At 42.2% G+C, this 144,179-nt stretch overlaps 3 protein-coding genes across 6 annotated transcripts; 1 reads left to right on the top strand and 2 right to left on the bottom strand.

The window, feature by feature from the left end:
• Window positions 1-40,077: 40,077 nt before the first annotated feature.
• On the bottom strand, window positions 40,078-45,153 carry CDKN1B (cyclin dependent kinase inhibitor 1B). The gene is made up of 3 exons (XM_081248191.1): window positions 44,231-45,153; window positions 43,560-43,689; window positions 40,078-41,425 (listed from the first exon to the last, which is right to left on the bottom strand). Exons 1-2 carry the CDS (start codon window positions 44,703-44,705, stop codon window positions 43,568-43,570), a joined length of 597 nt encoding a protein of 198 aa, XP_081104317.1. The 5' UTR covers window positions 44,706-45,153; the 3' UTR covers window positions 40,078-41,425; window positions 43,560-43,567.
• An 18,264-nt stretch (window positions 45,154-63,417) lies between these two features.
• GPR19 (G protein-coupled receptor 19) lies at window positions 63,418-98,667 on the top strand. 3 transcript variants are annotated; one of them, XM_081248518.1, is made up of 4 exons: window positions 63,418-63,688; window positions 64,190-64,242; window positions 76,855-77,011; window positions 96,384-98,667. In XM_081248518.1, the coding sequence occupies exon 4, from the start codon at window positions 96,400-96,402 to the stop codon at window positions 97,651-97,653; it is 1,254 nt and encodes a 417-aa protein (XP_081104644.1). In that variant the 5' UTR covers window positions 63,418-63,688; window positions 64,190-64,242; window positions 76,855-77,011; window positions 96,384-96,399; the 3' UTR covers window positions 97,654-98,667. The 3 variants fall into 3 exon arrangements, with proteins under 3 accessions (XP_081104644.1, XP_081104642.1, XP_081104643.1); XM_081248516.1 differs by having other exon boundaries at window positions 64,190-64,409; XM_081248517.1 differs by lacking the exon at window positions 76,855-77,011 and having other exon boundaries at window positions 64,190-64,409.
• An 8,460-nt stretch (window positions 98,668-107,127) lies between these two features.
• Window positions 107,128-140,361, bottom strand: CREBL2 (cAMP responsive element binding protein like 2). Of its 2 annotated transcripts, none has more exons than XM_081248524.1 (4): window positions 140,044-140,361; window positions 114,669-114,866; window positions 113,347-113,491; window positions 107,128-110,525 (listed from the first exon to the last, which is right to left on the bottom strand). In XM_081248524.1, the coding sequence occupies exons 1-4, from the start codon at window positions 140,056-140,058 to the stop codon at window positions 110,521-110,523; spliced, it is 363 nt and encodes a 120-aa protein (XP_081104650.1). In that variant the 5' UTR covers window positions 140,059-140,361; the 3' UTR covers window positions 107,128-110,520. The 2 variants fall into 2 exon arrangements, with proteins under 2 accessions (XP_081104650.1, XP_081104649.1); XM_081248523.1 differs by lacking the exon at window positions 107,128-110,525 and adding an exon at window positions 110,541-110,934.
• Between the last annotated feature and the right edge of the window lie 3,818 nt (window positions 140,362-144,179).

Here is a 144,179-nt window from a genome sequence, read left to right as displayed (position 1 = left end):
ACTGTTTGAACTAATCTGACCAGAAAAAGTTCCTGTAGTCCCTAAGTGCATTAGATTAAGCCCATGATTAAGAATAAAATCCAAAGAACATTCTGATGGTAAGTTTCAGCATACATTCACATAATATGCAGCTTCCATTTGGGGCCCAGATACCAAGATGTTTGCTGCTACATTCTAGGTTTAAGTTTACAAGATTTAATATCTCAAAAGCAGAGATAGATTCAAGAATCCAAGACAGGGGCTTCCCTGGTGGCTCAGTGGTTAAGAATCAGCCCATCATTGCAGGGGACACGGGACGTCCGGGAAGATCCCACATGCCGCGGAGCAACTAAGCCCGTGAGCCACAGCTACTGAGCCTGCGCTCTAGAGCCCGCGAGCCACAACTACTGAGCCCACGTGCCACAACTACTGAAGCCCGTGTGCCTAGAGCTCGTGCTCCACAACAAGAGAGGCCACCGCAATGAGAAGCCCGTGCACGGAAACGAAGAGTAGCCCCCACTCGCCACACCTAGAGAAACCCGCGCGCAGCAACAAAGACCCAACCCAAGCAAAAATAAATTAATTAAATTTAATTAAGCAATTAAGAAAAAAATTTCTTTTTTAAGAAAAAAAAAGAAACCAAGACAGAGACGTTCATTGAGCATTGTATGTAATAAATTAAAAATAATCTAAATTTCCACCAGTCTGGAAATGGTTAAATTTCAGTACATCCATACTATGGAATTTTATACTGCAGTTTTAAAATGTACTCCCTTGATTATGAGCAAATTTGAGCACCTTTCATATACTTAGGGTGGGTTTTTGTTTTTCATTGAAAGTGAATATTTTAAAGTTTATTGACTATAAAATGCAATTTTGAAGATGATTGTAGGCAATTTTGTGGGGGGAAAAAAACAAGAAAACAAACAAATCAGTAAAAGCATATTAGAAAAATTACATCAGTTAGAAAAATACCAGTGACCCAATATTAGAAGATATGGCTAAGAAACTGATTAAAGCATGCGAATGCATATCAAGACTACTGAATTGGGCTTCCCTGGTGGCGCAGTAGTTGCGAGTCCGCCTGCTGATGCAGGGGACACAGGTTCGTGCCCCGGTCCAGGAAGATCCCACATGCCACGGAGCGGCTGGGCCCGTGAGCCATGGCCGCTGAGCCTGCGCGTCCGGAGCCTGTGCTCCACAACGGGAGAGGCCACAACAATGAGAGGCCCCCGTACCGCAAAAAAAAAAAAAAAAAAAAACCTACTGAATTATTCTGCTTATTGTATTTTTAAATATTCAGATAATTAATATGAAGATTTTTAAAATATTTGTATACATACATTATTTTTTAGAAAGAAATAAATTTTTTTTAAAAAGCTATTTGTCAATAAGTAAATATTCCAAAAATTATACAACTTTAATTACTTTAGTGACCTCTTTCACTCTCAAGAGTGCTAGTTTGGATGATGAATTATATGGTCACACACAATATTGGTGTGAACTCCAGTAAGTGATTCCATAATCAAAGAAAAGTCCTTTGGTCCTCATTTCACAGATTGGTGAAAAATTGTACAATTCTATTTCTAAACAAGTATACAACATTTAATACATCTATGCATCCTTCTTTTTGCTTGTAATTATCTGTTTCATTGATTAACGGGCTCAGCTGGGGTTAGTTTTAGTTACGTAGAACAAAACCAGTTAGGAGAAACTAGATAGAAGTTTATTTCAATCACAATATAAAACGTAATACATGGTAAAGCTAGGATTTGATTCAAAATCTGTGCTCTTATTCACTGCATTGTGTATAGCAGTTACAACGTGTTCAACTGTAAGTAACTGTAAGGCATGTTATCACACATGCAAAATGAGTCTTCTATGGAAACATATACAGTTGTGTTTGAGCTTCTTTTCAAAATAGTTTCAGTTCTCTTGGATAAGTTAGATACATGCTCTACTTCCATACTGTTAACTTAAATAAGTATTATTGAATACCTAATATATGAAAAGTAATCCATGAATTGTAGTAGGATATAGAATGAATAAAGTATGATTTCTGTCTTTAAGTATCTTAGATTATAATAAGCTTAAAGATAATTATCATCCTTTAAGCCTGTGACATAATTTTATTTTGTAAGTAGAATAAGTTTCAAGAAGCACCTAGATCTATCAGCCAGTAATTCTCCTATGGAGAAAAACAGCAATTGCATCAAAATTTAAAATTTTCCAGTAGTGTATGTCCTTTTTTACATTTAAAATAAAAACCCAGTCCAAGTTTATTTAATAAAGATGCTGTCCTAATTGGCAATCTGTGTGGAAGAAAACAAAGTTAGATCCCTTCCTCACAACGTGTATCAAATTCCAGATGGACCAAAATTTTAAAAAGAAATATTAAAGAAAACAGGAAACATGGCAGAAAACAAGATAGAAAACTTAAGAGCCTAAAGGAAAAGACAAATGTAATTCATCATAGAAAAATAAATATAAGTTAATATGACAAAAGACACCAGAAATGAAGTCAAAACACAAATGATAGTGTGAAAGAGCAATTATGGAAATCACAGATCAAGGGTTATATCCCTTAGGGTAGTTTTTGTTTTGCCTTTTTCCCCCCGATATCCTTCTATATGGATTATCTGTTCATTATCTCCTTTGCCTATATTTCTATTGGGTTGCCTTTTTATCTTATCTATATATAGAAGGTTTATTATGACATGGATACTAATTCTTGTTATGTATGTAGCAAATATTTACTCCCATTAAGTTGCTTGTCTTTTTCTTTTAATTTATTTATTTTTTATTTATGTATTTTTGGCTGTGTTGGTCTTTGTTGCTGCGCACAGGCTTTCTCTAGTTGCAGCGAACGGGGGCTACTCTTCGTTGTGGTGCGCAGGCTTCTCATTGCGGTGGCTTCTCTTGTTGCAGAGCATGGTCTCTAGGCACACAGGCTTCCGTAGCTGTGGCTTGTGGGCTCTAGAGTGCAGGCTCAGTAGTTGTGGCTCATGGACTTAGTTGCTCTGCAGCATGTGGGATCTTTCCAGACCAGGAATCGAACCCGTGTCCCCTGCATTGGCAGGTGGATTCTTTTTTTTTTTTTTTTTTTTTTGCGGTGCGCGGGCCTCTCACCACTGTGGCCTTTCCCGTTGCGGAGCACAGGCTCCAGACGTGCAGGCTCAGCGGGCCCGGCTCACGGGCCCAGCCGCTCCGCGGCATGTGGGATCTTCCCAGACCAGGGCACGAACCCATGTCCCCTGCATCGGCAGGCAGACTCCCAACCACTGCGCCACCAGGGAAGCCCGCAGGTGGATTCTTAATAACCACTGCGCCACCAGGGAAGTCCCTAAGTTGCTTGTCTTTTAATTTTACTCATGATGTTTTGTAATCCTGACATCATGTAATCAAATTATCAACCTATCAGTATGGCTTTTGCCTTTCTGTGTCTTCTAATAATAATAGACTCTTCTAGGTTCTTAATACGACCTTAATTAATATTTGTGAATAGTAAGAAGTAGAAATTTAATATCTCCTTCCCAAAGGAAGATTAATTATCCTGACATCTTTCCCAGAAGCCGCAGTGAGTGAATGTCTTCTTGTCTTTTATAGACTCTGGTCATGCTGATCTCTAAACTAGTCACTGTGGGCTGGGTGACTGGATACGCTGATTGGCTTAAGTTAATCAAGTCAGCAACGGAGCTGAAGATGAGGTCTGTCCATCTCAACACACTTCAATAAGGCTCAGTGAGTGAGGAATGATAGTCAAAATAAATTTTGGGAAACTGTTCCTAGTAGAAATGTTACCATGCATGTTAGTCTCAGACTCTAACCCCCGCTTCCCTGAGGGAATATAAGCTGTGAGGAAGTGTTATCTTTGTCTCACAGGAAACCACCAGAAGAGAAAAACAGGAGGCCACCAGAACTGGTTACAACACGCTAAACCCAAGATGGTGGAAGACCTGATCTCCAATAGGCCTTGAGCTCCATTAGCATACATTAGCATGCTAAATGACATACCCACCTGCTGCCATGACAGGAAGTAGTGGACCATAGAAGGTAGAAAAAGAAGTGGCACCTCAGTTCCAGGAAGAACCCCACCTATTTCCAGAAAACCAATGCTTATGCTTCCCCCTCATTAACCCTACCTTTAAAAATCTTGCCTTGATCACCCCTGATGAGAAGTTGATTTGCAAACTAAGTTCCCAGTTTTTCATTCTATGGTCATTGAATAAAGCTTGTGCTGTTTCAGTCTCCCAGAGAGTGTCCTTCAATATAGGTCTTCACCACCGGGTCAGCTTCGTCTGAGAGCAGATATTTTCATGCCTTTCCATTCAGAGGCTCCCGTTTGCTCTCAGAGTTCATTCTTCTGCCTTGTGTTTCAATTCTCCAGAGAAACAGAACCAGTAGGATATATATAGAGAGAAAGAGTTAAGGAATTTTAAGGAAGTGGCTCACAGGGTTCCAGGTGCTGGCAAGTCTGGAATTTGTAGAAGAGGCTGGCAGGCTAGAAATTCAGAGAAGAATTGATGTTGCAATTTTCAGTGTGAAATGTGCAAACAGGAAACTCAGACAGGGGTAGACACTGCAGTCTTGAGGCAGATTTGCCTCTTCTTTGGAAAACTTCATTCTTTGCTTTTTAGGCCTTCAACTGATTGGATGAGGCCCACCCACATTATGGAGAGTAATCTGCTCTACTCAAAGTCTATCGATTTAAATGTAAATCACATCTAAAACATACCTTCACAGCAACATCTAGACTGGCATTTGACCAAACAACTGGGCACCAGAGCCTAGTCAGGTTGACCCATAAAACTAACCATCACATGCCTCATTCTCTAATTTGTGGTCCCTTGCTGCCAGCAGGTCCAAGGGGACCTCTTTTTCCTCCTGCTTCTCCAGAAATCATGTATGGACCACTCCAGAATCCTTCCCACCAAAGGACTTTTCCCTGGCCTACCATATCTTTCAGCAGCGATGAGACATACCCATCCACCAAATGTTTGCCTCCTTTTACTCCCCCATGTACTGTATCACTGCACTATCTCTTTATCCTGACAGAGTGGGTGCCCTTCCGGGCTGATGCAGCTTTCAATCAAACCTCCTGCTGAACTAGAGACTTTTTTTTTTAATCTCTTTTCAAAATTAATTTTGAACTGTGGCTCATTTTTAATTTAGGAAATTGCTGTTACTTAAGTGATTATATTTTTACCCAAATGGAAAAGTTATAGAATTGTGATTCTTACAGTAGTGTTTTTGTAAACAAAGTTGATTTAAATTAAAAAAAAAAAAAAAAAGGTTGTTGGTTTACTGCTGTTTTCCCAGCTCCCAGCACTGTGCCTTGCATGTAATAGGAGCTCAATAAGCATCTGTTGAATGAATCTGTTAACATAGTGAATTAGTCACATTCTCATTTAGACTCTTCTTGCATTCTAAGATGAATTCTCATCAGTCACGATGCATTATTCATTCAGAATACATCTAAATTAAATCTAGTTCTTGAGTGATTGATTCTTCTGTGTTCCATACGTGATTGGGCCTGTTTCTTTTCTTATGCTGTCTTTGTCCTTGCTGGTACCAGAGTTAAGTCGGGCTTATAAAATGAATCACATAGCTTTCCATTTCATTCTGTGCTCTGGAAAGACCTGGAGAGGATGGGAATTATCTGTTCCTTGACTACTTGGGAAAACTCATTGTAAAACATTTGGTGCATATGCCTTTTTGGTGGTGTATTTCTTAGACAACCATTCCATTTCTTCTGTGGTTATTGGCCTGGTCAGGTTTCCACTTCTTGCGGATTCAGTTTTTAAAATTTAGGTAGTCTTCAATAATTGTTCGCTTTTTTAAATATATTGTTATACATTATATATAACATTCTTTAAAATCTCCTCTGTATCAGTATTATGTCTCTTTTTTAATCCCAGCGTTAATTTTATCTTTTCCTTTCTCTTGATTAAACTTCACAAAATTTATCTAATTGCTTTTTCTTCTCAAAAAACCTGTTCTTCATTTTTATTCATTTAGGGTTGCCAGATTTAGCTAATAAAAATATAGAATATAAGTACGTGCCCTCATTAGTTTCCCATTTTATCTTTTTTTTTTCCTTTCTTTGTTTTTTGTTTGTTTGTTTGTTTTGTTTTTCCTAGCTTCTTGGGTTAAAAGCCTAGGCATTTATTTTCAGTCTTTCTCATTTTCTAAAAATCTGTTTAAACCTACAGAGATTTTCTTCTTTCATCCCATTCCATGGGTTTTTGTTCAATTCTAAATAATTTGTAACTTCTATCATTACTTTCTCTTTAATCCAAGATTTATTTAGATGTCTCTTTTTATTTTTAATTGTTAAGTGTGTATATAGCTTTGGGGATGGTTCTTTTTATCCTCAGTTTCTGATTTTATTACATTGTAATAATTGCATGTGGCCTGAAATCTGTCAAGATTTTCTTTATGGTCAATACCTGCTTCCCAAATTTTTTGGTATTGTGACACATGTGGAAAACCATATTTGTGCATCTAATTGGGGTAAACCAAAAGGAATTGAGAGTCCCAGAGAAGAATGCTAGTGGGGGACTTCCCTGACAGTCCAATGGTTAAGAATCCACGCTTCCACTGCAGGGGGCAGGGGTTCAATCCCTGGTCAGGGAACTAAGACCTCGCATGTCCCATGGTGCGGCCAAAAAAAAAAAAAAAAAAAATGCCAGTGGGAGTCAGGCCACAAAAGCCTCTGGCCCATCCTGGATCCCATTCAGTCACCCATGGTATACAACTTGAAAAACGGGCTCAGTTTTTGTGAATGTTTTATGTGTATTTGAAAAGAATGCTGTTTCTCTTGCTGATACATGCATATATATGTATATATTTGCATATATGTTTAAGATTTCAATGGTCTGACTCAAATCCTCTATAGTTACTTCTTTTGATCTGTTTTCTTGGTGATCACATCCTCCTCTTTTACCGCTAGTGGTAAACACTATCCTGCATTTGGTGCTTATCATTCCATGCATTTTATTATGATTTAAGTACTACATATTTAACGTGAATCAGTATATAGTATTCAATTGCCTGTTTTAAATTTTATATAAACAGTATCTTACTGAATATCTTTTTTAGCAATTTGCTTTTTTCATTCAATATATTTGCAAAAGCCATCCCTATACTGAATGTGTAGCTCGAGTTTAACCATAATCTAATCAGATTCTTTTGTAGTAATCTTTATTAATGAATCCAATTTAACTACTCATTTTCCTATTGATGTATATTTCTAATATATGTTTCTTTTTTTTTTTTTTACTTTTACTATGCTGCTCTGAACATTATTGTTCAAGTCTTACTGACTTACTATGGCAAGAGTTTCTCTAGAGTACATGTCTCAGAGTGGAATCCTAGGCCCTAGATTATGTGCATTAATAACTCTTCTAGACATTACCAAATTGTTCTCCAAAGTGGACATACCAATTTATATTCCTTCCAGGGGTGCATAATAGGTCCTATGGCTCCATACTCTCACCAGCAATCGGTATCTTCACATTAAACTTATTTTTGCCAAACTGGCTAAAAATTGAACTTGGTTTTTATTTTCATTTTTATAATTCCTAGTAAGGTTCATCATCCTATGATTTGTCATTTGGTTTTTCTTTTCTGTGAATTTTTAAATTTTTGTCTCTTTTTTCCCAATGGGTTACTTGTATTTTATTGATTTGTAGGAGTTCTTTATGTAATCTGGATACTAATACTTGTGTAACATTATGTATGTTACAAATATCTTCTTTCAGATTGTAAGTTTTTGTAACAATCAATTTTTATGATGTCTTTTGATAAACAACGTTTTTTTTCATTTTAATGTAGTTGAAATTATCAACCTCTTCCTTTGTGATTTGGGTTTTTGGCTTTCTTTCACCTTAAAAGGCAAGACCATAAAAATATTCTCTAGTTTTTTCTTCTAAAAATTGCTTTTCACTTTGGGTTCTTATCTGAAATTCATTTTGGGTGTATGGTCTGAGCTAGGGATATAATTTTGTATAATGGGTTAGCCCAGCATCTCGGATATAATAGTTCATCTTTTCCCTATAGATCCAGAGTGTCAGTTTTATATGTCATGTTTTCATAGATAGATGGGTCTGCTCTGTTCCTAATTGTCCAATTGTCCATTCATGCACTAATATCACACTGTTTTAATAACCATAGCTTCATATTAAAGGTGGAAGGCTGGTAGGAAAAGTTTCTCCATCTCTTTCTTCTGTTTGATTGGACCTAATTGAATCCTAAATTAAGTTACTGTCTCTTAAAACTGTGAAGATAATATTGCACTTTTATTTTTTAATTCAGTGTTTCTGATGAGAAGTCTGATGTCAATTTGATGCTCCTTCCTTTGTAGGCAGTCTATCTGCTTTGGGGGGTTTTTTTCTGGAAGATTTTAAGATTTATCTTTTTATCTTTTCTATCACAAATCTCACACTATTTGTAGGGATTTTGTAGGGACCTTTCGATCTGAGGACAGAATTCTCTTATTTAAATGTTCTGCTTCCCTTCCCTACTCTATATTCTTTCTTTCTAGAACTCTTATTAAATGAAAGTTAGAATTCTGGATCTATCTTCCAACATCTCTTGATTTTTCTTTCATATATTTTATCTTTTTCCTATTTGGTCTATGTTCCGGGAGAATTTTATAGCTCTGTCTTCCAGTTCATTAATTTGTTCCTCAGCAAATTAATTTAGCCTTTCTATTAAATTATCTCAACAATCGACTCCCACAATCCTTGTTTATTCTTATTTATATGTGTATTAAGTTTTCCCATTTGATGACACAAATCACACTACTTCAAAGCCTTAATCTTCTTGCCCTATTAACTCTGTTTTGTCAGATAGAAGTTTTATCATCTGTTGGGTTTCTTATCTCTCTTTCATGGTGGCATTCTTTAAAGTTTGGCCATTCTTGATTTTTCACTCATCTCTTTAGTGGACATTTCCTGTTAGATCCATGTTGCATCTGTTTTCTTAGCCTTTTCTAAAGAAGCACAGAATTTACCACTGGGTATACCTTGAAGGCTAATGTTCTGGTATGGGTGTTCCCCACTCCTCCAGGTATTGCCAGACACTGGGGGTGGGGCACTGCCTTATCTTTCTTGCTGTCACCCTCCTACCCATTTTTCTTCACTGAAGATAGAAACCACCATCACTGTTGTTTGACTGACGGGATAGAAAAGTAGTGGTGAGCAGCAATCAAACTATCTAGATATTCCTGCTGTGGTACCTGAATTGATCAATTTATTGGTTATCTTTGAACTTCTTCCTGCTGCTAGCATCCATCACTTTAGGGCAAGGAACATTCTTGGTGTCCCTACTACATTTTGCAGCAATAGCCACTGTTCTAGTTTTTTTTGTTTTTTTGTTTTTTGTTTTTGGCTGTACTGCGTCTTCATTACTGCACGTGGGCTTTCTCTAGTTGAGGCGAGTGGGGGCTACTTTTTTTTTTTTTTTTTTTAAAGAGCTTCAAATGCTTAGCTTTTTATTTATTCATTTATTTGTTTATTTAATTTTGGCTGTGTTGGGTCTTCGCTTCTGTGCGAGGGCTTTCTCTAGTTGTGGCTAGTGGGGGCCACTCTTCATCGCGGTGCGCGGGCCTCTCACTATCGCGGCCTCTCTTGTTGTGGAGCACAGGCTCCAGACGCGCAGGCTCAGTAGTTGTGGCTCACGGGCCTAGTTGCGCCGCGGCATGTGGGATCTTCCCAGACCAGGGCTCGAACCCGTGTCCCGTGCATTAGCAGGCAGATTCTCAACCACTGCGCCACCAGGGAAGCCCGGGGCTACTTTTCATTGTGGTGTGCAGGCTTCTTATTGCGGCAGCTTCTCTTGTTGCAAAGCATGGGCTCTAGGAGCGCAGGCTTCAGTAGTTGTGGAACACAGGCCCAGTAGTTGTGGTGCACGGGCTTAGCTGCTCCACGGCATGTGGGATCTTCCTGGACCAGGGCTTGAACCTGTGTCCCCTGCATTGGCAAGTGGATTCTTAACCACTGTGCCACCAGGGAAGTCCCACTGTTCTAGTGTTAGCTCTGGTTTATCTCCACCGGATTCTGTGTCATGCAGGGATATGTCACAGTGTCTGGTCCCTAGAAATTTCCTCTCTTATTTCCCATGCAGTTGTGATTTTCTTCATTTATCTTTTCCATTACTTATAGAAATTTGGAGCTGAAGAGAAGATTGTATCATTTTTTTCAATCCATTACCTTCAAATTCACTTTTTCACCACACTTAAGTTATGTATAATGAGAGAAATAAGACAAAGAAGTGGTCTGTAGAGGCCAAAATATCACCTTATTCTGATACAGCTACTGGGGAACGTAGCTTAGCATGAAAGCCAGATGAGCTTACTAATACTGAACCACAGAATTATATAAACTTAACCAGCCTGGCCCAGCAGCACCGACTGGGGCAGGTCTCATCATATGGATGGCATTCTGTCCTGCAAGAAATAGAACTGTGCTTTCTCTGGCTGACTGGCTCCCAAAGAGGAAGGAGAATGAAGCTAATTGTGCTCTGTTTATTATTCTGGAATTCACCAATCAGATTAAGTCACCCTCTCCAAAAACACAAGAGATGTACTAAACTTTGTCCCATGGAAGATGTATTCATGTACTATTGCCACTGTAACAAACTACCACAAACACAGTTGCTTGAAACAACACAAATTGATTCTCTTATAGTTCTGGAGGTAAGAAGTCCAAAATCCATTTCACTGAGCTAAAATCAAGGTGTTGGTAGGGCTGGTTCCTTCTGGAGACCCTAAGGGGAAAATCTGCTTTCTTGCCTTTTTCAGGTTCTATGCCCACCTGTATTTCTTGACTCGTGGCTCCTTCTTCCATCTCCAAAGCTCATCACTCCCATGTCTGCTTCTGTCATCACATCACCCTCTTCTCCAACTCCTACTCCTCCTGTGTCCCTCTTATAAGGACCCTTGTGATTACATTGGGACAACCAGGTTATCCAGGGTCTTTTAGCAGCTTAAGCTACATCTCACTAGAATGGGGGCAGTTGCTACAGGGCCTCCCAATTAGAAAATAATAATACCAACCAAGTCTGTTTCATTACATTGGGACAACCTCAGGATCCTTAACTTAAGCACGTCTGCAAAGTCCTTTTTGCTGTACAAGGTAACATATTCACAGGTTCTGGGGATTAGGATGTGGACATGTTTGGGGAAACATTATTCAGCCTAGGACAGAGGTAGTATCAATAGCTGGTTAAGAATGATTCCCCACTGATATTCCCTTGATTCTTGTTCCCTTAAACCATTGGTTTAGCCATTAAGCCTATGTCAACCAGAAGTGTGTCTCACATCTTCAAGAGAGAATCTCGGCAGCCTATCAGAACAGTCCTGCCCTATTTTCTTGAGGCTACCTTTCCCTCTTGTGTCAACCAACTTTGTACCCTCCCAGGGACACTGGTAGGAAAGAGAGACTTAGCTCATGAAAAGTTCCAAAACAGTTCCCTAGTAGGCATTAATTAAATAGTTCAATGCCATTCTGTACCCAAGGCTAAAATTTCATTCATTTTTCTATTACTTTTTTTATTATGCCTATCCATATAGTCCATGTAGCATATCAGAGGATCAGCAATGAGATTAAATGACAAAATTACACTAGTCTAATAATAATATGCACAGAGAAACCTGGAAATAATCATCAGGGAAATGCAAATCAAAACCACAGTGAAATACCACTTCACACCTGTTAGCATAGCTATTATCAAGAAGACAAGAAATAACAAGCATTGGTGAGGATGCAGAAGAAAGGGAACCCTTGTGCCCTGTTGGTGGGAATGTAAACTGATGCAACCACTATGGGAAACAGTATGGAGGTTCCCCCCAAAATTAAAAATAGAACTACCATATGATACAGTAATTTCATTCCTGGGTATTTATCTGAAGGAAGCAAAACACTAACCTGAAAAGATACATGCACTTCATGTTCACTGCAACATTACTTCCAATAGCCAAGATGTGGAAGCAACCTAAATGCCTATCAATGGATGAATGAATAAAGAAAATGTGAGATACATAGATTATATACTATACTAAGTGAAATAACTCAAATACCATATGATCTCACTTATATGTGGAATTTTTCAAAAATGAATTCGTAGACACAGAGAACAGATCGGTAGTTGCCAAAGGCAGGGGTGGTGGTGTGGTGAAATGGGTGAAGGTGGTCAAAGGTACAAAATTCCACTTATAAAATAAATAAGTCTCAGGGATGTATGTACAATATGGTGACTATAGTTAATAATACTGTACTGCATATTTGAAAGTTGCTAAGAGAATAGATCTTAAAAGTTCTCATCCCAAGAAAAAATTTTGTAACTACGTGTGGAAGTGTGGTACACACTTCCCTGGTGGTGCAGTGGTTGAGAGTCCGCCTGCCGGTGTGGGGGACACGGGTTCATGCCCCGGTCTGGGAGGATCCCACATGCTGCGGAGCGGCTGGGCCCGTGAGCCATGGCCGCTGAGCCTGCGCGTCCGGAGCCTGTGCTCCGCGACGGGAGAGGCCACAACAGTGAGAGGCCCGCGTACCGCAAAAAAAAAAAAAAAAAGAAAAACCTTTTCCTTTTCACACCCTTTTTGAACTTGAGGTGCCGGCACTGCAGTGTTGTCGTGGAGGTGAACTCTGTCTAACAGAACTCCCACAATAACCAGTAAACACTTTTCTTCCTGCGCTGCAATGGCTCTTTCCACTGCCTCCTTCTGTGGAATTCCTTAGGCCTAAGAAAACCATCACCTGGGGACGATTTCTCCCTCACATCTGAATAACCGGTTTCTAGCAGCCTTGAGGACAAAAATAGAGGGAGTAATTCTTGAGCCACATGAATTCAGACTTAGTCCATCTACCCGGCCCTCTTTTGCCCTTGAAGATGGTTGAAAACAACATAAAAGCGGAATTTAAAGTCGGGCTGTTTGTTTATCTTACCTACCTAGGCTTAGCACTAGCACATTGAAAACTAATCTCTCACTAATGCTCTGTGGTCCAGAGAGAACCCAGCTGCCCCATGGTTTAAAAACAGCAAATATTTTCTTGCTCCTTTAATATCTAAAAGGACGGTATATGAAAAGACTGTTTCTTTCTCCTTATAATTGAATCCTTGCCCCAGCTGTAACTGCTTATTAAGGCCTCTTCAGCCCGCTGGCCCCTGCTACGTTCCTCTCCTGGTCCCTGTACTCATGCCAAGGCCCTCTTACAACCTCTGAGTGGCTTTTCCAAGGTCTTTTTCCCCAGCCACATCTCTTAAGAGCCAACTGCACCATCAGAGAAAACTACCTGGTCCAATATAAGCCTATACAAACTGCCAAGATCAAAATGTCCTTGGAGAACAGACTAGTGGTTGCCAAGAGGGAGAGGGCTGGGGAAGGGATGAGGTGGGAGGCTGAGGTTAGCAGATGTAAGCTTTTATATATAGAATGGATAAACAACAAGGTCCTAGTGTATAGCACAGGGAACTATATTCAACATCCTGTAATAAACCATAATGAATATTTCACAAAAGAATGTATATGTATGTATAACTGAATCACTTCACTGTACAGCAGTAATTAACACAACACTGTAAATCAACTATACTTCAATTAAAAAAAAAAAGATCAAAATGTCCTGCACACACACTCAAGAACAAGACCCCAGGGCCAATGCCAATCCTTTGCCACTCTAGAAGCCTCGATCACTCTACATGTACTCGTTTGCTTCTCCCTGACTGTTCTCCTTATTCCTCACATACCAATTTTCTGGCCAGTGCATCAAAAGTGGGTATCCAATCGAAGGCACCCTTCCTCCTTTTCTGAGTTCAAAACACATTAAGAAATAAGATAACGGAATGGAAAAAGAAAACCAAATGATTACTTAATTCCTAATAAAGCTGGGTTGCAGGATTCGGTTTACTATGAGACAAGAACTTCCTGACACGAGGCCCCAGAATAGGATCCAGCAACTCTGATCCAAAGTAGACCTGCCTCACTGAGGGTGGGAGCGGCAGCTGCTCCTAGAGCGGACCTCATGCTAGCTGGGTGCCAAAGAGGAAGTGGGCAGGAATGAGCTAAGCAAGCCCACTTTACTTCCCCCAAATTTGCCAATTAAATCATGCCCTGCTTCAGTTCAGGGCAGAGTTAAGAAAGGGACAAAAAAAGCCAGGTGTCACACTAATGCAACTCCCTTCCCCTGAAAGGCAGTGTTTGAATTTCTTTTACTAGTAAAATATATGTATGTATGACTTGGGTAATTAGATAAATGGATTTTTAAAAATTTTTTATTGGAGTATAGTTGCTTTACAATGTTGTGTTAGTTTCAGCTGTACAGCAAAGTGAATCAGTTATACGTATACATGTATCCCCTCATTTTTGGATATCCTTCCCATTTAGGTCACCACAGAGCATTGAGTAGAGTTCCCTGTGCTATACGGTAGGTTCTCATTAGTTATCTATTTTATACATAGTATCAATGACATAGTGTATATATGTCGCTCCCCATCTCCCAGTTCATCCCACCCCCCCTTTCCCCTCTTGGTGTCCATACGTTTGTTCTCTACATCTATGTCTCTGTTTCTGCTTTGCATATAGGTTCACCTATACCGTTTTTCTAGATTCCACATATATGCGTTAATATACGATATTTGTTTTTCTTTTTCTGACTTACTTCACTCTGTATACAATGGAATAACTTGATTAAAAAAAAAAAAAGAAGAAGTGCTGGTAGAAGCCGCTACCTGGTGGGACTGAGGTGCCAAGGTTATAATCTGGAAGTCTAAAGCTTAGATTTCTCCGGCATTATCAATTAGCATTAGGAAATGATTTCCTACTCTTTCAAATAGTTTTCCATATGTCTTTATGAAAACACTTTAGTTCATACATTTATTAGCGATGTACTTAAAAACATTTACAGTTTGCAGCAAGATTTAAATACAAGTTTTTCTCAATTACAGAGACAAATGTTTTTGGCCTTCTCAGCTTCCTTCCATTACCCCTTCTGTTCTTTCTTTTCATCCCCACCATGTGACTCACTCCTCACTTCCAGACTTGAATGAAATTGCCACACCACAAGGTGCGAAATTAATTTCCCAAATGGTCACAGAGTGGCCAGATGATGCCACCTGGGAGTTCAGAGGACTTAGCTCCGCACAGGGTGAACTGTGGCCAAGGGAAAGGGAAGCAGGAGGAAGCAGGCAGATAGATGCCCTCTTCTTGCTCTTTTTCTTGGACTCCTCTGAGGTGTAGCTTCTTCCTGAAACCTTTCTGAAGAATTCCTGAGTCCTGAGCAAATACACCTAATGAAAGACCTGCTATTCAAAGACTACTTTGCACCCTCTCTTCCCTTTTTCCTAACTCTTACCACCTAAAACCACTCGGGTTATTTAGGGTCATCTTGCCCTTGCCCAAAAGCCAAACTCAGGGCTTCATGCATCCTGTCTGCCACAAATCCAGCGCTTACTCAGTATTTCTTAGGGAAGCAAAGAGAAGATTGCTTTACATATTACATAGGAAACCTTCCTTTGAAATATCTTTGAGTTTCTTTCCTCAAAAGTTCCACAGCTTAGAGCTCACCCAACTCTACTTCCTCTTCTCTTCAAGATTCTAATAAAATTTTCTTCCTCATTCTGTGGTGGGTAGAATAATTCTGTCTCCTCTCAGCATTTTAATTTTCCTCACTGCCAATCACCCTGCTTATTTCAACAAAGGCCCTCTAGTGAGCTGAATGCACAAAGCATTCATTCTTCCTTGTAGACAAGAAGGGAGGTATTGCCAGGACATGCTTTTAATATGTGTTCCCCATGTCACACAGGCATAAAGCAAAATTCCAAGCTGGCAAGAAGTGGAGGGAAGAAAAAGTTATGTCAGGGTGAAGCAAGCATGGGTCTAGGTAGGTACAAGTTTGTAGTGATGTCTGGTGGAGGGAAAGATCCAGATCAGGAACGTGAATCTTGAGGCAGGGGCAGACATGACCTAAAACTGGGTTCAAATGAGGCCACATCACCTGTGAAGGGGAGGCCAGGAGCTGGGAAAGGATTTTCAGTCATACTGGGAACAGGCATAGTTCAGTTTAATACTCAGTAAATCTTATACTCAATAAACATCCTGTAAGTTTGCCGCCAGGATCAGAACAGATTCCCGGGGCAAGGAGACTGATTCGGAAAGTGGACAAATAGATCTCCTGCCTAGAGCCGAGGGTTGAGGGACGAGGAAACCAAGTCGTTTCCTACTCTTAATATTTTCTCCTCATGCTTAAGAATAACACATTTTCTATTGATGCTGTTAACACATTATCACAGGGACTTCCCTGGAGGTCCAATGGCTAGGACATCGCCTTCCAGTGCAGGGGGTGCGGGTTCGACCCCTGGTTGGGGAGCTAAGATCCCACATGCCTCACGGCTAAAAGACCAAAACATAAAACAGAAGCAATATTGTAACAAATTCAATCAAGACTTTAAAAATGGTCCACATTAAAAAAAAAAAGAAATCTTTAAAAAAAATTACCACAAACTTGGTGGCTTGAAACAACACAAACAGTCTCTTGCAGTGCCATGGGCTAGGAGTCTGATACGTGTCTCACTGGGCTGACATCTAGGTGTTGACAGGGGAGAATCCTTTTCCCTGCCTTTTCCGTCTTCCAGAGGCTGCCGCCTTCCTTGGCTCGTGGGCCCTTCCATCATTTTCACAGCCAACGAGGGCAAATTGAGTCCTCTCATCACTTCACTCTGACCTCTTCTGCCTTCCTCTTCCACTTTTCAGGATCCATGTGATTACATTGGGTCCACTTGGATTACACAAAATAATCTTCCTACTCGAAGGTCAGCAAATTAGCAAACTTAATTCCGTCTGCAACCTGAACTCCCCTTTGCCATATGATAAAACATAAGCACAGAATCTGGGGATTAGGATGTGTGCATCTTTGGGGAGCCATTATTCTACCTACGACATGGTGATAAGTACTGTGGAGAAAAACAGAGCAAGGATGGGAAAGAGGGAGGGACCACTCTTCCATAGTTGTGCTGCCCTCTGACCACAGCTGGAAAGGTTCTCTGGTTTTGTTTTTAAGGATTCTTGTTTTTGTTTTTGTTTTGTTTTGTTTTGTTTTTGTAGTACGCGGGCCTCTCACTGTTGTGGCCCTTCCCATTGCGGAGCACAGGCTCCGGACGCGCAGGCTCAGCGGCCATGGCTCACGGGCCCAGCCGCTCTGCGGCATGCGGAATCCTCCTGGACCGGGGCACAAACCCGTGTCCCCTGCATTGGCAGGCAGACTCTCAACCACTGCGCCACCAGGGAAGCCCTTAAGGATTCATTTGATTAGATTGAGCTGACCTGGATAATCCGAGATCTTCTCCCCATCTCAAGGTCCTTAACATTAATCATTAGACCCTTTTGTCATTTAAGGTAACATATTCACAGATTCCAGGGATTAGGATGTGGACATATTTGGGGAACCATTATTCTACATGCCACATCTTACCTATGATGGAATTTTCTAGGTGTCTAGGCTTGTTGATGACTCTGAATTTCCAACTTGTCCTCAAAAAGGTCAAAAGCCTTTGGAGAGGGCTTCCCTGGTGGCGCAGTGGTTGAGAGTCCGCCTGCCGGTGCAGGGGACACGGGTTTGAGCTCTGGTCTGGGATGATCCCACATGCCGCGGAGCGGCTGGGCCCGTGAGCCATGGCCGCTGAGCCTGCGTGTCCGGAGCCTGTGCTCCGCAACGGGAGAGGCCACAACAGTGGGAGGCCCGCATACCACAAAAAAAAAAAAAAAAAAAAAAAAAAAAAAAAAAAAAAAAAAAAAGCCTTTGGAGAGAATTTAACTGGTAGGTATGATATTTCAATTTCGTCAAAAAGCAGAAATTAAGATTTCTCACTATGAGCTCCCTAGACTGGAAACATGTCTGCATATTTTCTCTTGACTCAGAAGTGAAGCAGCAGTGTGATGCCTCCATCACCACCAAGGTACAAAAGAGTTACATCAGCCCAAATAATCCCCTGGTGATGCCTCTGTGTATCCAGCACACCTTCTCACCCCAAGCCCACAGCAGTCACTGATCCAGTCTCCATCTCTTTGCTTTTGCCTTTCTGAGAATGTTACATAAATGGAATCATATGATCTGCAGTCTTTTGGGTCTGGCTCCTTTCACTGAGCAAAATGCATTTGATATTCACCCATGTTGTTGTATGTACCAATAGTTCTTCCATTTTTATTGCTGAGTAGCATTCCATTGTATGGATGTGCCACAGTTTGTTTATCCATTCAATTGTAGATAGACATGTGGGTTTCCAGTTTTGGTGATTATGAATAAAGCTGCAATAAACATTCATGTACAATTTTTTGGTGTGAACTTAAGTGTTCATTTCTCTTGGGTAAACACCTAGGATTACTGGGTCATATGGTAAATGTATGTTTATCTTTATAAGAAACTGCGAAGCTCTCTCCCAAAGTGGCTGTACCATTTTGCACTCCTACCAGGAATGTATGAGAGTTCCAGTTGCTCTACATCCTTGCCAGCATTTGGTATTGTCAGTTTTTTGTTTGGTTTCAGTTTGGTTTGGGTTGGGTTGGGTTTTTATCCATTCTAGTATGTGTGGTATTATCTCACTGTGGTTTTAATTTCCCTAATTACTAATGATGTTGAGCATATTTTCATGTGCTTATTCCCCATTCATGAAGTATCTGTTCAAAATCTTTTGCCAATGTTAATTGGGTTGTTTGTTCTCTTATTGGTAAGTCTTGAAAGTTCTCATATATTCTGCATGTAAGTCTTTTGTCAGGTATGTGATTTTAAAATATTTCTCCTAGTCTGTGACTTGTCTCTTCTTTCTCTTAATGGTGTATTTCACACATGAAAAGTTTTTAATTTTGATGAAGTCCAATTTACGAATTTTTTTCTTTCATGGATCATGCTTTCAGCGTCATATTTAAGAATCCTTTCCCTAATCCAAGGTCACGATTTTCTCCTGTGTTTTCTTCCAGAAGCTTTATAGTTTTACATTTTGCATTTAGATATATGATCCATTTTGAGGTGATTTTTGCATAAGACAAAAGGTATGGGTTGAGATTCTTTTCCTCTTCCTCCTCTTCCTCCTTCCCCTTCCTCTGCTTTGTTTTTTCTTTTTTCTTTTTTGCATATGGTTGTTATTTGTTCAACACCATTTATTGCAAAGACTATCCTTCCTGCATAAAATTGGTTTTGTTTTTTTGTCAAAAACAGACTGACAATACATGGGTGGATCTATTTCTGGACTCTGTATACTGTCCCATTGATCTTCGTATCTATCCTTTCAACAAACACCACTGTCTTGATTACTATAGCTTTGGTGAATAGGTAAATATATTTTTTTAATCCAAAAATCTCCATCACTCAAAATATGTCACCTTGAGCAAGTTACATAACTTCTCTTAACTTCAGTTTTCTCAACTGTAAAAAGAGGATATTCATAGGACCTCTGTGAAAGAGCCATTATAGGAACTGACTAGACAAGGCATGGGGGGGCGGGATTGTGGTGGATGTTGCCTGTTTTGTTTGTCCAACTCTCCTCCTTTCTTCCAGGGTCAGCATCTCCTTCTTTTACCGAACAACTCTTCTTACTCACTTAGAATATATACCCCAAGCATAGTAACCCCAGCCTATACGTCATATTTCCCAATCATGTGCCTACATGATTTCATAGATTATGTTCAGCCTCATGGACAGTTCTACTTTTTTGTTTGTTGATTTTTCTTTCTTTTTTTTTTTTTTTTTTTTGCGGTATGCGGGCCTCTCACTGTTGTGGCCTCTCCCATTGCGGAGCACAGGCTCCGGATGCGCAGGCCCAGCGGCCATGGCTCACAGGCCCAGCCGCTCCGCGGCATATGGGATCCTCCCAGACCGGGGCACGAACCCGTATCCCCTGCATCGGCAGGCGGACTCTCAACCACTGCGCCACCAGGGAGGCCCTGTTTGTTGATTTTTGATCGGTAGGCAAATTCCTACCAATCCTTCAATACTTAAAATCACATTTCCTCAGCAAAACTTTCCCAGAGTTGCCTTTGTCCATGTGTACCCTCCCAGCAGTTTGTTCAAATCTATTTTATTGTTTCTAACTCATTATACTATGATTTCACACACACACACACACACACACACACATACACACACTACACACACACACCCCTTGGAGCTCCTTGAGGGCTTGAGGGCTTGAATAATGTTTTTTATACCTAATGCTTAGCATACAGTAGGTGCTCAATACATTTTTATTGGGAGGAAAAAGGAAAGGAAAAAAGAAAACCGATTGATACAGATTCCTTCCCTGATAGATATTTGCCTGAACTTTGTGCAAATGGGCCTCCTTGCAGCACGTATGAGCACCACGGGCATACGTTATTTTAGCTCTTTTAATGACTCGGCCAGATGACCACAGAATAGATTATGCCAAGCACTAATGCAGTTACATCATACCAGCATGGACTGGTTCTCATTTGGTTAATTAAGATATATTGTGCTGAGGAATGAGGCACTGGCCCTAGGAAGCAGGTCTAGCACACCAGCCATGAAGAAAACATGCTTATTATCCCAAGCATGGGCCATGTTACATCAGATTATTAAGTAGCGTTCCAACATGCCCTTAGTTTTGAATTGTTCTCAGTGTTCCCCAAGTAAAGAATAATGTGTAGTGTCCACTCAGAACAGAACAACCGAGGAAAACAAATACAATGCTCCAGATGCTAAAACTGAACGGAAGAATGGACTTCTATGAATATACTGTGCAAACTGAGAGACAGCAAGGAGTGATGGGAATAGATGCTGAGGAATATCAGTGAACAGGTAAGGGAAGGATGTATTTTGAAAAGGTGCCACATGTGTGAATAAATCAGCTTCCTCCCATTAGGGGTGTGATATTGTGATATATCATAAGAAATATATATTTGGTCTTCATCTCCTTTTCTGGCACAGAACTCTTAAAACCCTTAAAATTTCCTAGATAATGAGTGATCAAGGTGTCTTATTTTATGTTAATGAGGTGACTCTTGGAAAGCATCTAAGGGGTGGGGTTGGTTGCCAGAGGAACCAACCCTGTGATTAGAGAGTTGGAACTTTCAGTCCCACCTCCTGTCCTATGGGGAGAGGAGAGGCTCCCCTCTATTCACACCCCCCCCACCCCAGGCTGAATCAATCGCCAATGGCCAATGATTTAATCAATCATGCCCAGGTAATGAAGTCTCCATAAAAAGCCAAAAGGATGGGGTTCAAAGAGCTTCCAGGCTGGTGAACCTCTGGAGATTTGGGGAGAGTAGCACAGTGGGAGAGGGCATGGAAGCTCCGCCCCCTTTCCTCAGACCTTGCCCTCTGCACCTCTTCCATCTGGCTGCACCTGAGTTATATCTTTTTATAATAAACAGGCAATGTAGTAAGTAAAAGGTTTCCCTGAGTTCTGTGAGCCACTCTAGCAAATCAGTAGAACCCAAGATGGGGTCACTGGAACCTCCAATCTGTAGCCAGTCGGTTAGAAGCACAGGTAATAACAGTGTGACTGGCGTCTGAAGTTAGGATGGGGGGTGGGGGAGCAGTCTTGTGGGACGGAGCCCTTAAGCCGTGGAATCTGATGCCGTCTCCGGGTAGACAGAGCCAGAACTGAGTAGAACTCTAGGACACCCAACTGGTGTCACAGACCACTCGGAGGTGTGGGAACCACTGCCCCACACCACACATCCAAGTTGGTCCCAGAACCTTATAGGCATAATATTAACTTGCCTTCCTGGTAACTTTGGCTGACATTTCGTAGCACAGCCATTAGCCACCATTTTCACACATTATAATAAGAGATTTTCAAAGCACTTTCAGATGCATTATTTCAGTTGATCATGACAACCACCGCATGAAGAGAAGTTATTAGTTTCCCTCGTAAGCTTAGAGACGGTAGGCTAGGCATCCTACACACAAATAATGACCCAGCTTACAAGTTGGTCACACCACTGAGGAGGCCTGCCAACTAATCAGATCCACCTCCAACCGGCCCCCACTCCCCATGCCCAGCGCTGGGTATATCCCATCTGAAAAGCAGTTGGCCTTTCCAGGGCTTAAACCCTGGGGGCCCAAATGACAGGCTGAAATTTAGACCTAGGGCTTAATTATTCTTTATAGAATCCCCTCCAAAACAGGAACTGAAAAGCAGATGATGAGAAAATTTCCCTAGGGGCTCTTTAATCACCCAGAGGAAATGACTTTTTAATGAGACCCCTCACTAAATAAACAAATGAGCCAACATCACTTGGCTACTGTTATCTACCGACACCTCCCCCAAAGGAAGCTGGACACCCCCTCCCAGGCAAATGATGCAGGAGGGAAGAAACCTACCCAAACAAGTTTAGCAAAGATAAAGCTTTTGATCGGCTCCTTACCTACTTTAGAAGGTGGCGGCCTTTGAGAAACACCTGAATCTATTTGGAGCTAAAAAACAAGAGGTTCAGAGGCCGGCTCATAGTAAAGGTCCTTCCTATCTCAAGTTAGTCAATCAACCAATCAAGCAGTCAACCAATCGCCTTCCTTGGGCCTTCTCTGGTTCTCCTACCATAAAATGGCCTTCATCCCTTAAGGGGCTTCCAAACCTTAAAATGTCCAGTGGTTGGTGTAGCCTGCCCCCAAAAGTGTCTACGAATCATAACGAAGTAGTATCCCCTGTTTGTCTTCTTCCCAGAGCAACTTTGGAAACTGATACTGTTCTTCCATCTTGCCTGAGGAGAAACAGGTAACAGAGAAATACAGAGGTATTCCTGTAGTCATTCCGAGGAGCTTTGTTTTTATGTCTAATGAAACAATTATTAAAGATTTGGGAATATCAGTTTTCCGTAGATGGCAAGACATTGCTGGCCAGAAATATTTAATCACAAGACCGTCTTCCAATCTGGCAGAAAGTGAAAGAGAATGATTGGGGATCGCGTGTCACCCTGAGCCAGTTGGCTGTGTTCTCACTGAGATTATTTACAAGAATAACAGGACAGTCTCTAAAGGCGGCCTGAGAGTCAGCAGGACCTAAATTTGAGCCCTTTTGCAGCGGCTTAACGTGACCTCAAGCAATAGCTCCCAGGCTCCGTTTCCTCATCGATACAGCTACTTCTCAGAATTTCATCAGGATTAAAAGAAATAACGTAGATAAATGCCTCAGCACACACTGTGTGTTCCATAAATGTTGGCCACTGTTATAATTTATTTAACTGTAGAGAGAAAACATCTGCTTATCAGACTATTGGGGTTTTTTTCCTGTGTGCAGACTGTAGCAAAATGCAACCCAGGCACTTCAGGGAGGTGTAACTCAAAACCTAACATTTGGAATCATTTTTTATATTTCTTCTCACTATAAACTGGAAATAATCCTATGTGACTATTAAAACTGAGTTGGTAGAAAAAGTATAGAAGTTTGCAACAGATGGTCCAGGCTACAACCTAATATCTATTCAGTTACTTGCATTCTAGTTGTATTTTTTCCAAATGAGGGGAAATGGTGGTAGGACATAATTAATGAGCAAGAATTTCCAGGTAATACCGGGCACATCTGCCCTTCCACGTGAGGAGTGGGGAGAAAGGCTGAAGGCCACTGCCCTAAGGGACCTTGACATTTGTAGTTGCATTAAGACTTCTAATTCCCTGTTCAAGCCAGATTTAGAAGGAACTCTGGAACTGCCAACCCATTTTTAAGGAAACAGAGATTGCGATATTAAGTTAGTACATCTAGTTCAGAGGGAAGTTATGTTATATTATAGCTACATCATCACGTTTTTATAAGCCATTTAAATAATAGTAAAATGTCTTCTAACCTAAGAGAAATTACCTACCCAACCTCAAGATGAAAAGTTTACTATGAAGAGACAGCTGCTACTCAGTGTGATTACATGAAGCTTAGAGTAAGTTTTTTTTTCTTTTTTTGGCTACACGCCATGGGGGATCTTAGTTCCCCCACCAGGGTTCGAACCCATGCCCCCTGCACTGGAAGCACAGCATCTTAACCACTGGACCGCAAGGGAAGTCCTAGAGTAAGTTAATAAAATAAAATTTTCCCCTTTTAGAAAGTTTTAGCACATAAAATTATCTTTACTCTGAAAAGTACTCCAAGATATATTTTTAAAGTATTATTTACAGTTGCTATGCACTAGTGGATACATTTCAAATGTATCTTGATTAGACAATCACATGTAACAAAAGTTCCTATCCTTGAAAATGCCTGCAGGAGTTCTGAAAACATAATAACTTCACTTTACTGTAACACTGATACTCTTTTCCTGTTCCAGCTTTTGCCTGCTTCTTTTTAAGATACAAAGAGTACCCATCTTCTCAGTCTCCAGAGCTTTCAGGCCACTGGACAAGAACAGAATGCAAATTACTCAGTAACTACATATTTAAGTAACCACCGTATAATTGGAGCTGAGCAGAGGTGTTCTGGGGAAAAGAAAAACAAAATCAATGACCTTGTGCAAGATGTGTATTCTCCTCATTCAAAGTCTCCCCCCACTATCTGTCCCACCTGCCAAGCCAACTTTATCTCTTTGTATGCCCTGGAACACCCCCCTCCCCGAATCAAGTCTCTTGCATAGCTACCAATCAGAATAGTCCCTTGCTCAAAAATCCTCAAGGACTTCTGTATCAGTTAAGATTTGCATTTGGCAGCTAGTAACAGAGCCCAGAAATAATAGTGGCTTAAACAAGATAAAAGTTTATTTTTCTTTTCTTTTAAAGGAATTCTGGAGATAAGCAACGCAGAGCTGGTACGGCATCGCCTAGAGTTCCTGTATCTTTCTGCTCCACAATGCACCTTCTATGCTCAGGAACAAAGGATACCTCCTCAAGTTGCATCCATCTTATCCACCTTCTAGGCAGCCAGAAGGAGACAGACAGGCAGATGTCAAACTTCGTTTCAAACGCCTTCGGGGCCTAACACAGTCCAGCATACTTCATGAACCCTCTTTAATAACTGCTAGATCCACAAATGAATTCATTTGGCAGCAGTACTGAAGCAGGGCGATGGATCATTTACAAAACCTTAGCAGATTTTAACAGTACACCCAGGGCCTCATATTAGAAACTATAAGGTGTAAATTGCGACTCTTAAACTGACACCCTGCTTTAAAATATCTCTATAATTCGCTTGCCACAGTACCTGAAATTCCCAGAGTTAGAGATTTATTCTGGGTTGTTTTCTTTATTTTTTTATTTGAAGTATAGTTAATGTACAATGTTGTGTTAGTTTCAAGTGGACAGCAAAATGATTCAGATATATATATATATATAAATATATATATATATGTACTTTTTCAGATTCTTTTCTCTTATAGGTTATTACAAGGTATTGAATACAGTGCCTTTGGCTAAACAGTAGGTCCTTGTTGTTTACCTATCTTTGTATATCGTAGCGTGTCTATGTTAATCCCAAACGCCTAATTTATAGAGAGTTATTCTGTTAAGAGACTATATTTGCAGTAAAAGGAAATATGCTGAGGGAGCAGGGAGAGTTCAAATACGTATAAGGCAACTTCTAACATATGGAAACTTATAGCATCCACACAAAAAAAATACTCAACACTATCAAGCAGCATAGAAATGCCAAGATCAGGAGGCATTTCAGAGAAGGATAAAAGTCTACAAACATCTTTTGGTAAATGTGTGAGTCAAGTGATGTGTCAGTGCCCTGCCAAGGCCCGAACAGAATAAATAAGTTGAGGAGAAGGAGGAAGGGCTGTCCCGGGCTGGTCAGAGAAGCTGCCTAGTGGCTGTGCTGGCAGACCTGGGTGCCCTGTGTGCAGCAGGGAGGAGTGAGGGCCTTAGAAAACGGGACGATAGGCAACCTGAGAAGGGGAGCAGAAGGTACAAGTAAAAAGCGTCTCTTGCCCAATGCAGAACAAGGAGAGTGCAGGTGTCATACAGGGAAGGCCGAGTCTGGGAGATCTGGGTTCCAGCCCTACCCAGCCACCCGCTGGTTGGGTCACCTTGAGCCACTGACAACCTCTCTGGACCTCAGTTTTCTCAGAGGAGTGGTTTGGGCGAGATGAGCTTAGCGTTAATGAGCATTAAAATGATTATCACTTGATACATTAACATTAGTATATAACAGGATAATAATATAACTTGATACTGACCCTCATGCGTCAGTCAATCCGGAAGAGGTTGCTGAAAAGTATGAGAATGAAGGGACTTCTCTGGCCGTCCAGTGGTTAGACTCCGGTGCTTGCACTGCAGGGGGCGTGGGTTAGATCCCTGGTCGGCATGCATGCCAGGCTGCGTGGCCAAAAAAATGTATGAGAATAAATAAAGGAGTGAGAGTGGGTTAGGTCTGGGAAGACAGGAAATGCAGGCCATTGTGTGGAAGCAACGTGCCAAACCAGAGGCATCTCTGCTCCAGAGGGCCGGAGATGCTATTCTAGCCGTGAGCTTAGGACCTACTCTAGCAGCACAGAAAGGCCACTGCTCGTGTGCAGGGGTGGTGGCATATTCCAGAGTAAAAATATAATGATAAAATAACAAATACACACATAATTATTATTTCTATGCAGGCCTTGTTCGAAGTTCTTCCCAAATACTATTTTTTTTTTCCATAGAAAAGTGTTCTTAGGATTGTCAATAGAGAGAAAAAGCAAGAAACAGAATTAAGGTGCGTCACAGGCTTGGCTCAGGGCTTCGCACACAGTAGGCACAGATCTTTTGTTTTCTAATAGTAGCTTTTTTTAAAATATAAATTTATTCATTTATTTTTGGCTGCATTGGGTCTCCGTTGCTGCATGTGGACTTTCTCTAGTTGCGGCGAGCGGGGGTTACTCTTCATTGCGGTGGGCGGGCTTCTCGTTGCGGTGGCTTCTCTTGTTGCAGAGCACGGTCTCTAAAGCACAGGCCCAGTAGTTGTGGCTCATGGGCTCTAGAGCACAGGCTCAGCACTTGTGGTGCACGGGCTTAGTTGCTCCGCGGCATGGGGGATCTTCCCGGACCAGGGCTCAAACCCGTGTCCCCTGCATTGGCAGGTGGATTCTTAACCACTGCACCACCAGGGAAGCCCCCGATCATTGTTTTTATTGTTGACAAACAAAAGGTCTCATGAAGACATTCCCCTTTCTCCTCGCATGTAACCACCCTCTACATTCTGCAGTGTCCTCGGTCTCCCATTCACCAAATCTCCCATTCCCACGGTCACACAAATCCATCAGAAGATGCTAATGGGATTCACAGCTCTTCTCAGGTATATAACTCCAACCCTGGGCCCCAGGCCTCCAGAGCCAGGTGAGGATATGCTAGAGATAAGGGTTTTGTTCCCTCCTTCTCACTTTCCATCAGCAGTTCTCTCTTTTGAGTGAAGACGTGTTTTATTTTCTTTTACTGGCAAGAGAGGAGGAAGGGAGATGGAGGGCAGAAGAGTGAAAGGAAACAGAGAAGATAAGATACAGGAGGTATTTCAGGTCTGGGTTTTGGCTGCGGCTGACAGGTAGGGCTATTATTTTTGAGAAATTTGAAAGCCTAACACCAAAGACTGAAGCAGAAACAACTGTGATTGGAGCTGGGAATTACGGGTCACTTAGACCCGCTCCAGAAGAAGCTGCCTTGATAGCAGAGATAATGAACAAACTGTGAGCAATCCATTTGCCAACACTACCTGTGAAAGCTCAACGGCCATGGACCAATGCTAGGTCACTATAACAGTTTAGCCAGCAGAGGTCTCTCTTTTACTAATCTTCAATTGAAAAAAAACCAAACAGCAACAAAAATCCCCGTGGGTTGTCCATTTTTATTATTCCTCTTTTGAAGTCACTTTCCAAAACCAAACATGTAAATAATGAATCATTTGGCCAAAGTATTCGTGAACCCTGAATCCAATTGCTCAGTCAAGATGAAAGACTAAAATGCTGAGCTTCTTTGAAGAAAATGATTCCATATTCACCCCTAAGCTGTTCACTAGCTTAGAAGCTTCACACCAACTGTACCGGCAAAGGACAAAATGTGGACTGGTCCATAAAATGACACAAGCAGCCAGCTCATGGTGACAATGAAGAGAATGCAAGCTGAATCCGTAGCAGAAGGAGCGGAAGTCAATCAGTTGGCCGATTCAGCAGACCAACACCAGGCCATGGGACTTGCTTGGGTCCTCCTTCAAAACCTGAAATACATCAGCTGTGACTGGCATCTGCTCTGATGGTCCAAGGACCTCACGTCTCCTTCACTCACTGAGGCCAGAGTTTTAAAATGCTTTTTATATTGTGTATGTTGAGCAGCATCTCAAAGGTGTGTGCCTGGACTTTCTTTCCCACACCCTATTGGAATGATCCCAATAGGAGACTAAGGGTTTTGAAAAGAATTAGACAAAAGGAGGAAATGAGAGAATTTAATTTAAGCTTAATTGAAGTCACTCTCTTCAGTTATCCAATGGTTTCCCATTGCACCTTGACGTAGAGTCCAACATTCCTTACGTGGTTTTAAAAGCCCATCGTTGTATGGACTTGCCGCTCCAGTCGGAGCCCTGATCAGCCCTGCTTAGCCCCGTTTGCTGCATCCCAGCCACAAGCACCTTCTTTCACTTCCTCAAAGGCCTTCCCAGACTTGGGGCCTTGGGCAGGGCTCTGCCTGGATCACTCTTCTTCCAAATGGTCCCCACCGCTAGATGAGACCCTGTGTCCCAAATTCTTGCAGCATCCTGCAGGGCAGCCACTACAACATGGGGGACTGCAGAAGGCACCACAGAGAGGGATGGATTTTTATTTTATTATTTATTTATTTATTTATTTTTTTGAGGGATGGATTTTTTTAAAGGCTTGTTTCTTTTTGGTGAACACAGGCTGGCCTGGGGTTGGCGTTCGGACTTCAGCCCCTGCCTGATACCTCAGCTGGACACCTTTGTGTAGGGCCCAAACTGTTGGAGCACAAAGCAGAAGCTCCGAGGTTCCTTCATAGCACTCATCGTTCAGAACGCTCATTAGCAATCATTAGCAATCAATTACGATTCCTTGTCTGTCTCCTCCAATGGCCTGTGGCTTCATGAGGGCAGTGCTCCTGTCTGCCATGTTGAAGACACAGAGCTTGGCCCCTAGAAGGGGCTCCATGATATTCAGGCAACGGTGAAGCAGTGTTTGGCACCGCTGAGCAACCATGAAGTTATACCTTCAAATGCCTTTTTCTGGTAAGATAATACATGTTAACGGTTCAGCCTATACTCTTGTACTATCATCTTCCTTCGACTCCTGTGAATATGTGGTTTGTGGCCAAAAATCAGCAATCTAGCTTCCCTGGAAAATAACCTGATCCACAGGGATGGAATGTGTGATCTAGACTAGGAAACAGGAATCCCAGAATTGTAAGCCAGAAGGAACCTATAAATCATCTTATTTAACTTATCCACGTTACAGGAAATCATGGATTCGAATTTTCTCACCTGTCAAATGAAGACTGGATGCAGTGATCTCCCATTCCGGGTACTGTGAGGTTTCTAAGTTTTGCCCCAGGTCAGTCCCATGGAGCGTGACAGCTCAAGACTGGCCTACTAACTTGAAATTTAAAACGATCTCCCCAGCGCTAGGTCCTAAGTAACTAAACTATGGCAGGGAGTTGATGCCAAATGCCAAAGATCAAGGAATGTGAGGTTCGGGATAATATTACCAATGGGATCCCATGTGGCAAAAAAGATGGAACAGGCTCAATTTTCCATGGTTTGTTAAGATATCCCTGAGTTAGTGGGGATGATATTTACACCTCTCTTATGTGCCCTGGAAGCAAAACTGTATACCCAAACGCACACACTCCTCAGAACTCATATATGCATTTAACGATATCTGAAACTAAATAGAAAAATGGAGAGGAAATGAATTCTAGAAATGCCTTGTTCTTTGCTAATGTCTGAAAAGAGACTGTATGAGACACAAAGAGAAACTTACTCTGTGTTCAAGAGTTATCAGGATAATTATGTTTCAAATTTGAAATATCTTTATGTTTTTTTTCTTGTTAAAATCCATTATAAAAAATACAACAAGGACTTCCCTGGTGGTCCAGTGGTAAAGAATCTGCCTTCCAATGCAGGGGATGCGGGTTCCATCCCCGGTCACAGAACTAAGACTCCACATGCCGCGGCGCAACTAAGCCCGTGCGCCACAACTACTGAGCTCGCGTGCCTCATCTAGAGAGCCCGCGAGCCGCAAACTACAGAGCCCATGCGCCCTGGAGCCCACGCACCACAACTAGAGAGAGGAAAAAAAAAACCCGCACACCACAACTAGAGAGAAGCCCACGCACCGCAATGAGAGCCCACGTGCCACAACTAAGACCCGATGCAGCCAAAAAATTAAAGAAAAAAATACATAAATTAAAAAAAATAAATATCAAAGGGGCTTCCCTGGTGGCGCAGTGGTTGAGAGTCCGCCTGCCGATGCAGGGGACACAGGTTCGTGCCTCGGTCCAGGAAGATCCCACATGCCACGGAGCGGCAGGGCCCGTGAGCCATGGCCGCTGGGCCTGCGCGTCTGGAGCCTGTGCTCCGCGACGGGAGAGGCCACGGCAGTGAGAGGCCCGCGTACCGCAAAAAATATATATATATATTTAAAAAAATACAACCAATAATGAAATGTATAAAGTTAAAGTCCCTTCATACTCCCCCTCTCAGAAATTGGAGAGGTAACCTTTCAGGCCAGGACCATGCATATGTATGAATTAAAATTTTTTTTTTTACAAAAATGGCATCATACCATAAATATTGTTCTGTGCCTGGCTTAATATTATGGACTTTTCCTATTCATACATATAAAGCTATCTGGGGTGTTTTAATAGCTGCGATCTGTGTCATTCTTGTATATTCTACAGTTGGTTCAATCAAATAATCAATCCTGTAATCCTATAGCAAAAGGGAGGTTGTTTGGTCATTTACTTGTTTGTTTCCTTTTAAACAAACAGGGATCATTCTGGTACATATATATTTAGTCATATATGTGATTATTTTCCGAAATTTGTAGAACTGCTAAATGAAAGACTAAACCCACAGTACATAACATAAAATACAATCTGTGTGTATATGTGTGTGTAGGAGGGATTTAACATTTTTCCCACATGATAAGCTATAACCTAACGCCAATTATTCCATAATATTGTCTCTCTCTACTGATTTGACATTTCATGTTTATCATACAATAAATTCTGCCTGAAGCCTTTTAAAAGAATAGAGAATCTGAAGGGAAAGCCAGAATAAGGCAATGATTTTGTAGAAACTCAGGTTATCCAACGATATACAGGCATTAAAAGCAGGAATGGATGAGATGTATTGAGAAAGGTCGTTGTACTTGTTTTAAGAGGCTGATTCTGGGGGTTTCTATGGGCAAAGTAAGGTGATGCCAATAAGCCAAAAATTAGACAGTTTAGATGAGAGGGATTTCACACTGAACTTGAAAGGTGGTCATGGCTTCCACATATGCAAACTCCTTGCTTCTCTGGTCATCACTGAAGCTAGAAAAAATCACTCAGCTTTGGATAGAAGGGAGTGAAGCAAATGTTACACTATCAAGAAAAGATAATGGCCAACTTTGTATCAGAGTGAGGCTAACTGTAACTCTACCTAAACTTATATATTCTGTATATAACTTTTATCCCATAGTCTCACATTACAACTGAGCATGTTCTCACATTTTAAGAGCCTTTTGTGTTTCCTTTTCTGAAAATTGTGGTCACAACCTTTGCTTACTTTTCTACTGTTTTGTTTGCTTTTACTCATTGATTTGTAGAAACTCTTTATTTATCAGGGAAATTAGCCCTTTGATATATGTGTTGCCAACATTTTTTCCAGTTTGCCATCGTCTTTGTGTATGGGTGTGAGTGTTATTGATTTAGTACCACAAACAAATCTATACCAGATCCTTTCTAAGATAATTAGATATGGCCCTAGAGTCAACAAAAGCTTTTTTTTTTTTTTTTTTGACAACACCATGTGTCTTGTGGAATCTCAGTTACTTGACCAGGGATTGAACCCAGGCCACAGCAGTGAAAGCTTGGAATTCTAACCACTAGGCCACCAGGGAACTCCCACAAATGCCCTATTTTTTAAACTTTAAAAAAAAAAATTGTGGTAAAATATACATTAAACTTACCGTTTCGACCAGTTTTTGCAGTATATTCATTCTGTTTATTAAATTACCACCCGCCTCCAAAATTATTTGTTCTTCTTAAGGGTAACAATAGCAGTAATTAAAAATGAGAAAATATGTTTATAAGGTTAGTATAGTGCTGGTTGTGGTTACTTGAGAATCCAAAATAAGAACTGGATGTCTCGGGGAATTCCCTGGAGGTCCAGTGCTTAGGACCCCGAGCTTCCACTGCAGGGGGCACAGGGTCGATCCTTGGTCAGGGAACTAAGATCCTGCATGCTGCGTGGCATGGCCAAAAAAACCCCTGGATGTCCCTATTAATTATGTATATAATGGTTATTATTTATTATATACCAGGTACTGTGCTAAGTACTGCACACACATTATCCACCAAACAGTATTAATAACCCTCTGAGAGAGCTATAAGCATCCTCATTATATAGCTAAAGAAATAGAAACTATAAAAGGTGAAGTAACTTGCAAAAGGGTCTCACAGGCAATAAGTTAGGTAAATAGGACTCTACCCCAAGCAGTCTTATTCCAGAGCCTCAAAAAGGATGGGATCCAGAATCCTGTGAGATTCTTTTAGATGGAACATGGATGAACTTTAAAATTCTTCCAGTACAGTAGTTTCTCCTTATCCGAGTTTTCGATTTTCTGTTTCAGTTACCCGCCGTTAACCGGCATCCAGATATATTACAAGGAAAATTCCAGAATTAAACAATTCATAGGTTTTAAATTGCAGGACCTTCTGAGTAGCATGATGAAATCTCTCAATAGTCTAGCTCCTTCCCACCCAGGACAAAACTCATCCCTTTGTCCAGCATATCCATCCTGTATATGCTACCTGCTCCTTAGTTTAGGATAAAACACGGTATATATAGGTTTCGGTATTATCCTCAGTTTCAGACATCCACTGTAAGGGGGGACCACTGTAGCTGCATATTTATTTATTTACTATTATAGTTAATTACAACATAACATAAAATTTCCCATTTTAACCGTTTTTAAATGTACAGTTCAGTGGCATTAAGTACATTCACATTGTTGTGCAACTCTCACCACCATGTCACTGTCTTTTGACTTTCTATGGCGGGTTTTCCATGCAGAATATTTTTATGTCATTGAATTTATGAATATGAAGGGAAAGCCAGAATAAGGTAATGATTTTGGAGAGACTCAGATTATGGATTTTATGTGTTGTGTCATACTTAGAAAGACCTTCCTCACTCTGAGATTATATCTTTAAAAATTCTCTGAGGGCTTCCCTGGTGGCGCAGTGGTTGAGAATCTGCCTGCCAATGCAGGGCACACGGGTTCGAGCCCTGGTCTGGGAAGATCCCACATGCCGCAGAGCAAATGGGCCCCGTGAGCCACAGTTACTGAGCCTGCGCATCTGGAGCCTGTGCTCCGCAACGAGAGGCCGCAACAGTGAGAGGCCCGCGCACCGCGATGAAGAGTGGCCCCGCTCGCCGCAACTAGAGAAAGTCCTCGCACAGAAATGAAGACCCAACACAGCCAAAATAAATAAATAAATAAATTTATAAATAATAATTTAAAAAATCTCTGAGATCTCTTCTCGTATGTCTATGCCTTTTTTTTTAAATTTCACTCTTTAATTCTTGAGGAATTTATCTGGTATGAAGTGGGAGATAAGGATCCCACTTTATTTATTTATTTTAACACAACAGGAATTTGCAACTAGACAAAATTCATTTTAAATCCATCGGGGTCGGGGGGGTGGGGGGGTGGGGGGGGAGGGGGGAGGGGAGGCAAGCAAAGAAGCCAGGAAAATTCTGAAAAAGAGAAGAGTAAAGGTACTGGTTGGGGTGTGGAGGATTAGTGCTATGAGTAATTATAACTATTCTAAACTTACAGTAATTAAATGGTCCTCAGTGTTTAAACTGACTGAACAATGGAACGAAATAGGATGATCAGACTTAGAATTTAGTGCAAAGGTACAAATTTAACTTAAAAGGTATAAATTGGGCTTCCCTGGTGGCGCAGTGGTTGAGAGTCCGCCTGCCGGTGCAGGGGACGCGGGTTCGTGCCCCGGTCCGGGAGGATCCCACGTGCCGCGGAGCGGCTGGACCCGTGAGCCATGGCCGCTGAGCCTGCGCGTCCGGAGCCTGTGCTCCGCAACGGGAGAGGCCGCGGCAGTGAGAGGCCCGCGTACCGCAAAAAAAAAAAAAAAAAGGTATAAATTTATTGCCATTTTTATCATTTTGCGTATACCTATCCAAAAACATGGCACACCGTTTCATTCGTTCCAATCTTCTGATAGAGGCGCAATCATAGAATGAGAACACTGCTCCATCTCCCCCCACCACCTACCTCTCTGCTGACAAGTGCTACTGAAAAGTTACTCATGGAGACTTTGTTTGGGATCTACATTTTTTTTCCAGAGTCATTCCTAACATATTGGCTCTGCCAGGTTCTCTACATAAATGTGGAAAGCTGTGATCAAGTCTGATTTAATCAGACAGAGCTGTACCATATTTCCATGGGCTGGGCTCAAAACAAGTACTGTGTGTTATAGATTAAACCGTAGGTGTTAGGTGTTGGTAGAATTCTTTAAGGGTTCCTGAGGCTGAGTTTGGGCCTTGATTTAACTTGAGAACTTAAGACGGCAACTAGAAGTTATCAGCTACTCCTCAGTATTATCAGCCACCAATCTCAAAGATGGGGCTTCGAGTTACCATGGGTGTTGGTCTAGGACAGCAACGTCCAAATAAAAATATATAATGCGAGTCACATCTATAAATTAAAACTGTCTAGGGACTTCCCTGGAGGTTCAGTGGTTAAGACTCTGAGCTTCCACTGCAGGGGGCATGGGTTCAATCCCTGGTTGGGGAACTAAGATCTCACATGCTGGAAGGCAGGGCCAAAAAATTTAAAAAATAAAATCATGTTTGAGTTTTTTTTTTAAATTGTCTAGTAACCACACTAAAAAAAAGTTAAAAAGAAACAGATGAAATTAAATTTAATATTTTTAACCCAATAACCAAAAATATGATTATTTCAACATGTAATCAATATAAAAATTATTAATGAGATATTTAACACTTTTTCATACTAATTCTTGGAAACCCTGAGTATATTTCACACATAGCACACCTCAATTTGGACTAGTCACATTCAAGTGCTCGACAGCCACATATGGCTTCAGGCTACCATATTGGATAGCACAACTCTAGAAAATGGTAATGAGCAAGGCAAATGGCTTGATTTAGTAGATATCCAGAAACTCCAAGTTTGGAAATACAGTATCTCAAGGGTCTGGAACAGACTTTCAAAATCACTAGTCCTAATATTCACTTGATATTTGAATCTTTTCTACAACGTCCCTATTAAGGGGTCATCCAGACTAGTGCTTGACTGGCATTTCCAGGAATGAGGAGATCACTGCTTCCTGAAGCTAGCCAGTCCATTGGGGGACAATCTTAACTCCCAAAAGTCCTTGGTAAGGGCACAAGCAGGTTGGTTTATGGTGGTCTGAGGAGCCTGGTTGGTCTGGGCTAACCTTAAGGGGTTAGTTGGGTTAGGAAGTATTGGGGGAGTTTAGTACTAAAAAATTGACTGTAGGTTGGACAGGATAGGAACCGTTAGACTGAAGGCTGGGTCTGGACATCTGATTAAAATCGTCAGCCACACTGCAACAAGAGTAACGGACCCAAAACAACTGTATATATGCTAATTCCACTAATCTGGAGATTCAGTGATTTGGAGAATAATTCGAATTACCATAAACTTTAAAAAATTTCACAGTAAAGTAAAACATAACTGGGTTATAAATTAAGGAAGGCTATCACTTGTATAAGACCTGTATTACAAATAACATTATCCTAAATGGTAAAGTACTTTACCAAAAGAATTAATTTCAGACCCAGAAATCAGAGGCAATTTCAAAGTCTTAATCCCTATCTCGATTTTATTTTAACATGCTCCTTACTCAAAAACACCCTGGAAATCAGAGACAGAAAACTTTTTTTTTTAATTCAGTAAAAATGATACTGACTGCCTGAATTTTGAAAGATTCTGACTGGGTGACCTTTGAAATAATACATTGTTGCTATAATTGTATTTCTTCTGTTTCTTTTTTCCCTTGGAAATGAGAAAATGTTCTTTTCCGGGCTACCTTCACCCTCCCGCCCTGCCCAGTTCTACCTTTCCAAGGCAGGGGAAAGGTGCATCCTCGCCAGGGCTCCTGCCAGCGACTCCTAGTACCTCTGGCCAGCAGCCGGTGAAGCGACGCGCCCTGGACGTCCAGTAACGTTTTATACTACACTCTGGCCCCGCCGGAGCTTCTCCAGATTGTACACCGAGGCCCCAGGCCCCCCCACAAGCCCGCACACTGTCTACCGCTCTTCGGGATAAAATTTGGGAACGGAAGCCCCGCCCACCCTCCTCCCTCCTGCCTTCACAAAACCAGCTACAACACCACACCTCGGGCCGCCGAAGTAGGTTTCGCCACACGAGCTGGGGCACCGTCTTTTTTTACGAGAAAACAAGCATCCAAAGGAAAAAAAAAAAAATTCAAACTGCTCTCGCGGGCCAATGGGGAAGAAGCGGGAGGGGGCGGAGCCAGCGCGCGACGGGCTGGGCGGGCGCGGGGGCTGGTACCGCAGGGGATTCGTAAAAACGCGGCGGGCGCACGGTTTAGGGTTTTTTTTTTTTTTTTTTTCCTCCAAAACTAGCTAAAGCTCGAGACTCCGCCTGAAGCTGCAGCTTCTCGGATCCACCTTAAATCTTCAGTGGACTCGGCGCAGGGGTCAGTGGGTGCAGCCAATGCCAATCAAGTTTACAACCACCAGCACGGGAGGGAAAAAAGAGAGGAAAAAAAAAGAAATCTTCAAGTTCTCTGGTCCGCGCACACACTCACACGGACGCACGCATACACACACGTCCACAAGCACACAAAAGGAAGGAGGGGGTGGGGGACAGGCGTTCGAAAGAGAAGGGGGACATGTTTGCAGAACTCTCGCTCGAGGCTCGGTGCCCGTGGCCAGAGCGCTCGGGGAAGGCGCACGGGAAGCGCGGCCCGGCCCGAGCGCCATGATGGTGGCCGCGGTTCGGAGCCCATTTTCTGGAGGGGGAGCTGCAATGATGCAATCCCCCGGCCCCGCGTCCCGGCTGCGCGCCCTTCTCCCTGTCTTTTCTTCACGTTCGTTTTGAGGCGCGTCGACGTTTGGCTCCCAGCACGCCTCGATTCCTTTTTGTATTTTTCACTTGGGGATTCCTGCCTCCTCTGTGTGTGTCCCCACGCGAGACAGGCCCGGGACGCGGATGGCCGCACGGGGGCTTGAGTGTACGTGTAAATGCTACACTTTCGGTTCTGCGGGGTCTGGCTGGCGCTGACCCACCCCGCCCTACCCCTCCCGCGCGCCGAGATCCAGGGGGTGCCACCAACCCCCACTTCCCCGGCGGATGAGAGGGTCTAGCGTGACCGTGGACCCTCTGACCCAGCCCCCCGCCCAGCTCTGCTCGCAGGATTTTTACCTTAATTTTGGCCGGGAGGGAGGGGAGCGAACGTAGGGTGTGGCCCAGGTGAAAGATGGCAAACTTAAAAAAAAAAAGAAATTCGTACTCTGAAAAACAGATCGCAGATCCTAGACGAGCTTCTAAAACACCTTTCTTTCAATTCAAAAAAGCTTCGGAAGAGCAAGTGTCTACGCTAACGAGGGTGAAGATGAAATGGCGAAGGCAGCGTTCCTCGGCAGCCCGGAAAGGTCCCGGCGCGCGGCCGGTGGGCACACCGTGGCCTGAAAGGCCGCCCGCCCCGCTCCCCTCCTGTTGATTTCCACGGTCCCCTCTGTCCCAAGTTATGCCTCTGGACCCACAGTTTCCTAGTTCTTCCCTGCCCTGGCTCCCCGCACTGGGCAGTGGGGATGCAACCGGGGGACTTGGCAGAGCGGGTGTAAGGGAGGAAGCGACCCCCGCGAGCGGCAGTGGCGCGCGGCCCCTCCTGCGCACGGCTGCGGCCCTGCTGGGCCGCCGGCGAGCCGAAAAGCCTTTCGAAATGCGCGGGGCTGCGGATCATTGGAGCCTGGGGTGGGGGTGGGAGCGGGCTGCTGCCCTGGAGGGTCCACGAACTCGGAAAGGTTCTCCCCTCCGCTCAAATCTCCCCAGCGCCCTGGAGTTGGCGGGGTACTGATGTGCAGGGTCTGATTGTGGAGAGGAATGGGGGTTTTCGCTTCTTTCTTAGCCCAGAGGAGAGATGATGAGGGAGGCAAGTTTCGGAGAAACCGCCCAGCCCAGCTGCGGGGGCCGAGGCGCAGCCGCCCTCCATGGCCTGCGGGCGCCCGGGGCGCGGGAACTGCGCGCAGCGATCCGGGCGGTGCGGGAGTCGCCAGTTGCAGACGAGGAGCTAGACTTGATAGCCTTTTCGTCCCGAGGCTCCAGCCAGCCTGACCCCGCAACTGCCGCGGCGGGCCGGCGCGGGGCTGCGGGGCAGGGTGGAGAGACGACGGCGCAGTGGCCCGGGTAGCGCGGGGTAGGGGGTGGCAGGCGCCGGCGGCCGCATCCCCTCGGAGGGACGCCCGCGGCGGACCTTGCAGTCCGGGATCGGGGAGAGGACGCTCCGAATCCCGGGGACACGTTTGTAGACTTGACATAGAACGCGTGAAGGACCGACACGGTGACTTTATGGGCTGCGTTCCTGTGAACGTGCCTGGCGCGGCGAGCATCCACTTCTTCCTGGCCCAGCACTCCTAAAACGCAATCTCTAAAAATTCACGTTAAAGATGGCTCTTTGGGAAATAAACAGGGGTTATAAAAGCAGCAATTAGAAGAGAACTTTTCCCCCTATCTGTTAGAGACACTTTTTAAAGTATCCTTTTTGGCTCAGTGAGAATTTATTTCATTATTTCCTGATTCTCCACTCCTTCCTCCCCATTTTGAATTGTTTTTCTTGCTTTCTCAGTCTCTTCCTGAAAAACACCCTGCCTTCGTGTTTTGAATAGAATCACAAAAACACCTTTAGTCTTTAATTAAAATAATACCAACTTGGAAGATGTGGCCCAGCCACCAAAGGACCTACTTTTCCCTTCCTGGCAGTCGAAGAGACTCAACCCTGTTTTTTTGGTTTTTTTTTTTTTTTTGATAAACAATTTCGGGTCAAAATAAGCTGAAATTATCTTGTTTAAAGCCCCTTTTGGGGTGCAATAAATTAAATGCAAGTATTTGAGAGAAACAATTCAACCCAAATCCAGATTTTTGCATTTAACCATTTGCAGATTCCCAGAAAAAATAATTTAATCTTACACCTTAACCACATTTTATGAGAATTTCAAATTGCAGGGATTATCCTAATAAATCTGACTTTAAAATGCCGTGTTTAATTTTTTTTTCTTATTTAAATAAAAAATATCTTTGCTCTGTGGATATGGGATCCTCAAACTCTCAGATCCGGTATTCAGATTAACCAGTGTTAGGTTGTGTAGATTATAACCAGGAAATTTAGAAATTGAGGAGTTCATGTGTGATGACCAGTTCAATTTGAAGAATACCTGTTCTACATAAATTAGTGTGGAATGCACACCCATTTCTAAAGGACCTATATATCTGAATATTTTGGATGAGAGGTGTAGATTAGATAGTCTGAAAAATCGCTCTAATTCCTCACAATACTGCATGTGTAAATACAGAATTTAGAGAAATCACCATGTTAGTTTCATTTTCAATCCTGCAAACGTGTGATCGGTCTACACTTATGTAACAATTTTTGGTTCTGACACATTCATATCCTAGAGACATAAATATTTGAACTAATGGAGACTTTGACCATCTTATTAATATGAAAATGTGGCTTGCCTACTTTCCACTTGTAAAGCTTTGTCCACCCATACAGAACTAAGTGGAAAAGAGTGACTACTACATTCGGACCTACATAAACATCATCTGAGTGGTGGGCCTGAATTATCTAGGTGTTTGCCACTTCATATTATATTTGTGGAAATATGACTACAAAGCTAGGTCAAATACCTCAAGCTTACTAATAAGGTACATTACATACAGTTCAAGTCAACAAATAGCTATGGAAGTTTTCTTTATTGACTACTTGATGTGTAACAATAATTGCCGTCTTTTTCACACATTACAAAAAATTATACCTGGCTCAGTATGCAACCTTTTAAGCACAGCCATATTATTTAAAAGAAGAAGGGGGAAAGCCTAGTCTACACAATACAGCATTTACAAATGCACAAAACATGCCGCTTTGGCTTGTATATTGTCTAGATTAAAAAAAAAAATCTCTTTTTAACATAAATAAGTTAGTATAATTTTCAGTGTCTTTACAGAGTTATGTACACAGGTACACTTCAAATGGTTTTGTTTCATACACATACACAGGCAGTGTAAAAATACTGTTTAAAGATGTAGTATCCATTTCACCTATCCACGGGTACTTTTCTCTATAGGCACTTTCCTTTAATAACACCACTTTCCTTTGGGCAAATTAACAAATACAATGAGAAGCTGTAAATTAAACATTATTTCATTATTTTTTATGTCAAGTTACTTACAGATCTTTATAAATATCCAAGGATTTAGAATTATTTTGACTGTGTCTACACACCCTGAAGTGAAAAGAAAATTAAGAAATTTTCTCAACAAGTCTGATAAAAATTAAATGGTCAATTCTGAGCATTCAGAACTCCCCCCATACATGCCAGATTTTTGCCCAGAGGTACCTGGAGTGATTACCAAGCAGCTGAATACTTTAACTGGTAAATTCCAATTTTAAGGGAGACTGGGGAAGCCAGGGAGCACTGAGTAGAGTTTTGTTTAAAAAAAAAAAAAAAAAAAGCCATTTGCTGCTACATAACGGAATCATCAGAGCTCCTAGATGAGAAAAACTTCATGTAAAAATAAGTATCAATTATCTGCAGCCAGTGTTCAAATTTGGATGATTTTTTAAATGAAGTATCAGTTCTCACTGAAAGGGACATTACATCTTTAAAGAAAACAAAACCTTCCCCCAAACTGCTTCTCTTAGTGCAAGTCAAATATTTTTCTCCTTGCTCTAAATCAAAGCAAGCTCTTCATACCACCCCCCATGCCAATTCCTCAGCCCCACCCTGCCCTCCCTTCCCCAAAGTTTATGTGCTACATAAAAAGTAAAAACTATATACACAGGTAGTACAATGAAGCAAATAAGGAAAAACCTAATTGCACAATGCTACATCCAATGCTTTTAGAGGCAGATGATTTAAGAGTGCCTAAAACTTTAGTGTTATTGGGTTGTTGCTGTTCAGTGCTTATAAGGGATGTCCACTCCGTGGAGTCAGCGATATGTATTCAAAATTTTTAATTTATATCTTCCTTGCTTCATCAAGCAGTGATGTATCGGATAAACAAGGAAACATACTCTCAATTCTGCAAAAGAAACAAGAAGAAAGAATTAGGAGAAAAGCACTGAGAACAACATTGCCAATATATTACGGGAATTATTTTGTTACAGTCTTTGTTGGGAAATACCTGAGCAATAGCAAAGAAAGAACGTACTAAAAGTTGGTGCTGAGAGTCATCTCCATCCAACATTTCCTTCACTGGATTTTTACTCTCCCCTGCGCTGTGGACTTTTGTCTAGAGCAGTGGTTCTCAACAGTGGGTAATTCTGCCTCCCCCTCCACCCCCGGGGGACACTTGGCAATGTTTGGAGACATTTTTGGTTGTCACACTGGGTGGGGAGGGGGCGCTACTGTCATCTGCTGGGAGAGGTCAGGGATGCTGCCAAAACATTCTACAACGCGCAGGACCGCCTCCCACGACAAAGAATTATTCGGCCCCAAATGTCAACAGTACAGAGGTTGAGAAACCCTGGTCTAGAGAATCGGGGGTCAAAGATAGTGAGAAAGGACAGACACAGGAAAATTCAGAAAGTATAACACTTAAGAGTAGCCAAATTTTCTAAGTTTGAAAATTAACTGGAAATCACACTTAAAAAGACTATCCAAATAAAATTCTATTCACTTTTTTTTTCTCAAAATATTTTAGTCTTAGTCATATGTAGAATATACACACGAATGTTTATGAATAGGTCCTTACTACTATTTCCTGTATTCTCTGAACTGGCAATATTTACTAACAAATGCTTCTCTGTATGTCAGAATGGGGCCAGATGAAAATCCAGTAGGTCTGATTTGCTGTGGCTCATCTGATGAGCTAGGCCACAAGTCACAAACCAACAAGAGCTTCAGGTGGTAAGGTTGCTTCAGAAAATTTTTTCAATCAATTTACCCACTTCATACATAAGCTGTGATGGAGAAGTTCAATAGCGCCGTTTTGTATAAGCTCTGAAAAATATGTATGTAATGAAATCCTATATATGACACTGATTTAAAAATACAACAACTTGAACCCCACCTTCATCCCTTTTTAATGTTTAATTTTTATAGATGAGGATTTTAAAAGTTAATATCAACATCTCTTAGGATCTCTTTATATGCTAGGCTATGAGGGTGTTTTGGAAAAAAAAAGAGGACACGGTCGTTGTCTGTAAGAAGTTTACAAACTATTAATACATGTAGTTTGATCATTATGGAGACCAATCCACGTAAAGCTGGGGGTTGAATTATTCAAATTAGCTTTTCATGTTGATCACATTTTAGTAGATGGCAAAAATCTCCACTTCCCTTGTTTGGGGTACACCTACCCCTGTCAGCCCTGATATCTACTATCCATTTCCCCTACAAGTATCTAAATTCCCCTATTATAGCACGACTGGCATACACATGCTGACGTGTTCCTGGACTGCTTACTCTGGCAGTTACTTTAACTTTTGCTTTGCAACTTCAGTGTTATCAGAAATTCCGTCGGAACCTTAGGATTTTTGAGCCTTCCATTTTGGTTTTTTTAAATACACACGTTCCTTCGCCATCCCCCAACCTTATCAGAAGACAGGGAAAGTGAGAGTTTGTGAAAATGATAAAAACCAAAGGAAGCCACATGCCTCTCTTGTCACGTTTCTAACCATTTGAACAACCAGCTATGAGCCATTTGTGCCTCACTTTTCCCTCAAAGTTTGAATTAAATCATTTATTTGAATTAAATCATTCTTCCACGTATGGCTCAAAATCTGAGTCAACCTGGTCTTCCGGAAGATGAATTCTCATGAAGTGGGATGGAGGCAGACCCCCGCTCTTGTTCAGATGGAAAAAGAACCTATTGTTCCCAACATGTTCTGATGGAGCTCTCAGAGTACTGACCTTCCTCCCCACAGGACCTTGGTTACAAGTACTTGCCTGGGACCCTTGCTCTAATCATTTGGTACTTCAAAGGAAAATGATCTCAGGACGTAGAAACTGGGAAAAATCACAGTACCTCCACACTAATTCTCAGTCTTCCCCATTCCTACTTTTTTTGACCTCCAAAATATAAACCCAACAAAACCCCACAAGCTCTAATCTGCCAGCCACCACTGAGATCGGGTTATCCCGGGGCTTGAAAGCCCACGAGTTCCTGCAGCCCAGTTCGGGGGTCACTTCTTTGCTCGCAGTAATCAACCTACCGAGTACTTTACGTTTGACGCCTTCTGAGGCCGGGTTTCTTGGGCGTCTGCTCCACTGAACCCGCGTTCGGGGAACCGTCTGAAACATTTTCTTCTGTTCTGTTTGCTCTTTTGTTTTGAGGAGAGGAATCTAAGGGCAGGAGGGAATTTGAAAAAGAACACACACAAACAATCTTTATTAGAAAAAACAATGGCTGACAGAAGTGGACCCAAGAATCAGGAGACGAAAAACCCACCATCTACACCCACAATCCTGGATCCGTCATTCCCAGTGGCCTTTAAGGGCACAAAATGAGGTTGTTTTCACATAACAGAAAGTATATTCTACGCCCCCAAAGCTCTCTCTCCAAAGCGAAGAAGGAGGCCGCTGATAAACATCCCAACGTTGTCACATACCTACCGCTGGCGAGCGGGGAGGAGCCGCGATGTTTTCAGTTAGAAAAATTACCAGATAACACAGTCTCAGGCTTCTGACTTAAAAGTCATAAACAGACAAGCAGTCAGCTAAATAAATAGCATTTAAAACCTAAGATTAAGAAAGTGTGCGCCTCCAAAGCTAAATCAGAATGCGCTGAAAACAAAGCTGAGTTTAAAGACCCTCAGGCAGGCAAAGCAGTGCCGCTAACACAGACACACAGAAAGACATTTCACTCATTTGAAAGGGTCATTACCGTCTGTGGCAGGTCGCTTCCTTATCCCAGTGCACTGCTCCGCTAACCCCGTCTGGCTGTCCGGTGCATCAGTCTTCTGGTCTACCAAATGCGTGTCCTCTGAGTTTGCCTGAGACCCAATTAAAGGCACCGCCTGGCGGGTCCCGCTGACATCCTGGCCCTCCTGCGCCGGCACCTTGCAGGCGCCTTTGGGTGGCCGCGGGGGTCTGTAGTAGAACTCGGGCAAGTTGCCCTTTTCCACCTCTTGCCACTCGTATTTGCCCTCCAAGGGCTTGTGATTCTGAAAATCAAAATTCCACTTGCGCTGGCTGGCCTCTTCCATGTCTCTACAGTGCTTCTCCAAGTCCCGGGTTAACTCTTCGTGATTGACCGGGCCAAAGAGGTTTCTGCAGGCCGAGGGCTTGGGGTACTCCGCCTGTCTGGCGTCCATCCGCTCCAGGCTCGGGCTCCCGTTAGACACTCGCACGTTTGACATCTTCCTCCCCGGGCTAGGCGACCGCCTCTCTTGCGCTCTCGCAAAACAAAACGAACAAAACAAAACGCCCCGACCCAGCCCGAGCCCCTCTTATAAGCCCTGCGACTGCCCTCCGAGCCAAGAGAAACAAACACGGACGAGTAAGTGCCCGAGCGTCAGGAGCGCGCGGGGCTGGGGGAGGGGGCGAGGGGCAGCCCCGGCCAGGCAGCCCCGAGTCCCCGCCGATCAAGTGGACTGGCGAGCGGGAGGCGGGGAGGGGAGGGGAGAGGAGCGCCGCGGAGAGAGGAGGGGGCAGAGCCAGTCCGAGTCCGGGCAGCTGCGAGCCCGCGGGTCCCGCCGACCGAGCGGCTCTCCAAACCTTGCCGGCGTCGGAGTCGCGGAGCGGCGAGAGAGTGGGGACAGGGGAGGGGGAGAAAAACACCCCGAAAAGACGAGCCCCCTTTTTTTAGTTGCCCAATATGGCGGTGGAAGGGACGCTGACGAAGAAGAAGATGATTGACACCGCAAGTCTATTTAAACAGAGGAGGAGATCATTGGTCGCGGCGCCGGGAGCCGCCCCGCCGAGGCTGGCGAGCGCGGCCTTAAGGTGGCCCCGGGGCGGCCGCGGCGCCTCCCCGCCTCCCGAGCGCGCCGCCGCCGGGCGCGCGCCCCGGAGATGGGCTGGTCGCGTGACTGCTGGAGGCGCACGGCTGCCAGCAAACCTGCTCCGGCTGGCCTCGGAGAAATTAAAAATAAGACAAACAAGCTCGCCAAACGGCCGGGGAGCCGGGGAGGGGCCTGTGCAGCGGGGCCGGCGGGGCGGCGGGTTCTGGTCCCGGCGCTGCGCGGGCCGGCGCGCGGCTACTCCGGAACCCCGACCTCCCGCTCCTCGCCCGGGAAAGCTGGGGAGCTCGAAGGTTGCCGGCAGCTGGTTGTGCGCCTCGCCGGCGATCTTGTTTCCCCCGCACTCGCCCAGCGAGGGATGGGGGCGGGGGCGGGGGCGGGGGCGGGCAGCTGGGGGGCGGAGGCGGACGGTGGGAGCTCGGCCCCCAGCTGAGCTCTCCCCCGGGGCCCCAGCCGCTCGCACAGCGGGGGAGGCGGGGAGCTCCTCGGCCTGGGTGCCTTACTTAGGTGGGGGTGAGCAGTGGTTAGCTCACCCTTAACCTAGAAGTCTGTGCTAGTCTGGGGGCGGGCATGGGGCTTAGGGGAGAAGCCACAGCGAACGGCTTTCTATAAATTAGCCTGGAAGAGACGCAGCACTTATAATGTATTCTGAACCCAAGCTCTCCCTCAGTAAAAAATAAGAAAGGATTTCCAGATCAAAAAGTCGACTGGTCTCCCAAGTCCCCAGTAAGCTTTGTTAACTGTCTCAGACACATTTAGTTAAAAAAAAGCGAGATTACACCCCTGGCCCAGGTTCTTGCTTCCCAGTCACAGTTAAGGCCACTGACACGGACTGCGTGTGGGAACTCGTCTCCTCTTTGTATTTTTCAATTCTTTGCCGGGTTGTAGCAGTTTCCTCACCCTGAGTCCCGTCGCCAAATACAACAGTTCCTTCCTTCCTCCACCTTTCTCTCCCACCAGACTCACTTCTCGGAACCCACCCAGAACACCATTCAGATGCAAGTGACGCCTTCAGAGGGCTGCAGGTCGTCGAAGAGTGAAAGTAACCGGAAAGTCCGGATTGTGAAGTGATGTATAAAACCACCACCACCGTGTTCTCACGTCTGATACGATTACTTGGGCATTTCTCTGCTCCCCTTTGCAACTTGAAATTTACCTAAGCAATATGATCTTGAGCAAGGTGATGGACGTTAAAACAGGATGGACAGGGCTGTCATATCTGAAACAGAGCTCAGCGTCTTTAACTGCCTCCCCCCAGCCCCGTATATGATCTTGGTCTGGGTCAAAGTTACACATTTTACTGGAAACTAATTTCCAGTTCTAACAGTACACAATGGCAATTGTACACAACAGTTTTCTTGGGCGTCTATGCTACAAATGAGTTTGACTTTTAACTTGTTTTCTTAACCACGTATTATTCGTCCACTTTGTGTCCCTGCCTTGCTTCATACACTCCAGAATGTAAGAGCTGGGAGGGACATTGGGAACCCTGTGGTTCAACCCTCTCTTTTTTACCACTGAGGAAATAGAGACCGAGAGGATTCCTGTACAGGGACACATAACCAGTTGGTAGCAGACTAGAGGCAGGTCTCCTGACTCTAAAGCTGGTTCATTTTCTGTTCCTTTCCCTCCTGATGACCCCAACTGGTTTGGGTTTTCGTCTGGATTCGCCTATGTCCCTCTCCTACAAATGATTCAAAATGGCTCCTTCTCATGACCTGGGCTGCCTGCAGATGTTTCCTTGACGTGGCCTGTGGTCCCTGATATTTTACTACAGCTGTCACTGGCCTTTGGTATGACCTTGGCACTAATTTGACTAAAATGCAGATGCCAAAAGGGCAGGGTGAGACCCAGAGAGAAGTGAGGGAGGTAGTGCCCAAAAGTTGTTTCAAGGTCGGGACTTCCTACCTGACTGACAGAAAATATTTCACCTGGGATCAAAGTAAAAGGTCTCATCTTTATTTTTTTACATTGAATGCCTCACTTAGTTTGCTGAGTTGGAGAAGAGGGGGAGAGGGACAGGAAAATTAGGGTAGGTCTCAATACCATAATTTATACCCTATTCCTGAAATTAGATCATTGTTGTTGAAATTTTTACACAATTGCTAGACTACACTGGAATTCTATATTATATATAAGCATCAATTCAGATGCATAAATACACAAACTACCACATATATGTAAATGGAGATATTCTAGAGTATTGCACCTTGCCACAGATGTTTGATTTTATTCGTGGAATTAATATCTTACAGAAAAGTTAAAAATGAATACTTCTATCCCCTCCACACCCTGAATATTTCTTCAACTAATATGTAGGACCACCATTTTGTCGCTTTGTTAATCTTGAAAAGTAAACGAGTCACAGTCACGCCACCTTAAGACGTCTGGCTGCCAGCAGAAAGGCTGTGCTTACTCCGACCTTGCTATGATCTAAAGTGGTTTGTTTACAGTCAAGGCACCGGAGATCTGCACAGCAAATAATGAGAAGGCAGGCGTCTGCTGTAGTAGCGACGAAGCGTGAAAAAATACTATGGAGTCCCCGGGGGAAGAGGGAACTGGGAGCTCAGAGCGCCATCCTCCTGCGGAAAGTAGGCGGCGGCTTTAAAAGACTGAGCGGGGGAGAAGAATTTCCAATAAACAGCGTAAAGGCGGAGCCTGGGGGGAAGACAGAAAGTTCCACTGGCACTGCTCTAAAAAGGGCTCTGCTGGCCCAAGACCCAGAATCTAGTCCTGGGTGATGTTTTTTGCTGTCATTTTCACTCCTGGTAGTTTTCTCCTTAGAGCTGAGAAGTGTCCCATAAGCCACCCAAGATTGCGTGTCCTTCACCAGCTGAGGAGAGAGAGGAAGACCAAAATAACTTAAAAGAAAACACCTGTGTGGTAGCCAAGTGTCCCGGCGGGGCGGCAGGGCAAGCTCGCCTCCCAGGTGTGGTCCTTTCATGGGGGAAGTCAGGCAGCCCCAAATTTCTGCGAAGGCGCAGGTTTCCTTGCTCTGTTGCCCCTCCCACCACAAGCACACAATGTTAATCCTTCCTCCAGGATGTTTATGGTGAGGCAACGTTAACTCAATTTCACTTTTCTTCTAAACCGACATATTTTTAGAGTTTGGAAATGTCACATTCGTCTGTTTCTGACACTTTTCATTCAATTTAATAAATATTTATTGAGCATCTTCTATTAATTTGCTTATTCTTTCTTTCAACAAATAATTGTTGAGTGCCTTTGATATTCGAGGCCCTGGGGATACAGAAGTAAACAAACAGATTTAAACTAGGATGAAGTTTACACTCTAGTAGGGGGAGAGGAGACAGATGATACACAATAATACATGAGTGAAATATATACACTGTGTAAGGAAGTGATACATGCTATGGAGAAACAACAAACAGGGGAGGGAGAAGGAGTGTCGTGAGGTCCCAGGGGGACTGGAGTGGTGGTCGGGGAAGGCTTCATTGAGGAAGTGGCCTTGGAGAGATGCCCCGAGGACTCAAGAGAGAGCAGCCATGCAGACACCTGGGGAGAGTGTCCGATAAAGGGAACAGCAAACACAAAAGCTCTGAAGTGTGGTCTTCTGTGATGTGTTCAAGGAACTTCGAGGAGCAAGGGGAGAGTAGCAGCCGGAACATCTGCTCATACAAGGCCATGCAGGCCTCTGGAGGGTTTTTATCAATGACTGAGTGATAGGGGAAGCCACTGAAGCATTAGGAGGTTCTAAGCAGTGGAATGATGCGCTCTTACCATGGGTAAGGTATTCCCCTAGGCGGTATTCTCAGCAGCCTAAGGATGACAAAGTCACAGTCCCTGCCTTTGGGGAGTATACCTCCTAGATGGGGAGACCACCATGTGCACAAAAACTCCAGAGACAGAAAGCAAAACCTGGAAGAATGCGGTCCAAAGATAGACTACAAAGGAGGGAGAAAGAGGAAGCCTTCAAGGAGGTGATATGAGTCAGGTCTTGAAGAATGGGAAAATGTCCAGAAGATTATAAAGATGTATTGGCAGGGGTGTTAATTGGCGGATGGGATCAGACAGTGGCAGGTGTATGGATGACATGCTAAAAAAAAATGTTTTATTCAGTAAGCAATGGAGCGTTTGGTGAAAAGAATATCGTGATCACTGTCCAAACTTGTCTCCTGACCCGGAGCAAGCCTGGGCCCTGAGAGACAGTGTCTAGGCACAGAGCCGGATGAAAGCTGGGTGGACTGTCCCATTATGGTCTTAATCTAAAGGGAGCTGGTTGTTGGACAGAGTACGGGTGTGAGGCAAGAGGGGAGAAGCACAAGCCATGAGACCACAATAAGAGGGTTTGGAACAGAGAATAGGAGGCTGTCTTGTGTGAGCCACTGAGCTACGAAGGCACAGCTGCACATGCTTTGTATGTGGTGCGCACAGCCTTGACGGGAAGCGGAGGCAACTGTTAAGAAGCCCACGCCGTCTTGGACAATCAGATGTTTGTGTTCGGTAGTGGCATTTGACAGCAGAGTAGAGGATGGGTGTGATGAGCCTGGAGGGGCTGACACGGGGAGGTGACTTTGCAGGCTGACTGCAGTTGCTCAAGCAAGAGATACAATGGCCTTAAGCTGTACTACTGCAGAGGAGGGAATGGAAAACTAGGAATGAATGTGTGCTTGCTTAGGTAGTCAGAACAGATACGGGGGCTGGAGAAAGATGGAGAAATGGAGGATGGCTTTAAGGACTCACGCTTGGGTATTTGAGAGAATAATGCCATTAATTAAGAGAAGTAACACGGAGAGATGATGTAATAGAGAATGCTAGTTGTCCACCAAATTCCATTCTCACCTTCTTCCTCAGTATCGGAATTGTAACTGGGCATACAGCTGCCCAGCTGCTCTGAATTTCCCAGCCTCCTTTACAGTTGGATGTGGCCTGGTGCTAGGTGTTTTCCAACAGAATGTAAGCGAAAGTGATATGTGTCTTTCAGGCCTAGTGCATAAAACCTATCACATGACTCCTTCCCTTCTGCTTCTCTCTTCCCTCTCCCATGGGCTGTAAAGGTGAATATTACTGTAACCTTGGAAGCCACATGTTGAAGGTGATAGGGCCACCATCAACCTGAGTCCCTGACCTGACCCAAGAGAAAAAATGAATTTCTATTTTGTTAAACTGTGATATTTTGGAGGTCCATTTGTTATATCATTTTATAGTCAATCCGAACTAATACAGAGGGAAAAGTTTGGGAGATGGGGAATAGGGAAGATTAAGAATTTGATTTGATGCAGACAGTATGTGCATTGAAATTAGCTGGATCCCTGAGGAAAAAAAGAATAAGAGGTTATGTTCCTTAAGAGGGCAACTGAGACAATGTTGGAGACATGAATCTGATACATAATGTAAAAGGATGCTATGGTTGGCGGGGCTCTCTGAGACCTGTCCATATTTACAAATGTGCCAGTAATCATATGGCCAGATCAGATCCTGAGTAGATTAAAGCTTTCAAAAGTGTGGAAATAAGGATGTGTGTGGTGTTCTCAATATTTTTCATCACACTTGAGCTGTGTAATACTCATTCTTTCTTCATTGTCCCACCCTCCCTTCTCAGAAAGTCTGTTCCCTTAGGCTCTTCTGCTGAGAGATTATATCCCATTGTTCCCATTCTCTAGATTTTTTTTTTTTTTTTTGCCAAGCCACCTGGCTTGCAGGATCTCAGTTCCCAGACCAGGGTTTGAACCTGGGCCACGGCAGTGAAAGCACAGAATCCTAACCACTAGGCCGCCAGGGAACTCCCCCCATTCTCTTTCTGAAGGTGACCAGAGGAGGGGAGAGGCTGTATCTATCTGACCCGAATTTGGCCAAATTCTCTCTCCTGAAAATTTGAAACCAGGTCTCAGAAACTTCAATTAGTAAACTGTAAATTAGAGATTAATAAGGTAATGTAGAGTTGGAATTCAAAGAGCAGTTTTAAGAAAGCTATCTTTGGCACATGTGTGATGGAGATGCAGATTAAGATTGCCTGCAGTGTCAGAAGAAAGAAAGGGACATTCAAAGAGGGGTAGAGAAGAGAGACCACGGGTTTTAGAAAGACTGATAACACTTAGCACCCCCAAACTCCCCAGTTTCTGGATCCTGCAGCTCAGGAGGTCCAACACCCTGGATTTCAGTTCTGTGGGACAGCCTGTGTTTGTAAAACAATTCCTCTCATTTTGCTCCAAGCTAGTTTGTTATTGATTTCTATTAGAACCCAAGACATCCCTGATTAACACGATACTTTACATACTTGAAAGCAGCTTCTCAGGTGTCATCACATTTGACCCTCATAAGACCACGGTTTCCAGACGAATGCTATTATCCTCTCTTGCAGTTGAGGTCCTGAGATAGAGAAGGCTGAGGGCTCCAAAGCCACAAAAAAGAGCAGACAAGGCGCTAGGACCAGTATGCCTGCTCTTCGGAAGCTGAGTCCAGGGTCCACTGTGATGACTCTTGAAGATGTAATGACTTGGTGGGTTTGTAAATTTTATCACGGAGGCTCATTGGCTTAAATTACCTACAGTGCACTATTCATAAAAAGAAGGTTCTGGGGAAAATGAGATTCAATCCTAAAAAGAAAAATAGCATCTTCGAAAGAAACTGGACTCAGAAAGGGTTTGAAACTGATCCATTGGGGTCAGACTTTAAAGAAAAAATGCATCAGGCAATTTTAATTAGAGAAAAATCTTCATTTTCAAGTAAAATGTAGTAAGCAAATGCAGTATTACTGGTTTCATAAGAATGGGAAATAAATGGCAAACCCTGGATCCATGACCTTAATTTCCATGACTGAAACATAAGTGGACAACCTCTGTGAGTAGAATATGGAATTTGGAACAAAAAAACATATTCACCACCAACTCACCATTTTCAACTACAGTCATTGAGAAGATACAAAGGAGAAAACCTCCCTCAATTATGATCTCAGTCTTCAGTTTATGCAAACTTATACCTAAAAAAAAAAAAACTGGAAAGTGCTCATTTTTTGCTCCTGACCACTCTCTGAATAACTGTTCACATGAATATTTGTTCATTCCTTCATTCACTAAATTTTTAATGAGCTCTTAGCAGATGCCAGACACTCTGGGGACATAGCAGAAAAAAAAGATAGCCAAAGTCCTGCTTTATGGAATGGAGTTTACACTCAAGTGTGGAAGGCAGACAAGACACAAATAAATAAGCATAGTATGTCATTTTGTTATAGGTGCTAAAAGAAAAAAAAACTATTGTAGTTGAGGATGCAGAGAGTAATGAAGGCAGATGCTGTATTAACAAGGAAGGACTCTTTGATTAACTGACATTTGAATAGAGACTTGAATGAAATGAGGGCATGGACTATGTCATTTTCTGTGTTCCAGGGAAAGGAAATAGCCAATCCAAGAGCCCTGAGGAATGTGCCTGAGATGGCTAAAGGGTAATAAGGGAACTAGTAAGCCAGACACAGTATGTAGGGGCTGGGAGGTAGGAGATCAGATCAGAGAGAAAGTAGAGGTCTGGATCATGTATATTATATAAGACATGATAAAGACGTTTGATTTTATTCCAAATGAAGTAAGCCACCTTTGAGCAGAGAGTTTTGATCAGCTAACTTTGGTCACTTTCCTGAGTGGGAAGTACTTCAGAAAAGCGAGAGAGAAGTAGGGAGACCAGTTAGCAGACCATTGCAGTAATCCAAAAAGAGGTCATACTGGTTCAGACCAGGGTGGTAGCAATGTACGTAGAAAAAGGGGTAGAGTTATTAATAGATGTGTTTTTAAAGATACAGCCAACAGGATTTGCTGAAGGATTGGAAATGGAATGTGTGTATGGGAGAGAGGAGTCCGTAGTGATTCCAAGGCTTTTTCGCCTAAGCAGCTGAAGAAAGTTTAGCCATTTACTGAAATGGGGTTGACTGAGGGAGGAACAAATTTTGCTTTGAATGTGTTAAGTTTGAGATATCCATGGACATCCAAGTGGAGTTGCTGAGTGAGCAGTTGTATATATGAGTCTCTCTTAGGGGAGAGAGGTTTGTGCTGGAGATACAAATTTGTAAATTTTCAGCATTTAGATGATATTAAAGCCATGGGACTAGATAAGATCACAAAGGGAATGAGTTTAGACAGGGAAGAGGCCTGAGCATTACAACTTTTAGAAATCAAAAAGATGGAAAGGAGAATATAAAGGCACCGCTGATGGAGTGAAGGAGAGCCAAGGAGAGATGACTCAGAGGCCAAGTAAAAGAAAGTATTTCAAGGACAAGAAGAGATCAGATGGTTCAAATGCTGCTGATAAGTCAAGTAAGATGAGGACTGAAGACTGACTATTGGATTTGGCCATGAAGGTCATTGGTGATCTGGATAAGAGTAGTATTGGCCAAGTAGAGGATATGAAATCCTGACTGGAGTGGACTAAAAGGAAAGTCATGTACATACATGCTGTAAACCCACATGAACAAAATATGCACACATATACCTTGTCTAAGTAGAGGGTGGCTAGGTTCTAATATCAGGGAGCCAGTCTGGAAGCAGGCCTGGGGTGGGGTCTGTGTACTGGCAGATGAGGAAGTAAGCACGTGAAGAAGGTGCCACCCACTGACTACCTTAACTTGTTTCATTGTATGCTTTCACATTCTATGGTTCCTTCAATATCTTTTCTTAACTTTCCTAAGAATTGTCATGTTGACAAATTATCTTAAAGCTCTTTGAAAGGAATCCCTTTTGGAGACGATGCTAAGAGAGTTAGCACAGAATGAGCTTTGCTTGTGAGCCTCATATTTCACCCAGCTAAGAAATAGAAAATCAAGAGTGTAAGGCTTTATTGTAAATTCTTAGCATAATAAAAGGACATTGAGTTGCGTTTCTATTTATTCTTGACAAAAAGCCTTTGCTGACGTTGTCATAATGGTATTCTTCTCCGAACCTCAGTAATCTCCTTAAGACCTTCCTGTATCAGTGGATCAATTACACAAGTGTTTAATGCAGTTTGAAATTTGTTGCTTTTTGCCTTAACTTGGGATTTGATTTTCTGACCTAGAATGTTTCAGAGTAGTTTTCCGTCTCTTCCTTTACCAAAGAACCAGGAACATCCAGAATAGTTAGGCCCTCTGTGGCCACATGAGGACAGAAGAGGGTAAGTAATAAGACAGAATTCCCCCCGCAGAGCATTCATGAAGCAGGAATGTAATCGACCTGCTGAGCAGTTTAAACAGCACAGGAGGGCAGCACAAGGCCAGAACTGTTGGCCCCAATCCGGCAAATATTCCAAACCACAACCATACTTATGGTCTACTTTTCTGAATGCATACACAAGAGTTTTAATCCCCACCAAATTTAACTGAACTCTAAATCTGCATAGACTCTACCCATTAAACATTTTCAGATTATTTTCATACATTATTCACATAATAATCTGAATTTAACATTTATGTATTTTACCGTAGCAGAGAGTTTTAATAATTGTCTGTGCAGTCAAGGTAAGTGTTATAACCTTTAACAAGTGAGGAAGTAGAAATAAAGATAAAAGGTGATTTGCCTATGGTCATCACAATTAGGTGTAAAGATAACAAGCTAAGCCTGATCCTTTTCCACTAAACTCAGCTCTTCAGAAAGATACCCCTCCATCCCCCAAACACACACGGATACATTCCACTGCCTTCGTGACATATTCACTTTGACTTCAGATATAAATCTACAGTCTTTAACCTTTTCTGTATCCTCCAATGAGGCCAATTTCCATCCTCTAAACAAAATAAATACAGAGTAGGTAGCACCTAATAGATATTACTGGCAAATATACACAGTTGCAGTGAAGCTCAAAGAGATATCCCCTAGTGAATTCTGTTAGGTCCTCGATATGGCAGTCATGGAATCCATCAAATCTACAGCTCCTTCCAAGAGCAAATGCCCCACCCCTAGCATGGGCCACGGCATGGGCTCCTGACCAAGAATTGTGTTTTATGATGGGGCCTGGCACGGACGCCTCTGCCCAAAAGGAAGATGGTTATTAGCTAATCCAATCTTATACTCTTACTCAGGAATTAAAACTGGGAAGTATAGTAAAAACCAGAAGGTCACAGTGAAAAGAGCATAGACTGATGCAGAGAGAAGACATGTAGGGACATAGAGTCACTATGTGCTGGACTCACAGGCCATGGACTTCCATGGCAAAGATGTCTAGAGCTCCCAACATTCCAAATGAACTTGTAATTCCTGTTTACATGTGACTCTTTCAAGGCCCCGTGGTTTGGGTGTCCGTGTTCTAAGGACTTGGCAGTATGGCTAAGATTCCCGTCACACACGTGAACACACATTCACACACCACTCAAGGGAACAAATGAGACTGTTCCTTACAACCAAAAGAACTTAGCCAACCACCACCCATAGATAATGCTCCATAACCAAAATAAGCAACATTTAATCACAACCAAGCTCACATGGAACATATGATTGCTTGATCAAAGCTGTACTTCATTCACTCATTATGTATCTATTGATTACCTATGTGTCAGGCATTAGGTGAGAGCTGGAGTTATAGAGACAAATAAGACAAGGTCTCTGTATTTGAGGGGTTCCCACCTCAGTGGGAAAGGCATCATACAAGAATGGAAACAAATTGAGAAAATTTAGGGAAACTGTATGTATACTGATTGCATAAATGGTAGATCTTTTTTGCTTGTAAGTCATTCTAAAAGGGCTCTACTAGTCAAGTCCAGTTTATCAGTCAACATGAGATTTGTGTCAGTATACTGTATACCCAAGTGAAAAGATGAGAACAGAATCATATCATCATTCTTGAGTGCCCTGATGACTGGGATGTACAATGGTGTAATTAGATGGACAGGGTTAATAATTACCACTTTCATCATGACCATTGCTTCATGCTGGCTTCTCAAGACTTTAAATGTGGTTATGATGTTTTAGACTGAAAAGTTAGACATTACTTACTGATTTCTTGATTTGAGCGATTATCAAGACAGATAATTAAAGAAAACATAAGGAATTTAAAGTAGAGGAGAAAAGGGGAAAGGCCCTGAGAAAAGGGAGAAGGAGGGAGATCTAAAATACCAATCTTTTAAAACATGTCATCAATATGTGGATCCAGATTTATCATAGGTCTATGTTAACTGTGGATTCAGTCTTAATCACTTAAAATATTTTTAAAAAATCCACCAGTACATACTCAAATATGTTTGGTTTGATTTTCTAATATGCAGAGGGTCCTCTTGTAGTTTTTTTAAGCACTAGAGATGTAAGTCAAATACCAACTCATACTTTAAATTTTAGAAATATTCTATTAAATAGTAGAACCATAAGGCCAATCGCTAGAGGAATTTTTTTTTTTTTTTGCGGTACGCGGGCCTCTCGCTGTTGCGGCCTCTCCCGTTGCAGAGCACAGGCTCCGGACGCACAAGCTCAGTGGCCATGGCTCACGGGCCCAGCCGCTCCGTGGCATGTGGGATCTTCCCAGACTGGGGCACGAACCCGTGTCCCCTGCATCGGCAGGCGGATTCTCAACCACTGAGCCACCAGGGAAGCCTGCTAGAGAAAATTTGAAAAGTAAGATACAATTACCATCTTCCATGACAGGAGCTTTATTCTATATATAAAAGTTAAACAAAGAGACAATAACATTAATGTATGGCCAAATATATGTGCTTTAAAAAGATGGTACAAGCAAAGTGCTGTGAAGTTTCTAGAGGTGAGATCAGGGAAGGATTCAGAGGTTGCTTTTGAAAGGGTCTTGAGAATTCAATGGAGTTAAGTTGGGAGAGGCAGAGAACTGCATTAATTAAATGGGAAAATTTACTAAATGTAAACTTGGTAACGAGAAGAATTATCTTATTCCCCTGTTATTGTTCACTGACACTGTCCGAGATAGCTCATAAATGTATACCACCCCTTTGAAAATATAAGATTGGAATTCTCTCTCCCTTTTGCCTACCAGCAGTCCTATCTCCCACAGTACGAGCTCTGTATGCCAGATATAGTCATTTTTAGCTCATATGCAATTGATACAAGGGGAAATAATGTCAATATAATTCAGAAATCACATTGGTTCTTTCATTATTTTTCCCAGCACATTTACATTTTGAAGTGATCAGGGGCAAGTCTTCTTACAATTAAATACAAAACCTTAGCAATATAAACACTTTTAGAAAAAAAGCAGGAAATTCTTCAGGAATGCCTTCCTTTAGTACAAATAGAGGCTTGTTTTTGGCTTCAAAAACCTTTAAGATTTTTATGACATTGTTATGTGGTAAAGCTACACAGTGTAAATGAAGGTGTGAAACTGTTTTGTCCTGTGTGTGGGGTTGGGGGTTGGGGGACTGATTGATCAAGAAGGCTAAATACTGGATCAGACTCTTCTTTTTCATTAGCTCAGTTTTTTTTTTTTTTTTTAAAGAGAGGCTGTCATTATGGTAATTCTAGTGGATTTTTTAAAAAATGAAGTATAGTTGATTTACAACGATGTGTTAGTTTCTGGTGTACAGCAAAGTGATTCAGTTGTAGATAGATATACATATTCTTTTCCATTATGGTTTATTATGGGATATTGAATATAGTTCCCTGTGTTATACAGTAGGCCCTTGTTTATCTATTTTATATACAGTAGCTTGTATCTGCTAATCCCAAACTCCTACTTTATCCCTCCCTCACCCCCTTTCCCCTATGGTAATCATAAGTTTATATTCTATGTCTGTTTCTGTTTTGTAAATAAGTTAATTTTTGTCATATTTTATTTTATTTTTATTTTTTTATTTTTTTGCGGTACACGGGCCTCTCACTGTTGTGGCCTCTCCCGTTGCGGAGCACAGGCTCCAGATGCGCAGGCTCCGGACGCGCAGGCTCAGCGGCCATGGCTCACGGGCCTAGCCGCTCCACGGCATGTGGGATCTTCCCGGACCAGGGCACGAACCCATGTCCCCTGCATCGGCAGGCGGACTCTCAACCACTGCGCCACCAGGGAAGCCCTGTCATATTTTAGATTCCACATATAAGTGATATCATATGGTACTTGTCTTTCTCTTTCTGATTTACTTCACTTAGTGTGATAATCTCTAGGTCCATCCATGTTGCTGAAAATGTCATTATTTCATTCTTTTTTATGGCTAATATTCCATTTTATATACATATAAATATATACATATATATGTGTATGTATATATATATATATATATATATATATATATATATATATATATATATACATACCACATCTTCTTTATCCATTCATCTGTTGATGGACATTTAGGTTGTTTCCATATCTTGGCTATTGTGAGTAGTGCTGCTATGAACATAGGGGTGCATGTATCTTTTTGAATTATAGCTTTGTCTGTGTATATGCCCAGGAGTGGGATTGCTGGATCATATAGCAACTCTATTTTTAGTTTTTTAAGGAACCTCCATACTGTTTTCCACAGTGGCTACACCAATTTACATTTCCAGCAACAGTGTAAGGTAGTTCCTTTTTCTCCACACCCTCTCCAACATGTGTTATGTGTAGACTTTTTAATGAGGGCCATTCTGACTGCTGTGAGGTGGTACCTCATTGTAGTTTTGATTTGCATTTCTCTAATAATTAGCGATGATGAGCATCTTTTCATGTGCCTATTGGCCATCTTTATATCTTCTTTGGTGAAATGTCTGTTTAGGTCTTCTGCCCATTTCTTGATTGGGCTGTTTGGTTTTTTGTTGTTATTGAGTTGTATGAACTGTTTGTATATTTTGGAAATTAAGCCCTTGTTGGTAGCATCATTTGCAAATATTTTCTCCCAGTCCATAGGTTGTCTTTTTGTTTTGTTATGGTTTCCTTTGCTGTGCAAAAGCTTGTAAGTTTGATTAGGTTCCATTTGTTTATTTTTGCTTTTATTTCTATTGCCTTGGAAGACTGACCTAAGAAAACATTAGTACGATTTATGTCAGAGAATGTTTTGCCTATGTTCTCTTCTAGGAGTTTTATGGTATCAGGTCTTATATTTAAGTCTTTAAGTCATTTTGAGTTTATTTTTGTGTATGGTGTGAGGGTGTGTTCTAACTTCACTGATTTACATGTGGCTGTCCAGCTTTCCCAGCACCACTTGCTGAAGAGACTGTCTTTTCTCCTTTGTATATTCTTGCCTCCTTGTCAAAGATTAATTGACCATAGGTGTGTGGGTTTATTTCTGGCCTCTGTATTCTGTTTCATTGATCTGTATGTCTGTTTTTGTGCCAATACTATACTTTTTGTTTACTGTAGCTTTGTAGTAGTGCCTGAAATCTGGGAGGGTTATGCTTCAAGCTTTGTTCTTTTTCTTCAGGATTGATTTAGCAATTCTGCATCTTTTATGGTTCCATGTAAGTTTTAGGATTATTTGTTCTAATTCTGTGAAAAATATCATGGGTAACTTGATAGGGATCACATTAAATCTGCAGATGGCTTTAGGTAGTATGGCCATTCTAACAATATTAATTCTTCCAATCCAAGAGCATGAGCTAGTAGATCAGATTTTTAATTTTGACCAAACTGCTTTCAGTTGGAATCAAATGCCCTCAAGGACGTATATGTCCAAGGAGAAAGCACATGTCCCAGGTTTAAAGGTTCTAAAGCAGCATTGTCTGATAGAAATACGAGAAACACATGCAATTTTAAGCTTTCTAATAGCTGTATTTTTAAAAGGTAAAAAGAAACAGGTGAAATATTTCAACATATAATCAATATAAAAACTATTAATGAGATATTTACATTATTTTTTCATATGAAGTCTTTGAAATCTGCTGTGTATTTTACATTTACATCACATCTCAATTTGGATTGGTACATTGAAATGCTCAAGAGCCACACTTGGCTAGTGGCTACCATATTGGACAGCATAGCTCCAAAAGATGACTGTGATGTTGAGTACAAATGCCAGTGGAGGTTTAATTGTGTTAGTATTTTTTATTAGCCTAGTAACTTTTATGGTCCTAGGGTAACAAAACTGCATAGGCTTTCAGTGGTCTGCTCCTAAGCTTGTATTTTCTATAAGTCCTATTATTTTTCGTGCACCACTTTTTAAAAAAATACTTGTTTCTTCTGTACATATTTTCCTATCCTTCCTCCCAGCTAGAGGTAGTCATGTGACAAGGTTCTGAGCAATGAACTGTGAAGGGAAGCCTGTTAAATCATATGGGAAAGATGTTTCACCCTGATAAGAAGGGAGGCCACAAAGAAAAAGCATTTTTCTTTTTCTTCTCCCTCTATCTCTTCCTGTCTGTTTGAACATTTCACATGAGAACATGACTTTTGGTGCTGTGGCAGCCATTCTGTGACTATGACAGAAGACTCTGGTACGTTGAAGATGGCAGAAAAGAAAGGCATCTTTCCTTACAGAGACGTAAATGCAACAAAGAAGCCAGCCAGGCAAAGATGGGGGTCGGAGGGAGGCAGGAGAGGAGTTCCCTAGCAGCAGGAAGAGTGCTTCAGCAGATACGTCCTTAATGGGCATTGCTTAATATTCACAATCAAAGTCACCCTTTCTTCTCCCATATGCCCCACCCCCTTGCTAATGATTCCCTTCCATCTGACTGGAACATTCTTTCTTCAGGTGTGACAAGAGTGCTGGAATTACTCCCAACACTTGCAAGAGAGCAGAGCTAGAAGCAGGAGCACAGTTTTCTTGAAGTCCCTTGTTTATCATTAAGGATTCATGCACAAACACTGCAATTTGGCGATAACATGTTTAATACTTTAAAAAATGTTTAAAATTATCTATCTTGAGAAAAGTTCTATCACTCAGTTAATAAGTAAGATTCTATTGTGTTGATTCAAACAATTTTGGGTAATTGGGAATGCATATAAGATTCACTGATCAGCAATTTCTTGTCTTGGGGTCACAATAATTCAAGAACCCAGGTTTACATAAATACGTGGACACAAATGGCAGCAGTTTTTTTCACTGCTTTACAATGTCAGGGTCACGACAGGAGAGCATGCTCAGAATGCTGCTAAAGAAATGGTATGGATAACTGTTTTAGCTACTGATTGTGGAAATTCTGGAAGTCTATTTCCTGAGTCGTATAACAGACTGAATGGATAACCAATTCAGTAGTGAGTTTCTTTTACTCATCAAAGGATTTTTTTTTCAGTGAACAAAGACGAAGTTTTATTTGACCACTTACCAGTGTTACACTAACATTTTCATCACATGTAAATGAACCAGTCGTCTCAAAGGATTCATAGTTCTATATCAACTCTTCATCCAATTCCCATTCTCTATTTCCATTAGAACCATCTCATCATGTGCAATAAAAGCATTCAGTTTCTTTTACAGTTGTTGATTGCCTTGACAAAGTAAGCAGTGTTTATGAGTCAGTCTTAATCACCTTAGTAGGCGAACAAAGAATCAATTCAGCTTATCTACGTTTCTTTTCCTTCAGGAAGAAAATGTCAATTCAGTCCTGGCTTAGAAAACTGGCTATCACCTTACTTCAACCAAACGAGTGTACCTCTAGATAACGGAGCAGGATTTTAAAATTCCTTGTGACTTTGGTACAAATTGTTGCCTTAAAGGGTAAGTATCCAAATTGCTACATTTTCTAAATTTTACTATCATATCGAACATAATGAGAAAAACCCAGAGGCTGATTTTTTAAGGTGAAGGCTCTGTGAACCATGCTGGAAGTGTCCAGAGCCTTCAAAATCTGGCCCCATCTGCACACATGTCCATACTTTTCCTCTACTTAATTTCATGCTACCTAAAAATTTCACCTTCCTTTAGTAGAAAGTTTCTTCTATTACAAATTAGTCTTCAAATTCATCATTTAAAACCTAACAGAGTCCAAGAAAATTTCCAAATTGTTAACATCTATGCTATTATCCAACCCTAAGATAAACATCTAGGTTTAGCTGAATCTATCAGTTACTTAAGGCTGTTTTGAGCACATTAAAACGCATCACTGGAAATTCTTCCATAAGGATAGTTTTTAAAAATCAGCTTGCCTGCTTTTTCTTTGTTTTCAAACAGATCCAGTCATATCTATAACACAAAGTTTCACCAGATCTTCTCATTTTGTAAGTATCATAGCCTTCTAAGCCATCTGAAACTGATTCTGAAGGGAACTTAAAACCATTTTCAAAAATTTGCTTGTTGGTTTGTGCTTTTTCTGGCTATTGCTTCTAGAGTCATCTGTTTTTAGTTTCAAAATTTGCATGGCTCCCTTTTTGACTCCGCTTCGAGAGTCATTCTTTTTTTTTTTTTTTTTTTAATAGTCATTCTTAACGATGCAGGTATTGCTCGAAATTTGAGCAAGATGGGCTTAGGGTTAGTGTTATTTGCATCTTTTCCATTACAGGAGTCCATATTCTTAACAGGTACCTAAATACGACCTACGCTTTTGGGTTTAGTACTGTTGCTGCTTACCACTTCTTAGTTATGGTTAGAGTGGAGCTACCACCTTCATTACGTTCATAATGAAGTTCTTCCACGACAGATCTGAAAAGGCAACGATTTCTGAGTGATCAAGATTGGTTTTCATTACGGCTCGTATTTTCACTGGTTTCAGGTTTACACTTAACCTGTCCTGTTATTAACCTCCCACCCGTGTTCCCGGCTGAAAACGCGACTTTCATCATAAACTACACACCAAGACCTTAGACTCCGGACTCTGAAGTGGGTACCCAGCGGCCGCCCGAGGTAGTAAACAAAGCCCCGCGCAGGCGCAGTAGCAGCAGAAGGGGGAAACTTGGTGTGTTGTCAGCCAATGGGATTTTTCGTACAGTGAAAAGTGGAAAAACAACAACAAAAATCCCCACACCGCATTCTAAGGTGATAAACTGGTTGGCTTTTTTCCAGTTTTTTACAAACTTCTGGCTTTTGTTTCTGAAGAACTTGTGCGGCCTTCGGGGCCTCGTAGAGAAGCCCTTCCTCGGCCCCGGAGACCTGCCGCTGGCGTGTCGCCTACTTCTAGCCTCGTTTGTTCTCGCCGCGGAGTCTTGATCTTTTTTATTTGACGACAGCATTAATCCATCGGGGCTGGAGGAGGGGGGGCGTAAAAAGGCCTCAAAGCACCCCAAAAAACATTACGATTCCCCGGGCTGGCCCAAACATCGCGAGATCTGCCTGCGCGAACAGCGGACGCCCCCTCACTCTCCGGGCGTTTGCTCATGCGCTTGACTGATCATTTTTAGCGCGAAAACATTTAGAAACGTTTTGGCTGGTAATAGTCAACCAAATTTGACCCTCGAGAAAGGTCGGAGGTTAATTCACGTGGACGCGATGGATTCGACCACACAACACCACATTCTTCGCGATTTTGCAGTCACAACTCCACATGCTTATACGTTCGTCACTCCTTTGCGTTGCTCTGTTTCGGCCGTGAACTCTGTGAGGAGGTTTCCGCGAATCGAGTAGTAAAGGCATGGGCGTGGGAGAGCCGTCCAGGCTTTAAACCAGAGTGGTGAGCTTTCTGTGTTTGGAAAGATAACCCTGGGAGCGACATAGAGGAATAAACCTGAGGGGCCAAGAAAGAAAACCTTGTGTTTTCTTTGTATTTTTTTTTTCTGGAGACCAAGAGAGAATGTGAGTGTGAATAAGGTAGTGCAGTGGGAGGGAGAAGGTGGGAAAATTGAAGCGGTGCTTGAAGGCAGTAGCTATGCAGCACAGTGGAGAGGGGAAACTGGGAAAACAGAACTCTTGGCAGTAGAGCACGTCTTGCTTCAAATAGTGTGACCCTGTGCGTGTTTGTAAACAGAAAGGCAGAAATGCTCCACATTTAGTCCCTCGTGGGTAAGGTGGAAATCGGGGAGTCCCTAAGTGAGTGGGACAAGGTGGATTCTAAAAGCCAGAGTCGTGAGCAAGGGCTGAGGTTGGGATGAGGAAGGACAGTTAAGGTAACAGGAGTCAGGAATTCTGCAAGTGTCTTGAGAGAACTGACCCATCTGACCTCTTTCTCTCTCAGGGTATGTGGGACACCTGCGCAAGCACTGGAGTTTGCCCTGCAGCGTCTGAAAGGTACCACCCGCAGTGTCCTCTCCCAGTGGGTCCCCTGGCCCCTCGAAGCATCCCTCAGGCGGAATGCAATGTGGATTTCATGGAGTGAAGTGGTGGAATTGAGCTACCAAGACACTGGCGCGTAACAAAAGTACCGACTTGTTGCCGCTGGCCTCCCAGGTCACTAGGTATGAGAGCCCCATATTTTTTTTTTTTGCGGTACGCGGGCCTCTCACTGCTGTGGCCTCTCCCGTTGTGGAGCACAGGCTCCGGACACGCAGGCTCAGCGGCCATGGCTCACGGGCCCAGCCGCTCCGCGGCACGTGGGATCTTCCCGGGCCGGGGCACGAACCCGCGTCCCCTGCATTGGCAGGCGGACTCTCAACCACTGCGCCACCAGGGAAGCCCGGAGAGCCCCATCTTGATGTTAGCAGGAGTCGTATGCAGCTTAGCCAGTATATTTTGATGCTCTGTGTACTGTCTGGAGTACAAGGCAGAGGAATGGTGGAATACATGGTTTTAGTAGACCAGCAAAGGAATGGCTTGTAGGTAAGCAATATAGCTTCATCTGTAAGAAAAACAGTATAGAAAGCCGCAGGGTTTAAGTTAGCAGTGAGGGAGAAGGATCCAGGTATCGGTCAATAGCGTGGAAGTACTTTGATAAAGGCCCAGACCTAGTAGTCCCCTATCGAGAAGTTCTGCCTGCAGCACTTCACCTCATTTTGGCAGCCTAAAGTATAGCCTAGTAACTGGGCTGTATGTGTGGAGTTCATGGGAAAATGTTCCAGGAAAAAAAAATATATATCCATGGATGCAATAGACTAGGGTTTCTGCGCTGGAGCCTGTTTTTTTTTTTTTGTGGTATGTGGGCCTCTCACTGTTGTGGCCTCTCCCGTTGCGGAGCACAGGCTCCGGACGCGCAGGCTCAGCGGCCATGGCTCACGGGCCCAGCCGCTCCGCGGCACGTGGGATCTTCCCGGACTGGGGCATGAACCCGTGTCCCCTGCCTCGGCAGGCGGACTCTCAACCACTGCGCCACCAGGGAAGCCCTGGAGCCTGTTTTTGGGAGGAGTGGGATTGTTACCGAAACGCAAGTCCTGTGTGCCCGACGCACAGTGAGGCCACACAATACCAAAATGCTGGAGTTTGGAACACAGAAATGTTTATTGCAGGGCCATGCAAGGAGATGGGTGGCTCACGCCTTAAAAAACCCTAGACTCCCTGAAAGCAATCAGCAAAGCCCTTTTATAGGAAAGGCGAGGGAGGGTCGTAATTAGTTGGTGCACACTTCTTGGTGTCAGAGCTTGAGGTCAGGTCATGGTCAGGTTACGATATTCCTGTAAATCTCCACCAAAACAAATGTTACTCTGTTCTGACAAGAAAAGGGGAAGGTCCCAAGGCACGACTTTCGCCCTCCAAGGTCCAGGCCTGGCGGAGAGAAGGGGGGCGGTCGCCCTAACCTCGGAGCGTCCGTCCAGCGCCCAGTCTGGCTCCTCCCACCAGTGCCCAGGCTGAAGAGGCAGATCTCAGACGGGCCAGGTCCCCAGACCCTGCCCAGCTGTCATCGCTGAGGGAGCCAGGTGCCCGGGGCCCAGCTGGCCCTCAGGCTCCTCAGGCCGCGTAAACAGTGGGGGCCAGGTCTCCCAGACTGTGTCCCATGCAGACTGCCGCTGCCATTCGGTCGCCGAGGCGGGGATAGGGGAGAGGGTCACCGCAGCCTCAGGGCCTGGGCCCGGCCCGTGGGCGGTCCTGGCGAGGCTCTGGAGCCTCCCCTGCAGGGCACACCCCCAGCCTGTTCCCTGGGTCCCCCAGCTCGTCTGCCAGCCCGAGGCCGGGTGAGCTGGAGGGCGCCGGGGAGAAGGCTGGGATCGGCCTCTTACCTCACTCTCCAAGTGGACGACCACCGCTCCGCCGACCGTGGGCTCAAAAACGCCCCTCAAACGGTGGCTCCTTGACAGTTGCTCGCTTGGGGGCGGGGCCCACGGCAGCGCCGACCAATGGCTGAATGGGGCCCTCTGTGGTGCCGACCAATGGCTGAGCAAGACCTCTCGCTGAGGCTCCAACCCCCGGCATTAATGATCTCCCGGTAACCGTTGCCTGGTAACGGGGTGCGGGGTGAGGGCGGGCAGCAACGGCGGAGGGCTAAGGGCTGCGCCCTGCGGCGCTCCGTTACAGGGTCATCCAGCTGTAAGAGGCGTGACCTCTTCAGGATGGTGTCACAGAAAGGGTTTGACCCTTGAGCATACCAGACACTCTGTGTGCCCTTCCTGGGCCTCGGTTTCCCTGTGTGTCAAATAAGGACAATAGTGCCTACCTCATAGGATGACTGTAAAGAGGAAATGAGGTACAGTTGAAAAGACTGCATGAGTTACTAGCGTAGAACTTGATATGTAGTGTATGATCAACAAATAAGAGTTTCTGCCTTGAGCCTCCCACCACATTTACGCGTGCCATCTCCTCACCAAAATGTGAATGTTCTGTGTAGCATGGATGCATCCGTATTCAGAGAGCCTTAAGACAGATTCTTCACCTTGCCTCCACAGTAGACTCAGCTGGGGAGCTTTAGAAAGTCCTAATGCCCAGGCTTCACCCTAGACCAATTCAATCAGAATCTCTGGGAGTGGAAACTGGGCATCAGTATTTTTTAAAGCTCTTCATTTTCCTGCTAAAATTGAGAACACTGCTTTAAGCAGGAGGAGAAAAGAAGTTAGGCCTGTGGTTTAAGACCACTTGTCTGGATAGCTATATATTTGAAAATTTTCTAGAGGTATAAGGGCTAGAGCTTGAGATGGGCAGATGAGTAGGGCATAGTGAGCTCCATTCAGGAGAGAGGGCACTATGATAAGACGGTGGTAAGCATCGTGATATGGGAAAGGTCAGTGATGAGGTCATTAATACAGGCCCCAGGAATACACAGGATTTACTGTAGAGATAGAAGACTTTGAGCCTCCTAAGTTGGGCCTTTGATTAGCACAGGTGACACAATTCTGGCTGGTTAGCTCAGTTGGTTAGAGCGTGGTGCTAATTTAACAGCTTTGACACAGAAGGTGATGTCTTTATTGCTTTACCACATTGTGGATCTTGGGCCATGAGCATGGCGGACTGCAGTAGTGGGCTGTGGGGACCTTTTACAGTTGCTCCATTGGTTAGGGAGGGACATCGAGTCATCGTTGACCTGTATGTACGTGAGTGTTCTCCAGTGGAAAGGCCATTGATAAGGAAGCCTCTTCCCAGAGCCTCATAGGGTTGATGTGGCTGCTCTGACTACACAAGTGGTCCTGTCAGTACTAACAGGTGAGAAAGGTGAGGATCAAGTCTGTTTTGTAGACTTTCAGTGAGTAGAGAATCAGTTAGAATAGGAGGGACGGTGTGTCTGGGTCAAGAATTTGAGGTTCTAAGAGACAAGGTACTTTCTTTTAGGACAACTCTGGTTTCTAGAGATACAGGTAATTTAGAAGTTGAAACCACCATACTACTTCAGTCACTGATGCCAAGACCCAAACGTAGCAGTAATGGCCAGGAGTATCTTCTGCCAAAAGGGGAGGGGGTAATCTGTCTTTCACTGGGTCCCTTTTCTTGAGAACCACATTAGTTTAATCCCTAGCAAGAGCGTTGATGAAATGGCCAAACATTGTTGCCTAGGTAAGAAGACAGGATTCAGAGACTCTGCAGGGGTCAGTAACTAGAGGTTATGGAAGTGGGTGGATGCAGAAGTGAGGAGTGGAATGGGATAGAAGGATAGGAGACTTGGGGTGAGGAGGGAGACCTATTGAAAGTTCGAAGCAGAAAAATCCCAAGTGCTGACAGTTTAGTTAAACGGTTATAAAAGTATGTCAGAACAGGAGTGCTTCCTGAGACCCTGTGACAAGAAATACCAGAGACAGACCGCTCTGTAGGACTCTGCAAGATTAGACTGCTCTTAAACTCTCACCCATATCAGGGACATAAAGGAGTCACGAGGAAGACTGGGAAAGGCTTCTGCAGAGGATATTTGAGTGGAGTTGTTGGAGTGCCAGTAGACAGAGAAACCAGGGAGAGAGGGACGTGGCTCCATTCTTTGCCTGAACGTCAGCTTTCCCGGGTACAGCAGCTGCAAACTGGCGGGAAGGGGAAAGCCTTAACTGTTAAGTCAGGGGGCAAATTTCGACTATGATACTGGACTGGAAATTTTAATTACTAACTTTTCTTACCTAGAAATGACCATAAAAAGGAATGGGGCAGCTCAGGTTTTCATTCAGGGATGGGAGTACCAAGCACTACAGAGTGTTTTCACTGGGACAGTGGGAAATAAAAATTAAGTTGCTTTAAGTTAGTCCCTGAAATCATGCTTGTTCAGTGTGCTGGAACACTGTTGTTGAGAACCTACTTTGTTTTTGAGATCCTAGAGGTCTAAAGATGAATTAAATGACATTGCTCCCTATAGGAATCTATGAACACAATGCAATAAAAGAAGTAATATATGTGAAAATTAAAGAAGTACTGTAGTAAGAAAGAAGGTGGGAGTAACTTATTTTGGAGGGGGTGGGGCTAAGAGGGACCTAGAACCTCAGAGAAGATGAAAGGCAGCAGGGTTTGAGATGGGAATACGTGTTCCCCAGGTGGACACGGCAGAGGAAACTGCCTCAGGTCTAACCTGTGGGAGCGTGACACAGCATGGTGTCCATGTGGGAGAACTCAGGCGGTGTGAAGGGTATGCGTATTCAGGTGGGTGATTCAAACGGAGGTGACATGGAGGCCAAAGGTGGTGTGCCTGTTGGCAGGCTCACCAGTGGAGAGGTCATGGAATTTAAAAAACACGGACACACACACACTAAGATGCCAGTCATTTCCTCTGTCAATCACTTCCTCCCTCTCCTTGTCCTTCCCCTTTCTAAAATTTGCCAAATTTGTTGAGAGTGTTGAGGGGTAGCACAGGAACTGCTCCATCCCAGTGCCTACAGCTGGTTGGATCCGCTCTACACCCGACTTCAGCCGAGTCACACAGACTGCCTCCTAAGAGTTTAGATCAGAACATTGAGAGCCTGGGTCATATGTTTTCTCCCCAGCTTTACTGAAATATGATTGACAAATAAAAATTGTGTATATTTAAAGTATATGATGTTTTGATATACATATACATTGTGAAACGATGACCACAATCAAGCTAACACCCCATCTCACATAGTGACCATTTTTGTATGTGGGGTGAGAACACTTGAAATCTCTCAGTAAATTTTGAGTATACAACTATTATTAACTATAGTCACCATGCTGTATGTATATTAGGTCTCCAGAACTTATTTATCTTATCATTGAAAGTTTGTACCCTTTGACCAGTATCTCCCCCATTTCCCGCAATCCCCCAGCCCTGGTAACCACCATTCTACTTTCTGTGACTGTGAATTCGACTTTTTTAGATTCCACATATAAGTGAGACCATGCAGTATCTGTCTCTCTGTGTCTGGCTTATTTCACTTAATATCGTGTCCTCCAGGTTCATCCACCCTGTCACAAATGGCAGGATTTCCTTCTTTTTTAAGGCTGAATAATACTCCATTATGTGTGTGCATGCGTGTGAAGTGTATTTGTATATCACATTTTCTTTATTCGTTCATCGGTCGACAGACACTTAGATTGTTTCCATATCTTGGCTATTGTGAATGATGCTTCGATGAACATGGGAATGCAGATATCTCTTCAAGACAGTGATTTTATTTCCTTTAGTTATATACCCAGAGGTTGGATTGCTAGATCATATGGTAGTTCTATTTTTAATTGAGACTGGGTCCTTTAAATAGGAGCATTGAACTTGTAAGGTCATGTAACTTTCAGAGCCAAGGCCACCATTTGGGGGCCAGTAATCAGAACCAGCTGATCGCAAAAGAGAAGCAGGTGGATGCAGCTAATTAAGAGAGAGAAAATAGGGGACAATTGGTCCCGTAGCCTGAGAGAGAAGGAGATGGAGTCAGTGTCTCTTGGTTCTGACAGCTTTCTGTCCCTTCCTGCAGTCCCATCTGTGGTCTAACTGCCACTTCCTGTTCTTGAGTTCCCTGCACTTCTTCTGAGTCTTTATAATAAATCCACCTCCACCTCAGTGGCTTTTTTTTTTCCCCTTAGACAGCACTTTAATGTGGCTAGTTGTGCTCTCCCCTTCCTCGTGTTCTTGGCCTAATAAAACCACATGCTTTCCACAAGAGGAACACACATACGCAGCATGGACACTTATGTAACTCACTGCAGCTCGAATATGCCAAGAAAAGGTAGTTCTTGTCATTGTTTTCTATAGTTTTCACCTGTGTGTAAGTTACCTGCATAACAAAATCCCCCCAAACTTAGCAACTTAATAATAAACATTATCTCCTAATTTTTGTCGGTCAGGAAGTTGGGAGCAGCTTAGCTGGGCAGTTCTGGCCTGGGACCTCACAAAGTAGAGGTCAAGATGTTGTCTGGACTGCAGTCGCTTGATAGGGCCAGAGGATCTGTTGCCAGGTGGCTCACTGCCCTGTTGCTAGTTGGTGCTGGTTGGTGAGAGGCCTCAGTTTTACCTGCGTGGGCCTCTTCACAAGATGGCTTTAGTGTCCCTACGACATGGGGGCTGAACAATCCAAGAGGCAGAGAGCCAGGCAGAAACTGTCCTTATGATAATCTCTCCTCAGACGTTACAGAGAATCACTCCTGCCACATTCTCTTCACTGGAAGCAGGTTATGAGTCTGGCCCATGTTCAAGGGAAGTAGTATTAGGTGTCACCATTTGAAGGGAGGCATATCAAAAATTTGTGGACATATTTTAAAACCATCACAACTGTTAGAGTACAGAGAAAAAAACAGGCAAAGTGTCCAATTCAGTCTCAGGTATAGTTCAATTTCATTTCTTAAGTGGTTTCTTTAAATAGTATAAGTCTCCTTTGGGTAAAAATGTTTTCTCTTTCATAATGCCTCCCAAGGAGGTCCTGACATCCTCTCTGAAGATAACATCCATTTGAATGGAGGATGGGGAGGGGTAACATACACATCCTTGTGGAATTGCTGAGAGGGGGGTATCCCCGACTTCATTCTGGACCTAGAGTGTGCACTGGCAGGGTTCCGGCATGATGCCCCTTGCTGGCCTGAGCACTGGGGAACCTGCCGGCCTGCCACGCTGAAGCCTGCAGCTGGTGAATTCATGGCCCATTTTTGGCTTCAGGCAAATCTCCACAGGGAGAATCGGCCTCCTCCCCTTGGGGACTCTGTTTCCCCTTGGCCCCGGCTGTGGAGTCCCCTCACCTGACCACGCCAGGCCCCCAGCTGTTAGTTGAACATCCATGCTTCAAGGGAACAGGAAACACTTGGGTTAGTTGACTGCTCTGTATGCTTACGTACACTGTGAGAAACTTGCCATTGGCCCGAAAGGCCGTGCAGAGTGCAGAGGATGAGGTATGAGGGGCCTAGGCAGTGGTCCCCAGAGGGCAGCAAAGGCAGAGAGCTCTTGCCCTGAGTGCCCCTCTCAGCATGGAGGTAACTTACTGTGGTATGCAGAGTCAGGACCCCTGAAGATATTCACCTAACACCCGGAACCTGTGACTGTGTTACCTTACAGGGCAAATGGGACTTTGTAGATGTGACTAAATTAAGGGCCTTGAGAGGGGAGATTATCCTGGATTATCTAGGCGGGCCCAATCAGGTGACTTTCCAGTCTGAGGTCAGACAAAGGGAGATGTGACTGTGGAATAATGGTTAGAGAGATCCAAGGTTGTTGGTTTTGAAGATGGAGTTAGGGGGCTACGAGCCAAGGAATGTGGGTGGCAAGGAAACAGATTCTCCCTCTGTAGCCTTCAGAAAAGAACACAGCCCTGCTGACACCATAATCTTAGCCCAGTAAGACCCATGTTAGATTTCTGACCTATAGTACTGTAAGATAATAGATTTGTGTTGTTTTAAGCTACTGTTTGTGGTAATTTGAAACAGCCACAAGAGAAAATGAATACACTCATATCCGCCTTTGGTCTAGAAAGAGGTCAGGCCCAGTGACTGGCTGCTATATTCTCCTCTATTTCTCTCTGAACCTGAGACCTAGAGGGAGAGACTCTTACTTTCCCTGTGACATGTCCTTGTCCACCACAGAGCAGAATTTATTACTTTTTAAATTTTCATTCAGACAGCAGATTTGAAAGTAAGTACAGTAAACACCCATACACTCTTCACCCAGATTCGCCAGTTAATGTTTTGCCGTATTTACTTTCCCTTTCTTATTATGTGCATACATATTTTTTGTTGCTGTTGAACCATTTGTGGGTAACTTGCATTCGTCTCGACGCTTTATCCTTAATACTTAAGCATCTCCGAAGAATAAGGAAATCCACCTATTAACCACAATTCGTTTCTCACACCTAATAGAAATAATAATTCCATGACACCGTCTAATATCCAGTTCACAAGACAAATTTCCCCAATTTCCACAAAATATTTTAGAGCTTTTTTATACCAACTCTCCCTCCCTCCCCAGTCAGCATCTCATCAAATTACATGCTTTGCAATTGGTTTTCTTTAGTCTCTTTAATAATAGCTCACCCTTCTTATTTCACAACATTGACTTTCTGATAAGTCCAGACTAGTTCTCTTGTAGAATATTCTGTTTTCTCAGTTTGGTCGATTATTTTCTCATGATGACTTTAATCTGTTTCTCCAACCCCCCCCCCCCGCCTTCCCCCCCCCCCCTGCCCCAACTGGGCACTCTGTCTAGAGGTTTGATTAGATTCAGGTTAAATCCTTTTAGAAAGAATACTTCATTAGTAATGTTGGGTAGGTCACCTTGCTTTATGTTAGGCACTAATTTCAGGTTGTCCCACTGTTAGGTTAGTGATGCTAAATTTGGTCACTTGGTTAAGATGGTGAGCCCCTGCCAGTCTCACCCTTGAAAAAGTACACATTTCCCATTGCAGTTTGTAAATAATGTACAAACAACCTGTTCCCAACAACTTTTCATCTCATAGTTTGAACACCTGATATGGTCCTTGCCTGAATCAGTTATTTCACTGGGGCCTGTAAAGATGGTGTTCTAACTGTTGTATTCTGCCTTTATTAGCTGTCATTCTTTTGTAAAAAGAGCTTTCCTTTTTTTTTTTTTAATGTGGTACGCGGGCCTCTCACTGTTGTGGCCTCTCCCATTGCGGAGCACAGGCTCCGGACGCGCAGGCTCAGCGGCCATGGCTCACGGGCCCAGCCGCTCCGTGGCATGTGGGATCCCCCCGGACCAGGGCACGAACCTGTGTCCCCTGCATTGGCAGGCAGACTCTCAACCACTGCGCCACCAGGGAAGCCCAAGAGCTTTCTTTTAAGAGAACTGTTGTAATGACTCTCTCAGTGGACAATTGGATAGTGGTCTGCTTTCAGTTTTGTTTAAAGCAATTGGAAAGCTCTTGTTTCTTAAAAGGATGCATTAACTCAATTATTGAGTTCACTAATATCTCAAAAGCATCCTCAATATTTCCAGTTGTTTCTTTGCTTGTTTCCCAGGGCTTTTTAAAATCCAGGCAGTTCACCATTGTAGGATTTGAGGTAGAGGTGGGTGAGAGGTTCACCAATCTATGGTAAAAGGGAAGAAAAACTACTAGATGGGAACCAAGAACCAGCATGGCATCTTGACTGCACCAGTTCTCAGGAAAGTCAGCTTGTGGAAGTTGAGAATCTAGAAATTCCGTTAGAACTGCCTGCAGGCTCTGGGACCCTTTGGAAAGTTTTTGCCTGCCCCAGTGTGAAGGCCTGCTCTATGGTACCAAACAGTCTGAGCAAAGTCTTCCATATTTGGTTGATGACAAATAAAGGAATTTTGAGGATGGCTTTCAAAACGGTAGCTTGGATTTCAAGCCTATTGTCTTGCTGTACGCTCCTGTTTTGAATTTCAGAAGCTGAATATTATTTCCTTCTTTCTTTCCATTACTTTTATAATTTCTGAACAGTGCCACACTCCCTATCCCCAAGGCAAATCGATTCCCCAGGCAGGCAGAGGGGAAAAGAATCACATAAATTATTTTCAAAATATTACCCTAGCTACACAGTATTATGTGATTTTTATGGGTTTGGATAGAAGACAGCTGTCTATTTTCTTCCAAATGGCCAGGAATAAGTTTGGTGATTATAAATTTAATATTTTTAACAGAATTAGTATATTACATAACATGTTTTATATCCATCCTTAATAATATTTCAGATTATGATTCCTTATAAAATCGTTTTTATTATTTTATCACTAAGCTGTGATGTACACATGTAATCATCCTAAAAAGAATGAATAATTTGCTCTTTTTTTTTTGGTATCTCAAATGATTTAAAGAAATCTTTTTGATTTCTTCTGTCAGAGGCCCATAGTAATGAATCACATCAGTCACATTAAATTGACAAATTATTTTGATCGAGTCCATTATCCATGATACAGATTCGTCTCATATAATATGCCTGCTCTGGAGTCATATTAAATACTCCCCAATCCTAGCTCCCACACTAACTAGTGGTGTGGTTTTGGGCACGTTACTTATCTTCTCTAAGTTTCCTCGTCTGTAAAACAGGAATGTTAATAACAGTACCTGTTTCATGGTTTGATAGGAGGATTAAATGACATCATGTACTAAATACCTGGTGCATGACAAATATTAGCCGGTTTTGTTGTTGTTGCTGTTATTATTCACTAAAAGAAGAGAGGTGAGATCTAAGTAACCATCTGGCTGGCTCTCTAAAAATTTCTTCAAACACATATCCAGCTTTCCTGATAAATGAATTTTCTGAAAGTGACAAATATTAGAATGAACAGAGTTGAATTTCTCTGTGAGTCTTACATAGAAAAACTAGAATTAACTTGATTCTTATCCCAAAATAAAAGACGTAAACATGTCTTAAGCTGTGGATGTTGGACCAGGAAGGCGCTTCAGTTTCCTGAAATTATACTCCAGCTCCTGTATGCTACCTCTTTTCTTATAGAGTTTGCATTATTGCACATTGAAAGTCAGCATTTCTATCCCTCAAAATAAATATTCAGAATTGCCATGCTTAGGATTCTGAGTTAGAAACAGTCAGCTATATGCATGCCTAATGAGACAAGTGTATAGCTCACTTAAGTTCCTGACTTGGGATAGTCCAAAGGCTATCCAAGGGATTGACCTTATTATTCAAATTTATTTTTATTCAAAATAATCCAGCAAGGCACGGTAAACCATATTTATCTTTTCTGCTGTAAAGTTGTAAAGCATTCACAAATTGTTCCTGGTTCAGGTGTGGTTCTAAAGTATCTCCCTAAAATTAAGACTGTTAGATAAATGGCCTCATAACAGTCAGAAGCCTCAGCCTGAGAAGAAATACGTTTCCTGTGTTCTTCCCTATGCCACAGTCATTCTGTGAAGCTGGCATTTTCATTTAGTTGCACCTAAATAGATTTTTAAGGGAAGAAGCAGTGGAGGATGGAGGAAGTTACCATTGCAGTGTCCATACTAATTCCTAGAATCCTTTCAAGATTTAGAGTCAACAACAATTCAGTAAAGAAAGGGCCCATTAGGTAAATTTGGCTCTGCAAATGCTAATTGAAAGTCCTCCTCTGCAATTCAGTCCTGTTCCCTCTTCCTTTCTTTAGTCAGCAGGGTCCCATGGTGACTGGTTCTGAACGAAATCATCCCCTTCAACAGTTACCATGGCAACCGGGACGTCAGTGAAGCAGGAAAGACCCTGCACAAAACTGCTCCTGCCGGGCTCCCTCTCTGAGTTGGAGGACTCAGCCCTGCCTGAGGCCTAGGGATGGGACTAAAGACATCTGGACGTGCACAACTCAAGAAATCTTACGTTTGTCTGTCGTTGTGCCTGTGAGCGTAGATAGATGGGCATATGGTAAACTGTGTAATGAGAATTTCCCCTCCCCCCCAAAACATGGAGCATGTTTAAAGGGTGGGGATGGGTGGTGGGATGGGGCCGGGGAGATAGACATGGGATAGTCTTTTTAGGTTTAATGATATGTAAAAATTATATTTGTGTTTATAAGGTTACAGTAAGTTGATAGTAGGAGGGAGGTTGGAGCCTTACATATATAAAGCCTGATGTATATTTAGACACAAGACCTCAGGGGAAATATTTTTAAAATATTTTTATTTACCTGAGAGTGAAATAGACAAATGGCTTTAAGGAGCTCTGAAGGGGGTGTAATGCTGTCCGTGGTGCTGAACACTTGATTGTCTCAGATGTGCCAAGGGGGCTCCGGAGGGAGGTTAGGGAACACCTTGCCATGTTAGGGTACTGATGATAAGAAAGAAAGAGGCGGCCTGGGGAGAAAGCATTCTTTCCTTCCCTTCCAAGCAATTCTGAATGCCTAGGAAAAATGTTCAGATGAAAAATAAAACAAAAAAGAAAGTGGAGAAGGCTGGAGGTTTGGATGGTTGAATCTTCCCCTTTTCATGTGGAGATTTTTGGTCCGAGCCAATCAGGTCGGAGATTTCTGCTGCTGTGCTCCTGAAAGGAAAAGTGGGGGAAGGGAGAGAGAAGCCGGCCACATTCTCCCCTGGAGCCACATGATCCATTTCCCATGTGACACATTCCAGAGCCCTGGAAAGGAGAAGGGAGGGGCACCAAGAGAGTGGGGCTGGGGGCGGGAAGATGGTTTAACAGTCAACCCTGCACAGCGTCATCTTGTCTTCCTACCAGGAAGCAGGCTCTGAGCCAAGGGGAAGGCAGAGGACAGATATGGATGTGTTCCCAAGCTTCCCTGGTGGTTTATGGCATTCTCCAAACTCCTCTGCAAGGGCTGTTCCTGACCAAGAAGACCCAAGGAGACCGTCTCTGAAATAAAGTCCGGATGGAGGTACGTGCTAGAGATCCCGCGGTTTCGTGGCTGAAATTTGGCTCAGAGGACATAATACATTCTGTTTTCCAGACAATTTGGAGATTTAGTCCCGGCTTAGACGCTGGCTCAGGGCTTTAGATTTGTCACAGGTCCAGAAAAGATGCCTAGGTAGTTCTGTAAAATGAACAATTCACCACAGTCACTGCCTATTGAAGAAAAATGAGATGGAAATTATATATAGTGATAATTAATAAAACAAAGCACTCATTGCTGAAAAGGATATTTTTCATTGAATCCTGGAAAGAGGGGAAAAGATAATATTACTGACACCAGCCAGATTTCATTGTCACTGCAATAAAATCCTGTTTCATCCTTTTTCAGCTGCTTATTCTGTGCCCATGTTCCCCGAGGTTATTGGCAGTGGCTTAGGGAGCCTGAGTGGGCTGGCGTGCTGTTTCTTTGTGCTGTGTGATCGTCTTCCTTCTGATGTTCCTGATACCAGGAGTGCTTGTGATTGTTGCCAGCTCTCTTAGGGACAGTAGACTGTCACCAAATTCCATATCTTTCAGAATAGCTACCAAGAAGGCTTCCAGGAAGTTCTCAAAGGAATCTTCCAAAGTTACAGGCTAAAAGAACCTGCCATGCACATTTCAAATCTTGATTTCTTTGACTGTTTCTATCCAGCACAAAGAGACGAGCTAGCAGATTTACATTTTATTTTGTCTTTATTTAACGAATACTTGTAAAGTTCTTGTTATGTGTAAAGCATCATTCTAAGCACAATCAGTTATTTAATCCTTATATAACCCTCTGGGGGAGTTATTATTAGTACCCACATTTTGGAGACGAAGAAACTAAGGCACAGAGAAGTTAGGGAATTTTCCCAAGGCCACACAGCTAGCAAATAGGAGAAACAGGGTTGGACCCAAGAAACTTGACCCTAGAGTCCATGGTCTTAACCACTGAACTATGCTGCTTCCCTGCTCCTATGATTTCAAATGATGTCAACAGTTGATTTGGCTACAAATTTTGTTCAGCTGATGCTACTAGAACATTGAATCAGCTTTCCTGGCTAAAACAGACCCCCAGTGAAATCTATAGTAATCTTGAATTATCCCAGTAGTCACATTCTGTACCCCCAAATAACCCAGTAAGTAATTACCTGTTCTTCTCTTTCCCTTGTGCTGTATAGATATCTGGTAGTAAAACACTGTATTGCGGTGGTGACCAAATGATGTCTAAAGGAAAAAGAGAAATCTAAAATTACATTGTGGTTCTTTTTTTTTTTAATCAAACCTAGAAACATTCTTTCATCCTCAGGACCTAGTAATAAGACCAGCCTAAGCATATTAACACTACTTACCTGGTTTTCAAAATAAAATAAATAGATTAAAAACTTCTGAAATTATAAACACAAACTATGTTATCAAACTGACTAGATTTATTGCTTTAAAATACTATTATCATACTTTAAAATAGGGAACAGATTTCTCCCTTTTTGCAAATTAATTTAGGTTTTTAAGGGGAAAAGAGGAATTTTTTTTAACTTCTGGAAATACCTGAAATATAAGGGTTACCTCCTTTTGGTCTGTGTAGTTTCCCTTTTGGCCCTTGACAAGAAAAGATGACTGATCTCATTCTTATATGCTGTGGGAAAACTTAGAGAAGTTACTAGGTCAGAGATACAAAGAGGAAGAAAAAGGGGGTAGGAATCCAAAATTTGTGAAATTCCTCACTATATGAAGTGTTTCCTTCACGGTTTCAGTTGAAGAATACTTTGAGAGGAAGGAGTCCCCTTGACACCTGAAACTTTATTGAACTTTAGTTCTTAGATTTGATCCCTGCTGAAATCAGCATTTCCCTGGAACAGGTACACTTAACGCTAGCTACTGTAGTCATCCGAAGTCAGCTTCTGGACAGAAGGGACCATCTCCTTCCATCTCTGGATTTCTAGCACTTAGCACCCAGCCCGTTTATGATATCATCTCAATGTACCCTTGTGAATGAAGAATGGGAAGGCTCAAGACTGACAGCGTTCTGGGGGCCCATGCCTAGTTTGTTTTGCATGCTTTTATGGGGAGGATAGTGAGGAGGTAAAAGTGTAGTAGGAGAGAACTTGGCAACAGTCAATATTATGTCTGAAATGTACATATGCTAGTCAGACCCTGGAGCAATAGCAGACTAGAGTTCCAGAAGGATCCATAAATTATTTCCTGGGTATTACCAATCCCCCTGACATTTTATTTATATTTAGAATGAAGTTCTCCTGATATTTTTATTTACATCTAGATGGGGGCACCCCAAATACTCTCATCTTCCTCTGATGTTTTGCCTGGCACCGTCTCCCCGTGTTGAAATAGTTCATCTTGGGTTGAGAGTGAATGTCGTGAGAAGGTCAGTTCCTGCCCCAGGCGATCCTGCCCTAATCAGCTGTGCCTCCCAGTCGCTAGAACACTGCACCAAGAGCCCACCCGGTAGGACTACCAGACTCCTCCCTGGAGAACCATGGGGTCTTCAGAGTCAGAGTGGGTTGAGCCAGACTGCCTTTTCCACACCGTGGCAGTTAGGACCTGAGTACGAAGGATTGTCTCAGGGCGTCTTGAACGGTTGCTTAGGATTTGAATTTAAGTTAGCAGGCTAACCTGGCTTAAAATAGTCACCCCTCCTGATAATATACACAAATATAACCTATTCTCTTCTTTTTCCATCTGATTAAGTCATTAAGGAGCATTAATAGTGGGGTTTGTGGTTACGGTTTGGGTCCTTGAATCCTGTCTACTCATCCTCCTGGTCTTCAGTGTGACCTGGAGTGAATGAGGGGTGGAAAAGAAACAGCCCTGCTGGAAGCACAGTACAGCCAGGCCAGTGCTGCCTGCCCACCGCACGGTTGCCGGCCTTCTCAAATGAGCCAGGCTAGTGCACGCAAGAGGCTAGATCTGGAAGCCTCTCTGGGCTTCCTACTCATCCCTCTCAAAACTGAAAGGGGGCAGTGCTCTCTACCAGCTGAACAGGAGAAGATAGAATGGAGAGAAAGTGGAGCGGTTCCTCTGGAGGAGAGGCCTTGCCAAGAATGCTTTCAGCTTGGAGGCTAGGGATGAAAGAAGAAACAAGAACAAGGACAATGAACATGTCCCTCAGTGGGCATGTGAAAGTGATGCCTGGGTCCTGCTTTTCACTCTTAGTAACTTCCCGCTGCCAGTAAGCCCTGCCTGCTGAATTATCTGGTCCTTTCCTAGGATGTATATGTGGGGAGGTGGAAAGAATAGAGAGAAGGACCAAAGTGTGGATGCAGTTTCTCCTCTGAACCCAGGCAAACAGTGGGTTGAGATGGGAGGTGGCTTCTCCAAGAGGACAGTTTCAAAAGCAAGAGGGGAGTTACCATCATGACTATATTTCCCTGTTTATAGAGTCATTTTTCCTGGGCCAAACTTTGAAAGCACCCGTCTCTTGGAGCCTGTCATTCAGCATATTTCCAAGGCACTGGATGCCTGTCATGTTTAATCCTGATGGAAGCTCTCTGATATGCATTATTAGCCCCAGTTTCTGATCAGGAAACTGAAGCTCAGAGTAACTAATCTGCCCGAAGTCACACACAACAAATAAAGCCAGGATCTGAATCCAGTTCTTTCTGATTCTGTGCTCTTTCCACTATGTCACAAAGTAAAGTTCTTTCCTCTACATTCTTTAAAAAAAACAATGTTTTTGGAAATTAGGGTAATACAAATACAGTTTTAGAAAATTTGGAAAATATAAAGAAATATAAAAGTGTAATGAACATAAAAACCAGTCATGGTCTGGCCACCTAGAAACAACTTATTTTAAAATTTTGGTGTTTTTCCTCTCAGTCTTTTTCGATGCATATAATGGTAATGAAAGTACACATTTGTTAAACACTAGCTTTTTTCCAGACATTGTTCTTAGCTCCTGTCTGTGTCATTTATTTTATTCTCACAACAAATCAAGAAGGTGGACACTGTTTTTATCCTAATTTTACTGGTAAAGACACTCAATAAACACATAGATGTTTAGTAACTTATATAGGTAACAGGTGATTTGAAACCCAGGCAGGTTGGCTTGAGAGCAGGGTTTCTCAATCTCAGCACTATTGGCCTCTTGGATCGGATAATTCTCTGTTGGGGGTTGGGGGGAAGCTGTCCTCTTCATTGTGGAATGTTTAGCAGCATCCCTGGCCTCTACCAGATGTCAACACTTTCCTCCCCGAGTTGTGACAACCAAGAATGTCTCCTGATATTGCCAGATGCCCCCTGGGAGGCAAAATGACCTCTGAACCACTAGTCTAAGAGCCCGTGCTGTCAACCACGCATTATGGTTGAGATAACGTAGCCTCTTCACATTTTAAATGCGTTCAGAGTTATTTTCTTCTACATCTAAAGAAGGGAATACACCTTTGAATTTGGAGGCAGGCTATGAAGACTCCCTGGGATGTCAGTGGCTTTAAAGAGCATAGGTAGGAAATTGATTATTTCCAGGGAAATGCTAGACTTTTGTAACAGGTTTGTCATATCCCACCGTTGCCCAGTGTGGAGAATAGCCATGTTTCTCTCTCTTATTACCTTTTCCGTGGTTCTATGTGTCAGGCACCCTTACCCTTCAAGAATTCAGATTTCAGTTCTACACTTACGGTATAGCAGGGCAGTGCTTATCAACCAAAGTGTCAAAATAGGTCCCAAACAAAAAATGTCTCTTGCAAATAATTTCTAGCTTTTAAAATACCAAAGTTTGCTGGTGGTTCATTTTTTAAAAAACTAATTAGAATAAACGTAAGGATATCTACATAATTATTTTCTTTTCAACGTGACTTCTTAGGTTGAAGATTGTAGGCTGAGCTCTTGGTGTTACACGTAATTCTGGATGTGTCTGTAGGAGTGTATCACATGTACGGACACATTTGTCACATCTGCCTCTGAAGAAGAGGTTGAAAATGGCTGGTGTTGGTGATTTTGGTCAATCATTGATGATACGCAGAGAGGATTAAAATAAGAAGCACTGAGAAGTGATATAGCAGTAGCCTTTTAACTTAGAAAATGTCTAAAAATATGTGGCACTAAAAAATATATTCACCACGTGAAACATATGCAAATACATGTTCAGCCATATTTTCAGTCACATCTGACCACATACATAGTTGCATAATTTGTCCATGAAAAATACATGTTACAGCAAATTCAAATCTAACTTCTGCTCCATGAACCTGAAGGTTGCTTTCTTGGAAAACCCTGATTGAAGACAGTGGTGCAGATCAAAATTTCCCCAGAGTGTTGATGTGAACTTGACGTGAGACAATGTAAATGCTTCTGAAAAACGGAAGTCCTTAGTAACTCCCTGTTTGGTGCTTACACCCGGTTCTTAACGAATCCTTCACCTTCTTTTCAAATAGCTAGAAATCATATCTACGGTACAGCTCTTTGCTTTGAGTGTACTGAGTCTGGTCTTTGCCTCCCCCCCGCCACTTGCCTGTTTCAGTCGTACAACTAAAGATGTTGATACTGAAATCAGAGATTGGACATAAAACTGAACATCTCCCTCCCAAACTTGGACTCAGTGAGCACACGGCAACTATTCAAAAAATGTTTGTTGTAATAAATTAAATAGAATTTGGCGAGGTGCAAATTCTGGGGCCAAATTGTTTTCTTCAAAATTTGAAAGATCCCTTACGAGGAGGAGAGGTGTGGAAAGTCGGTCGGGGACAGTCAGGGGTTCTAGCAAGTGTTTCTCCCTGCTGAGAAGTTTGGTGTTACATGGGATGGGAAGCAAACACAGATGGCAGGTCTTCTTAGACCAGACCGCTTCTTGCAAGGAATCTTCAGAAAGACATTATTGGCACATCCAGGATAATTAGTGAGGAGGGCTTGGCTGCCCCCTCTGTACAATTCATCTCTCCTTTGGAGACCCAGACCACCAGTCTTGGACAGCAGAGGCTCAAGAACTGGGCCCCAGCAGCCCTACACAGCTTCCCTGTCCTCCCATCACAGTGCACTTTCAGGATGCACTCTCCGCCAGGTGAAAGCGGTGGATTATAAGTTAAATGAAAGTGTGTTGCTCGTCACAATGTTTACCTATCAGTTGTAGTTCATAGAGCAAAAATGATCCTAGAAATCATCTAGACCAACTCATTCATGTTGTAGACATGGAAATAGAGATTCAGGGAGATTAATTTACTTAAGGTCCTTACACTGATGTAAAAATAAGACCTGGGCCTCTTGGCTTGCTGTTCAGTGCTTATAATCATAATTATAACTTAGGTTTCTTAGTCTCCAGTCTAACATTTAAGGTGAAGTAGAAAGTACTACATTCTTTAAGCTTTTGGGGGTTTCTAATATTCTAGATGATGGTGGGGTAGTGGAAAGACAGAACGGCTGGTATGCGTTTCAGTTTTCACACTCAGTTATATAACAAATGCTATATTGAATTAGTTTCTATTGCTGCCGTCACAAATGAACACAAACGTAGTGGCTTACAATAATGGCCATTTATTACATCACAGTTCTGCGGGTCAGGAGTCTGCGTGGGCTTGGCCAGTTTCTCTGCTTAGAGTCTCACAAGGCTTCAAGGTGTTGGCAGGACCATGCTCCTTTTTAGAGGCTCCAGGGACGATTCCCCTTCCAAGCTCATTTTGGTGGTTGGCAGAATCCAGTGCCTCGTGCTTTAGGACCAAGGTCACATTTCTTTGATGGCTCTCAGTTGGGGGCCACTGGTAACTCCCAGAGGCCTCTCCCTGGTTCTTGCCTGTGGGCCCCAGCATCTCAGAGCCAGAAGAGCACGTTGATTCCTTCTCATGCTTGGAATCTCTCTCTGTCTTCTGCCACATCTCTCTGCTACTAGCCGAGAAAGTTCTTTGTAAGGGCTCATTAGTTTGGGTCCCCCTGGATAATCCAGGATAATCTTCCCATTTTAAGTTCCATAACCTTAATTGTATATGCCGAGTCCCTTTTACTATATAATGTAACATATTCACAGGTTCCAGGATTGGGGCATGGGCATCTTTGGGGGGCCATTCTGCCTACTTCACACATTATTTCCTTTAGATAATAGCAAGGCTCCATCCTACCAGGATAATGGGAAAGTCGGTGACAAACACTACTGGGACTCTCTTCCTCTTTCTAGGTCCTGGGGCTCTTACACACAACACAATGTATAGGGCGGTCCCTCTAGGCTTGGATCTCCTCTGATTATAGCAGAGATGTAATTATGGCCTGAGCTGGTGTGTGTCCCTGAAGGCTGATGGACCTGCTGCTTCGGGGCACCTCCACCCCCACCCTGGAGCAGTGGCCTCTTCTCCAGCTGGGGAACTCTATTCCTTGGACACGGCTCCATCACCACCAGTCCCTTACCTGGAGCACAGCGTGTAAGTGAGGCAAGGGTCCCAGGCCTACCTTTTCTTTATAACTGCTTTATTTACATACCATTAAATTCACTCATTTTAAGGGTACAGTTCAGTGACTTTTGTTCCATTTACAGAGTTGTACAACCATCATATAATCCAATTTCAGAACATTTTCATCGTCCTCAAAAGCTCCCTTGTGCTCATCCAGGACTCCCCTTTGCAGGGCTCCACAGGGGTACAGCCACATTCCTGGTTCAGAGGTCCTTGTTTCTCCCTCCTCCCCTCTACAGAAATCCCCCCAGAGAACCCAGCTTCCAGAAGACAAGAGCCAAGGAAACAGGTTTGTCTCAGGCCCAGTGAGACAGCTCTCCTCTAAGACAAGACAGTACTTTGGGCCTGGGTTCATCCCCAGAAGGGGATAGGAAAACAGTCCCAGCAAGGAGCACAGTGCATGTACGTCAGTATCTCAACAACTTATCCTGTCTCTGTACCAGGCGGTGGAGTCTCCCAACTGCAGTTATCAGTGGGCAGCCGCTGACCCCATGGCGCAATGACCTGCGGGGGAGTGAGTCAGACCTCCTCTCTCCCCCCTTTCTTCCTCTCTAAGCAGAAGGAAGGTGTTCTTTGCTCACAGCTTAAATGACCTGAGGGGTACATAGTGTAGAGTGGAGAGGGAGAATAGGGGAGCCAATCTGTGGCACAAGAGTGAAAGGAATTTCCCAGAGGCACCTTGTCCCTCCAGGCCCCACTTACCCCGCTTTCTCTCTTCCCTACCCCCATGGGATAGGTTCTTTTCACTGCAGAGAATTCTCAGCCAACTTAAGAACAACAGCCTATCACAAGAGCTGTCCTAAGGCCAGGCCCCAAGGAGCCTGAAACATTGTTCAGGATCTGGAAGGAGGCTGGGGATCCGGGGCAGCGTGGCGACCAGATTTCCTTGTCCTGTCATCTGTCTGCAGCAGGAGTCCTGGCGAGTCTACCGTAGATGACCCTGTTCTCTGTCCCTGCTTCTCCTGCCTCCATGGCTTCCAGAACCTCCCAGCCCAAGAGAGGGGCCTCCTGCCAAGCTCTCTTATAACACGTCTTTTGTAGAACTTATTACAACTTACCGTCTTTTTTTTTTTTTTGCATTAAAAGTTATCTTTATTTTATTTATTTTTATAAGATTTTTTTCGATGTGGACCATTTTTAAAGTCTTTATTGAATATGTTACAATATTGCTTCATTTCATGTTTTAGTTTTTTGGCCCCTAAGCATGTGGGATCTTAGCTCCCCAACAAGGTATCCAACCCACACCCCCTTCACTGGAAGGTGAAGTTTTAACCACTGGACCACCAGGGAAGTCCCTAAAGACTATCTTTTTTTTTTTTTAATTTTTTGCTTTATAACAAATTTAATCAGTTATACATATACATATGTTTCCATATCCCCTCCCTTTTGCGTCTCCCTCCCAACTTACCGTCTTTATTTGTGCTTATTTCTTACTCTTCTCTCCACTCCTCCACAACTAATTAGACTATGACCTTCATAAGGGTAGGGACAGTTTTGTTTGCCATTGTATATCCAGTTCTTAGCACAGTACGTTCTGGCACGTAGTATGATCTTAAAATATGTTTATGGAATGATGAATGAATTAATAAAAATGGGCAAAGAACCTGAAGAGACATTTCTCCAAACATATATTCAGCGGCTAACTGGATAGCTCTGCTTGGATATCTAATAGGAATTTAACTCAGCCAAAATAGAATTGTTGATTTCTAGCTCCCCAGACTTTTTCTTGCCCCATCTCAGACCCTCAAACCTAGGAGTCATCCCCATCCCCTAACATCAGCAAATCTTGGTGGCTCTGTGGTCTCCTAAATAGTTTCAATATCCATCTACTTTTTTTCCACCTACACTGCTACTGCCCTGGTCTGAGCCACCATCATCATGTACCTAGGTTATTGTAAGAGCCTCTTAGCTGGTCTCCCTTCTTCTACTCTCAGCCACCTACACAGCAACTAAAGTTGTATTTTTAAAGCACAAATCAGGTCATACTCATATCCCTCTGTTGCTTAAAACCTGCAGTGGATTTCACTGCAATAAGAATAACACCGGGGGGCCTCCCTGGTGGCGCAGTGGTTGAGAGTCCGCCTGCCGATGCAGGGGATACGGGTTCGTGCCCCAGTCTGGGAGGATCCCACGTGCCGCGGAGCGGCTGGGCCCGTGAGCCATGGCCGCTGAGCCTGTGCATCCGGAGCCTGTGCTCCGCGACGGGAGAGGCCACAGCAGTGAGAGGCCCGCATACCACACACACACAAAAAAACAAACAAACAAACAAAAAAAAAAACAAAAAAAAAAACACTGCAAGTAAAATCTTGGGCCTCCCTGGTGGCGCAGTGGTTGAGAGTCCGCCTGCCGATGCAGGGGATACGGGTTCGTGCCCCGGTCTGGGGGGATCCCATATGCCGCGGAGCGGCTGGGCCCGTGAGCCATGGCCGCTGAGCCTGCGTGTCCGGAGCCTGTGCTCCGCAACGGGAGAGGCCACAGCAGTGAGAGGCCCGCATACCGCAAAAAAAAAAAAAAAAAAAAAAAGAATAACACCGGTGCCCTACAGTGCCGTATGTGATCTGACCCCTGCCTACATTTCTGATTATCTCATTTTCTTCCACATTCATGTGCTCCAGCCACATAACAAGCTCGTTCCTGCCCCAGGACCTTTGCACTCATTGTTCCTTCTGCCTAGAATTCTAATTTCCACATGGCTGGCTTCCTGTCATTGGGGTTTCAGCTTTAGTATCACTTCTTCAGAGAATCCTTCTCTGGTGACTCTATCTGAAATAAGACCTGTATCTGTCAGGATGCATTTAGAGGCAAATAACTGAAATCTCAAAAACAGCTTAAGCCATAATGGAACCTACTACTTATTTAATAAGTAGTCTGGAGGTAGGTGTCCTAGCAGTACCACAGTGTCAGGGCACTGGATGATATCTTTGTGAGTCTTAGGACCTCCCTTGACCTCATAACATCCCACCCAGTGCCCTGACATCATCACGTGACAGTTTACAAAGGCAGGAGGTGAGGGGCAGCCAGGTGCATAAGAGAGAACACTCCCCCCACACACTTTTCCTTTTATTAAGAAAGATTTTCCCAAGAGCCTTCCAGCACCCTGCCAGGAGACCTTCTCTTGTCTCAGTAGCCAGAAGCAGGTGATGTTGATGTGACCACCCCTAGCTGCAAGGAATGGTGGGAAGTGATTATCTTTCCTTTTCAGCCTCTGGAGAGAGGAAGGCAAGGAAGGAGTTGGGAATGGCCACTGGGTAACCAACCAACCATCCGCCATCCATTTTGGTTCCCCATTCTGCTTTATTTTTCTCCATAGCACTAACCATTTCTTTATTAATTGGGTAGTTTTTCTTATTTAGCTGTGTAATATTGTTTCTCCCACTAGAGGAAAGCTCCATAAAAGCAGAGACCTTGTCTGTCTAGTTAACTTCTGTATCTCCAGCATTTAGCACAATCCTGGCTCATACTAAGTGATAAAAATTTGGATATTTTGTGTGATTGAGGACTACTTTGCATATACCATCATAACAAATTAGTCATTTCTTACGGTGAAGTTTCTTGGTGTTTCTTTTTCTTTTTCCCATTTTATCTGACCACCAACTTTGTGAGAACAGTAGGGAGAGAAGTTCTGTGTTATTAAACCATTCCACCCAGAACCCTACTAAGTGGCCGTTAGGGTGGAAAATACTGGATAGTGTCCTTTATATATTCTCCCAAAGAGGAGCCAGTATGACCTAACACTTTCTCCTGCAACTTGGTTTGCAGAGAATTTGGGGAGGATTGCAGCTCGTGGTCAACATAAACCTCCAGGTGGGGTGAAGCTCAGGCTCCTTTCTGAGCTCATAGATCTCAGAGATAGACGGAGTCTCAGAGGTCACTGCTCTACTGATAATATGTAAAAAAATTTACTCTTTAAGTAGTAGTTACATTTTAAATGGAACCTTGGTGCTCACTTCGGCAGCACGTATACTAAAACGGGACTTTGACTTTAAAAGAATGATGCTCTGATGGTTCTGAAACATTGAAATTTTTGAAACATTGATTTTGAAACATTGAAATTATTGAAACATTGAAATTATTGAAACATTGAAATTGAAACATTGAAACATTGAAATTATTCCAGAAGCCTTCCTGGTTTCTGGAAATCACACCAAGGATGCTGACTTTGTTTATTTCTAATATTTGAGAATTCGTGTAAAGAACAAAGAAAGGTAAAGGTGATAGAAGAGGAATAGTTCCTTAAATCTAGATATCTAGAATTTCTCACCCAGAAATGTCGTTATGGGTGATTTTGTGATGTTAGAAGAGGCTGTTCTGAAAATCCTTCTCTGTTCAAAAAATCATATTCTCCTTGAAAGCATAACCAATATTCAAACAAAAAGAAAATGTGCCAAGTCTGATCTCAGGAAACTGCTTGATCCCAGTTGGGAAACAGACTGAAAGGCATAGACCTGGAAATATTACAGAGGAATATTTATATATCTTATATAACAGGAGGAAAGGGAAAAGGGCATTAGGGAAAATTCCAGGCATATAAGTTGCGATGCTAGTGGCCTCAGATGGTGGAGAAGAAACTTGGTTTTCATTGAAAGTATGAGGTTCTTTTGCAACTACTCAAAATTATCTAAAGGAAATAATTTAAGCAGGATAGACTCTATATGCTTTTGAGAAAGACATAGTCAATCCAGTTATATTACATCTTTTGGTTTAGGGTATAGAAAAAGGTTTTATCTGGCTAACATGTCACTATAAAATCATCCCCAACTTGGAGAAAGGTTATGTTTATTTATTTGGGCCCCAATGAGTTTCCCCTTAAAAACAATGTTGTGAATGATGATTAGGTACCCAGGCCCCTTCACAAAAGCCATTCATCCTTAACAGTGCTAAATTATGTGACTAATGTTAGTATTATCACTATAGTATGTGATGTGGTTACTAAAATTTGCTTGTCATATGGCTTAGAAGACTTTTATGGGCTGACAGTGGTAAGAGTGCTAATTTTTTCAGCACTCGCCATGTGCCAGACACCAAGCTAGGTGTGTTTTAGAACTGCAGTAGGATAACACTGATTGAGTGTTTTTCTCATACCAGACAGATTGACTTGTAATAACTCATTTAACTCCTGTGTATCTGTTATCTCACTTAATCCTCATAATAATCAAATGAGATAGGGACGAATTGTCCCCATTTTACAGATGAGAACACTGGAATCAAGAGGGTTAGATAACTTGTTTTGGATCACACGGCTAGTTAGTGAGTGACAGAGGAAGCACGCACACTTCAGCTGTCTGCTTCAAAGCCTGCACACATAACCACTTTGCAATATTCCTGTATTGTGAGATGAAAAATAAATGTTTTTCAGCAGAAGATTATGTTCTGGGTGTGTAGGTTTGTCAGATTTAGCTAATAAAAATACAGGACACCATTTAAATATTGTAGAGGATATTACATGGGACATACTTATGCTAAAAAATTATGTGTTATTTATCTGAAATTCACATTTAACTGGGCATCCTGTATTTTATCTGGCAACCCTATCTGGGTGGCACATTATGAGAACATGTCTCTGTCTCTCTGGTTTTCCTGTTCCCCACCACAGTCATGCTGCTGGCTACCTGGGCCTTAACGTAGTTCTGTAAAGCACATAGCTCAGTGTCCACACCAGAGCCATAGCTCAGAGCCAGAAAGCAAGATACGAACTCAGGAAGCTTCTGAAGAGCCTATGGGACCTCCTTAGCCATTTGTAAATTCAGGGATGTGTGTAAGTTCAGGACTTCGGGATAGGTTGCCCTGTTAAACTCTGCCCTGCTGGAAGCGGTGGGCTGGTCAACGTTTAACAACTGGCTCTTCAGGGAAAAAACCTATTTGTGATGTTTGTCAGTTTCATGGTGTGAATATTCCTACCATGGCTGATTCATGATACCAACATGATGTCACTGAACTTGGAGTTGGGAAGGAACGTGCACAGCTGTCTCTTAGGAGCCCCATGCAAGCCAGTCCCAGTCCACCTCTGTTCCATGCTTATTTCATATATAGGTAAATCAAGCCTACATAACAGTGAAATATTTAAGGAAAATATCTACCACCATTATATTTCCTAAATTACAACAATTAAAATTTAAAAGGGAACTTCCTACTCAGGGAAATACTATTGATCAAACTTTTTCTGCACTTTAATCAAACTGAAGTCTAGAGTTCTGCTTTCATTCCGCATTTAAAAGGCAACAAGTTAATCATCTGCGATAATGAATTTCCAATATTCTCACATTCTTTATTCTGAAGAAAGGCTGTATTTCTAGACCAACATTTCTACTGCACTTTTGATGCTAAGCCTCTGTGCAGTATGTAGTGGGAGTGATTTTTTTCCCCCAAATGTTCACTGTGTCACATATTTCTCAGCTAGCATATTGAACAGATGTATCTGTGGGTAGCAAGAGGCTGTGGGGGAATAACTTCATATTCCTATGTTTGACTGAGAAGTCCATGTACAGCCAGTTTGACTGTCTGAATTCACATCCAGCCCATTGTGGCTTTCCAACAGTATGACCTTGGGGAAGAACTTCAGTTTTTCTCATAGGCTAATCATGTTACCTACCTCGAAGGGCTACGCATATGAAGTACCAGACACATAGTAAGCACAAAATAAATACTAACTCTTGGTAGTAGTAATGTTATAAGTACTGTCATCATTGTAATTAATCTCACTGCTCATTAGTAAACAGCCAATGTATCTGCTTAGGTGCAGCAGATACTTTCCATTCTACAGAAAATGTTTCCGTTCATTTTTTTTTTCCCAACCAAATCATATAAATATTCAACATTATAAAATTCTAATTTGCCATTAAATTTTTAAACAAATGTCAGAAAAAAATGGTCTTCCTATATTATGAGAACATCTGTGGATCTTTGTAATTTCAGGAGGGAAAAAGAATCCGTTGTTAGGGTTTTTTGAGTCTAGAAGAAACCTAACCAGCAAGGATATGCTTATCCAGGAATAGCCACTGGCAGACTGTGAAGTAAACACAGTTTCTCATCTGTGCCCCTCTATTCCTCTTTGTGGTCCTCTCATTAGTTTCTAATCATTCATACATTCAGCCATCCATCAAAATAAGATTTTCAAAAAGTTAAAATCATGACTGTCACAATTTTCAAAAAGTTAAAATCATGACTGTCATTCATCATGACTCTCCTTCAAATATAGAATGAAGACCATGTCAAAGATTTATTAACTTATTACTGAAGGAACTGATCAGATAATAAGGTTGCTTCCAAGAGCATTTGAATAAATGGATATTTATAGGGTTTTTTGTCATTGCTGTCATTTGTTTCCTTAAATAATGTGAGCATAAGATTGCCAGGAGGCACAGAGCTGGTTACTGTCCTACAGGGCAATAAGTCTGTAACCTTTGGGGTTATTTTTTCTACTAGACAGAAATTTCCATGTTAGCGTGTAATATCTGGGCTCTAGTCATATAGTAATAGCAAAATCAAGCACAGATACATTCTTCCAGAGAATTAAATAATCCTTGGGGAAGCCCATTTAATAATGTTGTAGCATGACATTAAAATGTTATGCTATGGGGACCTCCCTGGCGGTCCAGTGGTTAAGACTGCACGCTTCCAATGCAGGGGCTTGGGTTTGATCCCTGGACAGGGCGCAGCCAAAAAAAAAAAAACTTATGCTATGCTCTCTGCCTTATTTTCAAGTATTGGATAATTTTTCTTAACACCTCTATCCATTTTTTTATTTAGTAAACCTTTATTAATATCTGAATGCCCCAGGGATATAAGGACACAGTCACTGTCCTTAAGGAACTCATAATGCAACAGGGGAGACAATGTTCAATATAAAAATTACACTATAAAATGATAGACATATCATTTTATATCTAGACCCAGACCTCTGTAATGATGGGACTCTCCAGGGTCCCATTATTTCAGAGGTCCCCCAGTCCCTAGCTCTATACCATGTCAACCCATCCACCATTTTCCCCACCTATATATTAAAACCCATCTCTTAGAGCCCAATAGATGAATAATTCCTCTCAGATAATATATAGATAGAGATATATTTTAAAATAGGGGCCCTCAATATCAACCCAATGGAGTGTGTCATGTGGCAGTCTCTGAGTTGGTTGGGAACAGACAGGTTGAGCAGGAAAGAGGTGAAGAAGTCTTTCTTGTTGCTGCTGTAATTACTGAATATGATGACCCAGACATAATTATGAATTCCGCAGCCCTTGTATTTCAGAAACACTCCCTTGAAGATGTATTTATTTCCAAATTAATGGAGCAGGGGAGACCTTTCTGAACTTTTACTTTGGGACCCTAGAATTTAGTTATAATATGGCAGACCATGTTTTCTGGGAGGGGGTGCAGGAGGCTGGCTGCGGTCACCTAAACTACCTTGACTGTCCCTTAAATGAGAGTTGACCTGGGTGACTTCAGTTTCACCTGCCCTGCCCTGCTCTGGAGCCATGTTTTCCCCTGTCTCCATGGTCACCAGCGTTTCGGCTCTCTGAGAACACACGGTGATTTTCTGTCTCTGCATTTAATTCTCCTAGCAGAGCCACCTAGAGTAGGAGGCCTGTATTTCAGTTCTCTGTACTTATGGAGTCAATTCAGTAAATAGCTAACAAGCGTTATTAATGTAAAGAACTTCAGTGGAAGCTGCAGAGCACGGACAAAGAATAATGCCCTTTTCCCAGGACCCCACAGTTAATGAGAGAAGACGGAAACATGGAAGCCATTCTAAAGCAGGGATTGTTAGTCTGGGCTGCACGTTGGGATCACCTGGGGAACTCTGAAACATCCCGATGCCCAGGCTGCACTCCAGAGCAATTAAATCAGAATCCCTGAGGGGGGCTTCCCTGGTGGCGCAGTGGTTGAGAATCTGCCTGCCAATGCAGGGCACACGGGTTCGAGCCCTGGTTTGGGAAGATCTCACATGCCGCGGAGCAACTAGGCCCGTGTGCCACAACTGCTGAGCCTGCGCGTCTGGAGCCTGTGCTCCGCAGCAAGAGAGGCCCGCACACCGCGATGAAAAGTGGCCCCTGCTCACCGCAACTAGAGAAAGCCCTCGCATAGAAACGAAGACCCAACACAGCCATAAATAAATAAATTAATAGATAGATAGATAGATAGATAGATAGAATCCCTGAGGGTAGGGCCCAGGCATCAGTATTTTTTTTTTAAAGCTCCCTGGGAGAGTTCAGTGTGTTGCTAAGCTAGAGAACCATGGCTCTAAAGCAAAACAAACTGGGAAAAGGAGTAAAAACATGCTCTATGAACAAGGGATCCACAGCCATTCTGTATATTCTTATCCACTGTGTGACCACATTTCAGCCCATGAATGTGGAAAATGTAACCTCTCATTATAACCATGGGGAAAATGTAGGTCAGTTTGATTGTAGGGCATTTAGAGACTGTATAGTCTGGGAGGTGTGGTCTGCAGAAGACTATACCTCTAAGGGGAAAAGGGCCCAAAAAAGATCAGCCCTAGAAGGATGACCCCCAAATCATTCCACATGCTTCTCCCTCCCTTGGAATGTTTGGGGCTTTTTAAAAAACCCCTTGTGTTCCTGAAGAAAGGACCTTCATCCTCCAGGTCCCCGGCTTACACCTCACCTCCTTTGTGAAGCCTTTCCTTTCCTTCCCCCTATCCCAAGAAGAATCGGGTCCCTATTTTTCTCTGTCACTTAGCTCCTTATCTACTAATTATAATTATTATAGAATTTAGTTATACTATGGCAGACAGCTCAGTTATACATTTACCCTTTCATGAGCCTTACTTTTCGTTGTTCTCCTAGTACCTAGCATAGTTTCTTGGTGTATTGAATGAGTAAACAGAGCTGCAGCACTTTTAGGTCCAGTCAGAAAAGTCATGCCATCAAGCAGGGGAGACCTAGACTCGAGAACTCCTCAGGCTCCGTCGTCCCATTTCTGATCAGTGGGATCCTGTGCTTCCAGGCAGGGGTGTGGGGGGCGGGGGCGGGGGCGGGACGTCAGAGAAATTGGTGGACACACTAGTTGATGTAAAGCAGCTGGAGGAAAGGATGGATGAAGGCCTCGCAGCGCTTTGGTGGTAGTGGAGATCTTGAGTTTCATCTGCAGAGTTTTGCTGTGAGAGGAAGAAAGAAACAGAAGGAAGTTCACAGGTTTCAAAGTGTGTGTGGAGCTATGGGAGAGTGCCTGTGCTTCCAGCTCCTATTGTAGTTAGGCCACAGGCATCCCCAAAGAGTTTACAACAGCTCTTTCTGTCTGGGAAAATAGCTCATCTGTTTTATTTTTAAACTTTAAATCTTTTAAAAAAATTGTAGGGTTTTTTTTGGGGGGTGGGGTTTGGGTGTTTTTTGGGTTTTTTTGAACTTTGTAGGTTTTACACATATAAAGGTGAAAAGATTATTTCAATTTTGTAAGGATAACAGTCATGCATTCCAGATTTTCTCCAACAGTGCTAATTTTAGATCTTATGTCCTGTCTTCAGACCGTGTATCCTAATTTTTTATATGGAAATTATGGTAGCTAGTCTTACAATTTACTATCAACCAGTCAGCCATGCTTAAAGGTCTTTTAGTTATTAAAATGGCTAATTACCTTACATTTCTCTTTGAGAAATTAAGTAGGGCTGTTTCATGGACCAAAAAAAACCTTGAAGGGAACCTGGACCTGGCCTTTAGTGCGTTGCCCTGAGCCCCAGACTTTTGTTGAATGTGGTTTCTTGGTGAGGACAATATCTATTAACACCCTCTCCCTACCACAAGTCATTGGGAAAACCCTTCAAGGAAAAATGGGTCATTAAGAACTGTTCTTTCATCTCACCTCTAAACCCCAGAAACGTTTCTCTGTGAGGTGTAGTGACAGGAGCCCCGGAGAGGGCTGGGAGGCCCTGCTGAGCCTGTTGCTGGTGTGCCCTCCCCTGCACCGCCGGCCAGGTGGAATCGCTCTGGTTATTATGGATTCAGTCGCTGTGCTTTCTCTTTCTGCTTAATAGATTCAGACCAAATTAAACCCTAATGATCGGACTGCAACCAGTCACCTCAATTTTAATTGAATGGCCCACAATGATATACAGGCTTTTTCCCTATTAAAAAGTATACCTTTTTTTTCCCCCCTCACTGAATAGTAGGGGAAAAAATTGTTAAAATAAAGGCTGGGTAAAGTTAGAGTTGGTTGCTTATAATCATCTGAATGCCATAAGGTTTCTAGTAACCTGGTTACACATTCATTAGAGGACATCTTGTATATTCCTCAGTCAGGGTCATTTTGTGAAACACTAACAACAGAATAGCATCAAAATATATCACTGATAGGTGGCCTATCATCTTTTGGAAAAAAACAGGCTATGTTTATGTGTCATTAAATGAGCTACTTCTGGCTCATGTGAAAGTGTTATGTTTGCTCCATGTGCTCCCATGATGCTTTTGTAATGGAAATTCTACAGTAAGTAAGGACAGGGTCGTTCCCAGTAGCCAGTCAGTCTGTATTCACAGGTTTCTGTTAGCTTTTTCCATAGCTGACTCCTGTGTGTTTCCACCTGCCCAAGTTTTCCTCCCTTGCAGCCTCGTTACTTTAGTGTTACGACATTCAGGAACTTCTCACGTACCTCCCAGGATTCCAGGAGCACTTCATTTGGGGGTAACACCCTAACCATGAGCCAGATTTGAGCTCTCTAACCCTCCGTGATCCCCAGCGTATGCAGGGAACAAGGTTCAGTGTAGGAGTGGGGCTTGCTATGAGTTCCACCACATTTGACTAAGGGTCAGGAGAGGGGGAGGCCAGGGAAAGCCTGAGCTGGGATCAGCTGAAACCATCCTAAAATGAAAGAGAAACGGGGCCAGAGCTTTTTCTGGGTAGTAGTCATGTTTTCCTGCCAACACACAAGTCCTACTCATTGACAGATGACAACCGATCTAAGCGTCAAATAAGATTGTTAGTCTTAGGAATCAATCCGTGTAACACCGTTTTAACAGGAGCCCTCATTCTTCTTTTCTTATCCAGAACTAAGAGGGAAAAAATGAATATGGTTTTTGCTCACAGAATGGATAACAGCAAGCCGCCTTTGGTTGTTCCTACACTTCTGGTGCCCCTCCAAAACCACAGTTGCACGGAAATGGCCTCCCCTCTGCTGAGCCGAGACCTGACGGAGCTCTATGAGGAGCACGGCTGGAGGAGCAATGGAACAGACCTGCACTACAGACCAAACCCCGGGGAAGTGGCCACAGCCAGCATTTTCTTTGGGGCCCTGTGGTTGTTTTCTATCTTTGGCAATTCCCTGGTGTGTTTGGTCATCCACCGGAGCAGGAGGACTCAGTCCACCACCAACTACTTTGTGGTGTCCCTGGCGTGTGCTGACCTGCTCATCAGCTTGGCCGGCATGCCTTTCGTCCTGCTGCAGTTCACCACCGGCTGGTGGGCCCTGGGCAGCGCCACGTGCAAGGCCGTGCGCTACTTTCAGTATCTCACCCCGGGCGTCCAGGTCTACGTTCTCCTCTCCATCTGCATAGACCGGTTCTACACCATCGTCTACCCTCTGAGCTTCAAGGTGTCCAGAGAAAAAGCCAAGAAGATGATTGCAGCATCCTGGATCTTTGAGGCGGCCTTTGTGACCCCCGTGTTCTTTTTCTATGGCTCCAACTGGGACAGTCATTGTAACTATTTCCTCCCCTCCTCTTGGGAAGGAACTGCCTATGCCGTCATCCATTTCTTGGTGAGCTTTGTGATTCCATCTGTCCTCATAATCTTATTTTACCAGAAGGTCATAAAATACATTTGGAGAATCGGCACCGATGGTCGAACAGTGAGGAGGACAATGAACATCGTCCCAAGGACAAAAGTGAAAACTATCAAGATGTTCCTCATTTTAAATCTTCTGTTTTTGCTCTCCTGGCTGCCTTTTCATGTTGCTCAGCTGTGGCACCCCCATGAACGAGACTATAAGAAAAGTTCCCTTGTCTTTACAGCTATCACATGGATATCCTTTAGTTCCTCAGCCTCTAAACCTACTCTGTATTCCATTTATAATGCCAATTTTAGGAGAGGAATGAAAGAGACTTTCTGCATGTCCTCGATGAAGTGTTACCGAAGCAATGCCTACACTATCACAACCAGTTCAAGGATGGCCAAAAAAAACTATGTCGGCATCTCAGAAATCCTCCCCACGGCCAAAGCTGTAGCCAAAGACTCAAGCTATGGTTCATTTGACAGGGAAGCCAAGGAAAAAAAGCTTGCTTGGCCCATTAATTCAAATCTGCCGAATACTTTTGTCTGATTTCTCAGAATTCTTTCAATTACTGTTATGCGCCAGAGATTAAAAAGTTTAACTGTAAAAACAGAAGCTATTTACATATTTTTTTCAATCAACTTTCTGTGGGAAATGTTTGATTTTGTAAAATGCACTCACTATTGATTTTACTTTCTGTGTTTTTTATTTTAGTTGCTTTTTGTTTTCGAGGAAGCTTTCACCTTGAGCTTATGGTTAACAGTCCCTTTACTATATTAGTCACATGCATTAAAAAGAAGAATGCTTTCCTACTTTTTATTTACCATTAGGTCCAAAAAGCATAAACCATATACACAGTCTTTGATTAATGATTCAACTTGGTTTTATTCTGTTTCCTTTTTCTCCTCCCTACTGAAATTTTGTTAACTATGGGCTTCTGTTCCAAATGAAATCTCCTGTGTGACACATTTCAGAGACTTGAATTTCTCTACTAAGCAACATTTAGAAAGTCTTAATATTGTATATGTTTTTACATTACCTTCTGTCCAGATCTGTTCTGGAGAGCACTTCATATATTGGAATATATTGGAACTTGCTGGGTAGTCTTCTGTGATCGAATTATAATCAGGATTCTTAGGGAAAGAAAGCTTACAGAGTTGCCTAATTTTGGTCTCTGTCTCTTTTTCTCTCTTTCATTCTCCCTTAACCTAACCAGCTGATGATGCCTTGAAGCATTTGAAGTGGCCGTGCTGTCTTCCTCACATCTGTGTCCCATCTAGGCTGTGTCCAGGATGTTTACGTCTCTTCTGAGTTAAACTCAAGAAAATGAGCAGGGACCCTGGCTGGGCAAGCCCAGAAAATACCAAAGGGAGAAGTGCAGATGGGATCTCCCTGTGCTCTGCAGTTCAGGCAGACACCTTTGGCTGCCGGGCGCTGCCCCTATACCCTAGGACAGCAAGGGCAAGGAGCACTTTCTTCTTTCTCCTGGACACTCAGACATGAGGCCGTTTCTCCAGCCAGCACTTCCTACCCCTCATCTCTCTCCAGGATGTATCATCATACCCTCACCAAGCTCAGACTCTTCTTTGGCTGTGGTAACTCGAGATTTTCTTCTCTGGTTGCCAGGTCTCCATTATTTCAAATCTAGGACTAGCACATTTTAAAGATGTACTTATTCAAACAATAACGGGTTTACAGACAAGACTGGTGTGCACTTTCACACCCTAGTTAACAAGAATTGCAAATAATAATAGTTGTTCAGTGATTTTACCTGTATTATCTCACTTTATCCTCTCAAGTATTCTGTGATGTTCATATTATCATGTCTATGTGACTTGCCCAAGTTGGAGTGTGACCGAGCTATTTTTCACACTCAGGTCCCCTAACTGCAAGTCTGTTGCTCTTTCCTTGACATGACAGGTTTCTCTCTAGGGAATACATGAGTAGCCAAACTCATCCAGACCTCTGTGGGCCTAATGGCTGCTGCCTGCGTGGAAATCTTGAGGTCTGGGAGAACGTGGCATTCTTAACAGGAGAGTCTAGAAATTCAGTGAGCTGGCCCTCACCTTTTCCTTGGCTGTGGCAAGGTTCCTGGGCTGGTGGTGCTAAACGTATGAAATGGGAAAGAAGCTGTACATCCCACCTCACAGACACAGGGAAACAAGACAAGATTAGGCTTGGTATTTGGGGCAAAGAATGAGAACAACAAAGTATTCCATCCACAAAACATCTACAGAGCTGATGCATTTAAGTGGAGGTGCTTTCTTTAATCAAAGTCAAAAGATAAAAAGTGTCTTGTATTTTCTTCCTTTTCTTTCTCCTCCACATATTCTTCCTTATCCTATCAGCCAATGACTGACCAGACAAAATGAGCTAGATGTTTATGTCACATGGCCCTTGTATTTTGTGGTTCAGAGTTGTTAAAAAATAGAAGAGACCCTGCAGTACTTTTTATTTTAATTTATTTTTAAAGTCAGATTGTAACAAGTAAAATTTCATTTACTTTAATTTTATTTATATATGTATTTTAGGTCTCAGTTTAAACCAAAAAAGACTAGATGATTACAAAGCTCCATTCTGTCTTTAATGATTATTCTGTGAGTTTACCCCAGTGGGTGGAAATTCAGTGAGACAACGTCTTACAAACTTGTTATCGAGATTAGTTTATTTTTTAAATCCCCCCCAAAAATGACAAATTAAGAGTGTTAATGAAATCACAATGGAGAGAGCTCTAAAGTCTTATGACCTATGATAATTCAGCTACATTTTCTCAGCATGTGGATAATTCATTGTATTTTTTTTTTTTTAGTTTAGTTTAATATTTAGGATTCCTGTTTTCTCACTTGATCCTGAATTTGGAAGAAACTGGATGTAACGCACAGATTGATGAAGATTTGCATAAGTCCCAGCAGTACAGGAACAACATTCACCATACCTCACGTTTACCTGCCAAGCACAGGGAGGCAGGCTGTTGGGGGGAATAAGAAAACGACTCCGGTCTCCTTACCAGGCACATGACGAGGTGCATCACAAATGTGGATTCACGTAGCCTCCAAACAGGAGTTCAGGAAAGCTAGCGGGGAGCAGGGTTCTGAGGAGAGCAATTCCCCTCCCTGTCTCCAGGTGCCCACAGACCATCAGAGGAAGGGCAGGGTCGCATCCTTTGAGGTGGAATTCGAATTTCTCCTTTCCTTCTAACCTTCAGTGAAATCATCAGTGCCACCAGCCTGCTGCCCAGAGTCCATCAGCACATCCTGCTCAGGTACACTTCCCTGTGGACCTTCCGTCACAGGTTTCCCCAGGGTGCCTGGGACCAATGGATGCCCTGGGCCAGAGCTCTCAGCAAGGGCAGTTTCATCCAGGGGGACCTCCACCAAGCATGTGGGGAGCAGTCATTTGCCAGATAAGGTTGGCACTCTTGCCTCTCCTGGTGGGCGCAGTGCTTCCCTTCACCCTCCAGCCTTGCTGCCACCTGCCAAACTTGCTTTGAAGCAACAGAAGCAAGATCTGTTGGAGCTGCTGGACCAGGATCAGCTTCAAGGTTATGCTCCTTATAAAAACCACACGTAACAGAAGCAAAGAAGTAGACTTTTAGAGTAGAAGGAATGGGACGTTGAGAGACCTAACCCAAGCCCCTCACTGTTTAGACGAGAGGTCAAAGTAGGGGTAAACAAAAATGCCTTCGGCCAACAAGTCCAACATTCTTTAAATTTGCCGTGCTGCTGGCATGATGCCTTCACGGGAGTGAAAAAATCCTCACTGTGTTGGGCAGAATATGAAAAGAATAAACAATTCCCCATTGCTTAGTGAACCTGCTAATTCATCTGGAGCAGAGACGACCTTAGGGGGCCGTGATTAGACAGCCATGGAAACGAACCAGCTTGGTGCCACTGTTTTGCAGAACGACCGCTTGGTGGCACTGTGGCCAATAGGCAGACCCCACCAGCTCTTCACGGGGCCTGGCACACTGGCGATTTGGGGGAAAGTCCTCGTTGCACAGCAACAGGACAGTGAAAATTGCTGAGCACCCAGAGCAGCAGCTGCAGATTAACTAATCAGTGTGTTCAAAACACAAAGCATCTAAACATAGGAGGAAATCCCAAAATAATTAATACCCTTTACAGACATGAAATCACTAGTCAAAATATTATTTTAAACCCATTTTACGAATGGTAGCATTTTCGAAAAACCCCATCATCTCACCAAACACGCAGTTGTGCCACCCACACTTACCAGGGCCTGTCTCTTTTCTCCTCTTGTTATTTGACTCTCAGAATTTATGGATTCCATAGCAGTGTAATCTAGACTTTCCCTAAAAGTAAATGTTCCTGTGTTCCTGGTTGGTAGGCAGTTAAATTTATTTTAGGTTAAATTTATTTTTGACCCGTCTCATTTCCCTCAGACCCTCTTTAATTTTTTGAGCCCCTACCTACAATCTGGGCCATTCTGAATTGTTTGCTCAACTGAACACTTCTGTTCAAAAGCTCTGTCTTCTTAGGAGAAGCCTCCTTATTATTATTTTTTAATTGAAGTATAGTTGATTTATAATGTTGTGTTAGTTTAAGGTGTAAACTGGACACCTGAAGGTAAAAGTATATATTCTTTTTTAGATTCTTTTCTATTATCAGATAGGTTATTACAAGATATTGAATATAGTTCCCTGTGCTATACAGGTCGTTGTTTATTTATTTTATATATAGTAGTGTGTATCTGTTAATTCCAAAGTCCTAATTTATCCCTCCCCCTCCTTTCCCCTTTGGTAACCATGAGTTTGTTTTCTATGTCTGTGAATCTGTTTCTGTTTTTTTTTAATTTTTAATTTTATATTGGAGTATAGTTGATTTACAATGTTGTTAGTTTCTGCTGTACAGCAGAGTGATTCAGTTATAATATACAAATACCCTTTTTCAGATTCTTTTCCCGTATAGGTTATTACAGAATATTGAGTAGAGTTCCCTGTGCTATACAGTAGGACCTTGTTGTTCATCTATTTTGTATATAGTAGTTTGCATCTGCTAATCCCAAACTCCTGATTTATCCCTCCCCACATTTCCCCTTTGGTAAGCATAAATTTGTTTTCTATGTCTGTGAGTCTGTTTCTGTTTTGTAAATGAGTTCATTTGTACCATTTTTTTAGATTCCACATGTGAATGATATCATATGATATTTGTCTTTTTCTGTTTGACTTACTAGAAGAAGCCTCTTTAAAAGTATTGCTTTTTAAAAACTCTCATCAACCCTAATTGAGTTATACAATTAGGATTCACCTATAATTTGAAGAATGTGTGATTTTAATTCTTCAGGAAAATGACCCCCAGAAATGCTGGGTGTGTGTATCTGGTTTCAGGGTTATGAGGCAGCTCTGGAAGCCTGAGAAAACATCATCCGGTTTTCAGTGGCAGACAGTCAATATAGCAGTTTCAGCTGTTTGCCCACAACAGCTAGATATGGGAAATGAAAACTCTAAGGGAATTCTGAATGCCCCAGAAATGCTGGGTGTGTGTGTCTGGTTTCAGGGTTATGATGCAGGTCTAGAAGCTTGAGAACATCATCTGGTTTTCAGTGGCAGACAGTCAATATAGCAGTTTCAGCTGTTTGCCCACAACAGCTAGATACGGGAAATGAAAACTATAAGGGAATTCTGAGTGAATCCTCTCTATTCTGCTTCCCTGCAGTACCTTCCAAAGAGTGCTCTGGTTTAGGAGACTATATTCTGCTAGTAGGACCCTGAATGTGCTACACGGACCATGGCATGGATACCTGGGCAGCAACAGAGTTGTGAAGAGTTTTATGGTGGAGAGGGTAGGGAGCACAGTGTCTGAGAAGAATGGATTTGTACTCTATTCATCAGTCCAGATTCATTAAAATTCTGGGCTGATTCTCCAGGTAGATGGACTATATATACTTGAATGACCCTTTAAAAATTAGTAAAAATTGGGCACAAGACTCCAGTGACACCTCCAGCCAGCAAAGTTTTCCTTAATCACAAGTATGATGGTTGTTTTCAAGGGCTCTGGAATCAACTTCTGTGTGGAAGCTCAGGTTCTGCTTACCACCTATTTAACCAGCAAATTCTCAAACCCCAGCTTCTCTATTTTTAAAATGGGGAAAATAACATGCCTACCTATATTAGGGTTCTCCAGGAAGAGCAGAACCAATAGGACATAGATGACAGATAGATAGATGGATAGATGACAGTATTTTAAGAAACTGGTTCTTGCAATTAAGGGGGTCAGCCAGCTTGAAGTTTGTAGGGTGGGTGGCAGGCTGGAAACTCAAGTAGTTGCTGTAGTCTTCAGTTTGAAATCTAGGGCAGGCCAGCAGGCAGGATTTGATGCTACAGTCTTGAGGCAGAATTTCTTCTTAGGGAAACCTCATTTTTTTTTGGCCTTTTGGCCTTAAGGCCTTTAACCGATTAGATAACCATATTATCAAGGATAATCTTCTTAAAGTCAGTTGGTTGTAGCTGTTGAGCACATCTACAAAATACCTTCTCTGCAACACCTAGGTTAGTGTTGATTAAATAACTTGGTATTCTACTGTAGCTGACATGTAAGACTATCATACCACCTTATAGGATTGTAATAAAATGAGCCCAGACCCATGTAAATCATTCATTCAGTGCATTACCAAACACATGGGAAGCCCTCAAAAAAAGTTTTCTATTGTTGTTATTTAAATTTAGTTGTTGCTAACCCAATGGATTTTTCCATTTTCAAGTTATTCAGCACCTATTGCTATGTGCTAACTAGTAGAAACAGGTTTTTAATACCATTCTCAAATTGTGGCATTGTTTTCCTTCTTTAGCTTTTTTTTTCTTTTCTTTCTTTTTTAGTTCCGCTAATATTTTGCAGACTCAGGGGGAAGGAACAACTAGGAACAGGAACTTGCATGGGAGGTAGGTGACAGAGCTACTTCTATTCACTCACTCCAAAGGGGATTGTTTTGAACTATTAGGAAGGCACGGTCTAAATTCAGGATATGAAAACACTTGAGAATGTAGCCTGTACCATCATTCTTGTGTTGCGATTTCCACATGTACAATAGAAAGAACTGATGGAGGGAAATCAGTTTCAACTGTTAATTTAACCGTTCTAGTCGAATATAAAAAAACCCAGTGAAACGGGACTTAAGTCACTCTTGGCCATAGTTAATTGTAGGCAACTCTGTAGCTAAAAACATGTGACCATTATATATTTCCAGTTGAACCATAAGTGAATTGTACTGTAACTAGAAACAAATCTAAGTGAAACTGAAGTCAAGATAGTTTTTTTTTTGTTTGTTTTTTTAAAGCTATTTGATAATTGGAGTGAAAGGGCAAAGAAACACAATGAAAATCCAGACTCAAACTTACAAACACAAATATTGTAAGGAACTTTTAAGTTTATTTTGAAGAAAAATTTAAAACAGCTAAATGGTTTATGGCTTTTTTGTTTCTTTAAGAAAAGATATGTGAGTATACTGTTTGGAGGACAAAGGGGAAAAACACTGCCTATGTTTATCGGTTTTGTGGTTTAAAGAAACCCTCAACTAAAACAGGCCACATATTAAAACTCAGTGTAATTTCATAGACTAGGTAGAGATCTCCAATAGCGCCTGTTTCCGTTTTTTGGTTTATATGAGCTGTCACACCTTGTGGAAGGTGAAAGTGAGACCTTGCCCTTTGGCAGCTAAGATCACCTGCAGGCTGGACGCACGCAGGCTGGGTGGTGCGGCCTTCATCACCTGGCCTCAGGAAACTGCTAGTGATTTTAGTAGTATTATCCCAACCTGGCTCCACCTGTCCCAGAACTGACCCCACAGACTAAGGTTGACTCTCCACTCCCTAGTCACTCTCACAGGAGACTGAAGTATATTAACCAGAGGCCAGTGTATTGATTTTCAAGGGGGTATATTCCTTTTCAATGACCAGAATGCTTAGATGACTTATTCAGGGCACATTCTTACTAATTTTGGAATAATTGGGAATCTGGAAGTATAATCTGGAAGTTGCTTGGTGAATATGGGATCTGACAAAAAGGAGTATGGTTATTTTTTTGTTTGTTATTATTTGGAAGATATTTTAAACTAGTTTATTTTTATAAGTTGAATATGAAATCTATATTTCACATGGAAGAAAATGGAACAATTGTAGTAGTTATCTATTATTGCATATTACCCCAAAATTTGACAGATTAAAATAACCCACATTTTTTTAATCTCATAACTTCTGTGAGCAGGAATCTGGATACAGCTTAACTGTGTCCTCTGATTCACAAGGCTGCAATCACAGGGTTAGGGTCAGGGTCTCATCTGAAGGTTCAGTGGAGGTAGCATCTGCTTCCAGGATCACGTGGTGGTTGTTGGAATTCATTTCCTTAAGGGCCTGAGGTTTGAGGGGATTATTTACTTTTTGTCATTAACCCTATACCTTCTTTTCCTGTGCTATCGGCAAGCATGGTGTTCATTCCACTAAAGTGGTTAAAATCCAGAACTCAGTGTGGGCTTTTGGCCTGCTGGTTCGGGGTTATCCAAGGCTACCTAGTGGAGGCACAGGAGTCGTCATTTCTAGCCTGCTCACTTGACCAGGTTCGGGGCTGTAAAGTGCTTGTCAGGCACTGTTTGCCTCTCAGGAAAGGGCCACTGAGGCATGGAAGGATTGAATTGGGTTCTGTTGGATCTCAGGAGATTTTTCCTGCTCAAATACTTATCTAACTGCAGAGTCAAAATGGCCTGTAAGCCAAAGCTGACTGTCCAACTGCAGCCCAACCCCCAGCCCAGGAGTGTTGGGAGCACTGTGTCACAAAGCAATAGGTAAGTTAGTTGTACCCACTCTGACCCCAAGGCTTGCTTTAAGAATTCAGCTGATCTGCCTCCCGGTCATTTCTAGAGTTCACCCGGGTAGTTCTCTGTAACCCATAACCGTTTCTGAGTCACGACCACCATCTGTCTTGTGAAGTAATCTGAATTTGACATGGATGCCTCCAAACTTCCTAGAGACTTACAAAGAGTCCTTCCAGCTCCTGTGTCCTCCAGTCAGATACGTGGGGCCTCAAATATGGCTGCTCAGGTCAGGGCCATGCTGGCCTACACTAGGCCTTTACAGTGGTCGGCTGGAAACCAACTCTCTGGCAGGGGAGGGAAATCCCTGATTTGTAGCATTTACTGATTTCTGTGGTGTCAGTACTCCCATCACTGCTGATTAAAAGCTACCAATCTGATGTCACTCAGCATGGAGTTGGGACAGATGCACATGATTGGCTTTCCTCTGGGGCCAGCAATACACCAGCTGCAGCACACTGTTGTTTTGCACGTTTTATGAAAGGCACCCTCCAGTTAGAGAGATTAAGAAAGGCTCCTCTCTGGGCAGACCTGCACCACACGTGTGCCCTGGTGAGCAATGGCAGGCACCCTTTCCTCCTCACGTGGCTTGCTGAAAGGAACGTGAGGTCGATGTTAGGCCTCCTCAACTGGGTGCCTTTGTGCAATGCACATTCAGCACAACCTCACATAGCAGTCCCGCTTCGATTCATGATACTGTGTAATTAAGTAAAATGGATGGAATAAGGGAAAAGTGAGCCAGGTTACCTAGCAGCCTGAAAACCTGCTTTATATAGATGATAGGATTACTGCCAGGTGGAACATTAACTGTTCTTAAAATTAATCTAGTTAATAGAAGGCTATTATTGCTAAGAAGAGCTCCCAACGATACACCATTCCAGGGATAGACATAATGATATAGCTAAAAAGACTTCAGAAACATGAGGCCTGGGCTTCCCTGGTGGCGCAGTGGTTGAGAGTCTGCCTGTTGATGCAGGGGACACGGGTTCGTGCCCCGGTCCGGGAAGATCCCACATGCCGCGGAGTGGCTGAGCCCGTGAGCCATGGCCGCTGAGCCTGCGTGTCCGGAGCCTGTGCTCCACAGCGGGAGAGGCCACAACAGTGAGAGGCCCGCGTACCATGAAAAAATAATAATAATAAAATAAAAATAAATAAAAAAAATAAATAAATAAAAAATAAAAAATAAAACATGAGGCCTGCAACACTACATATTTAGATTCCAGCCCATTAAATATATTTATTGTTAGTGATTTAAATCTTAATAGTCAAACCCAGGCACACATGAATATTTAAAATTTAATGTAATTCTTTACTGCTTAAGAAGCAGTTTCTTATAACTCTATTTAGCCTACCAATTACTCTGGAAAGTTATCCTCCCACTTTTTTACAGATGAGGAAGTAAGCCGAGAGAGTACATAATTCAAGGTGACGCAAAAAATGGATTCAAGACCAGTTCTGCCTAAATCTCATACTCTTTTTACTATGCTTATACAGACATACTTCAGTATTGTGAAACAGACAACTTAAAATGGCTCCGGTGAAGATATTTTATTTTTCATAAAAATATAATTGTACAATGCTCTTCAGAGAAAGAAAAATTCCTTCAATGCCCCCAAATACCATGTGTTTAGTAGTAATTTTCCTCTCTTTTAAAACTAAAAATGTAATTGATTATATGCAACTGATTTCTTGTGAAACATCGCATTTACGTTTTTAAATTTTATTTGCCTTTATTTTAACTAAGTCCAGTTTAAACCTATACTTTTTGGAACAACCCAAATCAAGCCTATCAATTCAAAGATGGTAAAATAAAATGCTAAATGGTGATGCTGATAAATACTGTCAGTTAGCTGGTAAACAGTGATATGAATTTGCTGCAGCATGAAAGATTGTGATTCAGATATATTAGAAAGATTTTAGTTAAAATAGAAAAAAATTTAAGAACTTCAACTATATCCTAAAATTTGATCTAGTCAAACTTATTCCATATTATACTCAGTTGCTCTAATATACAACGGATCTATGCTAAATTAACAACAGAATATGACTGGTCTAAATACGTAAATTTATCTTCCCCCTTACCTTCCTTTCTTTGGGAAAAGGAAAAAGGAAATATTACTCTGTCTACTCAGAGAGCAAGGAGAACAGCAGAACAGATGAAGGGGGGACTGAGCTCACTGACTCTTCCACCCGCTTCTGTTCTCTCTCAGTCTGTATGTTGTCCTTATAGGTGAGTGAGAGATGCTAGGATTTCAGCATGCTGCTCCTTAACTGGAATGGGGCAAGAAATGCTCCAGCGGTTTTAATCAGTGACGTTTATTAACATGCTTCACGTGGCCAAAGCGTGCAACCAGCACAATACCCAAAGCAATCAGAATATTCCTTTTTAAGACCAAGGAATTTTTCTCTCGGTTTGATCTACTCCAAAAGACCAAATAGATAGGTTTAGGATTAAACTGAAATAAACTGTAATTTACTTTCACCCAAAATTACACATCGGCTACCTGAGGACAAAGTCACTGCTCTTGTAAAGATGCTGGAGGGAAGGGGAGTAGCTCAGATGAGCCTCTAATTGAAAATCACAACCAGAGGAGAAACACTTCAACACAACGGGGACATTCCATTGAAGAGCCCCGTTCATTTGGAATGTTTGTTTTGAAAACAGCTCTTCTGGGGAATTCAAAAGGTACTGAACAAAGCAACGTAGAGTAAGTCTTGGGCTGTTTTGCAAAATAAAAATATACATTTGAGTAGACCAGATGGCAAAAACATACCCATTACAATCTGAACACTATATTTAAAAAACTTAAATTCTGAAGGCCTGAATATTAACAATCTTTAATCTATCTATATTTGTGATCCTAAAAGGACATTAAATACTCTTAAACCCCCAGTCCTCCAAAACACAGAGAGGCCCAACAGACTGGGCTAGTGGTATATCAGTTGTCACACAGTACTAGACTAGAGATCTGAGTCTGCGACCTAAGCACAAGAGATCTTCGGGAACTCAGGCTAAGGGGAAGCACTTGATTCAAATGCATGGCCTCAGAGAAGGAGGGAGGTACCTCATCATCTGAAACCACGTGGTCCATCTCATGTTCCCCCTCACAGACAAGCTAGACTATTAAACTACTTCGTAACAAAACGCATATTGTTTGGAAGCCAAATGTTTGCTTCATTAGAGCAAAGAACAGTTACAATTTAGCAGCAACAGAGAACACAACTCCTGATTTAACGATGTGAAGGAGAAGAGAGAGTGTTACAGTGCCCCAATCGGGACATCAAAAGATTCCCAGGTCTGAGTGTATCATGTTATGAGTGTGATTCCTCAACCATCACTCCATTTGGTAGCCAGGAAGAAAGCAAAGGTCGCTGTGATGGGAACTGGAGGGAACTCCTCTGCCTCCTGCCCCTCCTGACAGGCCCCCCGGCGACTCTGGCTTCAGTGCTTCACTCCAGAGTGGAGGCACGGCCAGGGCTGAATCGGATGTACACCCACAGTGTGTTTCTCTCTGGCTCAGAATACATTCGTAAGGAAACTCAAATCAGGGAAGAAACTAAGTGTTCTGGTTATGGCTACCGCCATTAGATCCACCAGCAATGTGTCCCTCATTTCGTTCCAGATCTCTTGAGGCAGAAACTCCATCTCAGCAGCTAATTTCATCCTATTTTCTTTAGAAAAATTCTCCAAATTAGGTGATTACCCAACGAAATGTGTGTGAACATTCACTCCTGCCCTCCCCATATACATATATAGACATGCAATAGAAACACACTGTATGGGTTGTCAAGACAATGTATGTTACTAAAATGGTTACTTCTTATTTAAAAATAAAGTTTGACTAATTATTCTCCAAGTACAGATTAGGCCCTAGCAAACCTGTATAAATACAGTTTGAAAAGACAGCAACAAAAGTTTTAAATAGGGGCTATCTTAAGGGCTTTCTTGATGGATTTTGTTAATGTGTACATTAGTTAAAACGGGCATACCATTATGGATTATAAAAATAGAAATGTATATATTTGTTAATACATATTCACAGCTTATGCTGGAATGGCTCACAGGAGAAATGGTTCATGCAGAAAATAAACATTACTCAAGTAAATATAAAGAAATAAGATTAGGTCCATAAAGGCTGAGAAATTATAGTCAGTAATCAGCCCATTTGTTTTCTCTTTGTAGGGCAATCAAAAACATGAAAGGAAGTGACACCTAAACACACATACACATACAATTACATGAATTACATGGAAAGAATATAAATTAACCAATAAAGCAATGTGGAGTTGAGGTGCAAAAAATATAATCTTCACTCATTCTCTCTACTGTGCTTTCAAGCACTGCAACATGTTAAATGCCATGGGTGGCAATACCAACCAGAACAGGTCTGAATGTCTGTAAATTTTCTAAGTGTTGAAAACTAAAGCAAAATCCTTTGAGATCTATGATCACACATTTTGGTAGAAATTGCAAATTTACAGAGATGACTGAGCAGTAGGTAGTAAATGGAGCCAAGAAGTACAATCTTGCCTATTCATCCTCCATAAGAATCAGAATATTGGCTTCAATCACTGACTCATCATTTTATATGCTCTTCACCCTGAAAAATAAAGTTACCAATGTAAGAATGCTTTTATTTTTTTTTATTTTTAAAAATATATTTATTTATTTATTTTGGGCTGCGTTGGGTCCTCGTTGCTGAGCGCAGGCTTTCTCTAGTTGCGGTGAGCGGGGCCTACTCTTCCTTGCAGTACGCAGGCTTCTCATCACAGTGGCTTCTCTTGTTGCGGAGCATGGGCTCCAGGTGCGCAGGCTTCAGTAGTGGCATGGGGGCTCAGTAGTTGTGGCTTGTGGGCTCTAGAGCGCAGGCTCAGTAGTTGTGGCGCATGGGCTTAGTTGCTCCGTGGCATGTGGGATCTTCCCAGACCAGGGCTCGAACCCGTGTCCCCTGCACTGGCAGTTGGATTCTTAACCACTGCACCACCAGGCACAGGGAAGTCTCAAGAATGCTTTTAAAGTCAATGAAGTTTGGTTAATCTGTTTCAAAATGCATGCTTTTTTTTTTTAATTTAGTATCTACGGGAAGGCTATTTTCAAATACAGACTGAAAGAAAACTGAACTGATTTGGCTTTTTTTCATTAATTGAATTTAGATTAAGGCAAATGTTACCTCATCTAAAAAAAAGCTATAAAAAGCCAATCCTTCAGTTTTATAAAAAAATTTTTAAAAGATAAAAAGTTTGTAAATTTCCTTATAACTACTTTCAAGTGCTCTCAAAGCAATCACAATGATGAAGGAATCAACATATGGCATCTTCATTCTAAAACCTTAACAGTCTCTCCAACAAATGGTGCTGAGACAACTGTATATTCACATGCAAAAGAATTAAGCTGGACTTCTATCTCACACCATATTGAAAAATTAACTCAATAGATCAATGATCTAAATATAAGGCCTAAAACCATAGAACTCTTAGGAGACAACACAGGGCAAATCTTCATGACCTTCGATTTGGCAATGGATTGTTAGATACGGTACCCAAAGCATGAACAACAAAATTAAAAATAGATAAAATGGTCTTCCTCAAAATTAAAGTCTTTTGTACACCAAAGCACACTATCAAGAAAGTGAAAAAATCTACAGAATGGGAGAAATCTGTGTAATCATATATCTGATAAAGTTCTAGAATCCAGAATATATAAACAACTCTTACAATTCAACAACATAATGAAAGACAACTCAATTAAAACACAGGGAAGGGACATAAAGAGACATTTTTTCAAAGAAGACATACAAATGGCCAACAAGCACATGAAAAGTTGCTCAATGTCATTAGTCATTAGGGAAATGTAAATCAAAACCACAATCAGATGCCACTTCACTAGGAAGGCTACAGTTTTCAAAAATGGAAAATAAAAAGTGTTGGCAAGACACAGAGAAATGGGACACTTCATATACTATGGTGGTAATGTAAAATATTTCAGCCACTGTGGGAAACAATTTGTGGTTCCTCTAAAAGTTAAATATAGGGACTTCCCTGGTGGTCGAGTGGGTAAGACTCCGTGCTCCCAATGCAGGGGGCCTGGGTTTGATCCCTGGTCAGGGAACTAGATCCCACATACATGATGCAGCTAAGGAAGTCAGCATGCCGCAACTAAGACCCGGCAACTAAGACCCGGCACAGCCGAAATAAATAAAAATAAATAAATAAATAATTTTAAAAATAAATAAAAGTTAAATATAGAATTACCATATGACCCGCAATTCCACTTCTAGGTATATACCCAAAACAACTGAAAACAGGTACTCAAATACATACTTGTACATGCATGTTTATAGTAGCACTGTTTGCAACAGCGAAAGGTAGAAACAAATATCCATCAATGGATAAATGGATAACAAATTGTGGTATACATATACAATGGAATATTATGCAGTCATAAAATGGAATGAAGTACTGATACATGCTACAAGGTGGATGAACCTTGCAAACATTACGCTAGGTCAAAGAAGCCAGACACAAGAAGTCACACACTGTGTGATTCCATTTATACGAAATATCCAGAGGAGGTAAATCCATAGAGACAGAATGCAGATTCATAGTTAACAGGGGCTGGTGGGAGGGGGTAATAGCGAGCAACCTGCTAATGCATTTGGAGTTTTCTTTTGGGGTGATAAAATGTTTTCCAACCAGACGGAGGTGGTAGTTTTACAACACTGTGAATGTACTAAATGCCTCTGAATTCTGACTTTAAAATGATTAATTTTATGTTATGTGAATTTCTCCTTAATTAAAAAAAAATCCTTACAGGTGATGGGCTACTGTACTAGATAGAGCCTGAACTAGGTGAGGACAGGTTCTACCATTATAGCTGTGTGACCTTGGGCACCTTACCAAGCAGCACCTGTGCTATTCATCTATAAAATAAAAAGTACAATGATACTTAATACAGTTACTGGAGGAAATAATTACGATAAACATAAGTGAAAGTACTTTGTAAATCAAAATCAAAATAAAAGGTATTGTTGTTATTAACAGTAACTAGGGAATTCCCTGGCGGTCCGGGGGTTAGGACTTCGCGCTTTCACTGCCGAGGGTGCAGGTTCAATCCCTGGTCGGGGAACTAAGATCCCGCAAGCCGTGCAGTGCGGCCAAAAAAATAACTAGACTGGTACACTCTCACTTATTGACTGGATCTACTTTAAAATTTTTCCATGAATTTATCAGTTGCTCTTTATAGACCCCATGTATAATGCATTTCAATATTTAGAATCTAATGCCAGTGCACTTGCTTATTAGTGTATTACAAATGACATAAACATTTTATTTTATTTGAAGACACAGCAAGGAAAGTGGTCAACAGAAAGTCTACTTTAAGTCACTCTTCTAAAGATAAACTCTCCCATGTACTGTACTCACAGGAATTGCTGTTAGCGTCTGTCTTCCCAGCTTTCATGTGCCTGCTTGAGTTCTGCTGAGATTTGTTCTGCTCTTCTCCTGTGAGTAGGGCCTTTATTTCAGAAGGGATTTTCCCTTGGTCCATTGCCATGCACCACTGCTTGTACTGAAATATGTAAAATATATTTAAATAAAATTTTACTAGTCAGAGTTCAGCAGCCACAGGTGGAAATCCTAGACATAAGAACTCCCATAACTAGAGGTCAAAGTGGCTGCTGGGAATCCCACCTTCTGTTGTATTCCTGTTTATAACCTGGGACATGGATGAGGCCTGCTATGTTCAGAAGAGGGTGAAAAACTACTGCTGAATCTTCTTGTGATGTGCTGGAGTAGTGCTCAGATTAAAAAGGGCCCTCTGGCTAATAGAATAGCTCCCCATGGAGTGCCACTCATTAGAATTCATCTCTTTTTGCTGACAGTCACATTATTATTTCTACTCCTAAAATAAATAATTTTGTAACTTCCTTTCTCTATTTCATAAATATTCACTAAACATCTACTTTCTACCAGAGTGTGTACTATGGACTTTGGGGGTATAAAAGACTAATCAGTCCAAAGATTATGTCCTCCAGTGGCTTACAGTGCAGAAGGTGAAAAATAATTTACAAGTCAAATTCAACGTATTAAAAAAAGTCTACTGAATAGTGTACATTTGGACTCTCTTCATGACCCAACTTACTTTTCTTACCTTCTAAAAAGCTGGGGGTAGCCTGTCCCAGTTTTGTAATGATCATGTTAGTATTAGCTCTCTCTTTTCCAACCTGTCACCTCCTCCCCTGAGCTCACAGTACTAATGGGGTTTCTATTCCCTTTTACCTATTCTTTTATGTGTCTACAGCTACTACCTAAAGTCTGAATGAATGAATGAATAAAACCAGGCCAAATAGTATCATACTATGCATATTGCTATATACTGTTATACTGCTTTTTCCACTTAGCAATATCTTGTGTCTTTCTACATCAGTAAATATACATGTGCACTGTGATTCTCATGGGCTGCAAAGTAGTCCAATACATGAATGTAGTATAATTTAACCAATCCCCTACTGTTGAATATTTTGGTTATTTTCAATTTATTTTTTCTGTCATAAACAATCCCTTAAAGAAATAGTCACTTTCCACTCCCCCCAGCAATGTATGAAAATGCTTATTTGCCTATGTGCTGGCTAACAGATTAATATGCTTTCCCATGTTCGTCAACTGGATAGCTAAAAACTGGTATCTTCATGTTTTAATATAGCTTAGGTTGATTGTTTCATGCGTTTATTGACAGACTTTCTTACCATTTCCAGTTCCTCTCTGAGGGCACAAATGGCTCTTTCCCGACTGGATACCAACTCTTCCAAATACTGATATCTCAGTTTTTTTCTGGCCCGGCATTCTCTTGCACTCTGCCGGCTCCTCTCAAGTTTTGCCTTCAAGTCAATTTTGGCTGGCTTTCGACCACGTTTGCCGGGCTTCTTCACTTTACCTCCAACCACCTTCAGCAAGAGAGAGAAGCAGTTAATTTTGTTCCTAGTTCTGGGTCTAGGAAAGTGACTGCAGCTGCATATTAGCAAGGAAAACCTTTACAAATAACAAATAAATGGAGCCTGTGGAACTAAGAAAGCATAATCCCATCAAATGCCTATGATTCTTTGCTTCATAATTTCTTTTTCTGATACTTTTGATACCATGAATGTGAGAGAAGAAATAGTATAAGTTTTCATTATTCTTCAATAATAAACTTTTTTTAATAATAAACTTTACAGAGCTTAACAGTAAACTTTATGAACCATATGTAGCTAGATAGTAAAAAACTAAAAGATTGCCATTAAATATTTCGTTCACATAGAATTTTTATTGACTTAAGTAATAAGTAAAAAAAAATATTGAAAATTGTAAGTTCAGTATGATCTCAATCTTATAAAACAACACATAGAAGAAAGGATCATAAAAGGTCAGTGGCGGGGAGGAATCAAGATGGCAGTGTGGGAAGACGCGGAGTTAGCATCTCCCCACAACTAGGGCACCTGATGGCCGCTGGTGGGGGGAGACTCTGACGCCCAAGGAGACGGGAGGAACCCCAAAGTGAACCAGTAGGACATAGGGGGACCGAGGAGGTAGGAGAAGTGGAGGCCAGACAGGATCAGCACCACTGAGGCCAGGGAGATCAGGAGAGGCAGGTGGGAGGGACTCTTCCAAGTAAAGCAGGAGAGGAGTGGAGGGCCATCACCCGGCCCACTCAGGCCCAGGGAGCCTGCTGGGCTCCCAGGTGAGGTCCCCTGCCCTCTGAGACTGGGGTGGGGGGTATGCCTGGGCCCTTTCTGTTCCTTGAGCCTAAGCCCCACTCCCAACAGCACCCAGGGCCTTTTCCAGCCCTGTGGGTCCTGAGCATTGGCCCCGCCTACCGCCCAAAACTCACCCTTGTTTAGGCCCCGCCCTCCACAGCCAAGGCCTACCCCCCCTTTTTTTTCCTTTCCCTCCTCTCTTTTACTATTGTGGTACTGATATACCTACTGGTTATTGACATATCTAAATTTTTATTTTTACATTCTTTCTAACATATCTGTTAGTTTCTTAGTCTAATTTTACTTTTTACTTTATTATTTTTCTTTTTTTTTTTTCTTGCCACCCCACATGGCTTGCGGGATCTTGATTCGCGAGCCCGGGGTCAGGGGGAAGCTCCTGCGGTGGGAGCTCCGAGTCCAAACCACTGGACTAACAGAGAACCTCAGACCCCAGGGAATACTCATTGGAGTGAGGTCTCACAGAGTTCCTCATCTCAGCACCAAGACCCAGCTCTACCCAATAGCCTACAAACTCCAGTGTTGGAAGCCTCAGGCCAAACAACCAGTAAGATAAGAACACAATCCCACACCTTAAAAAAAAAAAAATGAGTTGGCACAAAAATATGTCACAGATGAAGGAGCAAGGTAAAAACCTACAAGACCAAATAAATGAAGAGGAAATAGGCAATCTACCTGAAACAAAATTCAGAGTAACGATAGTAAAGATGATCCAGAATCTTGGAAATAGAATGGAAGCACAGATTGAGAAAATACAAGAAATGTTTAACAAAGATCTAGAAGAACTAAAGAACAAACACAGATGAACAACACAATAACTGAAATGAAAAATGCACTAGAAGGAATCAATAACAGAATAACTGAGGCAGAAGAACAAATAAATGAGCTGGAAGACAAAATGGTAGAAATAACTGCCGAGGAGCAGAATAAAGAAAAAAGAATGAAAAGAATTGAAGACAATCTCAGAGACCTCTGGGATAACACTAAATGCACCAACATTCGAATTATAGGGGTCCCAGAAGAAGAAGAGAAAAAGAAAGGGTCTAAGAAAATATTTGAAGAGATTATAGTTGAAAACTTCCCTAACATGGGAAAGGAAATGGTCACCCAAGTCCAGGAAGTACAGAGAGTCCCATACAGGATAAACCCTAGGAAAAATACACCAAGACACAAATTAATCACAAAAACAAAAATTAAATTCAAAGAAAAAATATTAAAAGCAGCAAGGGAAAAACAAAAAAATAACATACAAAGGAATCCCCATAAGGTTATCAGCTGATTTTTTAGCAGAAACTCTGCAGGCCAGAGGGAGTGGCAGGATATACTTAAAGTGATGAAAGAGAAAAATATACAACCAAGATTACTCTACCCAGCAAGGATCTCATTCAGATTCGATGGAGAAGACAAAAGCTTTTCAGACAAGCAAAAGCTAAGAGAATTCAGCACCACCAAACCAGCTTTACAACAAATGCTGAAGAAACTTCTCTAAGCAGGAAACACAAGAGAAGAAAAAGACCCACAAAAACAAACCCAAAACAATTAAGTAAATGGTAATAGGAACGTACATATCAATAATAACCTTGAATGTAAATGGATTAAATGCCCCAACCAAAAGACACAGACTGGCTGAATGGATACAAAAACAAAAACCATATATATGCTGTTTACAAGAGACTCACTTCAGACCTAGGGACACATACAGACTGAAAGTGAACGGTTGGAAAAAGATATTCCAAGCAAATGGAAATCAAAAGAAAGCTGGAGTAGCAATACTTGTACCAGATAAAATAGACTTTAAAAAAGACTGTTACAAGAGATAAGGAGGGACACTACATAATGATCAAAGGATCAATCCAAGAAGATATAACAATTATAAATGTTTATGCACCCAACACAGGAGCACGCCAATACATAAGGCAAATGCTAACAACCATGAAAGGAGAAATCGACAGTAACACAATAATAGTAGGGGACTTTAAAACCCCACTTACACCAATGGACAGATCATCCAAACAGAAAATAAATACAGAAACACAAGCTTTAAATGACACAACAGACCAGACAGATCTAATTGATACTAAATAACCAAGAGATCACTGAAGAAATCAAAGAAGAAATTTAAAAATACATAGAAACAAATGACAACAAAAACATGACTCCCCAAAACCTACGGGATGCAGCAAAAGCAGTTCTAAGAGGGAAGTTGATAGCAATTCAATCTCACCTCAAGAAACAAGAAAGATCTCAAATAAACAATCTAACCCTACACTTAAAACAACTAGAGAAAGAAGAACAAAGAAAATGCAAAGTCAGTAGAAGGAAAGAAACCGTAAAGATCAGAGCAGAAGTAAATGAAACAGAAATGAAGAAAACAATAGCAAAGATCAATAAAACTAAAAGCTGGTTCTTTGAGAAGATAAACAAAACTGATAAACCCTTAACCAAACTCATCAAGAAAAAAACGGGAGAGGATGCAAATCAATAAAATTAGAAATGAAAAAGGAAAAATCACAACTAACACTTCAGAAATACAAAGGATTATAAGAGACTACTACAAACAAATATATGCCAATAAAATTGACAAACATGAAGAAATGGACAAATTCTTGGAAAGGTGCAATTTTCCAAGAGTGAACCAGGAAGAATTAGAAAATATAAACAGACCTATCACAAGTAATGAAATTGAAACTGTAATTAAAAATCTTCCAACAAACAAAAGTCCAGGACCAGACGGCTTCACAGGCGAATTCTATCAGACATTTAGAGAAGAGCTAACACCGATCCTTCTCAAACTCTTCCAAAAAATTGCAGAGGGAGAAACACTCCCAAATTCATTCTATGAAGCCACCATCACCCTGATACCCAAACCAGAAAAAGATACCACAAAAAACCACAAAAAAAATTATAGACCAATATCACTGGTGAACATAGATGCAAAAATCCTGAACAAGATACTAGCAAACAGAATCCAACAGCACATTAAAAGGATCACACAGGGCTTCCCTGGTAGCACAGTGGTTGAGAGTCCGCCTGCCGATGCAGGGGACATGGGTTCGTGCCCCGGTCCGGGAGGATCCCACATGCCGCGGAGCGGCTGGGCCCGTGAGCCATGACCGCTGAGCCTGAGCGTCCGGAGCCTGTGCTCCGCAACGGGAGGGGCCACAGCAGTGAGAGGCCCGCATACCGCAAAAAAAAAAAAAAAAAAAAAAAAAAAAAAAGGATCACACACCATGATCAAGTGGGATTTATCTCAGGGATGCAAGGATTCTTCCGTATATGCAAATCAATCAATGTGATGCACCACATGAACAAATTAAGGAATAAAAACCACATGATCATCTCAATAGATGCAGAAAAAGCTTTTGACAAAATTCAACACCCATTTATGATAAAAACTCTCCAGAAAATGGGCATAGAAAGACCCTATCTCAATATAATAAAGGCCATATATGACAAACCCACAGCAAGCATCATACTCAATGGTGAAAAACTGAAAGCATTTCCACTAGGATCAGGAACAAGACAAAGATATCCATCTCGCCACTCTTATTCAACATAGTTTTGGAAGACCCAGCCACAGCAGTCAGAGAAGAAAAAGAAATAAAGGAATACAAATTGGAAAAGAAGACGTAAAACTGTCACTGTTTGCTGATGACATGATTCTATACATAGAAAATCCTAAAGATGCCACCAGAAAACTACTAGAACTAATCAATGAATTTGGTAAGGTTGCATGATACAAAATTAATGCAAAGAAATCTCTGGTATTCCTATACACCAGCAACAAAAAATCAGAAAGAGAAATTAAGGAAACACTCCCATTTACCACTGCAACAAAAAGAATAATATATCTAGGAATAAACCTGCTTAAGGAGGTGAAAGATTTGTACTCAGAAAACTATAAAACACTGATGAAAGAAATCAAAGATGACATAAACAGATGGAGAAATATACCATGTTCTTGGGTTGGAAGAATCAATATTATGAAAATGACTACATTACCCAAAGCAATCTACAGATTCAATGTAATCCCTATCAAACTACCAATGGCATTCTTCACAGAATTAGAACAAAAAATCTTACAATTTGTATGGAAACACAAAAGACCCCGAATAGCCAAAGCAATCTCGAGAAAGAAAAATGGAGTTGGAGGACTCCCTGACTTCAAACCATACCACAAAGCTACAGTAATCAAGACAGTATGGTACTGGCACAAAAACAGAAATATAGATCAATGGTACAGGACAGAATACCCAGAGATAAACCCATGCACATATATGGGCACCTAATTTACAACAAAGGAGGCAAGAACATACAATGGAGAAAAAGACAGCCTCTTCAGTAAGTGGTGCTGGGAAAACTGGACAGCTACATGTAAAAGAATGAAATTAGAACACTCCCTAACACCATACACAAAAATAAACTCCAAATGGATTAAAGACTTAAATGTAAGACAAGACACTATAATACTTTTAGAGGAAAACATAGGAAAAACACTCTTTGACATAAACCACAGCAAGATCTTTTTTGACCCACCTCCTAGAGTTACGGAAATAAAAACAAAAATAAACAAATGGGACTTAATTAAACTTAAAAGCTTTTGCACAGCAAAGGAAACCATAAACAAGACAGAAAGACAACCCTCAGAATGGGAGAAAATATTTGCAAATGAAACAGACAAAGGATTAATCTCCACAATATACAAACAGCTCATGAAACTCAATATCAAAAAAAAAATCCAGTTAAAAATGGAGGAATATCTAAATAGACATTTTACCAAGGAAGACAGACAGATGGCCAAGAGGCACATGAAAAGATGCTCAACATCACTAATTATTAGAGAAATGCAAATCAAAACTACAATGAGGTATCACCTCACGCCGGTCAGAATGGCCATTATCAAAAAAGCTAGAAACGATAAATGCTGGAAAGGGTGTGGTGAAAAGGGAACCCTCCTACACTATTGGTGGGAATGTAAACTGATACAGCCACTATGGAGAACAGTATGGAGGTTCCTTAAAAAACTAAAAATAGGGGCTTCCCTGGTGGCGCAGTGGTTGAGAGTCTGCCTGCCGATGCAGGGGACACGAGTTCGTGCCCCGGGCCGGGAAGATCCCACGTGCTGCAGAGCGGCTGGGCCTGTGAGCCATGGCTGCTGAGCCTGCGCGTCCGGAGCTTGTGCTCCGCAGCGGGAGAGGCCACAACAGTGAGAGGCCCGCATACCACACAAAAAAACAAAAACAAACAAACAAAAAAACTAAAAATAGAACTACCATACGACCCAGCAATTCCACCCCTGGGCATATACTCTGAGAAAACTGTAATTCAAAAAGAGACATGCACCACAATGTTCACTGCAGCACTACTTACAATAGCCAGGACATGGAACCAACCTAGATATGCATCAACAGATGAATGGATGAAGAAGATGTGGCACATATATACAATGGAATGTTACTCAGCCAGAAAAAGAAATGAAACTGAGTTATTTGTAGTGAGGTGGATGGACCTAGAGTCTGTCATACAGAGTGAAGTAAGTCAGAAAAGAGAAAAACAAATACCGTACGCTAACACATATATATGGAATCTAAAAAAACAAAAAAACGAGTGGTAGTGATGAACCTAGTTGCAGGGCAGGAATAAAGAGGCAGACATAGAAAATGGACTTGAGGACATGGGGTGGGAGGGTGAAGCTGGGACGAAGAGAGAGTAGCATGGACATACATACACGACCGAATGTAAAATAGTTGGCTGGTGGGAAGCAGCCGCACAGCACAGGGAGGTCGGCTCCGTTCTTTGCATTGACCTAGAGGGGCGGGATAGGAAGGATGGGAGGGAGGCTCAAGAGGGAGGGGATATGGAGACGTGTATGCATATGGCTGATTTGCTTTGTTGTGCAACAGAAAGTAACACGGTATTGGGAAGCAATTATACTCCAATAAAGATTAAAAAAAAAAAAAGGTCAGTGAGGATTTCTCTGATAGGTGTGATTATAAAAAGCTTTTTTCTCATCTGTATTTTTTAATGATTTTTAAATATTTACAATTAGAAAAACATAAAATTTGTATATAAAATTATGTGTATAAATAAGTAAATAAGAATCCTAAACAATTGGGCTATCAATTCCCTCTTCAAATTTGTTGAGCCCAAGGGAACACAAAGAAGTCCCTGAAATCTTCAGGATAACTGTCTCCTGCCTTTAGAAGTCTATAATTATAACCCTAGACTGTCTCAGGAGATTTCTACCTGCTCCCACTGGTGTCATAGACATCCTCTCAATATCCCTGTTACTCATTTACCTGCATAGGCACAGTTTTTTGGTGACTGCCAGAGTAATTTAATCTTCTTCACTGTTTAGCTTTGGAACCTCCCCAAGTTCTTATATAAGATGTAACTATGAGATAAAGATGATGAATTTTAAAATACATGAAACTGAACTTATACAGCAAATGAATTTCCTTTAAAGGAGTCACTTTGAAAGGGGTAAATTTATTCCAATGAATAAGCTTTCCTGGAAGCTGCTTTTGGAGCCAGTTTCTTACAAGCCACAACACAATATTACTTTCACCGTATTATTTTCGAATGATATGTTATTCTTTAAATTCCCAATCTGATGGTCCGCTTTGTTTATCTGACGAGGTTCCAAATGATGTCTAGGTCTTTCTGAAAATTACCCTCAGAGAATTAAAATGTCACTACTTTAGTATACTGAAAGGAATATTGTTGAGGCTTTAAAGGCAATTCTAAAAGAGAAGATGCAAAACTCAAACACTGGCAAATCATTGGAATAAATGTAGAAGTCTTACCAGGTAACAAAACTAAAAGGATCAAATCTCCATTTGGATATAAAAACTCTAATTTGTTTGTGTGTTTGGAATCACTATTAATACCATAAACCAACAATGCCCAGTACCCTATAAAGATCAGATCTTTACTCAGTATCATGGTTAGGTCAGGAAAACCAAACTTCAAATGTTAATCAGCTACATTTACCAGAAACTGTGTCATAACAAGACGGCTAACCACTGCATCTAGCATTTTATAGGATGGCTCTGAAATGAGACTGAATACTCTGAGGCTCTGGAAAAAAATCCTTTCCACCACCATCTTAAACACTAGCTGCTTCAGTACTACTCCCAAATTAGTTTTAATTTTCAAAAACTGGTCTTTCAAAGCTTTCCTATTCTGTATCATCACGTTTTGATTCCAATATAATAATATATACCTCAGGAAACTTTTTCAAAATCAAATATATGATTAGCACTTGAAGGATAACTAGTTGATCCAAATATTACTATGGGCTAAATTTTAAATTATACCTATATTATATCAACTGCACAATTTCAATAAAGTACTTTGAAATCACCCTAGATTAAAACAAAGTGTATTTGCTATTGATACAGTCTTTAAAAAGCAATATATTTATAGCCTAAACTCACATCTATAGTGAAATAAATGGTAATCACATCTATTCCTTATGTAGTAAAATGAGTCATCAGTCACATACCACTCACTATAATCCAATACCTTATATATTGCTGTTTTTAATTAATTCAGGAATGGAATTCAGGAATGGCTGCCTTTGAGAAGCCAGCAAGAGGACAGAGTGTACTGCACAGACTTCACTGATTTTTTACACAAAGCTAGAATAGTCATAAAAATCAAACAAAAGGTATAACCCTTTGTTTCGTTTTCATGGTAGCAAAATATTTAAACTGGAATTATTCTATTCCTTTTTTTAAATTAGAAAGGCACAGTAAATGAATCCAGGGTTCCTGCATTTTATGTCATCTGTAAAATTATATTTAAGACCACATAACCACCAATTCTCTAGCTTAATTTTTCCTCAGTAATAGACTGAATTATTGGCTTTTGGTGTCAGCTAAAATCTGATTAGTGTGCCAGTTTTCAAGAGAGTGAAACACATCACAGGATTATTATAAATCTTAAGTAAAATAATGTATGAGAGCACTTTGTTAGAAAAAAAAGGGTATTATACAAATATAGGTTAGTATACTAGTTGCCTTAACAACTGAACTTTACATAAACCATAAAGACTGGGAAACGGATAAGGGAAGTTAATAAGAAATGAGGAACCAGGGGACTTCCCTGGTAGTCCAGTGGCTAAGACTCCACACTCCCAATGCAGGGGGCCCAGGTTCGATCCCTGGTCAGGGCACTAGATCCCACATGCATGCCACAACTAAGAGTTCGCATGCCACAACTAAAGATCCTGCGTGCCGCAACTAAGACTCAGTGCAGCCAAAATACATTAATTAGTTAATTAAAAAAAAAAAGAAATACATGCTGTATTTTAAAAAAAGAAAAAAAAAAGAAATGAGGAACCAGAAACTAAAACTGAAATCAACCCCACAAATTCCTTAAATGTGCTGAGCCAAAAATTAGCCTTACCAATGTTTCTTAGAATTTTCATAAACTCAGTGATAACCACATTGTCCCCTTGCTCTCTCTTATTCTGTGAGGAAGTACATTAATGTGGCTAAATAAAAGTACTGATTTTTATGCACCAACACAAACGCCAGAAAGAAAACTATGAAAATAACCCCCCAATATAACTTTTTTTCTGTTGTAGTTTTCTTTCTACTGACATAGGGTCACATGAAAATTTAAATAGCTGTTTTTGTAACAGGGTACCTCTTTATCGGCTATCTATTTTACCTCCTCTTCCTCCCCAAAACACATTTGTGAGCTGCAGAGAAAAAGGTCCTAAGGGAAACACTCACAAGGCCTGTCTCCCTAACCCACACCACCAAGAAAAGCAACTTGCCAGCCATTGATTTTGTCTTGCCCTGCACAGGGAACTTATTTCACAAAGGTAGGATATTAGAGATGTTAGATTTCAGCAGGGCCTCTACAATTCTAAGTCTGTCTTCATTATATGTTAAAAAGGTCCTACTTTTCTGTTAACTATCTGTTTTTAACACTTTCTCCTTTGAGATAAGCTAAAACTAAAGGTCATGATTTTTAGAAAGTAAACACCAAGGACTCTGTCATATTTTACCTTAGTACACAATAAGTCTTTAATAAATATGACAGATAAAACACAAAAGACATTCTTAAGTAGCCAATGAGTCATAGAAGACATCACAAGGGAAATAAGAAAAATACTTTGAGATGAATGAAAATGAAAACACAGTATACCAAAACTTTATGAGATACAGCTTAAGCAGTGCTCAGAAGTAGCCATAAACACCTAAATGAAGAAAGATTTTAAAATCAATAACCTAACTTTCTACCCTAAGAAACTAGAAAAAGAAGAGTAAATTAAACCTAAAACAAGTAAATGGAAAGAAATAATAAATATCAGACTAGAGATAAATAAAACAGAGAATGGAAAAACAACAGGGAAAAAAATATCAATAAAACCAAAAGTTGGTTCTTCAAAAAGACCGACAAAATTGACACACCATTAGCTAGACTGACCAAGAGAAAACATTCAAAATCCTAAACTCAAGACTGAAAGGGAAGACATCACTATTACCTTTACCAAAGTAAAAATGGTTTCACGGGAATATTATGAAAAATTGCCAAAAAACTAGATAACCTAGTTGAAATGGACAAATTTCTAGAAAGACACAAAGTAGCAAGACTGACTCAAGAAGAAATAGAAAATCTAAAAAGACCTATGACAAATAAAGAGACTGAAAGAGTAATCAAAAAATTTCCCATAAAGACAAGTCCAGGTGACTTCACTGGTAAATTACCAAACATTTAATAAATTAACACTAATTCTTTAAAATCTCTTCCAAAAAGTGGAAGAGGAAAGAACATTTCCCAATTCATCCTATGAGCCAGTATTAGCCTAATACCCAAACCAAAGATATCATAAGAAAACTATAGACCAGTATGCCTCACGAATATAGATGGAAAAATCTTCAATAAAATACTAGCAGACTAAATCTAACAGTGTATAAAGAGGACTATCTACCATAACTATGTAATTTATCCCAGGAATAAAGGTTGGTCTAACAACTGAAAATCAATTACTGTAATACACCATATCAAAAGGAAAAAGGACAAAAATTACATGTTCATCTCAATAGACTCAGAAAAAGCACTTGACAAAATCCAACACCCTGGGGTTTCCCTGGTGGCACAGTGGTTAAGAATCTGCCTGCCAATGCAGCGGACATAGGTTCGAGTCCTGGGGTCCGGGAAGATCCCACATGCCGCGGAGCAACTAAGCCTGTGTGCCACAACTACTGAAGCCCGCATGCCTAGAGTCCATGCTCTGCAACAGGAGAAGATACCACAATGAGAAGCCCATGCACCACAACGAAGAGTAACCCCCACTTGCCGCAACTAGAGAAAGCCTGCGCACAGCAACGAAGACCCAATGCCAACTAAAAAAAAAAATCCAACACCCTTATATGATTTAAAAAAAACCAAAACACTTGAAAAACTAGGAATAGAAGGGAAACTCTTCAACCTGGTAAAGGGCATCTATGAAAAAAACCACAGCTAACATCATTTAAAGGTGAAAGATTGAATACTTTCCCTCAAAGATCAGAAACAAAACAAGGATTTTCGTCTTCTCTTGTCACTTCTATTCAACATTGTACTGGAGGTTCTAGCCACAGCAATTAGGCAAGAAAAAGAAAGAGAAGGCATTCAGATTACAAAGGAAAAAGTAAAACTATTTCTATTTGAAGATGATATGATCTTATATATAAAAAACCCTAAGGAATCCACAAAAACTATTAGCGCTCATAAATGAGTTGAACAAAGTTGCAAGACACAAGGTCAATATACAAAAATCAGTTGTGTTTCTATATACAATGAACAAGCTGAAAATGAAATTATGAAAACATTCCATTTAGAATATCATCAAAAAGAATAAAATACTTAGGAATAAACTTAATAAAAGAAGTGCAGGGACTTCCCTGGTGGTCCAGTGGTTAAGAATCTGCCTTCCAATGCAGTGAACATGGGTTTGATTCCTGGTCAGGGAACTAAGATCCCAAATGCTACGGGGTAGCTAAGCCCGCACGCCTCAACTACAGAGCCCATGCGCTCTGGAGCCTGCACACCACAACTAGAGAGCCTGTGTGCCACAACTAGAGAAAAGCCCATGCACCGCAACGAACACTGCATGCCGCAACAAAGATCCCACGTGCCACAACTAAGACCCAACTCAGCCTAAAATTTAAAAAAAAAAAAAGTGCAAGACATATACTGAAAGCCACAAAAATCACTGTAAGAAATTAAAGAAGACCTAATAAAAAGAAAGACATTCCATGTTAATGGATTGGTAGACTTAATATTGTTAAGATGACAATATTCCCCAAATTGAGCTACAGGTTCAACACAATTCCTATCAAAATTCCAGCTGACGTTTTGCAGAAATTGACAAGATAATCCTAAAATTCATATGGAAATACAATGGACCCAAAAAAGCCAAAGCAATCTTGAAAAAGAACAAAGATGAAGGACTCACACTTTCTGATTTCAAAACTTATTAGATACACTAATCAAGATAGTGTGGTACTGGCACAAGGACTGACATACAATACAGATCAATGGAAAAGAATTGAGAATCCAGAAATAAACCTTTACATTTACGGTCAGTTGATTTTCAACAAGGTGCCAAAACAATAGAGAAATGAGGAAAGAATAGTCATTTCAATAAACAGTGCTAGAACAACTGGATATCTACAAAGAAGAATTAAGTTGCACTCCAACAACATGCCATACACAAAGATTAACTCAAAACAGAACAAAGGTCTGAATGTAAGAGAGACAACTATAAAACTCTTAGAGGAAAACACACGAATAAATCTTTGTGACCTTGGATTAGGCAATGGTTTCTTAGGTATGACCTCACAAGCAACAAAAGAAAAATTAACTTTGACTTCACAAAATTAAAAATGTTCTGCTTCAAAGGACACCATCAAGGTGAAAAGACAATCCACTGAATGGGAGAAAATATTTGTAAATCATAGACATGATAAGGGACTTACATCCAGAATATATAAAGAACACTCACAACTCAACAATAAAAAGATAAATAATCCAATTAGAATGTGGGCAAAGTATCTGAATAGACATTTCTCCAAAGAAGATATACAAATGGCCAATAAGCATATGAAAAAATGCTTAACATCATTAGTCATTAGGGAAATGTGAATCAGAATCATGAGATACCACTTTAAACCCACTAGGATGGCTATATAATCAAAAAGACAGCCAAGAACAAGAACTGGTATAGATGTGGAGATATGGAACCCTCATACATTGCTGTTGGGAATGTAAAATGGTGGCCACTTTGGAAAACAGTTTGGCAGTTCCTCCAAAATATTAAACACAGAATTACCATATGACTCAGCAATTCTAATTCTAGGTGTATCCCCAAAAGAAATGAAAACATGTCACATAAGAACTTGTACACAGATGTTCAGAGCACCATTGTTCATGATAGCTAAAAAATGGAAACAACCCAAATATCTATCAACTGATGAATGGATAACAAAATGCGGTATATCCATACAATGGAATATTATTCAGCCATAAAAAGGAATGGAGTACTGATACATGGTACAACATGGATGAACCTTGAAAACATTATGCCAAGTGAAAGAAGCCAAATACAAAAGGCCACATACTATGATTCCATGTACATGGAATGTCTAGAATAGGCAATCTATAGCAACAGAAAGTAGATTAGTGGTTGCTTAAGGCTGGAAGGAGGAGATAATAGGGAGTGACTGCTAAAGTTTTTGTTTTGTTTTTAATTAATAGACTTTGTTTTTTAGAGCTGTTTTCAGTTCACAGGAAAATTCAGCAGAAAATACAGAGTTCCCATATATCCCCTCTCTCTCTGCCTGCACAGTTTCACCTATTAACATCTTGCATTAGTGTGGTACATTTGTTACAATTGATGAACCCCATGTTGATATATTATTAAGAAGTCAAGTCCATAGTTTACTTAAGGGTTCACTCTTTGTGTTGTACAATTGTATGGGTTTTGACAAAGGCATCGTGTCATATATCTACCATTAGAGTATAATACAGAATATTTTCACTGCCCTAAAAATCCCCTGCTCTCTACCTATTCCTCCCTCCCTCTCCCGTGAAACCTTGGCAACCACTGACCTTTATTACTCTACAGTTTTGCCTTTTCCAGAATGTCATATAGTTGGAGTCATATAGTACGTAGCCTTTTCAAACTGGCTTCTTTCACTTAGCAATATGCATTTAAGTTCCCTCACACCTTTTTGTAGCTTAATAGCTCGTTTCTTTCTATTGCTAAATAATATGAATAACATTCCATTATATAACAGTTTGTTTATAAGGGTTTCTTTTGGGGTGATGAAAATGTTCTGGAATTAGATAGTGGTGATCATTGTACAACTGTGTGAATACACTAAAAAATCACAGAATTATATACTTGCAAAGGATGAATTTTATGGTATGGGCTATTTTAAAAAATGACATGAACCTTAGAGAGCAGAAAGAACAGCAGCAAAGAAAGAATCAAGGCGGCACAGAGACACAAGCAGATGAGAAAGAACACGAGGGAGGGGAGAGGTCAGGCATAAAGCTCCTAATTTATGAGTTTCAAACGGCTGAGAATTAAGATAAAACTACTGCATTTAGCCAAGAGGGAGTTCCTGATGCCACAGGCTCCCCAGTCAACGGGTTGAACGTCTGTGGAAAGAAGAGGTGTGACTGTAGATGCACGGCCCTTTAGGGGCTTCTTCAAATGAGGAGGACTCCAGTGTCCAGATGAAATCCTATTCCAAAGATTCTTGGATTTTACTTCGGCTTTTTAGGAACAAACAACAAAAACAAATTCAGAGCTAAACCTGGGCGTGCAGGGAGCAAGCGCTCACTGTGGGCGAGGCCTCCAGCGAGGCCTCCACGTGTCAGGCTCATGTTATTTCACACCAGGGGAGGTAAACACTGTTGTCCTCATCTTCTTCAGGTAAAGAGGGGACAATTAATTTCTTTATTTAACAACCATTTATTGAACACTCACTTTGCCCCAAACACTGTCAAACTCTAGGAATATTAATGTAAGAAGATAGGGTCCTTCTCTTTAATATATTTATTAGACTTCTGAAATGCAGCAGACATGAAATAAACACCATTATAAAGGGCAGGGTATCAGTACATACAGGAGTGCTGCTGGGAGAGGGATGCACACACACACACACACACACACACAGATAAGCATAGTGATCTCTTTATTTCACGGATATAAAATCTAGATAGAACCCAAGTCCCCTGATGAGCATCACAGCAACTGACTCAAGATGCTCAGTTGTCACAAGATGACTCATATCATATCATCAAGCGTGACTATTTCCCTTCTAGATTCCTAGGTAGGACTCATTAACCTGAACATATAACTCCCTGAAAAGGCTCTAAAACTGACAGATGCTTTAAATGCAGCGCTATATTAATGCTATATAGTCATTCGTTTAATGACTGGATTCATTTAATCCAGCTCACTGTGACATCAGTCACTTGATGGAGGGCAGCGGTGAGGAGGCTAACTAACCAATGTTTTCATTTTATGCATCTCTGAAATTTCCCTCTGCTATTGCGACCCTCTGTGCCCACCCACTGAAGTCATGCCAGTTTGTTCCTTTACAACAGGTCTGATTTAGCTCTTCTTCTTTATTCCTACTACCTACATTACTACCCTACTTACAGAGTATTGCCGTGGGTTTCCCAGTGGGTCTCCCTCCCATCCCTCCTTTTCCATCCTTACTTCCCTGGTTAATCTATCTTGCAAAGAACTGCCAAGTTAGCCTTTCTTTTCAGCTTATTAAAATAACTTTAGTGTATTTTTCTTTTCATTGTGAAAAAGTAATACCTGATCATTATAGAAAGAACAAACTGTAACGGCCCTTTGGCCATGTCACGCTCCAGCTCAAGGGAAGGCCTCTGGCTCAGCACTGCTTACCAGGTCACCAAATCCAGAATACTGACTTCCTGTAGCTGCTGTAACAACCACCACGAAGTTGGTGGCTTAAAACAACAGAAATGTACTCTCTCTGTTCTGGAGGCCAGAAAGCTGGCAGGGCTGCTGCACTCCCTCCAGAGGCCCTAGGGGAGAAGCCATCCTTCGCCTCTTCCGGCTGCTGGCAGCTGTGAGCATTCCTTCCTTTGTGGCCACGTGGATCCAACCTCTGCCTCTGTGGTCACACTGCCTCCACAGCTGTCTGTCAAACCCCCCTCTGCCTCACTCTTAGGAGGACACTTGCCATTGGATTTAGGGCTCACCCAGAGAACCCAGGACAAATTCCTCCTCTCAAATACTTAACTAAATCACATTTTGGGCCATATAATATTCACTCTTTTACCATATAAGGGGATATTTACCGGTTCCATTAGCACATGGATGTATCTTTTTAGCGGCCACCATTCAGCCCACTACATCCACGCCCCTGCTCACCGAGCCAATTTTCTCTTTCGTTTTTCCCAACAAGTCATGCCTGTGTCCTTGGGGAGCTCACCCCACGCCCTGCACTCCTCCCTATACTCACCATTTCTCTAAATGCTCCCTCTCCACCCCCGCCCCTGCCGCCCGATCCAAACCTGCAAATATTATGCTCCCTTTGGTTAGGGCCAGCCCTGGCCCTCTTTCTGTGAAGCTCTTGCTGACAGTCACCTTCTGTCCACACATTATTTTTCGTCTCCGAATCTCTGGAACATATTGTCACCATCACGCTGAATTTACACGGTATACTGGTTATTTTTAGTGGCCTCACAGATTTAAGTTCTATCTCCTCCAAGTGATGTGCGCACCGCAGGCACAGAAGCTGTGTTTTCTATTCCAATCCCCACTGTATCTGGCCCAGAGCCAGGCATTTAAAAGGCATTTATTAAAAGACTGATAATTGGATGAATAAATGCAAAGAAAAATTAGCAATATTTTGCAATTTAATTTAAATTGGTATTACTATGACCACCACTGCCACCAGCTTATAGAAGTTGATAAAAATAAAAAGAAAACCAAACCTCTCTCATAAGGGATATAAAATCTCAAAAACCAATCAATAACTCTTATTATTTTACCACCCTTTTAGCACTTATTTACATCCTAATGCTCTAATTCTTTTTTAAAAAAATATATTTATTTATTTATGGCTGTGTTGGGTCTTCATTGCTGGGCGCAGGCTTTCTCTAGTCGCAGCGAGTGGGGGCTACTCTTCGTTGCGGTGCGCGGGCTTCTCATTGTGATGGCTTCTCTTGTTGTGGAGCACGGGCTCTAGGCGCGCAGGCTTCAGCAGCTGTGGCACGTGGGCTCAGTAGTTGTGGCTCGTGGGCTCTAGAGTGCAGGCTCAGTAGTGGCACACGGACTTCGTTGCTCTGTGGCATGTGGGATCTTCCCGGACCAGGGCTCAAACCCATGTCCCCTGCATTGGCAGGCGGATTCTTAACCACTGCGCCACCAGGGAGATCCCCTAATGCTCTAATTCTTAAGGCAACCCATAAAAGTTTCAAGTTGTTAAGTCTAAGAGAATTAGTGCATTTACATGAAGTGGCAGCGTCAGCCCCAGCTAAGAAGGAAAATAGCAGGAAAGCTTTTTTCACTTTTCTTTTGAAAACATAAAGTGAAACGTTATCTGCCATCGATTAAAGAAAAATAAGATAGATATGAATGCGGCCAGCCACTGCTCTTTACCACTTTAATGAAAAAAAACAAGCAGCTATACTTTCATTTGGTGTTAAGGCTCCCGTAACTTCCTTCACAGCTGTTGGTTAGGCTTCTTCTCTTTTCTTATTTACCAGATCTTCAGAAAGAGAGAAAGTCCAATCACATCTTCCTGCTGCTAACCCTTCTGCCAGTTTTTCTCATCAACAGAGGAGAAACAAGATAAAGCAGGCATTTCTGACTGTTAACTCCTGCCTCTCCTCTCGCAACCCCTAATCCTCCCTTTCCCCAGCTATTACTGTTTGAAGCTAAATATAATACTACATGTATTTTAGCAATGCCCCAAACTGTTACAAACTGACTCAGTAAGAGTGGCCTACAGGCATATCTCATTTTATCGTGCTTCACTTTACTGCATTTTTTTACAAACTGAAGGTTTATGGCAACCCTGCATTGTCAGATGATGGCTAGCATTTTTTTGCAGTAAAGTATTATTTAAGTAGGGTATGCACTTTTTTTTAGACATAATGCTATTGTATACTTCATCGACTACAGTATAATGTAGACATAACTTTTATATGTACTAGGAAACCAAAACATTCATGTGACTTGCTTTATTACATACTTGCTTTACTGCAGTAGTCTGGAAATGAACCCACAGTATCTCTGAGAGGTCGGCCTGTCTACTTACCTGTCTCTGCTTCTTACCACCCACTCTTCCTCGACCGCTACATTTCGGCTTCTGCTCCATCACTCTGTTGAAACTTCTCATGCGAGGTTCATAAACAATCTCCTGTTTTTGAAGTCCAATGGATACTTTTTCGCTACTTACTTTAGATGGAATAACAACCTTTTTTTCCTGGTTCTCCTGTATCACTAACCTCTCCTTTTCAGTTTATTTTGCTGAGTCATATTCCTTGGCCTCTTCTGATCATTTTAAAGTTTTCCAGGGTTCTGTCTCTTTAGCTCTCTCTTCTGTCCACCTTCTTCATCCTTCAAGGATTTTATGCATGCTGCATCAACCACAACCTACCTTGTAATGGTCTCTAGCATGGTCTTCAGCTCAGGCCTTTCTTCTGAGCAATCTAACCAAGCTGGTGAGGAGTCACAGAGGACCAGCATTTATTTTGAACCCATTATGTACTAAGTTTTTTTTAATACATATATAACGTTTAATTCTCACACTAACTCAATAAGGCTTTATTAACACATCCAACTTATAGGTAAAGAAATACAGTTCTGAAAAGATTAAAATAATTGGCCAACATAAACCATAGCAATATTTTCTTAGGTAAGTCTCCCAAGGCAAAAGAAATAAAAGCAAAAATAAACAAATGGCACCTAATCAAACTTTAAAGCTTTTGCACAGCAAAGGAGACCATCAACAAAAAAGACAACCTACAGAATGGGAGAAAATATTTGCAAACAATGAGAATGACAAGGGGTTAATATTCAAAATATTAAAAAGCTCATATAACTCAATACCGAAAAAACAAAAACCCAATCAACAAATGGGCAGAAGACCTAAATAGACATTTCTCCAAAGAAGACATACAGGTGGCCAACAAGCACATGAAAAGATGTTCAACATCGCTTATTATTAGAGAAATGCAAATCAAAACCACAATGAGGTATCACTCCACATCTGTCAGAATGGCTATCATCAAAAAGTCTACAAATAATAAATACTGGAGAGGGTGTGCAGAAAAGGAAATCCTCTTACACTGTTGGTGGGAATGTAAATTGATACAACCACTATGGAGAACAGTATGGAGGTTCCTTAAAAAAACAAAAATAGGGGCTTCCCTGGTGGCGCAGTGGTTGAGAATCTGCCTGCCAATGCAGGGGACACGGGTTCGAGCCCTGGTCTGGGAGGATCCCACATGCCGCAGAGCAATTAGGCCCGTGAGCCACAGCTGCTGAGCCTGCGCGTCTGGAGCCTGCGCTCCGCAGCAAGAGAGGCCGCGATAGTGAGAGGCCTGCGCACCGCGATGAAGAGTGGCCCCCGCTTGCCACAGCTAGAGAAAGCCCTCGCACAGAAATGAAGACCCAACACAGCAAAAATAAATAAATTAATTAATAAACTCCTACCCCCAACATCTTCTTTAAAAACAAACAAACAACAACAACAACAACAACAACAACAAAATAGAACTACCATATGATCCGGCACCCCCCCTCCTGGGTATATATCTGGAAAAGAGGAAAACTCTAATTCAAAAAGATATATGCACCCCAGTGTTCACAGCAGCACTATGGCAGTCCACAGCCAAGACATGGAAACAACCCACATGACCATTAACAGACTACTGGCTTAAGAAGATGTGGTATATATATACATACAATGGGATATTACTCAGCCATAAAAAAGAATTAAATGTTGCCATTTGCAGCAACATGGGTGGACCTAGAGAATATTATACTTAGTGAAGTAAGTCAGACCAAGACAAATATTATATGATATCACTTAATGTGGAATCAAAAAATAATACAAATGAACCTATATACAAAACAGAAACAGACTCACAGACATAGAAAACAAATTTATGATTACCAAATGGGAAAGGGAGGGGGGTAGGGATAAATTAGGATTATGGGATTATCAGATACATGCTACACAAAATACATAAGCAACAGGGATTTACTGTATAGCACAGGGAACCATATTCAATACCTTGTAATAACCTATAATGTAAAATAATCTGAAAATATATATATATATAACTAAATCACTTTGCTGTACACCTGAAACTAATACAGTACTGTAAATCAACTATACTTCAATAAAAAAATAATAATAATCTGTCCAAAATCATAATAGCTTAAAGTGGTGGAAATCAGATTTGAACTCTGGTTATATGCCAAAATCTATGTTCCTTCCTAACTGGACCATCTGCCTCTAGTCTTGTTCCAGTTCCTACATCTTTACCCTAATCCAGTCTCCATATAGCCATGAACATTTTTTTTGAAAACACAAATCTGATATTATCACCTTTGCTTTAAAATCCTTTAGTAGCTCCTCAACAACTATGGTGCCTTGGTTTTCAAACAAAATTCAAATTCCCAGGCCCTGTTCCCCAAAATTCTGATTCAGTCTTCTTTATTTCACACTTTGAAAAATACTGGCCCAAATTTCTGAGCTTAACTTGCCAAGCATATCATGATCTGGCCCCTGATTATCCTTCCTTCCTTATCTCTGCCCACACCTCTACTTGTGCCTTATGCTCTAGCTCAGGGATCAGTAAACTCCAGCCCACCTGGCAAGCCAAAGCCAGCCTGTTGCCTGTTTGGGGAAATAAAGTTTTATCAGAACACAACCACATCCATTCATTACATTCTGCCTACAGTTGCTTTCACGCTGCAGTGGTAGAGTTAATTGCAACAGAGATCGATCACATGGCCCACAAATATTTACTATCTTCCCCTTTAAAGAAAATTCCCCAATTCCTGCTCTAGCTTGTACCAAAATACTTATTTCCCAGTGCAATATGCTTTAGTATAGGATATTCCCTCTTTCCCATTTTCTGAGGGACTCCTATTCTTCCTTACAGATTCATTCCTACTGTGTGAACCCATGTCTGACATACCCAGTTAGGCATCCATTCTTAGTGCCCCCAAAGCACTTGGCCACGACTGCCCTCATTTCTTACCTCACCACGTTGTAATTATTTTTCTGTATGTCTGTCTAGCCCACTGAAACACAAGCTCCTGAGAATACTTATAAACTCTTACCTGTCTTTGTATCTCTAGCACAGTGCCTCGTATTACATACATATTAGGTGTCCAACAAATGTTTGACGATGAATGAATAAATGAACAAACTTTTAGGAAAACCTTAAAGAGCAAAACATTCTGAATAAGGTTATTTAAACTTAGATTTCAGCTGATATCTGTAGCGGTACCCTAGTTAAAATGTACCCGTAGCCTGTGCAGGTAAGGAAGGCACATTTAAACCATGACTATCTACTGTCTGGTATGGTAAACGAGCTGGCTCTTCTGTCTTGCTACCATGGGAAGCATGGGCAGAGCAGGAGGACAGAAAAGGCAGAAAGTCTCTGGGCTCCGTGGCACTGCCCAAGGAGGGTAGTTCCAACTATAGCAAAGGATGGCTAACGGGCCAACAGGAGGGACTTCGGGGGCCAAAGGACAGCTCTGGGAATGTCAAAGAGGTTTTTGGCCAGGTTAAAATTTTTGTGAGAACCAGCAGTACTCAGAACAACTGAATGGAACAAATGACCTAAGGGGTGAGGAAGGTATGAGAAACCTCATTTTCAAATAATCACGTGGAGCACAGGTGGAAAGGAAGTATGCAGGAGGAGGGCAGCCCATATTAGCATCCTGTGGCCAGTGGCTGACCTGCTCTCTCACCAGTCCCTCAGCTGGAACTTGGGGCCCTAAACTGTCAGGTTGGGCAATACAGAATGGTGGTCTTTTCCCAGCTTAGTCTGCGGCAGGAACACAGCTGGTCTAGGAGATTTCAAGTTACTCATTCATTCATTCGATAAACGTGAAAGTCAAATAGAAAATAAGAAACCCTCTGCCTATGATCAAAGCCTCTGAAAATAACACATTTCAATTTTCTTTGTAATTGAATGCAGCACGTTAGGGAGAAGAGGCTTTCATAAAAACAAGCGCTTTTTCTTAGCGGTGGACAAGCAGGTGGGCTCTGCAGACTACCTTTCTCCCACAATCTGACAGTTAAGGGCACAGTTTAAGGTCGTTTCATGCCCCACCCCGTTGTCCCTGTCCCACTGGGAGCATAGTTAGAAGCAGAGGGTAGCGTGGGGGAAACACAGCTGCAAATGTCATGCAACAGTGCACACTTAAAAATTACTAAAATGAGCATCTCTGGTGCCGACTGCACTGTGTTAAAGACAGAGGAAGTCACTGACAGGTAATATGATAAGGATAATATTTTCTGAGTGCCTATCATGTGTTAGACTCTGTATTCGATGCTTCATATGCATGATCTCTAATCCTCAACAAAGCCTGGGAAGAAGGTATTGACCATCTAACAGATAGAATGGAAGCTCAAAAAGGTTAAATAACTTAGCCAAGATTTTTTCCTTCCCAACTAGCCTAAGTAGAAATATATTCAATCAGAATTTGAGATCTGCTACTTAGCACTTCCCCAAGCCCCCTTTTTAGATGCCCAGTCTGTCTCTTGCTTTATTTTTCCCATTAGCTGTAGTCTGTATACTCTGGCTGGCTGGCTCAATAGAGCAAACTGATTAATAAAGCCCAGGTACATCTAGGGCAGTCTCCTTAATGCCACTCTGTTCCAATTCAATCCAATCACTATTAACCAGTACTCTATGATGTAACATAAGAGGCACATTGCTACCTACCTGGAAGGCAAAGCTGCACTCCCATTCAAAACTGTCCGCCCTGACTCCAGGAAACTAGACAGCAGAAGGTGGAAAGCTCTTGGCAAACATATTCACCACCACTGATGAAAACAACTCAGAATACAGAATCTTTATAAAGGGAGGTCATCACATCATCATCATGTTTCCTGACCTGCTCATTCAAATACTGCCTCTCTGTAACTGCTGCTCCTGCCCACTTTGTCCTCTTCCTGTTGCCCTGGTCTTGCTGTCAGCCAGTTTGTCATCTTTTATGCTCTCACCAGCACAACCACCATATACTTCCAAGCCTCAATTTTCCCCTTATACAGGGGAGAACGGATCCTGAGACTCCATCACCCATACATAATGTGAGGGAAAAGTGTGTTTTGTGTGTGAGTATGTAGGTATCTACTAGGAGGAGAATACAATTTTGCAGGACTGTAACAACTAGAGCACAGGGAAAGGCAGGCCTAGGAGCCTTTTTAAAAGACTGTTTCATACCACCTGACTGCTGAAAGAGCAGTCCAGTCTTGCCGTACGTGGCATTTAAACATTACTCAACCACAGCTACGACATGTATTCAAAGTGAAAGTAGTGTATTCACAGAGGCACTATCCATCCACAGACATCTGAAGTGGTTTTTCTTTTCCGTAATCATTAAAGATTGAAGAAACTGCTGGTTTTTAAATACCGTTACAATACAGTGAATTAATAAAGAATGAGTACTGAATTCGTTTTGCTTAGCTATGAACCTTCTAAGAAGTTATGCAAAGCCTACCCCCCAAAATTAACTTCACTCTTTAGGCAAAACCATAACACTTTATACCTTCCACTAGAGCTTGCCTGTTTCTAGAAATAAGTCCTATGTTATTTTATAGGTAGATAAGGTAACTCAAAATCCTATGTATTTTTCTTGAATTTATTTGAGATTACTGAAGACTCTGAGAAAGTTATTACATGTCTCAAAGGTTCAAAAAAGAAACAACTGAAAATTATGTAGAATATACTGTGAGAGTCTCAAACCGAGGACATTAAAGAATATGTTGCTTTAGCATCCTTTCCCAGCCATATCTAGGAAAGATAGTGGATACAGTATTTGGACTTAATTTCAAAATTAACACTGAAAGATCAAGCTAGCAAAGGTTGTCATGGAAAATTATCTTCTGGTTTTTCTGGAAAACTTTCAGAACTCCTCCTTTCTGTCTGGGAAATACCACTTCCTATTAGGAGGGGTTTGCTATTTCACAAATAAGCTTCCTCTAGGTGAGTCCTGATTCCAGAGTACTGCCTTGGGCTTTCCCTGCTTGCATTTCTCTCGGAGCCTTCTGCAGGAACAGGAAGAGGAGATAAGGTAGAATAACACGAGCAGCACAGAGAAGATGGAAATTTTTTCAATCTCTCTGAGGATGGGTGAAACAAAAACTTGATAGCAGCAAAATGTTACTGGTTAGGTGGAGGGGGAAAGGGTACCCAAACGAAGGAAAAGCTATCACAAGCGGCATGCCAGAGAGTGTGGAAAGTAAGACCTCTGGAAAGCATAGGGAAGAGTGTCTATTTTGAAAACTGGCAAACTCTAGAGTCTGATTCCTTAAAAAAAAAAAAAGTCCAACTTCCTAAACACTCTAAAACATCGATAAGCTGATGATGAATAAACTGACCATCACTATCTTCATGACATATAACTAGACAACACTAACGCGGATAGACAAAGGTTATACATAAACTATATGAATTAACCAATAATGAATACTGTCGATCATCTTATCATCATAGGGATAAGTGATCTGGATAGGGAAAGGGGGATGGGGATGGAATATTAAGATAGATTAACAAGAAGGAATTTATTCCTTTTCTTGGAGAAGGCTTTCTAGAGGAGGTTAGATTCCAGACTCTGGACGAATAGCAACAGGAGCTTAGCAGAACAGCTCAGAGGGGGAGTGAACCGATTATATGAATGGGGCATTGAGTAAGGGAGCCTGGGAGAAGAAAGGGGGACCGTCAGGGGGAACGGGGCCGGTTCAGGGTGCCCTAGTTAAGGTCTCCAACGTGGAGAAAGGCTGGGTGGGGGCAAAGGAAGGCAAAAAGAAAAAGCACAGTAGTTTCTTCACTTATCTCGGGAGGACTAGGGTTTACACCACCTGGAAAAGCTGACCAACAGGCTTGCCCTGGGTGTGATTTTCCAGAGGAGTGGGCCCTTGCTGGAAGAACGCAGCGCCCTGTTCCCTCAATTCCTGTCTGGGTAGCTGGGGTCACAGCTGGAGGCGCAGAGATGTCTAAGGCCGGTGTCTCTTGGGTGCTGCGTGGGTTACGGGGCTGAGGCTCAGCGGCGGGACGGGCACTTAGCGACAAGCAGGCGGCGGCGGCAGCAGCTGTGCGTGCGAACCCCGGGACTTACCTTACTGTCATCCATCTCGGCAGACAGGCCGGCCCGGCCGGGCGCTCCCTCCCCCGGCCCTCCCCCGGCTCAGCCGGCCTGGCCCGGCCCGGCCCCAGCCCCGGGGGAAGAACGGGATAAGGTTCTGACTGCCTCCTCCTCTCGCCTAACAGTTCGCTCCCTTGATGCCACAGTCACGGGGACGAGGGACCAGTTCAGGGATGGCAGAGCGGACCCTGGAGGCGGCGCAGAACGCCTCCTTTCGCTGCAGCTGCCTCCTCCTCCCCCTCCATGACACGCTCCGGCTGTGTTTACAAACGCCCTGCAGAGAGGCCCGGACCGGAGAGAGGGCGGCAGCGCGGCGCGCGGATTGGCCACTTCGGCCGCCGTAGCACCGCGGCACTCTGGGGATTGTAGCTCTCGTTACCGCGGTCTCTGCGCAGCGAACCAAAAAGGAAACTACAATGTCCACAGAGCCTCAGAAAGGCGTCCGTTTTCCTGACGGCGAGCGCTACGCAGGAGGAGCCGAAACTACGTTTCCCACAATGTTTTGGTCCCTGGGTTTCAGCGGTCTGGGCGTGGGGAGGGGACCCTAGGAGCCCCGCAGAGGCGGACCTGAAGGAGGAACCCTGGGAGCAGACCCTCCTCATAGACACCGAGGAAACCCTGAAGGTTGTTTATTTTAAAAATTCAACCCCCCCCAAACAAAACAAAACAAACAAACACCTAAGAATGCACAATGGTGCAGCTGCTTCTGGAAACCATTTGACAGTTCCTCCCGATATTAGACAGAGTTACCATATGGCCAGCAATCCCACCGGAAATGACACGGTGTGTCCCCACGAAAACTTGTGCAGTAAAGTTCTGTCCTAAAGGCGTTATTCTTAGTGGTCAAAAAGTGGAAACAACCCAAGTGTTCAACAGTGGATGAATGGCTGGCCAGTTGTGGTATTTATATTCAAAGGAGTATTATTCCTCAATGAAAAGGTATGAGGTACTGATACATGCTGCAATGTGGATACGCGCGGATGAGCCTTGAAAACACACTGAGTGAAAGAAGCCAGACCCAGAAGACCACATATCGCGGATTTCATTTACAATGAAATGTCCAGAATGGGTACATTTAAAGAAACAAAAAGCTGGTGAGGGCTTCCCTGGTGGCGCAGTGGTTGAGAGTCCGCCTGCCGATGCAGGGGATGTGGGTTCGTGCCCCGGTTCGGGAAGATCCTACATGCCGCAGAGCGGCTGGGCCCGTGAGCCATGGCCGCTGAGCCTGCGAGTCCGGAGCCTGTGCTCCGCAACGGGAGAGGCCACAATAGTGAGAGGCCCGCATATAGCAAAAAAAAAAGCTGGTGAGTGGCTGCAGGGGGCTAGGGTTGGGGAACAGCAGGGAGGGAGGGGGGCCAGGAATGGGGAGTGGTTTTTAATAGGTACTGGGTTTCTTTTGAGTGATGAAGCTGTTCTAAAATTGATTTAGGGATGGCTGCACAACTCTGAATATACTAAAAACCACTGAATTGTATACTTTAAATGAGTGAATATTATGGTATGTGAATTACATCTCAATAGTAAATAACAAAGAATGTCTTGGCATCCTCCTGATTTAGTAAAGTCAGTGAGCTTGTTGTTTTGGCCTGTGTTAGGCCATTGAGAATTTGACAGATTGTCTTCATTAATGTTATTCTGGAGAGCCCTTTGACTCACTCCTTTTCAGACTCCTACAGCGCTTTGCTAAACCCTTCCAAAGTTCAAATGAGGTAGAGTTCCCAGATGTAGCAATAAATGTAGAGGACACTCACATTTGAATTTCAGATAAACAAGTACCTTTTTAGTATAAGTATGTCCCATACAATACTTGAGACACACTTTTACGAAAAAAAGCATTCATTGCTTATCTGAAAGTCAGATTTAACTATGTGTCTTCTATTTTATCTGACAACTCCAAATTGAGGAAGAGTAATAATAGAAAAGCGGAATTGTCTCTGTCCGATCTGTACAACGCTTCAGAGGAACTAAAGCAGGTCAGTCCCTCAGAAGTAAATGCCACCTAACCAGGTCATGTGGGGTTGCAACTTTCGGCCCAGCCAGGGTAGGGGGGCATCTGTAACCTCCAAACCGCGTTCCAGGCAGTCTCAGAGACGTCTAGCCGCATCCTCTCTGATGATCAGGGGAGCAAAGCCTGTGCTCCTTGCAGGTTCTTCTCCTCTTTCCTCACCTAATACCCCTTTTCCGCGCCCAGTAAGGCCTCAGTCCTCGTCCCCAGCTATGCCCTTGCCGCTGCTAAGCCCTCCTCTTCGGGGTGGAACTGCCTTTCTCCTGGGGTTAGTCCTCTGTCACTCTTGTCTGCATCCCTGTCTGCGCACAAAAGTGCGCTGGGCCCTCAGGAAAGAGGACTAAGACCTTTTGAACCAGGTGATGGAAATTTAAACACGTGCTAGGGAAGTAGTATGTACACCAACTTCAGGAGAGGGGTTTTCTCTAGGGAGGGAGAGAGAGAAATGGGATGGAGAGGGTCTTGCGGTGGTTAGGTGTAGATTTAACTTTTATTTTTTTTTTAAAGAATGGTAACATTTTTATTTATTTATTTATTTTTATATTTATTTTTGGCTGTGTTGGGTCTTCGTTTCTGTGCGTGGGCTTTCTCTAGTTGCGGCGAGCAGCGGCCATTCTTCATCGCGGTGCGCCGGCCTCTCACTATCGCGGCCTCTTTTGTTGAGGAGCACAGGCTCCAGACGCACAGGCTCAGTAGTTGTGGCGCACGGGCTTAGTTGCTCTGCGGCATGTGGGATCTTCCCAGACCAGGGCTCGAACCCGTGACCTCTGCATTGGCAAGCAGACTCTCAACCACTGCGCCACCAGGGAAGCCCTAGATTTAACTTTTAAAGAGATGAAGCAAATATGTGAAATCTCGTGGTGGAGAGTACAGTGTATTGTTTTCTTTGTATTTCTGTACATTGAGAAACCATAAACATGCTCACTTGAGAAAGTGTGGAAATACTTTAAATTATTTACTAAAAATTTAATTTATAGAAACAAACAATCACATCATAAAATAAGACTTGGTAAAGGGAAGAAAATCTTATGAAGAAGTATTGTATAGTCATATGTTAAACATTTGCTGAGAAGTACCCAGGATTGGTAACAAAGGGGTGAGGAAGAACAGAAGAAAAGTATTTGCTTCTGTAAATATAAATCCTCAAGGAGCCTATAATCCAGGAAGGAGAAATTCACACATACAGGAGACTAAGAACAATCACTAAACGATACAGACCAGGTGTAATATCTATGTGCTAAGTTGTTCAGAGTGGGTAGGGAGAGCCAAGCATCAGGCTGATTCATGGGAAAGGAAAAGTGAACACAGGAATTTTTTTTTAAAGGAGTGGGAGGAAGCTTGGATGAAGAATGTAATCTCAGGGTCCTGGACATATTTTGTATCCATGGTTTTCAATCTTTTCTTCCTATATTGCCTTCTCGAAGGAAACCTCCAAAGCATTCAGTTCCTTTAAAAAATACATATAATTGTCTCCTCCCTCCCCTCCCCACCTTTCCTCCCCAGCACACACAAACATGTTTCATGTGCTCTCAGACACCCCACATAGAGGCACTGTTGGCCTGTGATGCGTCAAGTCTGCTGTTGCTGTGGAGTTTCTTGTAGTGAATTCCTAAGCAGCATGGCACACACCCACTCCTACTTGATCTGCATGCCTTCCATGCCCTCATCTCTCTCTTTCTCCTGCTCCCCTTACTGCTTGGCTAAAAGAGCACAGGTGTCTAAACAGAGCCAAGATGATCATGTTACTCCCTGGGCCACATGGGTCTGCTTGGCACTAGCCCCTGGGGAACATCAGAGAGAAAGGAAGCTCATTAAAATAGCTTGTTAGGCTCCAGCTGGCTTTCCATTAAGTTTGACACATAAGAGTCAAAGAATTTAAAAATTATCCAGCCCTTTCCAAACGTTCAATGGAAATGAAAATTGGTTGATTCAATTCTGCCATGCAAATTTGTGCTAGACTCATCTCCAATCTAGAAATAGCAATAATGAACAACAAAACCTTCCAAGAAAGAAACAAAGGTGGCCGTGAAATCAACCATGGTAACTTCTGACCCACCTTAACACACACCATACATTTGGGGAAGAAGGTATCCCAGAGTCACCC

Source organism: Mesoplodon bidens (assembly GCF_964165515.1).
Source record: "Mesoplodon bidens genome assembly, chromosome: 11".
NCBI classification, from domain to species: Eukaryota; Metazoa; Chordata; class Mammalia; order Artiodactyla; family Ziphiidae; genus Mesoplodon; species Mesoplodon bidens.
The sequence above is the reverse complement of the archived record's forward strand: the minus strand, read 5'-3'. Positions and strand labels throughout refer to the sequence as shown.

What these genes read in the sequence shown, in the direction of transcription:
- CDKN1B (XM_081248191.1), bottom strand. Translation starts at nt 44,705, where the DNA reads ATGTCAAACGTGCGAGTGTCTAACGGGAGCCCGAGCCTGGAGCGGATG. An exon ending in GAAGCGACCTGCCACAGACG is followed by an intron (nt 43,690 to 44,230) that starts GTAATGACCCTT and finishes TCCTGCCCTTAG; the next exon opens with ATTCCTCTCCTCAAAACAAA.
- GPR19 (XM_081248518.1), top strand. Translation starts at nt 96,400, where the DNA reads ATGAATATGGTTTTTGCTCACAGAATGGATAACAGCAAGCCGCCTTTG.
- CREBL2 (XM_081248523.1), bottom strand. An exon ending in TCAGAGAGGAACTGGAAATG is followed by an intron (nt 113,492 to 114,668) that starts GTAAGAAAGTCT and finishes TACATATTTCAG; the next exon opens with TACAAGCAGTGGTGCATGGC. An exon ending in AGACGCTAACAGCAATTCCT is followed by an intron (nt 110,935 to 113,346) that starts GTGAGTACAGTA and finishes TGACTTTAAAAG; the next exon opens with CATTCTTGAGACTTCCCTGT.